This window comes from Pteronotus mesoamericanus, unplaced genomic scaffold (genome assembly GCF_021234165.1).
Source record: "Pteronotus mesoamericanus isolate MK-2021 breed Mesoamerican mustached bat unplaced genomic scaffold, CSHL_Meso_final contig_130, whole genome shotgun sequence".
NCBI classification, from domain to species: Eukaryota; Metazoa; Chordata; class Mammalia; order Chiroptera; family Mormoopidae; genus Pteronotus; species Pteronotus mesoamericanus.
In genome coordinates this window covers 20526370-20670548 of record NW_026555060.1, presented here as the reverse complement: position 1 = coordinate 20670548, position 144179 = coordinate 20526370, and the positions used below count along the sequence as shown (strand labels likewise).

Here is a 144179-nt window from a genome sequence, read left to right as displayed (position 1 = left end):
TGTGTCTTTCTCCTTGTACAGAGCCAAATGATGAGTTATGGATTGGCCTAAATGACATTAAGATTCAAATGTACTTTGAATGGAGTGATGGAACCCCAGTAACATTTACCAAATGGCTCCGTGGAGAACCAAGCCACGAAAACAACAGGCAGGAAGACTGTGTCGTGATGAAAGGCAAGGTAAGGCAACACTAGTGTCTAGCAAAAGCCACAGGGAATTTTTCCTACTTGTTGCATATGGTTGTTTAGATTGTTTCTAGTCTAGGCTAATTGGCATAGATCAAGTTTGAACCAAAATTCAGATTCAATTTCTTGAATCTCTCTCAGTTGTTTAGCAAAGTAATATTTTCAAGAGGCCCAGAAAAGAAACCAACAGAAAATTCTGGATGAAGTTTGAAATTAACCAATAACTATTACTCATATATTGTTCCTATGCTGGGTTCTAAGTGGTGCCATATATACATATGGCCCAACTAATCAATTCTGAGCATTGGTTCTACTTTCGGCTGGTTGCTCTGAGTAGACCTCATTAGATCTCTGCTGGGTCCCAGGGCCTGAATCTGTGCTTGGAGAGCTATATTTGTGTGTGATTTTTTTTGTTATTGTTTTTGTTTTGTTTTGGTTCCTTGGAGGTGCCATGTATGAAAAGATCCCTTTAAACAGTGGGTCAGACAGCTAAGATACAGAAACATACGGTCTCCAATCTCACTTTACATCTTCGTAGCCAGAGTAAAACAGAATTTGCTGTTTACTTGTAAAACATCAATTTACCTTTCTTTTGCATAGATGTAATTTTTCTCTTAATAAACTCAAATCTTTGTTTTCCTTTTATGAGGCACAATTACAAGAAAATAGTGTCAAAGTCCAACAACTGATAATCATTAAGTTTTTCCTTTTTGCTTTCCACAGGATGGGTACTGGGCAGATCAGACCTGCGAACGGCCTCTTGGCTACATCTGTAAAATGAAATCACAAGCCCAAGGGCCAGAAATAGTGGAAGTCGAAACAGGCTGTGGGAAGGTGAGTACAGACATACACAGTGATTTCAGATCAGCAACATTTTATAATACATTTAGCTTTACCTTTGCCTGAGAAAGTACTTTATTACTGTCCTAGATAGCCAAATTTTTCACTGTTTTGTATCCTTGTTTGCCCTAACGCCCCTTCAGGTGTCCTTGACAGTTATTATGGGTTATCTTTGGTCAGTAGCTCCTTTCAGAGTGTCATGGGACTTGGAGGAAAGAAAACAGAGAATAAAATGACACACTGAATGGAGCCTGGAGAGGGTGACGAAGACAGGTGATGGAACAAGGTGTCATCAAGGTATTGGTAGTCCATGACCCTATGGATTGTCAAGAACATTTCCAGTAGATAACCTTAAGTTACAAATAACAAACAATCCTCAGTCACTTTTCCATTTATAATATTTCTGATGTGCCTACTTCTGGTGGGGATCCCTCCCCGTAGATCACTGCAATGAGAGGAGGGAGATCTAAACTGTAGCTGGTCGTAGCTGGCAGTGACCCCTTTAAACTGAATGAAGCCATGCATTCTTATTCTGTGTCCACCTCACCTGTCTGACAGTTAGTAATACCTCTACAGGTCTTATATTTATTTGAGGTTAAGGTATATGATCTCTGTAAAATAATTTCTAAAAGTGAAAAGACACTGCAAAATCCTGGGTGTATGGTTATCATTTTCCTGCTTAATTGCTGAGTCTCCCATCTTCCACTTTTTTCGTTTCTCACTTCTCTTGGACAAAAATAAAGTAGAAACTCATTTTCTTTCCAAAACTGTCATGTAGTGATCAAATCATAACAAATACCAACAGACTGAGAATTCATGAAACATAATTTAGTACTGCAGAAATAACTCATGAAGAAACGTGGAGCAGAAACAGAAAAATCACAGGCTGCTAGAGATATAAAGGATCTTAGTGATGATCAAAATTCCACTTTTAATTTTTTGCATTCTGGAAATCTCAGTTCAGAGAAGTGATAAATTTCTTAGAGTCACTCAGAGGCAAGGTTAGATTCCTGTCACCTGTCACCAGGTCACTTTACTTTCACTGCTGGTTTTATTCCCACTACACTTAGATACTCTTTGCCTAATCATATGCATATATAGGAGACTGTATCATATATTATTGTAATTTTATATAAATAAGAAACACTCCTTAAATTTTACAACTTCTGTGCAATCAAAGTTATATATATAGTTTACTAATTGTTATATCTCCAATCTGATATAATTCAATTTAATCATTAGGATGGTAATAAAAAATAATGGGAAAATATTTTAATAAAAAGCAACTGTTGAGGGCAGTTATTATGTTTTCATTGATTTTAAAGGATAAATGTTATAGTTTTAATTAGGTAGAAGAGGCAACTGAAGCTCAGAGTTATTAAATAATTTGGCCAGTTTAAAAACACCAGCTCTACACAATGGCTTTCTCAAAGAGCTGGGAAGACTAGGAAAAAAAACTCTCACCAGCAAAGAAATATAAGACAGGTTTTGTTTTTTTTTTTGGTCTGGGCCTGGGCACTGGGTGGTATAGAGGTCTTTTTGGGAATTCTAAACGACAGGCCTGATCTGGGATTCAGTTTTCATTCATTGCTTACCTGGGTGGGAAATACTGAGCTAAGAAATTCACATAAAGTGGTCCTGAGTTGCTGATGTTTCAGGATGTCTGACAGATGCAAATGTGCATTCCCTCCATACAGAAGTCTCTTTTTCCAGGCTGACTAGGAGTCCCACAGATGAGTTTGAAATTCAAAAATATCTAGTATGCCACTAGGAGCTTTAGATGGAGGAGTTAATAGATATGATATAAACTGAATGTGTTTTAAAATTATAAAAGTAAAAGGTGCAATTGACTCCATGGAACAGCCACCAAGTTTTGTTATGTAGTGTTTTCTTATGATTTGATTCTAAATATTTTTGATTTCTTTGACCCAGGAACTATTTAGAAGAGTGTGTGTGTGTGTATACATGCATATGTGTGTATATGTTGATAGTGAGGGGGTTTTGGTAGTAATGTTGGGGGTTTTATTTGTTTTCTAGTTTCTAAATAATTGGGAGGTACTATTGATTTTAATTTTCCCTCCCTCGTGAGCATATAAAGTTTTTGTTGTTATTTGTTGAGATTTTCTTTATGGTGTAGTTTGTAGCTGGTTTCTGTAAATATTCCATATATGTTTGGACAGAATGTTCTTCAATAATTGGGTTCAGAGGTGTACATATGTAGACTAGATAAAATTTAACAATGATAGTATCCAGATATTTTATATTCCTGATATTTTGTCTGCTTGACAATATATTCTTCTTGTAGTTCTGTTAATTTTTGCTATATATACCTTGATCTGTGTTGTATCTTCCTGATGAATAAGTCCTTTAATTATGTAATTACTTTAGTCATAAAATTAATTTTAAATAATAGTTACAGAAGATATCTTTTTGCTTGGTATTTCCCCAGAAACTCTTTTCCAACTAATTACTTTTAACCATTGTATTTTAGGAATAGTTCTTATAAATATATATCTGTGTTTTTATTTTTAATCTAATGTGAGGAACTCTGGCTTTTAACTGGCCAACATATGAGTTTAGATTTGTTTTACAGGCTCATGTATTTGGATTAGTTTCTACCATCTTATTTTGTACTTTATTTTGTTGACCGTTTCATTTTATTTTCTTTCTTTTTCTCCTTTCCTGCACCCTATTGGTCCTATTGAATATCTTTAACTCATTTTTCTCTTTTTTACACCGGGGGATTATACATTCTACTTCTATTTTTTAAATGGTTAACCTTATTTCTTTTTATTTTTAAAAAATCTATTGTTGTTCAGTTACAGTTGTCCCACCTGTTTCCGCGTTGCTCGCTCCTACTGCTGTCCCTCCCCCCTGCCACGGTCAGTCCCCCCCTCCCTGATTGTCTGCGCCCGTGAGTCCTTCATTCTGTTCCTTTCCTTCTCCCTTCTGCTTCTTTCTCCCATTATCCCCCTCTCACCTCTCCTTTGGTCACTGTCAGTTGTTCTTTATTTCCAAATCTCTGGTTCTGTTTGGCTCTTCTTTTTGTTTTGTTGATTAGGTTCCACTTAGAGGTGCGATTGTGTGGCATTTGTCTCCCCCCGCCCCGCCCCGAACCCCGCCTGGCTTACTTCACTCAGTATAATGCTCTCCAGTTTCATCCACATGCATTCCTGACTTGAAATTAAAGTTATTCAGCATCTCTCTCTGCTTCCTGAACAAGCTGAAGATTATTATTCCACTTAAACATTTAAAAAAGTTTAATTTTGAAAAAATGTTAGACTCAAAAAATTGAAAGAAAAACCACATTCCATTATTTAACTTCCCATAGCCAATTAGTTATTTTTGCTATTTTTACAGGCAATTAGGCCTGGATTTACTAAGACATTTATTTATTCCTTTGCTGTGTAGACTGTTAGCCTACCCATTCCTCCTGGTTTAACATTCCTTCTTGCCAAAGTAAATCTTTCACAAGCTCTCTCACTGGTGATCTGGGCTCTTTCTCTGTGTTTGAAAATGTCTTGAATTTATCCTTGCCCTGCATAATAATTTAGATAGGTCATTTTAGAACTCTAGATTGACAGTTATTTTCTTACAGTACTTTATATATTATTTTACTTTCTTCTGGCCTTGATTTTTGCCATTAGAATTCCTGTTATAGAGCAATCCTTCCTGTTCAAAAAGTGGGTCAACTATATTTTCTGATTTTAAGATCTCATTGTCTTTGTCATTCTGCCGGCTTAGTAAATGTGTCAAGATTTGAATTGATTTTATTGGTTTCATACTCAATACGCTTCTTCGTTTTGAGGACTCGTACCTATTTTTCAATTCTTAAAAATTATCAACCATTAATTTTATTTGATGCTTCTGAAATATATTTTAGATTGATGTTCTCATTCTATTTTTTAACCTCAATATGTTTTCTAACCTCTTTTCATATTTTAATTTCTCTGCTATATTTATCCAATTTGCTAATCATTTTAAAACCCTATTTTCTATATTTAATCTGGCCATTGGTTTTTTTTTTGAGAAGTATTTCATTCTAATGTTCATGTGGAGAATGACCATGGTGTATTATAATTCTCTAGTTACATTGTACAATATAAGGAAGAAGTTCAAATATGTCCACCTAAAATGCATTTTGATTTGTTAATTTTTTTTCTTTATAATCAGTTTGAAAGCCATCTGAAAAGAAAGGCTATTTTTGTTTTTGTTCAGTTTCAATTTCTGAAATTTAGTTTGTTTTCATTTTTTTTAATATTCACCCAAGGATATTTTTTAATGATTTTAGAGAGAAAGGGTGGGGGAGAGAGAGAGGCATTAATATAAGAGAAAAACATCAATCTGTTGCTTCCCACATGTGCCCTGACTGGGGATCAAACCCGCAACCTAGGCATGTGCCCTGACTGCAAACTTTTTGGTCATGGGATGATGTTCCAACCACCTGAGCCACATGGTCTAGGGCTGTTTTCAATTTTGAAGGTTGGTTTTTAACTTTATATTTTTCTTTTCTTGAAATTCTATATTTTTGTGTGTTTCAAATCCTCTTATTCTTTGTTCATAGCATTTTGATCCTTCTGTATTGATTCTATTTCTTATTTTTCACTGAAATCATCTCAAACATACTTATTTTTATATTTTTCCAGATATTTTCCTATGTTAAATTATTAACTTTCACTTAAAGTGAGACATTTCTCACATGATTTGTAGTTTTTGATTATGAATTAGTCCCTACCCCATCTCCACCCCAAATCTCAAATGCCATAGCCTCATGTGACCTGGGTTGTGGAAGTATTTCTGTGTGAGTTTCACATTTACTTCTCTGAGTGCCTAGGAGATTCTCTTTTTGTAGACCAAGTTTCCCCCACCCCTACCAGTGATTCTCATACAGTTTGAACAGTGTAAAGTTGGGACCTGTACCCATTTGTGGCACAGGCTTTGTATTTATTTTCAAACAGATTTTGTTTCCCTGCACCCAGAATCCCAGGCAGATGACAAATATCTCTGTTATTTCCCCATTCTGTGGGCAGAGTTTTGCTCTCCTTTCATGGAGGTGCTACCTTTAATGGGGATAATTTTTATGCAAGAATTTCAATTCCATCTCCTGCCTCAGCTAGGCTGATGGTCAATATCTTAGCCTGGGTGGACATTTAAGACCCAGCCCCTAGACTCTGGTGCCTTAATCTAGGTTTGATACACTCTGGACAGCTCTCAGTCTCAGCTGGTGCATTTTCTATTCCAACTTTTACTTAAAAAGAAAAAAAATTATTTATTTTTAGAGAGAGGGGAGGGAAGGGAGAATGACAGGGAGAGAACTGTCAATGTGCGAGAGAAAAATTGATTGGTTGCCTTTCGCACGCCTCAGCGGGGGACCTGGCCCACAGCCCAGGCATGTGCCCTGACTGGAATCAAACTGGTGACCTTTAGGTTTGCAGGGCGACACCCAAACCACTGAGCCACAGCAGTCAGGACCCAGCTTTTCATCTTCTATTACCATCTGGTGCCCGGAGAGTTCTTCTTTTACCTTTCAAACTCTAGTATGGGTTTTTTGTTTATTGTCACGTTTTTATTCAGCATTTCTGTGTGCTTAAAATGTGGGAGAGGAATACCAAATCATGTTGCCAGAAGTTGGGTATCGCCTCTCCTATGATGAGATGATCAGCTCTATACTCAGCACATACCACTGGCCTCAGCAGGCAACTAGCTTTGTTATTCTGCCTACTGTTCCCTGTGGTTACCTATTCTGAAACTGAAATCTCAGCCATTCTGTTCAGTTGTTTTGATAAACATTTCTCAAATCATTTTGTTGGAGGATGCTTCAGGAAGAGAGAGAATGACTGCCCCCCGCAACCATTTTGTACCATAGTTTGTCATATGAGGAATAAAACACTACTGTTTCCTTTCTTCATCTAAATGATTTTCATTGCATTTTAAATTATTCAGATTTATGTTCTTTTAGTTTTCTTGTTTGTCAGTTTATGTTTCATGACAGAGGGATTATTAAAATAATATCTAATACATTTGTGTGATAATCTGCTTGATAACATTAATAGGGCTGGAAAAGACATGGCTTCTACTGCTATATGATTGGACACACACTTTCAACATTTACAGAAGCAAACCAAACCTGTGTGAATGAGAAGGCTTACCTGACTACTGTTGAAGACAAGTATGCAATAATCTTAATTATATTTTAAGATGTCAAATAATGAAACACTTTCAGAAAAGTCCAGGTATCAATGTGCTCTACATTTCTGAGTAAATTACATGGCATCATGAGGTATATTTATAAAAGCAGAAAATTAAAAATCACATTCTTGTTTGAATTTGACATTGTAAACATTATACAGTATTTTGTTACTTTTAGTACTATAAAGCAATAGTCAGAATTGTTTATTAATACTCTAGTTTGGATGTAATTTTTCTGATATGACAATTTTTTGAAGCAGGAAAAATAAGTAAAAATTTTCAGCTCAAAAATCCCACTTTTTATCTTTATCACTTTTTTCCCCATCAAAAAAGAGGGCAGAGAGGTTTACTGAATATTTTATTCATTCTTCCCAAGTCTTCCTTTTGTTTCTCTTTTCCTTTTTGCCAGGTTTACTAGACTTATAAGTCAAGAAATTCATGTGGATATAGAGAATTTTATGTAACTTTTGACTTCTGGAATCCCATTCACTTTTAAGATTTTAGTGTTTTGTTTTGTTTTGTTTTTAAATTTTCCCCTACTCTTTGCAAAGCACTAGAATAAGCCCAAGAGAAACTTAAAAGAAAATTTAAAATGTCTGTGTCATTTTCAGTAAAAGGGTAAAATATTACTGAGTCACAGTACAAGTTATATTTATTGACCTTTCAAAGCAGACTCAATAAAATGTAGAGTATGCTATTGCTATTAGAAATCCTTTGATAAAAATGAAAGGTGTGCTATAATTTGTATAATCTTTACAAGAGAACTTGTATTTCAACCCACATCTTTCTTTCATGTACAATTAAGTGTCTAATATATTGTGGTGCCCTGATATTATGCTAACACCTGAAAATCAGAACATAGATACTTTTTATCTTATGACGAAGAGATGAGCTGCGCATCTTTAAGTGAGGTGGGGACACGTGCTGACCTGCACTGTGATCGACCCTTTGGTCTAGTGGAGCAGAGATTTCCGTATATTTTATATTTTAGGGTTATTTTTCTTTGTCTTTTCTATGATATTTATATTCAGGAGCTCACTAACTGTGTGGTTAAATTTGTGTTTTAGATTTTTAAGAAAAATTGAGTGTAGAACTTTTACTTTTTTGGTTTCCTCGGTTTAGGGAATGGAATTATTCAGCCTAGGGTCAAACAAATGTTCTGTTATGGAACTCTCTCCGCATTTCGCTCTCTGCTCTCTCTGCAGTCATCCACAGCTCCCTTTGTTCCTGGAAACTTTGGCCACCACTTTCCTTTTGCTCCAAAGAGAGATTTTTGCCTACATTTCTGTCTCATTGTCTGGCATTTGTCAGTTAAGACAAACTTTGATTCCTTTATTAAGCAAATTGCGTTATTACCATATTACGCCAGATACATACGTGAGATCCAAAGGGAAAGAAAATGTTGGAATTTGTGATTCTGCTCTCAGCTCTTTCTAGAGATTAAATCTCAACTTTTCTATATTTCTTAATAATTTTCTGTTTCTGAGCATAGATATGAGAAAGCAATTGAAGGGGAAAGCCACACAGATTTTTCCATTTGTATCATTCTTGATAATATTATGACCTCTTAATATATTTAACCAAAAATTGTAGAGAGCATTTGAAATATTTGAAAATGGACGGATTTTTAAACAATGTATTTTAAAATGCTGTAGTTTTTTCCTTTTCATTTGGAAAATTCTCTTCATTTTGAGAAGGGCAGAGAGGCTGGTAAGAAAGAGAGAGAAATGGTTTGAGTATATTTAAATGATTTTATTCACTCAGCTGTGTGGTGTTTTACCTTCATAAGATCACATTTCCTTAGTGAACATCTGCATAATATAAATAGCATAAATATAATGAAATATGTTTGAGTTGCCAACTAAATCATAACTCAAATGTAGAAATGAGATATGTTTCATGTTGATAATTAGAAATATTTACACAAATATTTCTAAAATTTAATTTATTTTTTCAAAAATTATTTTATTATTATTGCTTTTTAGATATGAGCAAGCCTTTCTAACTAGTTTTGTTGGATTGAGGCCTGAAAAATATTTTTGGATAGGACTATCAGACGTACAAAACAAAGGGACCTTTCAGTGGACCATTGAGGAGCAGGTTCAGTTCACTCACTGGAACGCGGAAATGCCAGGTATGTGCAGAGCTTTGGTCTGAGCGTTGTATTCAGTGTGCACATCCATTGGGCAAAGCCTGTCATTTCCTTATGTGCATGTTCAAATGACTGTATAAATTATTGTGCTTTCAGTATTTTATATTCTGTTCTATTTTTGTTTTTATTTTAAAAAAATTTTTCAATTAGTTTTCAGTGGTTTAAGGAAACAAAGAAAACTGCCAGGTTATTGATTACTGCTCTACTTGAAAAATATTTATGAAATCCTGAATGGTCACAAATGTTCCAAATGATTAACTTATTTCTGAAAGCTTAAAACTCTGCTAAAGGACTATACACCATTTCAGTGCATCTATGAATAGAGATACTAGTGTGCTTGAGTTGGTAGTGCTTACGTGGAAGTCATTTCTGTATCTTGTATAATCCACCCTGCTTAGTCCTTTGTATGTGTTAGATTTTATTTTATCCTTATAAGAAACTTTCAAGATAATACTCAAGTTTAAAGTATCTTCATTTTAAAGATGTGGAAACTGGGTCTCAGAAAATTTATGTGACCAGGAACCTTCCGACCATGAATTTGGACTAATGTGTGTAATTTCCAAATTTGTGCTGTTTACACCACCACCTGCCTCCCTGTAAATGTTGATTTGCTTCCTGAGTAAGCAATTCCTGAAATAGGCTCTGAAAGAGTCTTTGCCTTTTTTATACACTGATGTCCTAGCATATGACCTAGCATATGACCTTCTTCAGTGTGGCAGTCCCCAGAATAAAGAACTGAAGAAGAAATAATAGCTAAAGTTTATGAATGTACTACTTAGCCTAATAAGTCCTAATCTTCAGGAGCTCTTTTAATTTGCATTCTTAGCTCCCAATAAGAGAAACAGATCAGTAAGATGAGTAGTGTGATTCTTGTTTAATTATTGAATGTTCTGAAAAATAGTAAGATTTCAGTTGATTTTTTTAAGTAATTAGGCAATATATTAAGAGCTGAGTGCACACTTAAAAAAATATCGGTAGGGGTGGTAACAATTACTCTAGGACAAAGTCCTTATCTTTGCTGTGGTGTTCATTCAGCTGTAGCATTCCAGGAAATTAATCCTGGACTGTCCTTAGGGAATAAAAATGGATGAAACTGGAGCGATAGGGAATCGGCGATCTTAATGAAAATATTTTTGAAAAGATGTTCCTCTCCAGAACTTTGAGTTTCTCTAAACATGTAATGTTCTTTATGTTTGTATTGTATTTTTTCCATTACCATTTATCTCCCTTATACCCTCTTCCACCTCTATCCGCCACCCTTGCCCTGCCCCTGCAACCACCACACTGCTGTCCATGTCCAGGGGTCCTTTTTCTTTTTTGCTCCATCCTTCCACCCCCTAACTGTCCCCCACCCAGAGCTGTCAGCCTGCTCCCTGTGAATCTGTCTCCATTTTGCCTGTGGTTCATTTTGTTCATTAGATTCCACATATGAGTGAAATCATTGTATATATCATTCTCTGACTGGCTTATTTCACTTAGCATAATGCTCTCCAGGTCCATCCATGTTGTTGCAAAAGGTAAGAGAATAGTAATAAAAGATGACCTCATCTCAGTAGAAGGAATTTTACTGTTTTCAAAGCTCTATCTGCAGTAATTACTATTTGGAATAATCATAAGTGTGACACAGAATTATAAGCTATTAAGCTATGATATAGTTTTCATTTTATTTTATGTGCTTTTGTTGATGAAAAAATTCATTACAACTTTGTAAGTTAGGTAGTGATATTTGTATTTTAAGATAAGGCAGCAAGTTCAGGGTGATTAAATAACTAAACTAAAATTTCTAGCTCAGATGTCGCTCATTTTGAAGTCTGTAATGAACACCTTCTGTTATGGGAAACCTACATGAATCTAGGGAAAAAAAGGATCTTAAAGAATTTTTTTTTAAAAAAAGAAAGAAATGTTAAATTACTATTTTTGCCATTATAACATATTTTATTATGCTAAAATTGTTATATCATTAAATGTCTGTAAGGGGGGTATCCTGCCAGATGTTAGAAATGTGAAATGTTATTGAAGCCCTGACTTTTGAGATCATAATTCAGTTGGGGACACAATCCACACAAATAAAAGGAAAATGACAACCAAAAAAGCAGAAGAAAATGACCAGATGACTCAGGATCTCTCCTTTTCAATTTCCTCTTCACATGTTGGGTTGACCACACGATTTGACACTCAGGTTTGAACTGTCTCCTGTGAGCATGGCTGGCCTTCAGCAGCACCTGTTAAGTGAACTCTGCTTTATGTATTTAATGCAGGGAGAAAACCAGGGTGCGTTGCCATGAAAACTGGGATTGCAGGGGGCTTGTGGGATGTTTTGAAATGTGAAGAAAAGGCAAAATTTGTGTGCAAACAGTGGGCAGAAGGAGTAACTCACCCACCAGAGCCTACGACAACACCCGAACCCAAATGTCCAGAGGAGTGGGGCACTACCAGTAAAACAAGCTTGTGTTTCAAGGTAAGTCACAATTGCAAAGCTAATAAAGAATCTGGAGTATGTTTCAGCCTAAAGAATCGGTTAAGAAGTGAAAACAAATCAAAACCAAAAACCATCATGCCTAGGCTTCACCTGTAGAAATCTGATTTTATTGATCTGGAAGGGGGATCTGGCACCATTTATTTTTAAAGAGCTCTCCTTGGATGAATGCTAATGACCAACTGCATTTACACAACCAAAAAATGACCTTCAGTGCAAACACAGGTCACAGCAGCATTTCTTCTCATGCTTTGCTTCATCACCCCCTTCTCTGCCGTTCTCTCCTCCCCACACTTTCTTGCCCTAGTCTGAGCTTTCATTTATTTTCATCTCAATGAAAAATTTTCACTCCCCCTCATTCTTTCCCATTGCTTCTTATTTTTGCCCGATTCTCAGAGACTAAGCTTTTAGTTAACTGAATTGATAAATGAACCTGCAATAATGCCACATAGGTATCCTGAAGATAATGCTCCATTGTTCTGATGTAGCCCCTCATTTTTATGTCTCAGGGAGATGGAGGCATTGCTGGGTAGGAAGAAGCACATGGGTGTTCAGTGTCTTTTAAATGACAATTTGATATTTTACTATTATTTTATACAATCCCAGGCAAGATCATACATTTTCTCCTTATGCAATCAAGTTCACCCAAACACCCTGATGAATTTATTTGATCTTTTTCTCCCTTTGTCTTGTAAGTCCTATTTTTTCTAGAGAAGGTTAGGTTTAGCCAAATGCAGAAATGTACTTGCCTACTGCTTAATGATGTTACTCTCTGAAGTTCCTCTCTCAGGACCTCTGCTACTTTATCCTGTGAATGGCATATGGCCATGGCATGCCTTCTAAGAAAGGCAGGGTTGATAAAGAACTTGAATTATCAACATGTGTCAGAATGACATTGCTTAATCTCCTCTAACTTGAGGGGTATGGTTAGTTGGGTAGGAAACTCCGATTAATAGCAAAAAAAAAACCTGATGAACTGCCTAATCCAGATTAGCCAGCCTGGGCTACAAACATAATTTATACAGAAGGGAATGTATTGGGCTAAAAGAGGAGAGATTTTGTACATTAATCAATTGAGGACAAACACAAAAAAGATCAGGTATTGTTGCTGCCGGGAAACTTTTGAGTTACTACACAAAGTCCAGGTATATTTTATACACAGCCATTCACTTGAGAGTGGTAGGCTCTGGAGATTTGTTGCAGGATTTAGAGAGAAACAGCCGAATTCTCCAGAGCTTGAAAGTGAGCCTAGGTTCCAGGAGATGTTATCCAGGTGCATGTTCAACAAATCCACAGAATGTGCTTCACTAAAACATCTGTGGTTTTAGAGGTACCTGGGGTGGGGTTTGTTTCGAAATCTATCGAACATCTTTGTACAGATTAAGAAATGGGAATTATTAATAAAATTCAGCTAATAGTAAATTGATTTAATAAAATAAAATCTTATGTAGCAGTCTAGCAAGTTGAGGTAGTCACAGGAATCTTAGAGTTACTTAAGCAGAAACTTCCTCAAGATACCATTGTCTGGATAGCTCAAGTTAGGGTCAAGGTGAAGGTTGCCTTGGATGACAGCTGGGCAGCCACAGTCTGTTGGAAGCAAATTCCTTTTTCCACAGGACTTGGATGATGGGGCAATGAATGAAAAACAATGAATGAAAATTATAAAAGTTTCTGGAGACAATGAACTCCTAAGTTCTTTGCATACTGATGAGTGTTTCCCAGACTTTCAGTAGATTCCATTTCACTGCAATGCTCTGGATAATATGATATATTCCTTAAATTATGAATCCATTAAATCTAGTTTAGCTTGTGACCCATATTTTTAGATGCTCTGACAGTTGCGTGTTAGAGTATGTCTCCAACGGTTGTGAAAATATACATCTATAAGGAAAAAAGACAAAGCAGTTTTGAAGGATGTTACCAACCGTGTTGAAAAACTGCCAGGTTATTCATTGTTTTACCCCAACAGCATGGCAATCTGTGGCATAATCTTAGGGAATTTATTTCCCTTAAAGTTTTTTTATTCATGTTTACTTTATCTGTATCAAAAGTTTCAATTTTTTCCATCTCAGTGCTACATTTCACACATAACCAAATTAATCCTGTCTTCTACAGTGAGCTGTGTGCTCAACCCACATGCCTAAAGCTTCTAAGATTTTAATCGAATTTCTCCTGTGCTATCAACAGAATTTTATTTTTAAGATGTTCCCAATAAAAGTATTTCCCAGATTTTGTTACCCAAATATTCACTCATAAATTGATTTTTAACCAAGAGACTTAACATTATTTTGGGCCATTGCAATGTCTTGCTTTTTATTAAAGTCAATCTCATCAAAAGTAAGTAATTATTTCTCAAGTTGGTAAGCTATGCAGTGTAAAATAACTTCTGAAACTATATCATCTTTAGTTATTTACAAAAGGAATACATGAGAAGAAAACATGGTTTGAAGCTCGAGATTTCTGCAGAGCTCTGGGTGGAGACCTAGCGAGTATCAATAATAAAGAGGAGCAGCAAACGATATGGCGGTTAATAACGTAAGTATCTTTTCTTTACAATACTCCTTTTTTCGGTCTATTTGGTGCTAATGATGTTGAGAAAATTTTTATGTTTTCAAAATTGTTAGCTCATGGTGTTGCTTTGAGTTCCTATATTGTATCTGAAATCCATGGGACCTTTTAAATCTAGTTTTACTTCTAAGTGCCTTAATTTTATAAATGCTGCAACAAATTTTATAAGTGATGTGCCATAATGCACATCTGATGAATTGCTTCTATTTAATCATTGAATCTCCTTACCTGTGTACTAACTAGTTTTTGATTTGGAGGTAACTTTCAAGTTTGATTAGTCTTCATAGTTCACCAAACTTGTTCACGCATAAGCTTTCTTTATGTCTTATATGTTGCAGGGCTAGTGCAACCTACCACGAACTGTTTTGGTTGGGGCTGACATATGGAAGTCCTTCAGAGGGCTTTACTTGGAGTGATGGTTCTCCTGTGAGTGATTGGATTTACTGTATCATTTTATTCCATTATCATGTAGTCTTTATGTTAATGTTATTCTTTGGATTAATCCACATTTTTGTTTAGACTGGTTATTGTGACAGCTAGAGACTTTCTTTTATGAAAAATAAATGCTATTTCAGGGTTATTATTCTGCCCCTCCCCCAGCATAGTTCTCCTAGTCACCCAAGGTGTAGCCATGTTGACCAGATTTAAAAAATTAGAAAAATCGTTCTACTAGTTTATATAAAATAACATCTGCATTCTATCATGCAAAACTGGCATACATGCAAGTAGTTAAACTTCTTCAAAGCTGAGTGTTCTATAGCCTCTTATAGATCAGGAGATCTGGAAACAACTCTTGGTATTTCAGTAATAACCATCAATCTTTGCCAGACTTTGCCAGTCTCAGGAATGGAGAAGTGAGAAGCTTGGGCACTTGCTGACATTTGGTCATTAGTCATCATAGGAAGTGATTTTCTGTGATTTCAGTTCTACCTCCTCTTACAACCCACCAGCAACTTTTCAAAGACCTTGGATAAGATAGTATATTTGATGGCCCCATTGATTTTTGAATATTATATCCCTGGAAAATAGGTCATAATGCTTAGTCCAAAACTCTATGACTATGAATCCACAATGAAAACGCCTATGGGACCTAAACCCAGCCCCCCATTTACTTCCACTGTTCATTTTTGTAAAATTTGGTAGCTTTTTTTGTAACATGTCATAGGTATGCTTATTTTGTGAAAAGAACTAATGCATTTTTTATGCTGCCCATCTAATAAAGAGAGTTTCCAACATCCCACTAAAATATTTTCTCTTAAGAATGTGTTATAAATGTAGGAACTCTCAATATTGGTCATTGGAGCTCTTTGACAAGTTTTGCTCCTATATACAATATAAATCCCACTTCTGTGGCCCTAGAGCCATTCTATTTGATGAGACTAAAAGAAATTTTATAATAATCAATAGCATACATACTCTGCTCAAATTCAAAAGTTTCCATTTATTAAAAGCTCTTTCCCATCCATGTTTATCAATCTAGTTTTCAAAGCATAGCTATGGTGGAAAACAAAAAGGAAATGGATTTAAAACTGTAAATATGTCTTTTCTTTCCTGTTTGGGTAAAAGATTTTCACTGACCTGATATAAGTGGTTGCTATATAATGTTTCTAACATAGGTTTCCTATGAAAACTGGGCTTATGGAGAACCTAATAATTATGGAAGTACTGAATACTGTGGAGAGTTGAAAGGTGACCCAAGCATGTCTTGGAATGATATTAACTGTGAACATCTTAAGAATTGGATTTGCCAGATCCAGAAAGGTATGATAGCCTGTTCTTCCCTTTATTTCAATTTGAAGAAGTAACTCATGACATCCCAGTATCTTTCCTTCATTAGTGGAACCAAACAAACAAAATTAAAAATAAAGGAACTGGAAGGAGCCATCATGTCACAGGATGAGAATGAAGTTGCTGAACATAGATAAATGTTCCGAAGGAACAGAAGATCAAAAGGCCACCAGGGAATCCTAGCCTGGAGTCACGTCCTCCAAAATAGTTCCCATGAACTGTGATTTCTGGCTCTGTTTCTACAGTGGTAGGAGTGAGTGCTCTATTTTGTGAGCAGAGCAATGACTATGCCATTTCTTTTTTGGAATTGTCACCTTTTGACCTACAGTAGTCATCCAATAGGTGAAAATTTTCCTAAGTCCTAATATTCCAAGCATTGATTTCTCAAGGAAATGTTCAACACGAAGAACAAAAACCATGTTACTAATGGTCAAAAAGTAGCAGTGCATGCTATCAGTCATGATATTCACTCAGAATGTTCCACATATCCGATTCAGACATGGAGATCAGAGGACTCAGATTCTTGGTTTTTTTTTTGTTTTTGTTTTTTTTTGTCTTTACCTGAGGACACGCTTATTGACTTTAGAGGAAGGGAAGGACAGAAATATTGATGTGAGATTGAAACATCTATTGGTGGCCTCCCATACATGCCATGACTGAGGACCAAACCTACAACCTAGGCATGTGCCCTGACCGGGAATCGAATCCACAGCCTTTTGGTTCACAGGATGATACCCAACCAACTGTGCCACACTGGCCAGGGCCAGATTCTTATATTAAAACAAACAAACAAACAAACAAAAAACTAGCAAAAGCAAGCAAATAGACCCACTTTTGAACCAAAAATATATATCAACTTGTCTATATAAACAGATAAATGAAACCACATTGCCCTCTGCTGTCGGGAAACCTTGTCACTGTCTCAGTTCTACTGCCAGAGACACTGTGTTGCTGTCTGCTTATTTTCCTCACCCTTTCTGCTTAGATCAGTGGATAAAATTAAGGGTAGCATTTTAAACCCAGGTCTGGGACTTGAACCTAGGCATCTTGATTACAAAACTCATTTTCTTTTCTGTCCTTTGCATGACAGTGCTTGTTGTGCCTGATAATTCTTTTTTAAATTTCTGGTGGCTATTATCGCACCTACTTGGTTTACTTCTTAACTCCTACTTCTGTTTTTCTTCATTCTCCTCCTCCATAGCCTGATAGGAGAATTGGAGTGAAAGGGAGGGAGGGAAAAAAGAGAACAATCAAGTTTTACCCATGAAAATCGTGAAACTAGAAGAAAATGCAATAGATGAAGTACAACATACTTTATATTACATTTTTTTTTTCCAGGACAAACACCAAAACCTGAGCCAACACCAGCTCCTGAAGACAGTAGGTGTTTTTTGTTTTTTGTTTTTTTAAATTTTCTGATCTCTATTATCAATAGCCCTTTTCCCCTCTTTCCTCTTTCAATGAAAAAAAAAAATACTTGCCCTTAGGAAGGTGGAGCAGAAGCTCTTAATAACTTTGAGAATCCCACAGAAGTTTGGATCTTTCTTTCCAGACAGATGCTCATGAACGCAGACATCAGGCAATTAATTGTTAGCACAATTTCTCAGGGTTAATGAATCAAATCCAAGAGCATATGTTTCTTCTTCAGCTCGTCTATTAGTGTCCTATGGCTGTTTTAACAAATTCCTACAAACTTGGTGACTTAAAGTAATAGCCATTTGTTATCTTACAGTTCTGGAGGTCAAAAATATGAACTCAGTTTCCCTGAGCTGGAATCAAGGCATCAGCAGGACCATGCTCCCTCCAGAAGTTCAAAGGGAGAATCAATTTCCTTGCCTCTACTAGCTTCTAGAGCTGCATTCCTGGCATTTGTTGTTTCATGGCCCTCCCTCCAGCTTCAGAACAAGGAATGTGGCATCTTGGTTCATTTGTCACATTGCTTTCTTCTCCTGTAGTCACATCTCCCCTGCTTCCCTCTATCGGGATACTTGAGATTATATTTAGGGCCCACTCACTTACTCTAGGATAGTCTGTCCCTCTAAAGATCCTTAATTTAATTACATCTGCCAAGTGCCCTCTTCTGTATAAGATAACCTTCATAGAACCCAGAGATGGGGGCTAGATATCTTTGGGGGCTCTTACTCAGCCTACGACAACACAGGATCATAGAATCCTATGTTTTGGCAGAAGCCTTAGGAGCCCTCCTGGTTTGTGAATTCTTTGGTTCTCTCATGATACACTGAAACACCTTAGTCCATCTGTTACAAGTTCCTTGTTCTATAAAGATTAAAGCTGCTTTCTTCTCACAGCCTCCTCTCCTTAAACCTAGAACATCATGAATGGATGTAAATTCTTCCAGCTATGTGATCCTATTGATAAAAGTAGCTTTGGGAGTTCTTTTTACCCAACAGAGATACATGGAACATAGTTGGAAAGAGAACGTGGGAGCTTTTACAGAGTTTGCAGAAAGTGGCAATTTGGCCTTAGATAATTCAGTCTGTATCTGGCATAAGCATCCTGCTTATTCTGGTCTCTTAAAGTTGCAGATACCTCTGATGTATCTACTCTGTCCTTTTCATTTTTGTTGACCATATATACCAGATTGTTGAATTCACTAAAGTAAAATTTGTCACCACTTTTCGTGAATTTTTCAGATCCACCAGTCACTGAAGATGGGTGGGTTATTTACAAAGACTACCAGTATTATTTTAGCAAAGAGAAGAAAACCATGGATGATGCACGAGAATTTTGCAAGAAGAATTTTGGTGATCTTGTTTCTATTCAAAGTGAAAGTGAAAAGAAGTTTCTATGGAAATATGTAAGACAATGATTAACTTAAGAATGGACCAGTGACATGAGATAAGAAAAGATAGTGTCTACAATTGGCACCCTGCGGTGCAATTTCAAATTATGTGCTGAATTTGCACCTTCTAAGGTCAGGGGTAAAAATGTAAATCCCAGAGGGGTGAGGGGTGGGTGTTGACCGTAACAGAAGGGAATGACCCAATTACTTGAATATTCAGTGCAGAACCACAGAACCCAGAGCCACTTGGTGGTCTGGGCTTTGTGAGGACTCATACTTCACAGCTTTGTGTTCACTAATTTGATGGTCAAAGATTGTAACTCCTAACTAGTTGTTCATATCAAGCCTTTGTATATGGTGCAAGTTGATATTAATTTAAAAATTTATGTTAGTTGGATCAAATTGTTCGTTAATAGATAGGACAACTTGATTATTCATATATAAATCTTTCTTGGTTGTACCAAAATTGTCAGCTAACAGTTAAGGTGTAATTTGTTATTTTCCAAGAGTGCTTGGCTCAATCTTTCTCTTTAAAAATCTTCATGGCATTCTTGTTTTTTGCCAGAGAAGAGGTAGGAGAGAGAGCAGAAAAGAAGTTGAACAGTAGTAAAGAAATAAAAATTCATTTGTTTACAAGGGTCATAGAGAGTTTGAAATTCTCAGAATATTTCCTAATATTGCACAAATATATATGTAGATGAGGAAGTCTTTCTTTAGACACATAATCCCAAATGGCAACTTTGTTTTGAAGATGATCTTCAACAACCTAATTACCCTAGGCATTTGTTATTATAAAGAGTGACTTTATGTATTTACTTTATAAATGCAAGTTGTTACATAATGTGCATATTTTTCTTTTTATTTCTGTGAAAAACATAATGTTGAATATACCACAAAATTTCTACATAAATCCCTTCTTAGAAAAAGTCTCAAATAGGCTGCTTCATTGATATATAAGCTTTATTTAAGAATTTGCTTATTGTGTAAATTAGATTGAACTATATGTAAACTTCCATGTTTTAGGTAAACAAGAATGATGCGCAGCCAGCATATTTTATTGGTCTATTAATCAGCTTGGATAAAAAGTTTGTGTAAGTAAATCAAAATAAAATAACTTCGCTTAAGATAGTGACCTTATAAACACCTAATTTATTTTGAGGATTTTATTTTGCTGAATGCTTTTTTAAAAAACCCTCCAGGGTCCTCAAACTAAAAGGCATCTTTAAGAAAGCCACAAAGAATTAAAAATAATTCTGTTAAATAATTTCAGCATTCCAATTCTCATGTAAGTCAAGATTAGATTTAATCTTGCAAAACTTCACTTATCTTTGCTTTTGAATGCCATCACCTGTTTGGAAATCATCTACTAAGATGTATTACATACATATGAATACTAAATTAAATACATATGAAACTTTATTTTTAAAGTTATGGTTCCCCCTTGGACTCCTTGGTACATAGAACCAAAGGGTATTTTAATGTTGCCCCTCTCATTGCTTTAACATCACAACTTTGAAAAACTGTTCTAACTGCATGAGGTGCTTTCCCTTCAGAGCGATGACTGCTGTTTTCCGTGGGGTACAGAGGCCAGGAAAAGCTGCGGGAGAGAGGAAATTAGTAAATTTGGGGGTTTCTTGCCTTCTTCATTAATATGCATGCTCTCCTGAGTTTGAAGAGCAGATATGTCTTCCTGGATCATGCACAGATGTTTTAGCCACATACAAATAGTTCCCTGTGACTATTATTTCCATTTTTGTGGAATGAGACCTAACCTTACGCTTGTTATTTTTAAAGATTAGAAATGTATGGTACTCCTTTGGACAAACACCCGTTTTAATCATCTATGAAATAAGAAATCTCTTCAATGATCTCTTGGTCATTTTCCAGCTAAATGTCTCTGAATTTCTATAATTTATTAAAATATATATTGCTCCACACAAGAAAAACCAGATTAACATGAAGTTTACAGAACAGGCCTCACGAGAAACTCCATATTCTCGGCCTCTCCGTGGGTGTTTATGTTTTGGGGGAATGATTCCTAAGAAGTTCTATGGAAGGACTTTTGTGTGGCCCACTTCCCGAGGAACTGGCATCTCCATTTCTTCTCCCACGTCAAGACTAAAGGCGGCTTCTCCCAGGGAGGGCAAAGAAGACACAATAGCAAAGGCAACCGGTTGCTGCAGAAGAGCCCAATGCACCAGAAGCACCCACCACCTTTGGGGTTTTTCTGCTATTCTCTCTAGAACCATCTATCTAGAACTCTCTGTCTACAACTGCTTCCTAGTACCCTCTTTTCTGTTAGCTTAGGGTCCTTCATCTTGATTGACTTGCCTGCTCTCCCCACTAGGCTGTAGCTAGTTATTCTAATAATTGGATTTTTGCTAAATGCCTGAATTTTCTTTTTCAGCTGGATGGATGGAAGCAAGGTGAATTATGTGTCTTGGGCCACAGGTGAACCCAATTTTGCAAATGACGACGAAAACTGTGTAGTCATGTATTCAAATTCAGGTAGTCAATATACAAATCTTCTTGGATTTGGCTTGTATGGTGTGTCATTTGCTGTCTCAGTACAGGGAAAGTCGTAACTTGTGCACGTAAATCAGACAAGAAAAAGAAGAGAGAATAAAGGACAGTTATGATTTTAGCAGCATAATCATTGAAATTTTAAGAACAGATGCTAACATTAACTCAAATGATACAGTCAATTTTCTCACTTCTTCTCATTTCATGAAATATTTTTTATGTTCTGATTTGAGGAAAATATCCAGAGTGTTATCTCCTTTATCTCTCTCCTCTGCCTTTAGATGAAAAATGGGAATAATTAGAAATTAAACAAGATAATACATTTAAAACACTGAGTAAAGGCTTGGTACATATAAAATTAATTATAAGATTATTATCATTTGCTATAACTGGCTATTTAGAAAACATTTGCAATACTAAGTATGTACATGGCTCATAGGAAGCTCTTTATAAAGTTAGTTGAACTATCATTGGTTTAAGTGAATGAGTGAAAGTATGTTGCTCTGATTTTTTTGAGTGACTTGTGTAAATTATAAATTGACTGTACTCTAAACCATTTTTGAGAACCCTTATAATATATGAATGCATTTTTAAAAAAGTATTTTTAAACATAAACATGAAAATCTAATTTAAGACTTCGTTTGTTTGCCAGGGTTTTGGAATGACATTAATTGCGGTTATCCAAATCCCTTCATCTGCCAGCGACACAACAGCAGCATCAATGCCACAGTTATTCCTGCCACGCAAGTGCCCCCAGGAGGTTGTAAGGAAGGGTGGAGTTTCTACAACAACAAGGTAAGAAGAAAACAAGTTGCAGTCTTGACATGAATCCTTATAAGGAGAGTGACAATGCAAATCTTTCAGCTTAAAGTTAACCTTTGCTTACTTCATCACTTTAGAAAATTTTAGGCAAGAATAGGTCAAGATTCCCATGTCAAATTCCCTGTGGAAATTAAGAATACATGTGAAGATATTACCCAAATAGTTGTACCCTTTGTCCCAGAAGAAAAAAGAGCTTTGCAAAGAAAGTTTGTAATAAAACTAACTTAATTTTTTAAATCTCTATTTGGTTTTAAGGAAATTTATATTTAGCTATAATCTTCATAAATAATTTTGATGTCTTTCAGTAGTCTTTTCACTGTGGGTTTTTTTCTTTCATCCAAGTGTCTCAAAATCTTTGGATTTGTTCAAGAAGAAAGAAAAATATGGCAAGAGGCACGAAAAGCTTGCATAGGATTTGGAGGAAATCTGGTTTCTGTACGCAATGAAAGAGAACAAGGTATATGGCCCCCTGTACAACCAATTATGCATTGGAACATGTAATATTCCTCATAAAATAATGGAATATTGTGATAGTAAATGATATGTTTAGAAAGGGAAAAAAATCAAGCAGCATATTGGGAACTATTTTATTCAGTTGTAGGCACCATCTTATGTATAAAGTCCCTTTTCATTGTCAGCTCCACTCTGTGAAGCAGGTATCATTGCCCCCCTCGTGGATGGGAAAGTGCTGCTCAGAGAGCCCGGGGTCAAGGCGCTTGCTGAGTAAACAGCAGGGCTGGGAATCAGGCCGGGCCTTTGAGCCTACATCCCATTCTGTTTCCACCAAACCGTTTTTCTCTCCAAAGAGACAAAGGAATAGGGTTGTTCTAGCAAGAAAATGAGAAATTGCTGATTTCCCATTTACAGCTCTTTTAGTCATGTTACCACATAACTTCTAATGCAGTAAAACTGATTTTTAAATTTAAACTTTGAACAAATTGAGGAAAGCATTTTGATAAAATTAACATGAGCCAAAGCCCTGAAGAACAGCCCTGCAGGAAAAACTTCACCATCGCCACAGAGCAGATTGTAAGATTCATTATGTTGCGATCGGATGAAAGGTGCCTGACCACCTTTGCATGGACTTCTCCGGGCCACCTCATCTGAAATAGATATTAGGTTAAATTTGTGACTTGTCACTTTAAGGAGGAGGTTGACCAGCTCTAGACCATGCAGATGAAAGTGACAAAACTCATGAAGGGTTTGGAAACTGCAACAAGTGTCAAGTGAGGAATGTTTGAACGGACCCTTACATTTCCCAGCCTGGAAAAGAGAGGACGTGGATTTTTAAGGATCATTCTTGTTTGTTCCAAAGGAAGACCTAGAACAAATGAGTGGCAGTTACAGGAGAATAGATTTAGGCTTAAACTTAGGAGGTCATTTTAGCAATTAGAATTGATTGGATGGGCTGCTGCTTCATGAGTTTTCTAAAGGGCTGTGCAAACAAACTGGAAAGTACTCAAATGGATGCTGTAGAGTCCCATATACTGACTGTAGTACCTAATGTGGAAGATGCTCAGCAAGCGTTTGTTGTGCATACGAACTGATGCAAAAGATGTTGGTACAAGATGTGGTCTGGATAATTTCTAAGTTCCCCCTTGGTTCCAAGAATCTTCGATGTCATTTACTGCAAAGAAACGGTATCAGAAAAATATAAGAAAAAAGAGACAGCAGACCAGTGTATGACACTCTCCCAGATGTTTATTTTACTCCGTCAGTGCTGCTGTGCACTCTTTTGGAACCCACGTACAATAAGTCAGTCAAGCTCTCACCTAGGACCTTCAACAAGTTCAGGGACTTGCCAGGTGCTGAAAGAAGAGGGTCAAACCATAGCATACAGTGAAAAGATTTTAAGAATATAATATTCACATTTCTCCAACTAGCCTACCACATTTTGGGCTTTGCTACCCAGCAGAGAAACACAATAATTGATCCCTCTCTTAACCACAAAGGGCTGATTCCTGGCATAAAAAAATTTGAACCTGGGTAATAGAGATGTGCAGAAGGAAACAATTTTCACATAAAATAACATTATTCCTGGCAAAACAGGCACACGTTGTTGAATTCTTATTGTGGCTTTTGGCAGAAAAAATGTCAGTGCTGACATATTGGCAGGTACAGCTTTCCCTCATTGAATTTCGAGTTGGGGAGAGGGTAAAAGTTACGCTTTTCTTTAGGAAATAAAACTAAAAATAAATATCTACTCATGCTCTTGTCTCTTTCTGAAAAATATTAGAAGACCAAAAAAATTTTTTTTTATCTTTAATTAATTGAGAAAGAAGCAAACCTCTTATTGGTGGCTGAAGCGTTTACTACTCTGCAAAAGAGTAAACATGGAGAAGTGGTCTTTCTGTGAAATTGCTTGTTTTTGAATAAACAGATAATTGTGCCCCTGCAGGCTTCTTAGTATTTTGCATTTTCTCTTAGCAACGTAAGTGCTTCGTCATCTGGTTTTCTATTTGCACTCAGGAGCTGTGTTTAAACATAAATGTTTAGAAATTGTCCTGTAGAATTGGTGCTTGTCTACCTGGGTGCCCACAGGTGCGAGCAAGCGCTGTGGCCGGCATGGGAGAGAGCTGCTGTGGGGGCCCCGGGGACCGGCAGACAGAGGGGGATGGGCATGTGTCCATTAAAGCCTGTTACTCCTTCTGGATATTTTCTACCATCTCATCTGCCGTGGAAATGAGAAGGAAACAAGAGGCCATATTTGTTCTATATTCTCTGAATTTTTCTAGACTGTCTCTCCTATTGATGTGGGCACTTAGCTTCAGGGTGTCCCCTGGGTCAGTGGACAGTTGCTGACCCCTGGGAGTCGGCTGCCCAGGAGGAGCCCCAGAAAGGCAGCTCTCTTGGTTTGACAAACCAAGGTTGTGATAAGTTGACAGCCTAAAGCATCTTGTTGGATAAATAGTGTTTATTTTAAAAACTTTTCTGGATGAAGAGCCAGCTGTCTCTGCCCCTTAGTAATTCTAATCAGATTATTTTAGTTACAGAATCAGGATGCCTTCTAACTCATAGGATGACTGTGCATGAATGAGAAAAATGTACCTCTTCTGTGGATTTTAGGCAGCCACAGTTTTGATCGGAGCACGGGGCGCCCTTTAGTCTCCCTTGTCTCCGTGCCCTAGTGCCCTTGGGCAGGGCACACCGTTTGTAGTGGCTTAGATAAAACTCAGACTTTTATTGTACGAAACTTTTCAAAGTCCAAAGCTGAAGCAATAACACAATGCAAAGTTAGAATGTGTGTGTTTTCATAGTGAGTGCTTTTAAATAATAAAGTCACTAATCACATGCTTGATATTTTACATTAATGTATTTTGAATATTTTCAGTATTTCCCTCCAAAGTTAAAATTTATCTTGTGATACTTTCTTTCAGCATTTCTTACCTATCATATGAAGGACTCCACTTTTCATGCTTGGATTGGACTGAATGATGTCAATTCGGAGCACACGTTCCTTTGGACAGATGGGCGAGGAGTTCACTATACCAACTGGGGGAAAGGTTTCCCTGGCGGAAGAAGGAGCAGTCTTTCTTATGAAGACGTAAATCTCAATTTCAAGTCACCTCTCTATACCCTATCAGTTTGCTTATAGTCAATCTTATTAGCAATTAATCTCCTGTGAAAAATCAGTCAGAGTACTTCTTGGTCTGTTTCATTCTTGCGGATTTTAACTATTTCAGACTGAGCCAGCTCTGAAGGGAAGGCTACAAATTTAGTTAAGAACTCTTCAGCTCGGAGGTGGGTGGTGGCTGCAGTGAAGGATGGGAAAGCCAGCTCCATCGTGGGCCTATGCTGTAGCCAGGAGGCACACTGGAACACACTGCTGCCTCTAAACTCTTGAAGCTGTTGTAGTGTTTGGGGTGTAGGTCTGGAAGCTACGACTACTTCTAAGCATGTCATCCTCCTCCTCATCATCATTATTGAGCTAACATTTGTGGAATGTTTACTAAGTGCTTTAGTACATTAACCTAAGAGACAGATGATTGTCTCTTTATGTTACTACTTTTAATCTCATATCATTGAATAGTCAACAGATCAGTATTAAACACCGTGCTAAGCATTGTGGAAAACATGAGACTTTGTTTTTACCTTAAACAAGCTCACAGTTAAGCTAGACCACAGTATTATGTAAGAAAAAAGACAGTAAAGAAATAAAAGTGCATAATTAAAATCAGCTATGAAATATAGTAGTCAGGAAGAAAAGAAACTTACTACAGGATGAAGTGCCCTAATGAGTCATCACACATTTGTGGCACCCTCTCTGGGTAGAGGAAAGGAATATGAGAAAGAATCACTAGGGGTCTTATTCTAAAGAAGTTTAAAATATGATGGTCAGGGGAACTTGGCAAGAGGATGGGGAAGGCCTTGCTAGGTGGGCAAAGTGAAAAAGTCTCCCAGAAAAAGGCATAAGGTAGGTTTGGTCAGGAATAAATGGCTTTGGATATAGCAGGGGTCTTATGCAGAAAAGAAATAGGAGTAAGCTTTGAAAGATAGAAAGCAGAATTTAAGGAAATTTAGATGCTCTGTGAAAGAGTTTAAACTTTGTCAGAGAAGAAATGAAAAAAGATTTGAGCAGGATCTGATCAAAATGACATTTTTTTGTAAGTTCAATCTTTATTATAGTTTTTTGCCTTACCTTTTAGTCCCCATATACCTCCCTCCCCCCAGCAATCACCACACTGTTGTCCATGCCCATGAGTCCTTTTTCCTTTTTGTTCAATCCCTCCACCCTGTAACCTACTGCCACCCACCACTAGCTGTCATCCTGCTTTCCATCTATGAATCTGACATCTTTATGATAATTAGTTTGGTAACTATATACAGAGCGCACACATTCGGGTGGTGGGTAAGTGATTTTCTGTGGAGGATTTCTTTGACTCCTTTTTACATCAATGAGAGCTGAAAACTTACTGAAAGTTAAAGTAGAACAGAGTGAGATTTTGCTTAGAAAGATTTCAGGAACAAGAGGTGAGTTTCATGTAAAGCACAAAAGAAATTATTGCACAAGTGTCTTGTTTTCCAAACAAAAAGAAAAACAGAAACAGAAACAAACAAAATCTGTAATCTCACCCTTCATGAAAAAACACTTAATTTTTTGTTTCGTGTATTCCTAGACGGTTTCTTAGTGTGTGTAAAAATATAAAGTTCATATTTCAAAAAATGAAATCAAAATTCATATACAGTGTTGTTACAATTTCAGGACTTGAAAAATGGAAAGATTAAATACAGTTTGATAAAGAGAACGCATAGAACTTTTCATATACATTTTTGTGGTAGAAACATGCTTATTGTGTACAGGTTTTGGTGACTAGAGCAGAGACTCTGAGCTGGGACAGTGGAAGATAAGAATAACTAGGAAGGGACATAAGGATGAGTCTCAAAGAGTGAAAAATCTTTGAAATGTAGGTTTGAGGGTTCCTAATAGCTGAGGCTCATGGGATAATGAGGTTGGAGGCACAGAGGTAGAAAAGACAACTATGTTAGCTGTGGATCAGGAAATTGATGAAATTTCTGATGGCAAAGTGTCCCAGGTCTAGCTCCAGAATGTATCTGACTCTATTGGATTTTCAGTTAAATAGCAAGAGTTCCTTGTGAGGGATCCACATGGAAAGATGGTGCAGTGTGTGGAAAGTGAGGATGAATTGAACATACTGTATGTAAATGAATGAGGACAATCTTAAAATTTGGAGGTTAGGGATAAGCGATGTTTTTGGCTTATTAATGAATTGATTGAAATAATTTTTATCCCCCGCCCCCCACCAAATATACAGGCTGACTGTGTTGTTATTATTGGAGGGAAGTCAAAAGAGGCCGGGAAATGGATGGACGACACCTGTGAGAGTAAGCGAGGTTATGTATGCCAAGCACCTCCTGGTAAGTGCTGCCAAACCTCACCTGCCTGTGAGAGCAGGTGCTTTCAACTATTGTTTAAACAAATGAGCTCTTCATTTTTTTTTTTTGTGAAACTGAAACTTCTCTAAAAAATATAGCCTTATTAAAAAAAGGATTCTCACACCGACAGATTTGATTCTCACTCTAGTCCATGTATGCATATGGCAGACAAAACTGGTGATATTTTCTCTGATTTATTCATGAGTGTGCCCTCTTATCCATTACAGAAAGTTTTGTGCAGATTAAACCTGAAGTTGAAACTCTTATTTTAAAAAGATGTCAGATAAGAATACCTCGGTTAAACTTGCATAGGTTGAGAACCATTTGCACAAAACATCATATATACTTCATTATTTCTTCCGTGTCTTTAAAAATATAGCTACGTATTTTGTGTTCCTTTTTTCAGCTGAGGAAGCCTGATTATGGTTAAATGAAAATAAAACAGAGTATGTGGGTATTTACCGAGAGTCAAGATTATGGTTGTACATATTTCAGTTTCTGCTGAAGCTAGAATAAATATGTCTAGCTACACAAGATGAATGTCAGGACTCAAAAAAATCAACTGAAGATGAGGCCTGAGGGTGGCTTAGGTTTGCTGTCATCCAGAGTACAGCTCTTGGAGGGTCACTTTGAGTTAGAAGGTACTTCTTCAAGAACAAAAAGGTTTTCCTACCATCTGGGGAAACAGGGAACTAATGTCAGCTCATGACTAATGCCAACAATGACTGAAAATCACTGAAGATACTTGCAGATGAATGAAAAGTACTGCAGGCATTCCAGCATTCTATTAATCTGAAAGCTGGTGCAGTCTATGCCACTTCTCTATATGAGCAATTTTCAACCTTTTTCATCCCATGGCACAACACATAAACTAATTATCAAAATTCTGTGGCACACCAAACAATATATGTATTATATTTTTTGCTGACCTGACCAAAAAAAATAGGTATAATTGGATTCATTCACACTGATGGCTATTGTTGTGTTTGACATATCTAAGGGAAAAGAGGTCAGAGCCCCTGACTAAATAGTCAGGCATTGCATGTCTTAGAAATTCTCGTGGCGCACAGGTTGAAAATCGCCGCCCTGGGCTCTGCCCCACAGGACCGTCTTAGGCCCAGCGAGGCCATCTGTTCCTCTGCTCTTTGAGCAACGTGGGGAGGCTCCTTCTAGGAGTGAATGATGATTCACAAGCCTTTTTAAAATCCTTTTTTATGATTATAAATGTAAGTGATAGAGCATTTGCCACCAATGAAAATATTTTGAAGATTTTTAATGACTTTAGGCTTAAGGAAAGGTGTAAAAATGTTAGAGTGAAAAAGGAAGGCCATAAAATTTTAGACTGTCAATTATGCAAAAAGAAAAATCACTGTGAAACCCCATAAAAATAAGAACAAAAAAGGCAATGAAATGCACCAAAATAAGAATAGTGATTTAATGTGGATAGTAGGATTAAGGGTGATTTTTAATGCCTTCATTCATCATATGTTTCTGCATTTTTCAAAATCTATATATATAACATATACAGATATACAAATAAAATATATGTAAAATATTTTACATAAAATACATGATTAAATTTCAAAATATTTTAAAATAATATCCTCTTTGTTGAAAATTTGGAAAATACAAAAAATATTAAAAAGAGGAAATATTACCCACAACCTAACCTCTCAATATTGTAGTTTTTCCTTATAAGTTTTTCTATGAATGTTTCATAAATAAGCAAATTGGTCAGATGAGCTAAGTTGCCTTGTTGGTTTTTTAGCTCTAGCTCAAGCATCATTTGCCACTTTTAGTGGTCCAAAAAACTTCCAGAGATGTTTTAGACAAACCCAAGCCGGGAAGTGTAACATTTTAAGGACTCTGACTTGTGTCTCTTGGTTCAATAATATTGTGTCAACACCAGGTGGCAGCAACAGCAGAAGAAAGGGGAGGCTGCTCTCACTTTCTGAATTTGAGCTGCTGCCTTCCCAGCGTAATCAAAAGAAAGTTTGGCATTTGTGTAGCGACAGAACAGGCAGATGGCGGACTGGGCTGGCAGAGTGGAACAGGCAGGGAAGTGGCCAACACAAAATGGGTAGGCAAGGATATCTAGAACTCTAGACCAGGGGTGGCTAGCTTTTTACTGGAAAGAAACAAATTGTAAACATTTTAGGCTTTGCAGAACATACAATCTCAGCTGCAGCTACTTAACTCTGGAGATTGAAGAAAATCAGAAAGCCAACATGACTGTGGCTTACAAGGGCTCCAGCCCCGGAGTCGTTTTGGATGAGACATGGGCTGCCTGGTGAAAGGCACAGGAAATCATGAATAAGAGGACAGCTTGACGCTGAGATACAGGTTAAATGATCTAGGGGCTCGTGTATGGCTTTATTCCAGAACTTAAACTCGTCTCTTGAAGGTGTATTACACACAGGAGGGCTCAAATAAATTCAACTAGATATAAATTCATGGAGAGAGTGGAACAGATCGGGGAGAGGGCACGGAAGACTGTTCTTGATCTTGAAATTTGACCAAGGTAGGAAAATAAAGATTAGGAATGATAGGATGGTAGATATTCTTTAATTTATGGGATTAAACTGTGTCTTCTTTTTTTTTCATCCAGATACTAGATCTCATTGAATTTGCAAGCTTATTTTTTAAAAAGTTTGGAAATTTGATCATATAATTACATTGATGTTCTAAATACAGTTTAAAAATTATTTAATTCAATCACGCATGCTGATTAAGAATAGAGCTTTGTTTTCAGATGTTAAATGGCTCATAGACATATTTTTAACACCTGATGGTTTGGATTTGTGCTATTCTAATTTTTTTTATGATGTATGAAATATAGTAGTCATGTACTGATGGTACTCAAGTAATGTTTATTGATAATGTTAATGAAAATAATCTTTGTATTCCAGATCCTTCCTTGCCTAATTCTCCAGCAACAGTTCCAACAGATGGCTTTATTAAATATGGTCAAAGTAGCTACTCACTCATAAAACTTAAGTTACAATGGCATGAAGCAGAGAAACATTGCAAGTTTCAAACTTCTTCTATGGCTAGCATCCTAGATCCCTATAGTAATGCATTTACATGGATGCAAATACAAACATTTAATGAACCTGTGTGGATTGGCCTAAATAGTAACTTGGTAAGATGTGGACACATGTCTGACTTGACACGGTTGATAAATTGTGATTGAATGTGATTCTCTTTCTTTTCATACTGTTGAACACTTGTTACGTGTAGGAAACTGTGCTGGGGTATATGAATGATACTATCATGAACAAGACCTAGTCTTTTAAGTATCCAATGCCTTCGAGGATTTAGTAAGCTAGTGATGTATGACAGGAATCAAATAAAGACTTATCTAACTTATATTAACTCTCATATTGCTTTTTTAAAATTTATTTTTACATATAGCTGACATACAATATTAGTTTCAGGTGTACGACATAGTGATTCCACATTTATATATCTTGCAGAGTGATCACAGTAAGTCTAGTAACCATCTGTTACTGTCCAAAGTTGTTATGATATTGACTCTATTCCCTATGTTGTACATTTTATGCCTGTGACTTATTTTATATCTGGAAGTTGTTACTTCTTAATTTCCTTTCCCTGCATCCTCTCCCCTGTGACAACTATCAGTTTTGTATCTATCTATGAGCTTGTTTCTGTTATTTTGTTTGTTTGTATTGTTTGTTAGATACACATGTAAGTGAGTAAAATCATATATCATATAGTATTTATCTTTCTCTGACTGACACATTTCACTCAGCGTAATACCCCCTAAGTCCATCCATGTTGTTGTAAGACTTCATTCTTTATTTTATAGCTGAGTAATGTTCTATTTATATATGTACCACATCTTCTTTATTCATTCATCTATTGATGGACAGCTCTCATATTGCTTTTGAACATTAAAATTAAATTCTGTACCTAAACAGTTTTATTTATTAACTTATTTCTTTCTAGTGTCATAATTACAACTATGTCATGGGAATTAAGAAAGCAGGTCAGGGGTATAGTTCCTGGGTGATGAGGATACTTTTTATTTTTTGTGGCAAGCCATTTCAGAGTTGTTTTTAGTCCTGAAGTTGTGGGAGCTTCCATCCATGAGTAAGAAATTTCGTTGCTGTCTATTCCCTATATTCCGTGTTGGCAGAGGATGGGGTGGAGTGAGAGAACTGAGTGGTAATGGAGTTGCCAAAACATTCTTAAAATGAGTTTCTCTGGTGCCCCGTGATCCATTTATCCTCCGTGCATACATTGATTCATCTAGTTAGTTAACTAGCAAACTTCTTAGTAGAAGAACTGGAGTTGTCAACAAGTATCTTAATTGAGATCATACAAGAAGTATCAAAGGGAAGGGATATAAAATGTTACCAGAGGAGAGAAGGGGATCAATTGTGCCACAGGAAAGAATCAGGAGAGCTTCACAGAGAAAGTCAAACTTTATAGGCATCACTTGGGATGGTGAAACATAAGGAAGAAGTACCAAAAAGAGAGAAATGGATAGAAGGGGATTAAACTGCAGAGTAGGTTGGTGTCAGATTTTGTAGAGCTTCTAATGCCATGAGGCAGAAATTGAAATGTATACTTCATGCAATGAGTACTTCTTAAGTAGGGAAGTGAATACTTAAAAGTAAGTAGTTCTATAATGATTTCCGTGATTAAACTCAGACAAGACATTTTTATGTCTGTGTTGACTCGATTTTTAGTAATTAATTTGCTTGGTAATTCATTTTCTTCTCAAAGATGTGGTCCCAATCATCTTATGAGTTTAAAATAGGCATTTATTTATTTTAAGAAAGATTAAATGGCTTTCTACTACACAGGCATTTATAACTAATAGAGTACTATTATTTTGCTTACATCTATGGAGTTAATGATTATATAAGCATTATTTGCTTAAGCATGCTAGTAGAATACTACAAAATTCTAACTTGACATAACTCATGTTTTGATCTTATCATTATATCTATGGTAATTGGCTTGGTAAATTAAATAATGCAGTTAAAATGGGACAATTGTTTGGGGAGCTTAAAAATTCAATTAACTTTATCCTGTGGTCTTAGGCATTACCTATACAATTTCTTTTAGACTATTAAAAGGACATATTGATAAATAATATTTTTTAAAAAAGATTTTACTTATTTATTTTTAGAAAGAGGGGAAGGGAAGGAGAGAAACATCAGTTGGTTGACTTTCACATGAAACCTGGCCTGTAATCCAGGAATGTTCCCTAACCAGGAATTGAACCAGTGACTTTTTTGTTTGCAGGCTGGCACTCAATCCACTAAACCACACCAGCCAGGGCTTAATAAGTAATATTTCTGATGTTATCAATTAATTCTTTTGTGGCCATGAATTTGTTTGACTATATTTAATAAGAAATCAAATGTGTAGATTGAATAAAACAATAAGCTTTTAAAAAAATGCATCATGATCAGTTATGGTTGAAAGATCTGGTAACTGGAAGGTGAGACCTATACCCCTCTGTTCTTTACCCATAGGACCTTACCTAAGTCATTTGTCACTGTCCTGTTTCAACAGCCAAACAACAAGATTAGAACAAATGTGTTTCTCTCCAGGGTCCATGAGTTCAATGAAAATTATTTAAATTTTATTATTATCTCAATGGCAATACAATAAATATTTTCTTTGGAAGATAAAACTTTTGTTTGGCACTGAAATAAGAAGAGTTTCACAGAATATGACAAGGGTTTTAGGTCAGTTTTTCAAATTGTCTGCCAAGGATGTATTCACTGTAGTCTTCTTTCTAAGAAAGGCTGCATTTACTGAATTTGAGTTAGTAGAAATGATCCATGATGTTTTTTTAAAATTCCTCAGTGTTGAAGGTTCTTTGTCAAATCATGGTCTTAAATACACTTTTAAGTCTTCACTTGGTTCTTTTGGCATTTTCTAAATGAAGCATGACTCCATGTTAATGTTCGTTTTCGTTCTTGCAGACCGATGGTGACTATGTTTGGACTGATAAATGGAGGGTGAGATACACTAATTGGGCTGCCGATGAGCCCAAACTGAAATCAGCGTGTGTTTATCTGGATCTTGATGGCACCTGGAAGACAGCACATTGCAATGAAAGTTTTAATTTTCTCTGCAAAAGATCAGATGGTAATTGAATATACAAAAACAATCTAGGCATTTGTAATTTTCTCGATAAGTTAGTACATACTATTGTTTATATTATTAAACCATAACATGTCTTGGAGAGCTTAAGAATAAAATAAAACATATTCTTTCACCTAACAAAAGATTGATTTGGTAATAAATAAATACACATAAATCAAAATAATGGAGATAGAAATTTTTCTTCATTGCAAGAGTTGACTTGCTCTTTTTCTGAATTTCTGAATTTTTATAATTGAAATTTTTCTTTGAATCTATGTAGGATTCCTTAGGAAATTATCGTTACTTTCAATGTCAGTAGCATAACTATATCAAAATAATTTGATCAGAATGCATGTAGATTCATCAGTTGGTGATATTATGGTGATAGCATCCTAGCATGCTGTCTTAGAATTGAACAGTCATAGCTAATAAGGGTTGTAGGGATTAAAACCCACGCCCTCACTTGCCAAAAAAGAATGTCCTGAAGGGGGCCTATCTTTGCAAATTGTTTTTGGGTTACTTTGTTTTTGGTACTTAACAGCTTTCTGGGTATCTATGGAGCTACATTCTTAATTATGAGTGCAATTGATTGCCACCATTCTTCAGTACATTCTGTTGAAATATATTTAAAATTAAAAAATTAAGTAAATAAAAACCCAATAATAAAAATAACAGGCTCAAATGATTAGAATTTTAAAAATAATAATTATAGGCATTATTCTACATACTATAGAAACTTCAGATTTTACTTTATTTTAAATGTCTTTTTATTAACAGAAATCCCTGCCACTGAACCTCCCCAGCTGCCTGGCAGATGCCCAGAGTCAGATCACACAGCGTGGATTCCTTTTCATGGCCACTGCTACTATATTGAGTCTTCATATACAAGACACTGGGGCCAAGCATCTCTGGAATGTCTTCGCATGGGTGAGTGTCACATTTACTGTAAGAAAATCCCACTATCATCTATTCTGGATTAACATAATACTAATAACACGATACATTAAAAACAGAAAGAATGTAAAAATACCTGTTAATTTTTCTGAATAATTTATATTATAACAGAATGGTCAACATCATGTCCCCAAAATGTATTTTCTAATATTGTAGCCTCAAAAATCTTAACAAGTGTGGAAGAAAATAATCATTTACTGAACAAGTCTTTCTTACTTTAAGCCTTAATATACTAAATTGTTAGGATTCTCATTTTCAGGTATTCAGAGTATTGTATTTGCATATGGTCACCAATAAGCTCAGGTTTTCAAGTGTTCAAGAACCATTTTGTTTTACCATAAATGGACAAGCATTTATATTTGATTATTTTATTTGTGAAGAAAAACAAAAGAAAACTCAAACATGACATAAATGGATAATTTTCCCCTGAAATAAAAATGCCGAAAAAGTTAATTTCTTAGGGTACATTTAAAAATTCACTTAAAGCTTATTGAATATTTTACTTTTTTTTTTTTTACTAAATTTTGATTATGCCCTAAATCAGGGTTCTTCATCCAACGGTGGTGTGCAAGAGTTGTATCCTCATATCCTATAGGTTCATTAAAAAGTTAACCTTGAGTTTTGACTCTTTAATGTTTATATTTTTTCAGCTTTATTAAGGTAAAATTGATATAAAATTATAGTACATTTAAAGTGTATAACATAATCATTTGTTACACATATATTCTGAGAGGGCTCTCCCCATCAAATTAATTAATATGTCCATCACCTCACATATATACCTTTTTTTTGTTTTTGGTGAGAACACTTCAGTTCTACTCTCTTAGCAAATTTCAGTTATACAATACAATGTTATCAGTTGTAGTCACCATGTTATATATTAGATCCTCAGACCTTATTCATATTATAATTGAAAGTTTGCACCCTTTTACAATAGGCTCTTCCTATTTCCTCTGTACCTCTTAGCCCCTGCCAAGCACCATTCCCCTTTCTTTTCTTTCTTTCTGTTTCTGCAAGTCTATTTTTTTTTAAAGTTCCACATATAAAGCTGATACCACATAGTATTTGTCTGTCTCTGGCTTATTTCACTTAGCATAATTCTTTCCTGGTTAATCAATGTTGTGGAAATGGCAGGTTTCTATCTGTTTAAAGGCTGAGTAATATTTCATTGTATATATATCCCATTAATAGTTCAGTATCATGTTGTTTTATCCCCATATATGTGTGATTTTTTGTTTTCTTCTTGTAATTGATTTCCAATTTTATACCATTGTGGGTAGAAAAAACGTTTGATATGATTTCAATCTTAAATTTACAGGGACTTTTTTTGTGGTCCAACATATAAGTCTTGGGAACGTTTCATGTGTGCTTGAGAAGACTGTGTATTCTTTTTTTTATATCTGTGGCTTCTTTATTTTTAATTTATTTTTTATTATTTATTCTATTACAGTCGTCCCAGATTTTTCCCTTTTGCCCCCCTCCACTCAGCCCACCCCTTTTGCCCACAGTCAGTCCTCACACTGTTGTCCATGTCAATGAGTCATTCATACATGTTCTTTGACTAGTCCCTTCCCCTTCCTTCCGCCATTTTTCCACTCTCTCCTCCCTTCCTACAGTTATTAGTCTTTTCCACATTTTCATGTCCGAGGTTTTATTTTTCTCATTCATTTATTTTGTCCATTAGATTCCAGTTATAAGTGAGGTCATATGGTACTTGTCTTTTGCCCACTGGCTTATTTCATTTAGCATTATAGTCTCCAGTTCCATCCATGCTGTTGCAAAAGGTAGGACTTCCTTCTTTCTTTCTGCTGTGTAGTATTCCATTATGTAAATTTACCACAGTTTTTTAATTCACTCACCTACTGATGAGCACTTGGGCTGTTTCCAGCACTTGGCTATTGTAAATAGCACTGCTATGAACATAGGGGTGCATGGGTTCTTTAGAATTGGTGTTTCATGATTCTTAGGGTATATTCCCAGCAGCGGAATTCCTGGGTCATAAGGAAGTTCTATTCAGGAGAAAGTGGTGGTGGGAAGATGGAGAAAAATGTATTTGAACAAAAAATAAAAATAAAAAAAACATTAAAAAAATTTTTCTGAGGAAATTCCATACTCTTTTCCACAGTAGCTGCACCAGTCTGCATTCCCACCAATCATGTACTAGGGTTCTCTTTTCTCCACATCCTCGCCAGCACTTGTTGTTTGTTGATTTATTAATGATGACCATTCTGACAGGTGTGAAGTGGTATCTAATTGTGGCTTTATTTTGCATCTCTCTGATGGCTAGTGATGTTGAGCATCTTTTCATGTCTGTGGGCCATCTGTATGTCCTTCTTGGAGTAGCGTCTATTCAAATCCTTTTCCCATTTTTTAAATTGGATTGTCTTCCTGGTGTTGAGTCGTGTGAGTTCTTTATGTATTTTGGAGATCAAACACTTCTCTGATGTATCATTGGCAAATATGTTCTCTCATACAGCTGGTTCCCTTTTCATTTAGATAATGGTTTCTTTAGCCATGCAGAAGATTTTTAATTTGATGTAGTCCCATTTGCTTATTTTTCCTTTATTTCCCTTGCCCTAGGAGATATATTGGCAAAAATATTACCACATGGGATGTCTGAAATTTTACTGCCTTTGTTTTCTACTAGGACTTCTATGGTATCATGACTTATATTTGTTCTTTATCCATTTTGAGTTTATTCTGGTGTGTGGTGTAAGTTGGTGGCCTTGTTTTATTTTTTTGTATGTACCAGTCCAGTTCTCCTAACACCATTATTGAAGAGACTGTTTTTACTTCATTGTATGCTCATGCCCCCTTTGTTGAATATTAATTGACCATAAAGATGTGGATTTATTTGTGGGTTCTCTATTCTGTTCCATTGATCTATGTGCCTGTTCTTATGCTGGTAGCAGACTGTCTTGATTACAGTGGCCTTGTAGTATAGTTTAATGTCAGGTATTGTGATCCCTCCTACTTTGTGCTTCTTTCTCAGGGATTGTTGAGGCTTATTTGGGGTCTTTTTTGGGTTCCATATACATTTTTGAAATACTTGTTCTATATCTGTGAAATATGCCATTGGTATTTTGATAGGAATTGGATTGAATCTATAGATTGCTTCGGGTAGTATGGAGATTTAAATCGTGTTAATTCTTCCAGTCCATGAACACAGTATATGCTTCCACTTATTTGTATCTTCCTAATTTCTTTCTTTAGTGTTCTTTAGTTTTCTGAGTACAGGCCTTTTATATCCTTGGTTAAATTTATTCCTAGGTACTTTATTTTTCTTATTGCTATGGTAAATGGGGCTTTTTCTTAGTTTATCTTTCTGATAATTGTTGGTGTACAAGAATGCCATCAATTTCTGGGTATTGACTTTGTAACCCACTACTTTGCTGAATTCACTTACTAGGTCAAGTGGTTTTTTGGTGGAGACTATAGGGTTTTCAATGTACACTCTCACGACATCTGCAAATAATGACAGTTTTACTTCCTCCTTCCAATTTGGATGCCCTTTATTTCTTTTTCTTGTCTAATAGCTGTGGCTAGAACTTCTAGAACTATTTTGAATAAAAGTGGTGAAAGCGAGCACACTTGTCTTCTTCCTGATCTTAAGGGAAATGCTTTGAGTTTTTGGCCATTGAGTATGATGTTGGCAATAGGTTTCTCGTATATGGCCTTTATTATGTTGAGGTATTCTCCCTCTATTCCCACTTTACTGGGTGTTTTTATCATAAATGAGTGCTGGACTTTGTCAAATGCCTTTTCAACATCTGTTGATATGATTAGGTGATTTTTTTTGTCTTTTATTTTGTGTAATGTGGTATGTTACATATATTAATTTGTGAATGTCATACAAATTTGCTACTCCTGGGATAAATTCCACTTGACTGTGTTGTATATGTTTAATATATTGCCAGATAGGGATTGCCAGTATTTGTGATATTGTTGTCATACAAATACATCTTTATACATTGTATGTTCGTCAGCACAGATTTATAATTATTGCTTTATGCAGCATATTTAGATCAGATAAGATTTTTAAAAGAATTATCAACAAAAACAACAGTTTAAAACTCTGCCTTAGCCTTCACTTTATGCTTGTGCAGTGCCTCAAGGTCAGCCAGAGGTGAGAGCTTAGGCATTTCTCATATTTTTCATGAGAATGCACATATCCTGGGCAGGTACCTACCCAATGCATGTTCTGTGGCCTTCTAGATTCCCAGGAAATGGCCAATGTTTTTAAAATGTCCCTATATACATCTTAGTCCTTAGTTTTTTCTTTTACATTTTTTTTTTGGTTGCTTATTTCCCTTCACTCTTATCACTGCCTCAGTCAACTGCGATGTTACACAATTCCACTGATAGTTCCTAAAAAGCACCCCCAAGTAAAGACTGTTTGCACTAGAGGAGTTCTGTGTCAGGTCAAATAAAGGCAAGTTTTGCAAATGAGGTTTTCCAGAGAACTGTCAAAGATATCAAGTAATGGAAATTCTTTGATAAGTGACTTTGGGAAAACTTCAACACCATTCTGACTTTTCCAGTGTCTTCTAGGCTGCTGGTTTTCACTTTGAATTGGGGGCTCTTGATTTTTAAGAAAACTACAGAGCTATCGATAAGACAATGAGATTAAGATGAGTTATAACGCCATTAAGCTCACTGTTCTTACCAAGTCTTTATTTTGAATAAATGCTTCCTGGATAGTTAAAAGCCATTGGCTAATTTTCAGGTTCAAAAAAGTTGATTTTGACAAATCTGTTGGTGTTCTTATTGCTTTTGTGGGGTAGAGGATTCTCAGGTGTCCTTAGTTTGCCATTCCTTATGATGGCACCTAATTCTGCCTAGGATTTTTTAAATTAAATTTTTTTTGCCTTCATGTTTGAGTACTTTTAAAAATTTTGCAATGAATATGTAGAAATTGTTGTAGGTGACTGTATTTTTCTGTAAACAATGTGAGTATTCTCATTTATCAAAATATGTCATAAATATTTTGAAATGGCTATTGCCTATGAAATGTTTCTACTAATGGACTGTGTAATCATGCAATGAAAACAAATATCAAGGGTACAATCCAGGATCCAGTAACATGGGATGCAGGTGTATGGTTAAGTGGAGGCCCTCAAAATTCAGAATGCCTAGATCATGCCATGACTTTGCCCTCTACTATCATTAAAAATCTTAGCAATGATTGACCTTCTGTATTTTATATTTTACTTAACTATAAAATGATGTACCAATAGTACCCACTTAATAAGGCTGTAGTAAAAATTTAGTGAGATCATGCTTATATAGCCCAAAGCAAAATGTCTGGCATAAAGTGCCAAAAGTGTATTTGTTGTTACTATTATAAAGCCATAGCTATTTACTATAAAATCTAAGGCTGACAATCAGTGTTAATCTAATGTGTGTTGTCAATGCCATAGTCGTTTAACCAGTTTTTCAGTATTTCTCTTCTTACTTTGTACAGTCCTATACGTAACAGCTGGATTAATACTCCTGCAGTGCATTGCATCGTTCTGCTGCCTGAAAAAACTAAGTGTTGTCACCACAGTGCCCCAAGTACCAATTTCCTGCCATCTACAGTGAGGCCAAACCCAAGTCTTGTTTCATCCATTGACCATATTAGTCCAGCCAAACTGCACTATCTATTAACACTATTAATTTCTCCCCGTAGGTATTTGTATGTATGTATGTATGTATATATGTATGTGTGTATCATCTATCTATATCGTATCACCATAAACCGATATAAAGAGTTCCATGTTTCCGTGAGTCATCTCTATTCCTGAAGCTCTTTGCTTTCTTCTTTTCTTGTCTTTTCTCTTATTCTTCCTCTTCCTGAAATTATTTTCTATCCTTTCTGCTTGAAATCCTATGCCTTTTGATATCTTAAATTCTATTTTCTCCATGTTTCTTTTTAGTTGCTTCACCTAAAACAAATCCTCTCCCTGTTTGATGCATCAATAGCATATTGTACTTATTTTATTTTCTAATACATTCTATCACTCTCAACTCATTGCTACCTACATTACTATAACCTCTCAAGACATTCTGTGTGCTACTTCTTTTTGCATGTTCTGCAGCAGCTTGTTTAGTAGTTGTGCACAAATGATGCTTTAAAAATGTATTTGCAGAATAGAGACTGAAATTCTAAAAAGATGAATGTCTACTCCTTAAAATTGTTCCCCTCAAGTGGATATAATAGAATGATTTATATTGCTCTTAATATAAATACTGTCAATATAAAAATACTTTCAGCTACTTAAATGTACTCCCACAATATTTGCTGTTTTATATTTTGCAGGTTCCTCTTTGGTTTCCATTGAAAGTGCTGCTGAATCGAGTTTTCTATCATATAGAGTTGAGCCACTTCAAGGCAAAACCAATTTTTGGATAGGACTGTACAGAAATGTTGAAGGTAATTTTTGCAGGATGACTATTTAATCACAAGTATTTCAAACCATTGTATGTTAAAGAAGGTTTCAGTTCCAGAGGTCTTGCCTTAAATAGTGGTTAATTTGTAAAGTTTTAAAATTCAAAATATTTTCATTTGAGATAAGAACTGAAATTTTAAATGACCCATATACTTTCCTATCCTGAAAGTTGCTAGTTAAAGTAATATTTTCTGCAGCTAAGTTAGTTTAAGAAGCTTTAAAAATATTTTCTGTCTCTGCCAGAAAAAAAAAACCAACTTAGGGAGAGAAAAGTATACAAGTTTGTATTAATTAGGAATAAATTTTCAACTAAAGCTGTATAAGAAACATATTCTCACTTTCCTTACTTGTAATAATTAGTAATTATAATTTCATCTATTAAAAGTCTGGCTGTAAACGAATATTTTTTATTTATTTTTATTTTATTTTATTTTTTACATTTTTATTTTTATTTTTTAAAATTTATAAATCATGCTTATTCTATTACAGTTGTCTCAATTTTTACCCCTTTATTCCCCTCCACCCATCCAACCCCCACCCCCCGCTCCCACAGTCAGTTCCCACTCTGTTGTCCATGTCCATGGATCATTCATACATGTTCCTTGTCTAGTCCCTTCCCCTTCTTTCCACCATTGTCCTCTTTCCCCATCCCCTTTGGTCATTTTCAGCCTGCTCCATGTGGCTGTAAACAAATATTGATTGTAGTATAAAATAGTATGCTTTGAAGTTTTACATGGATAAGTTGATCTTATTTTAAGATGGGTTTTTTTAACTTATATTTTTATTGGCTATATTTGATAATCAGGAAAGTGGATGTGGATAAACAACAACCCAGTCTCCTTTGTCAACTGGAACACAGGAGACCCCTCTAGTGAACGAAATGATTGTGTATCTTTGATTGCATCTTCTGGATTTTGGAGTAATATTCACTGTTCTTCCTACAAAGGATATATTTGTAAAAGACCAAAAAGTAAGTAGAAATTTGCCCTGTGGTACACATGTTTGCAGGCCACCATTGCTTTCTAATATTAAGATGTCAGGTGTGGGATTATAATGTGATTACAGGTCCCTTGCAAGCTCTCCCCTGCATAAGTGAAAAATACAGCCTACCACGGCGATCAATTGCTGTCTGTGGCTCTGAGTGAGCATAAAACACTCCCTGGCTGCTTAGCTGACATAACTATTTTGATTTATCAACCCACTTATAATGAGATATCCATTCATATGGGTTTGTAAAATTGCAAGTAGTTTGGAGAGCCAGGCTACAAAGACTTATAGCATGAAAAGAAAAGGCGGAACAGTCACCTTGACAAACTGGGAGGGGCAGGGCTCTGGAAGGGAATCAGAGTTTATTACAATAAATCATGTAAGATTTAAGGAATAAACCTTGTAAGACAAATGAAGCCTCCTTCTGAGACCTGAGTGGCAGACCATGGAATAACAGGATAATAGTGTTATTTGCCCATGATATGATACTATTTGGACTTTAATAATATTTTTATGCCATTCCTCTTCACACAGCCTTCCCAACATATGAAATTATTAATTTGATAATATATAAAAATAAATGAATTAGATAAACACTTTATCCCCTGTAGATTTTTATTATTTTAGAATTTTATAGTTATTCGGCCTTTTAAACACATACTCTTTGGTGCAATGTTGGGATCTTATTTCACTTTCATTCAAATGTTCATAATACCTAATGTTTCCATGGGCCAGTTTCAGAACTGCTAGCCTAGAATACATTGTTTATGGGTAGACTGGGTAGATTTTTGAGGGTCAGTATCAGTGGTTCAAATGCAAATCTGAGGACTATATAGGGGTGGGCAAAAGTAGGTTTAAAGTTGTGAGTGCACAAAACATAGTTTATTCCTATATTATTATTTATTAATTATTGTATTATTTATTTGTATTACAACTGTAAACCTGCTTTGACCCACCCCTGGATTTTTAGATCTTCCAATATGTTCAAACTCACCATACAGTTGTAGGATGCTGTTATAGAATAGATAAATCTGATCTATCTATATCACATCATAGCATGTCATATGACCATAATCCAAACATGGAGGATTTGATATATCTATGAACCAAATAATACTATCTATATGCAATTATTATGGGTTTTTACAAGTATTTAATAAATTTCTTATTTTACAAACAGTTATTGATGCTGAACCTACCCATACATTAATGACAACAAAAGGTAAGACCATTATGAAATTTCAAGTTTCTTATTAGTAATCTATCAATATAGTTTCGTTAAAAAAAAATCATAATAATCCCTTCCTACGTCGCCCGTGCTCTCAGTCGACTTGGCTTGACCTACACTAACCTTTGTCATTATGTCATCAGCCTCCCTTGATTGTAGCTCTAGAAAAGCAGGGTTTGGGGGCAGTTTGGTGGTTTTACCATCGATGTTTTTAAAGGCATTTATTGCTCTGTTACAAAGAGTTGTCTTATAAGAATCCATAGGAGAAATTTCTCCCAGTAATCTCTGTGGGTTGTTTTTTCTTTTTAAACAATGGTTTTAATTTTAATTTTTTACATATCTTGAATTAGTTAACATCCTATTTCACTCATTTGGTTGGCTACTAAAAAACAGTGAGATTTTTGGCTTACTGCAATCTCCCTGTTAACCTCATGGGTGCTGTTTGTTAACTAATTACATTCATGAGCCCAAATTGCTACTGCTCTTATTTTCTCTTTCCCCTAATATTTTCCCTTGCTTTTTTTATTGTCATCATCATCATCATCATCATCGTTATTACTACTCTATTTTTCTTCATATAATGTATTTGTAAGCGGCCGTAAATTATTTTGAAGCAGGTATAAATATTTTAAAACATAGTTTATCTATGTAGCTCCACGCTATATAGATAAACGAAATATTCTTGCAACTGAATAATAATCTTAACATCTAAAATAATCCTCTATTCTGTTTTCATGTCCTGCATTTGTTTGACAAATGTCATTGTAAAGAATATTCATGCATTTTAGTTTTTCAAAAAAGGTTATGTTTTTCTCCATAGCCTTCTACCCTCTGCCTCACTCCTCCTTGTTCCTAATGGTTTTGTTTATTTCTAGCTTATCCAAGAAAGATGGACCCATCTAAAAAGTCTTCCAGTGTGGCAGGGGTAGTCGTCATTGTGGTCCTCCTGACTGTAATGGGTGCTGGCCTTGCTGCGTATTGGTTTTATAAGAAGAGACGTGTGCATTTACCTCAAGAGAATACTTTTGAAAACACCCTCTATTTTAACAGTAGATCAAATGCAGGAATTAGTGATACAAAAGATCTCATGAACAATATTGAACAGAATGAACATGTGGTCATGTAGTATCACAATGTGATTTAGATATATTTGAATTTCATAAAATTATAACTAAAATGTTAAGGTCTTTAATTCAATCTGATTGTTTTGTTTAAAATTAGGACTGTGTTGCACTGGTCTGTGCCTTTTCTTTGCCTAATTGAAGAAATAATTGCTCATTTTCTAGCCTGGCAAGATACTTTCACAAAAGAGAGAAGATACTGATTACCACTTTTAAAAACCTTAGGTGAATACATAGGATGATAATGTCAACACTTATGCATCACTGGTGTATAGTTATTGTCAACTTCATGCAGATTAAAAGAGTCCCAGAAACAACCAACTAAGCTTCCTGAAAGAGTTTAAGGAGCTCCCAAAGAAATGTTACCTATTGAGTAATAGTTCAGTAATTAGAGGACCATTTAAAAACAATTAAGTCCAAATAACGTCAGATAGCATAAAAATTTAGTCACTTTGTCTTTTTACCAATTTTGATTTTCACTCCAATTATTTAGAATTGTATTTGTACATATGCAGAAAGAATAAGGAAGCTGAGAATCTGTTTTTTTTCCAAGCAGGATTTTGAGGCTGAATATTGCAAAGGTGTTCTTTGTCCTGTTATATGCATATCAGAAATGCAAAGATGTGAAATAAAAATGTAAATTTGCATAACTGGATGTACTTAGATAATGTGAAATAAACATCAAAGACAAGGTCTATTTTTAACAGATTTGTATTTTGGTGATTTTGTTAAGTGTAAATTTTTTTAAAATGAGAATTATTTATCCATTTACTTTACATTTAACCTTACTCTTAAACAATCTTATTAGTAGAAGAATTCTTTAAACTCTTCATCTCTTTAAAACAAATAGCTTGCTAAAACACTAAGTATAAAATGAATTTTACCTTAATGACTTCCAGAGTTCTCCCAGGTCTTCCTTTCTAACATTGACCTAGCTCAGGATTCAATAACCAAAGGCACTGTTATTGGGAACTAGGTCTCTAAATATCATGTTCTCACTTTAACAAATTCTTTTCGCTTAAGAATTTTGCCTTAAAGTTTTATGAACATTGTGAAATACATTGGAGGTATCACATCTCACACATGTTCCATACAGTCTGCTCATCCTTGCCTCCTTTCCCAAGGCATTGTTCATTCTTTATATCTATCTATCTACGTACCTACCTATGTATCATCTATTGATCAATTTATTTAAAAAAATTGGCTCATGCTATTGTGGAGACTTGGTAAGTCCAAAATACACAGGATGGGTCAGCAGGCTGAAGACTCAGAGAAGAGCCACAGTTTGAGTCCAAAGGCAGCCTGGCTGCAGAATTCTTCTGACTTTTAGGCCTTGAACTGATTAGATGAGGCTCACCCACACTCTGGAGGGTGATCAGCTTTTCTCAAAGTCTGCTGATTTAAATGTTAATCTCACCCTCCCCCCAAAAAAACCTTCACAAAAACATCCAGAATAATGCTTGACCTATAAAATTGTGTCACGCCCCTTTATATAACAATGGTTTGTGATTTTTTTAATAAAGGGAATGGAAGGATAATGCAGTCTTTAGTGTGATTGATCACAATTTTAAAATATCTTTGATAGTTTAGAAAAGGTTCTTTTACCTATAAAACTTTGTATTGATAATGTAGTATAAATTTTAGGGTTATAGTTAAAGATGGAAAACCTCTATTGAGTTTCATTCATATTCTGGTGCTAATATTTCAAGGCACTCATTTTGAGAGTTTTTTTTTTTTGTATGTGCAATGAGTCATCTTAAACACCATTACATTTGGTGGTACTCAGTAATCAGTTTATTGACATTGTTTTTATAATGGAAGAGTAACAATTCTTTGGTGAGGTTGGTATATTGTGTCAAAACAGCTAAAATTTTCTATCTTTTTTTCTAGTATGTTCCTATGATTCACTTTTCTTCATTCGCTTCATTAACTAAGTTACAATATAACCTTAGAGTCTCTTCACTACCTCAGATCAATTGACGCTGACATTGGAAAGGCTCCCTGAATTGGCTGGAGCTCCTGGCTGTATTATGGGGGCTTTAAAATACTAAGTTATTTGTGGCAGGTCGGAACAATTCGGTTTTGGCAAAGATTATCGATCTCACTCAACTAGCGCTGCGGGTTGAGTGAAAACCTGTCCTATCACAGCTTTCTCCTTATGGGTCTCATTACAGCTCTTGTACACAGAGTTCTCTAGGAGATTTAAAGACCATACCAAAGCGACCAGGCTCTTTTCTGTTGACTTAACTTTTTTTTTTTGTTTGTTTAAGGGCAAGAAAGTTCAAGACTCTCTGGGCTTGCTCCTGATTTGGGGTTTTGGCATAGATTCTCAAACTATGATGGGGAATAAGAGCCACATGGAGAGCTTATTCAAAATACAGAGTCTTTTGGGCTAATGCTTCTGATTCTGATTAAGTAGAGCTGGGTCAGAGTCCTGGAATCTGCATTTCAAGGAGCAGCCCAGGAGAGTCGACGTGATGAGCACGCACTTTGGAATCATTTTGCATTGAGAAAGCATTTCCCCAAAGCTGCTAGAAATCTTACATAATCCATGGGGTAAACACAATGTAGCCAAATAGCATGGGAATTAACAAAAGCTGTGGCTTTTCCATTCTGTCTGCTAATTAACCAGGAACTGTAGATGCTAAAATTCACTTCTGTACTTCTTTTCCTGAATGCCCCTATATTCTATAAACTGAATGCTTGTGACTCACTAAAATATATATATGTTGAGACCTAATCCCTAAGGTGATGGTGTGAGCAGGTGGGAACTTTGGGGGGTGCTCACGCCATGACAATGGAACTTCATGAATGGGATGAGAGTCCTTATTAAAAAAACATGCCAGAGAGCTCCCTCAGCCCTCCTAGCACGTGAAGGCACAGGGAGAAAACAGCTGTTGATGAACCAGGAAACAGGTCCTCACCAGGAATTGAATCTGCTGACTCCTTAATTTGGACTTCCCAGACCAAGAACTGTGACAAATAAAGTTCCATTGTTTATAAGGTCTATGGTATTTTGTTATAGCAGCGTGAATAGACTAAGACATTCTCCCAATGCTGTACTGTTCTACATCCCCTTTATAATCACCATTGATAAGTATGTATGAGTTGAGGATTTGCTTCTGTTACAGAATCTTAGAATATAAATTTATTCCGGGAGGGAAAAGGTCAGAGATGACATAATCCTGGGAAGAACTCTAGATCTTTGTGAAAAGAACCATCTCTCTGTGCTGTGAGCAATAACAGAAAATTATTTGTCCCCATGGACACTCGAATCTCATAAAAATGTCCGTCTCTCTGGGTCAGAGTTGCCTCATCTTATAAAAGGCAGCAAATGGAAAACTTCTAGTGCTCATGACCATCAGCTGCTTTGAGAAAAATTGTAACAAATACTTCAAAAAGAATTCTGTCTCTCACTTTCTTTAGACTTTCTGGAAATCAGAGTCAAACTTGGCTATATAGGTAATAGAGCAACTGATTAAGTACCTATCATATGCCAGGCACAGTGGCACATATTCAAATGAATTCCAGGTGGTCCTGAAGTGTGTACTGCTGACTGCCACGTGCCACCCTAAGTTTATTCCAAAGCTCACAGGCCCTGGCTCTTGAGCTGGTCGGGGCAGGGAGAGGGGACTTGAAGCTTCCAGTGGAGGAGAAGGGAAGGAACGAGATCGACAGTCTAGGATAACCTACTTCTCTGAGTATGACAGATTGTTCATCTGGCAAGGTTTGACTCCTTCAAGGAGAAACCAGACAAAGAGGCGGGCTAATCCTTTACAGTCTCTACATGGTTTATGTTACTGATTTGGGCCTCATAATAAAAAGGCCTGATTTTTCTCTAGATGTGTCTAGGCTTCTCTTGGGGCCTTTGCTGCTGTGTGTCAGGAGCTGTAACTAGATATGAGTAACATATGAATTGCTTTTGTCAGAACAATCCATTCCCTCTACCTCTGCTGTGAGCCAGCTCCCCATATGGACTGCAGCCCGGCTGACACACCTGTGTTGATCTCAAGCACCTGGGGCGTATGTGACACAAAGCAGGTACCGGGGCTCCATCTTTAACTACCCACAGGGCCACGCCTCACCCAGTGTGGGCCCCAAAGCCAAACTGGTAGAGCATGATGGGAGCAGACCCAGTGTGGGACCTTCACCTGAGCAGCTGACACAATCTCAAGTCCCATCCAAGCCACAGAGAGTCTGGCGCAGTTTCTGGGGGCCTCAGCCAACAGGAATTTCTGAAGCCACAGGTTCCCTCTGAGCATCCTCAGGATGTATCTAGTAATTGTGCTTGTTTTGTTTGCTCCTCGTTCTGGTTCAAAAGCCAGATTTCTTCCTTGAAAGTCAGCAAAATTTCAATACTACGAAATTTCCATGAAGGCAGAGAAGAGCAGAAGGAACAAGTTTGGGGAAGCCAGGCAGTATCAGGTAACCTTTCCTGAGGTTGATCTTCGGGGAATCCAAGCCGCTGTGTTATTTTGGACTATCTTCAACCGAGTGTGTTCCCCAGTGCCAAGCCTCAGGATATCAAAGAACCACTTACAAAATACTCCCTTCTTCATAAGACACAGAATGATTTAGCCAAGAGGGCATCTCCGCCAACACATAGGCTGAGACAAAAAAAAAAAAAAGAAAGAAAAAGAAAACCTAAAGACAATGACATGTGCTCTTGGTGGAAAGAGCCACAGCCACTCCTCCTCTAACGATTCCAGTTATCAACGAACCAAAGGGAATTTGATAGTTGCCATTGACCCTAAGGAGGTCACAGAAAAGAGGAACAAAGTGAAGAATGTGGTGTTTCAATGACTGTAATAGATACAACATCTGGGTAGCTATCAACATCTATAATTCATGCATTTTTCAGCACTGATTTTGTTCTCTTTGACTAATGCAATTTCAGTTTCCACTGTCTGATATTTAAGTTACAGGTTGTAGAATTCTGTGGAGAACCGAAACAGAAAATCGACAATAGTGTAACCTACAAAAAGCTGTTGCTGGGACCTAGCCAAGAGCCCGTGGTTACATGCACACACTCTGTTCTTTTGAAAATACCAATCATAACATCACAACACCCCAAACATTTGATGCACCTGCAAAAGGTATCACCCTGGAGATATTAGTGGGCCACTTCATAGTTAGCACAGAAAGCAGAACTACAATTTTGTGGATGATCAATGCCACCAACCCTAAGGATTCATGTCTAAGACATCAGAGATCACCACTAGGGCACGAAGAGTCGAGTCAACAGCAACGGTACCACCCGTACTGATCATGGAGGTGAAGGCCATACGCACTGTCACATGGATACCATCAAACCATACAACTTTCAACATGGAGGCTGACATATTTTGCAGATTACTGATGACAAAAAAAATCTAGGATTGAAGCTACTCTCAGTATGGTCTTGGCAGAGCTGGTAACGATGTTGAAGATGCCATCAACCCTCCATGGCCCCAGCATGTGGTTAGGGGTTCACCTAGGATGTGCTGTACTTACCCTTCTCAAAGTACTCACCCTGTTGCATTTCATTGGATTGTTTACCAGGCTTTCCTCCTCTGACAGACTGCAACTGTGGGTGGTAATCATGTCCTGTTCATCGCTGTAGCACTAACAGATACTGACATACGTAGGCACTAAATACATATCTGAGTATGATACCAGGAAAATATATGAATCATGCTTACCCCTCATCAAGCACTTCCTATGTGCGGTGTGAAAGTCCTTAATTGTATTACTGCTTAATTTATTTTACGTGAATGCTCACAGCTCCAGGAAGGTAAGTTCTATGGTTATCCTCATTTCATAGTTGAGGAGACTGAGAGAAAGATTAGAAAATTGATCACTGGAAGCTTGGGGAGTGGTCCCAGAGAACGAGTGGGGAGAAGGTACAAAGGCCAAAAGACACAGTGAACGAGACGGAGGCTGACTGCTCAAGGTGGGGGGTCCCGTTCCTTGGCCTCCAGTCTTTGCAAATCCCTTGTTGAGATTGTCTTTTTATTTTCCTTTCAGTTTTCCAAAGTTTAATTAAAAGGGAAATCCCTGGATTGAGTTCTTTTTCTCATTGGATTTTGTCCACTAAAAACGAAGCACGACTCTTTCTCCTTAATCAGAGCGAGCAGTTCCTGCTCCAGCACAGGGCACACCTGTAACTGCTTTGTGCTGGGGGTGTTTGGGGTGGGCCAGGGTCTCACACTTAGGCCAAGTGTGTGGGAAGCAGGGCCTTGACCCCGCAGATCTGTGTATTGCACACAAGCTATAACTTCCACATGGCAGGTTTTAAACATGTGTTCGCTGAATTAAGCTGAGAGTCATTGAATTAAAGGTTTTTGGGAAATTATTTCTGGAAAGTTCAGAAAACTCTTTAATAAATGGTAAGGAAAGCTTTCTAACATTAACTATTCTGGGATTATTAAAAAATAAAGCAAAACAAAACCTTCTGTAATTCCTGCCCTACTCTAAACCAGAAGTTAAAATTTTAGTGCACCTCTTTGTCAGGGGTTTTGCATAGAGAAGGCAGAACCGTATGACATCAAGGGCTCCTCCTGTTTTTTATGAGAGCCGATTTTCTTCAGACGTTATGCCAGGAGTCCCTGAGGATGACAAGAGAGAAGACAGAGGAAGAAGGAAATACACTCTCACAAGCATTGGGTCCAGCGAGGACCAGAGCCCTGGGGTGAAAGACTCCAGAGCAGTGCCTAAAATCGAGATACAGGAGTGTCCAGTCTTGGCAAAGATTTGGAACCCCACATACAGCAGACAGTGAACAAAAGGGGACCACAGGAATTAGGTTGACCTTTTCCATGTCTGAAGGTTACAAGAAACACCATTGTTGTCTCAAGGTATACAAGTGTTTGCATGTGGTGCAAATCAACAGAAAGCTGGACAAAAAGCATCTCAGAGAGACCCAAGCACAGGCAGCCAGGACTCCTACAGGACTTGGACGATACCTCCAGGACCCAGTTCCTTCTGTCTTTTTGCTCCTTCACCTCGAGTAGGGAAATACCTTGTTCTCTTCCTCCTTACCTCACTGGGGCCACGTGTGGTGTCACTTCCACATTCCAGGTGGAGGTCCTCTTTGGTGTCCCCAGCAAACTTCTACTCATGTTGATCTTAGAACTGCACTATGTGTACCTCACTTCTAATGAGTCTGGAAAAGTGAGGATGTTTATTGTGCACTTTGCTGCCTCAAATAAATGGAATAAAGAGGAACTAATATTGGGTAGAATCCAGCAAAGTCTGCTGTAGAACGAACTGAGGAAAGACAAGAAAAATGAAGGGAGGAAATAAAGAGTAGAAATTAATAATATGGAAAGCAAGCTATAATGAGGATCATTGAAACCAAACTGCAAGGTGAATTTTTGAAATGACTGATAAAATAGCCCCATCTGGAGGAAGACTGACAATGTAAGAGCAAAAATAATAAGCTTCAAAATAATGCATGTAACATGATCCAAATGATGTTAAAAGAATAAAGCAAGAGAAACTGAGATAATAGAAATTACTATCTGTTTTCTCTGGTGGAGAGACCACATTTAAAAAAATACTCAAGTATTTTCTGCAATTTTTTAAACTTAGTGATCATATATGGCCTTTCTAAGAAGAAAAATATTGTTTGAAAGTTGCATAAAAATATTTTCTAAAAATCATTTTACTATCAAGTTCCAAATCAGACAACCTAAAAAGTCTAAATTCAAAACAATTGACATTTTCTAATGGTTGGGAATCCGGTGATGTGGGCAGAGTCCCAGAATCAGAAGACGTGTAAGGCCATTCCCTCACCTGCCTTTTCGGTGGAACATTCTGATTTTCCTCGAAGACAGCGCTTTAGAGAAGGAGCTGCACTTGTTTCAAACGTCTGGTAAGTAGCCTGTTGATAGTATCCCAGAAGAGGAGAGCCTAAGGTTCTATTTGTTTTAAAGTTCTCTATTTTTCTTAAATTTTCTTTTCTTTGAGAATTTTTGGGCTAAGAGGCTTTGGAGAGAAAGCAAAAATCAAAATGCAGCAGACCCCTTCCTCCATGGCGGTCTCTGGGCTGATCCCTTTGCGCGCCGCCCCCACTGCTGCACCGTGAAAAGGGGCTTGGATTTGCAAGTAAAAACGCAGGTGGTGTCCCGCCAGACAGTTGCTTAGGAGTGTAAGCATCAGCCTTGATGTTTCACAGGCTCAGATTTCTGGTGGCACCTACAACCTGGGTACTTCTGAAATGTACAGTGAGAAGTTCATTACGTTCAACTGATACTACATGAGAAAATATATGTGAAGTTGCTTAACACAGTACCTAGACAAAAAAGACACTCAAAAAATGTTCATAAGCATTTTGTAATCATTATTTAGAGAGGTCAGTGTCTTGGAAAAAGAGGACAGAAGTCAGTAGAAAGGGGCACATGGGGAGAAGAGAGGCCCAGAGGTGGCTCAGAGATGCAGGACCTCGTATTACTGCCGGAGATGGTCCCATAGCCATAGGCTGGATGCACAGCACACGCAGCTCTGCAACCAGCTCAAAGCCTGCTTTCCCCAGGACATTTGCTGAAAAATTAATAACTAAATAATATAATTTAATACATTGTAATTAAAATCAATACATAAATCTGTAATGATTATACGTGTAGAAGTGAAGGACGTCGCTGTACAAATCGTGTGGGGCATGTGACCCTGAGCTACACACACAAGATGGCTCCTCGCGTGTTTACATCTCTTCTTAAGCTGCTGCCATTGTGTATTTCCTGTTTCCTGGTGAGCCCCTATGAATTGTTCCTAGGTCAAGGCAAGGTGGATATATAAGTACATTACTATATTGACAGGAGGAAGGCGTTTGAAACTCAGGTCCCACCAGAGGCAGAGTCAAACCTGAATAAAGGACAGACTGGCCTGTGTCTCCCTGCTTTCCTCCTACCTGCTGGCCACTCTATCTTCCTGAGATAGCACAAGCATCCCCACGGCAGGAGATACTGCATCCCCTGAGACGGCTCCCACCTGGGGATGAACTGCTTTGAGAGTATCAATCAGGAGTAAATTAGCTCCTTCTGTACACTCTTGACAAGTTAGCATGTGAAACTCATTACCCCCAGAAGTTGGTTTCTATTGCAAATGTAACTATGTTTCAAAAAAGGCTGAATTCAGCCACGCTGGGGAAGCAGGCAGGTTGGGCCTTTGGAGCTAGAGCTACAATTCAAGTCAAGCAAAGAAGATGATGTTGCCATATTCAGCTAAGTATTTTGTTTTCTTCTTACTCCTATTTCTTGTCTTTGCTGCCTTAGAGCCTGCATCCAGGCTTCTACCTGCCCCGCCACATTGCTCTCTCACCCTCACACAGGAATAGGAAACTGCTTGGTGACTGAGTTGTAGGCTTGACTGTGAGGGTGGAACAAGATCGGGGGCAAAGCACCGGCTTGAGGTGGTAAGAGTAAATTCACTTCGGGAGACTTGGGACTTGCAGCTGGGATGGTGGAGGTACCGGGAGCCTGTGAGACTAGTGAATGGTGTTCAAGAATTCCTGGGGGAGGTAACTCCCCGGGTCCCTGTTACAAGGGACTCTGTAGTCGCAGGAAGTCTGAGACCAGGAAACATGGGACTTCCTGGCTGGACATCAGCACAGGGAGATCAGGAAAAAGGTTTCCAAGTCTCAGTGGGTGCACTGTTCTGTGAGTACTGGTCAGGGCAAATCAGGATCTAGTTCCAAGGCAACGGGGCAGGGACAGCCAATTTCATGACCTGTTAATTAAAGCTGGGCCAGAAAGCAAGGGCTTAATTCCAGAGAGCGGGTCCTGAGCTTGTTCCTTGCTTGCTTCTGTCTCCGCTGATCTCTAGCTGCAGGTCTTGACCGATCCATTGCTCCTTTGCTGGACTGACCATTCTGGACTCTCACTCCAGCTAATCTCACCACAGAGCTTAGGAGAAGCGGGCCAAGTCCCTGCCCTTGACAGTTAGGATAAATCCAAGTGCTCCGAGTTATGGAATTAAAGAGAAGACAACCATTTCTTGGCAGCATTTATACTACCCATATTTCTATTAGGGTTACCAGCATTCTTATAAGATTATTTCACCCCGCCGTTCCCAATTTTCATATCCAATTAGTGGTGGACGGGACTATGATCCCAACTTCTTTCTCTTTTTATTTCCTCTGTCTTCTCACCAGTAAGCCGCATTCCTTCCCATCCACCACTCATGGAATTGAACTCAGTTTCTATCCATCTTGCTTCATTCTGCAGAGCCACTTTGTGTTTCTCTGTACTATGTGCCATTTATATGTACTCTGTCACTTTGAAAGTTTGCATTCTAACTCCTCTTGCCTCCTATAAAAGTTACCACTTTGTTCTTTCAGTCATTTATTCACTAATAATTTAGTAAGAGCCATTTCACAGAGCCTGAAGGGACCCATGTGATCACTTCTACCACAGACCCTGGGATCATAATATACACAGATAATTAAGGTTCCCCACTCATGCCCTGTCAGATGGTTCAGTTGGTTGGAGCATCATTCCTTACACCAAAAAGTTATGGGTTTGATTCCTTGGCAGGGCATATACCTGGTTTGCAGGTTCAATCTCTAGTTGGGGTGCATATGGGAGGCAGCCAATTGATGTTTCTCTCTCACATCAATGTTTCTCTTTCTCTCTCTCCCTTCCTTTCTTTAAAAAAACCCCACAAAACTCTCAGTAAAAGCATATCCTTGGGTGAGAATTAAAACAAAAGTTCCCCACTCCACTTACCCCATCCACTTCCCCATCCACTTACTTCCCAGGTAAGAACTTCATTCCTCCAACTATTTTTCTTCTCATTTGAAAATATCTCTTTATGGATTCATTCGGAAGATGGTGGCTGAGTAGGTGGAAGCTGAGGCCCCTTGCTTGAGCCCCAGCATGGATTTTCGGCTGATCTTCTGACAAGTGACCTGAGCAATCAACGGAATCTCAGCTGATAGGAATTCTTGAAGCCAAGGACTACAGAGGATGGTTTGCACTGTCCAGTAAGAGATTTTATTAGTCTAGGGGAAAATGCCCTGTGTGAGGCGCCCGCAGCAGAGGAGAGATTAGACAGAAAGTGCAGTTTAGTGGCTCCCTCCCTTCCCAAAGCAGGGCCCTCCTCGCAACCCTAATCAGGAAAGACGTGGAAGGATATACAAGGCCTGGGAGACTAAGGCCACACATACACAGTGAGCAGCATGTCCACAGCTGCGGCAGGACAGTTTCAGAGAGAAACTCTCTCTCCTGAAACTGTCAGAGGCACTGGCAGGCTGTGGACAGGCCTGACCGAGAGGTGGAGTGTGCGGAGAACCGGCCCAGGACTTGGTGCTGCAGTGTGGGGGCCACAGAGGGACTCTCTTAAAAGAGGACCTGAGGTGAGACTTGGCAGGGACATTGTGCTTGCGCACATGAGCAGTGGCTCTGCCCACAAAGAAACCAGAGTGGAAGCGCAGGTCTATCCCGCTGAGTCCAGCCGCACAGGAAGAACAGAAAGTGGAATGCTGAAGGGACTGTGGGACCCGACCCAGCGCAGCTGGTGCGCACGGGGCGATAGACAGTGAAGGGCCTGAGTCTCCTGTGAGAGCAGCAGCCCGGGGACTGGGCAGCCAGGAGCTGAACGCCTGGGATTCATTGCTCAGGCAGGTCCCTTCACAGACAGGCATGCCTGACTCCCACCTATGGGTTGCAGGCTCTGCAGATGAGCGAGGCCAGGCTCAGGAGCCCCCTGCTTGGTACATATCTGCCATGGAAAGAAGGAGAAACTATGAAAGGGCCCTTTTTGAACTTCTATCAGACATTACAAGCTATACTGGTTCCTTGGATCCTGATCCACTGAAACCAACAGAACAGAGAGATTAGAGACAGGTGCAACAAGGGGTGTTCAGGGCCCTGCCCAGCCCCAGTGCTTATACAGAGCTGCCATCAGTACCAAGCAGGAAAGAACTAATCCTTTTACATAGATTGGCCTCTCACAGGAAACGGACAGCTAATTTACCAGAAACTATACATTACTGGAAATAATCTGGGACAGACCAAGATCTATGGTGGGTGGGGAAACAGTCCCACCATCTTCCCTGAAGACTAAACAGCGCCTCCTGGGGGTGACCCAGGGATTCCACTCTCCTGATCACACCTGAGGCCCCCTCTGAAGGCAGGTGGAGACAGTGCTACCAGACATTAGATGAACCACTCCTGGGCCTTGTGCTGATGGAAAGCTGGCAGGGCAGAGCAGTGTGGGCCAGCCAAGTCTGAAGGAGACAGCCACAGATTGTGGATCACTTGTAGTCTCGAACAGGCTGCCTAAGGCTAGACTAGGACACCACCTGACATTACCAGGGGCGGATCCAGAAAGAAAAGACAGGGACAAACATTAGGCTCTGCTGAGATGAATTCCACCATGGTATTCTTCATTGTTTGTGTTATTTTTACTCCTGCATAGCTTTTAAATATTTTTTTTCAAGTTTGGTTCTATTATTTCACTATTTTAGTTTATTTCAAAACTCATATTTTACTCCATGCTTTTATTCCACCTTGCCTTCTTCCTTCCTCTTCTTATTTTTGTTTTAAATTTTATGTTTTTCCTTTCTATGCCTTGTTTCTATTGCATACTCTTACCATTTCTTCTCCCTCCAGCCTCTCAAAACCATTTTTATTGCCATTAGTCATCTCACATTCTTTTTCCTTTGTTTATAATAGCCTTATTCTCTCTCCACCTTTACTGATCTTTGCTCATTGGCTGTTGATATGGTGGTTGTCGCATTTCTTCAATTTTATTCCTAGATGTTTGATATTTTGTATTTAAAATTTAAAATTTTACTGTTCCCTTCTACTCCATTTTGCATTCCTCCTGACCTTTTTTCATTTTAAATTTCATTTTTCTCTCTCTTAGCCTGGTTTTCATTCCTGACTCTTATTATTTCTTCTCCTTCTGTCCTCTCAAAATCACTTTTCCTTCCTTTAGACATCTCACAATTGTTTTTTCTTTGTTTTTTTCTTCTTGATCCCTTTCCACCTGTATTAATCTTTGCTCGTTTGTCATTGATATTGCTATCAATAATAACCTTAAATGTAAATAGATTAAATGCTCCAATGAAAAGGCATAAGGTAGCTGAGTGGATAAGAAAACACAAATCACATATCTGCTATCTGCAAGAGACGCAAATCAGAACAAAATATATACACAGGCTGAAAGTGAAGGGATGGAAAGAAATATTCCAAGCAAATGGACATGAAAAAGAGTGCTGGGATAGCAATACTTACATCAGATGAAATCGACTTCAAAACAAAGGCAATAACAAACGAAGAAGGTCACTATGTAATACTTAAGGGAATAGTCCAACAAGAGGATATAACCTTTGTAAACATATATGCACCCAATGTAGGAGTGACTAAATACATAAAGAAAATCTTGGAGGACTTCAAGAAAGATATTAACAGCAACACAGTCATCATGGGGATTTTGACACCCCACTGTCAACAATGGATAGATCTTCCAAACAAAGAATCAACAAGGATAATGTGGCACAGAACCTTTCACCACAAAGAAGCAAAATAAACATTCTTTTCAAATGCTCATGGAACATTTCCAAAGATAGACCACACGGTAGAACATAAAACAAGCCTCAAAAAATTCAAGAAAAATTGAAATGGTATCAAGCATCTTCTCGGATCACAATGACTTAAAACTAGAAATCAGCTTCAAGGAAAAAGACTAAAAAACATTTGAATAACATGTTATAAACTTGGTCGATAATGAGATCAAAGAAGAAATTAAAAAGTATGAGAAAAAATGAAAATGAACACATGAAAACCCAAAACCTATGGGACATGGAAAAAGCAGTTATGAGAGAAAAGTTTATAGCAATACAGACCTACCTAGAAAAGATAGAAAAATCTCTAATAAACAACCTATTCCTACATCTACAAGAACTAGAGGAACAACAACAAACAAGTCCTAGAGTGAGTAAAAGGAAGGAAATAATCAAGATCAGAGCATGATTAAATGACATAAATATTAAAAAATAATTCAAAGAATCAATGAGCCCAGAAGCTGGTTCTTTGAAAAGATAAACAAAATTGACAAAACTTTAACCAGGCTCATCAAGAAAAACAGAGAGGAACCAAATAAATAAAATCAGAAATGAAAGAGGGTAAGTTACACTTGATACCACAAAAATACAAAGCATTTCAAGAAATTACTATAAACAGCTATATGCCAAGAAATTGGACAAACAGGATAAAAGGGACAAACATCTAGAAACACAATCTTCCAAAACTGAATCAAGGAAAGCAGAAAGACTGAATAGACCTATAACAACTAATGAAATTGAAGCAGTAATAAAAAAAAAAAAACTCCTGGCACACAAAAGCCCTGGAGTGGATGGCTTCACAGGTGAATTTTACCAAAATTTCAAGAAGAACTAATTCATATCCTTCACTAACTATTCCTAAAGTTTCAAGAAGAGGGAAGAACCCCAAACTTTTTTTAGAAGGCCAGGATCATCCTAATTCCCAAACCAGGTAAAGACCACAACAAAGGAAGAAAACTACAGGTCAATATTTCTGATGAATATAGATGCTAAAATCCTCAAAAAAATATTGGCAATCCAGATACAGCAATTCATTAAATAGATCATACACCATGACAAGTGAGGTTCATCCCAGGAATGCAAGGATGGTACAATATTCACAAATCAATAAACATAATATGTCACATAAACAAAATGAAGGACAAAAATCACATAATCATATCAATAGATGCTGAAGAGGCATTTGATAAAATTCAGCACCCATTTATGATAAAGACACTCAGCAGAGTGGGAATAGAAGGAGCATGCCTAACATAATAAAGACCATATATAAAAAACCTACAGCCAACATCATAGTCAACAGGCAAAAACTAAAAGCTTTCCTCTTAAGATCAGAAACAAGACAAGAGCGTCTGCTTTCACCACTTCTATTTGACATAGTACTGGAAGTTCTAGCCACACAATCAGACAAATAAGAGAAATCAAAAGTATCCAAATGGGAAAGGAGGAAGTAAATCTGTCATTGTTTCCAGATCACATGATAGCGTACATAGAAAACCCCAGAGGCTCCACCAAAAAGCTACTTGACCTAATAAGTGAATTTGGTGAAATAGTGGGTTACAAACTCAATATTTAGAAATCAAGGGCATTTTTTTACACCAACAATGAAATATCAGAAAGAGAAACTAGGAAAAAAAACCCCATATACTGTAGCAACAGGAAAAATAAAGTACCTAAGAATAAACTTAACCAAGGAGGTAAAAGACCTGTACTCAGAAAACTATAGAATACTAAAAAAAGAAATTGGGAAGATACAAATAAATAGAAGCATGTACCATGTTCATGGATTGGAAGAATCAACATCATTAAAATGTCCATACTATGCAAAACAATCTATAGATCAAATGCAATTCCTATTAAAATGCAAGTGGCATATTTCACATATCTAGAACAAATATTTCAAAAATGTATATGGAAGAAAAAAGACCCAAATTAGCCTCAGCAATCTTGAGAAAGAACAAAATAGGAGTGATCACAATACCTGATATTAAACTATATTTCAAGGCCAATGTAATCAAAACAGTCTGGTACTGGCATAAGAACTGGCACATCGACCAATGGAACAGAATAAGGAGCCTGGAAATAAGTCCATGTCTCTATGATTAATTAATATTTGACAAAGGGAGCAAGAGCTTACAATGGAGTGAAAATAACCTCTTCAATAAATGGCGTTTGGAGAACTGGATTGGTACAGGCCAAAAAAACAAACAAAACAAAACAAAAAAAGCTACACCACCAGCTTACACCATACACCAGAATAAACTCAAAACAAATAAAAAACTCAAGTACAGGTCTGGCAGAAGTAATGTCTGCTTGAGTGTGGTTGGTAGAGTAATAGTCTGGGTGTAATAATTTATCATTTTAATTTGAACATTCATCTAAAATGTCATATGGTGTGCTTGAGTGTGATATTGTTATGTTACAGAAATACATGCTTATGATTTTGTAATAAAAGATTTTGTAATAAAAAAGGGGCATTATTTGTTCAGGACCCTGTATAAATCATGACACCATAAAAGTTCTAGATGAAAACATAGGCAGTAAAATTTCAGATATTCCCATATGCCAATATTTTTGCTGATGTATCTCCTAGAGCAAGGGAAATAAAGGAAAAGATAAACAAGTGGGACTACGTCATGTTAAAATCCTTTGGCATGGGAAGGAAACCATCATCAAAATAACAAGGGAACTGACTGTATAGGAAAACATATTAGTCAATGATATATCGAACCAGGGTTTGATCTCTAAAATATGAAAGAATTCATCTGACTCAACACCAGGAAGACAAACAACCCAGTTAAAAAAATGGGCAAAGGACCTGAATAGACACTTCACCATGAGGATGTACAGAGGGTCCATAGACATGAAAAAATGCTCAACATCACTAGCCATCAGAGAGATGCATATTAAAACCACAATGAGATATCACTTCACACCTGTCAGAATGGCCATGATTAGTAAATCAACAAACTACAAGTGCTGAAGAGGATGTGGAGAAAGGGGAATCCTAGTGCACTGTTGGTGGGAATACAGTCTGGTGCAGCCACTATGGAAAACACTATGGAATTTCCTCAAACAACTGAATGTGGAACTGCCTTATGACCCCGTTATTCCACTGCTGGGAATATACCCTAAGAATCCTGAATCACCAATTCAAAAGAACTTATGCACCAATATGTACATAGCAGCACTCTTTACAATAGCCAAGTGCCAGAAACAGCCTAAGTGCCCATCAGTAAACGAGTGGATTAAAAATCTGTGGCACTTTTACACAATGGAATATTATACAGCAGAAAGAAAGCAGGAGCTCCTACCTTTCGTGACAGCATGGTTGGAACTAGAAAATATTATTCAAAGTGAAACAAGCCAGGCGGTAAAAGAAAAATACCAAATGATCTCACATATAAGAGGCATCTAATGAATGAAATAAACTAACAAGCAAAGTATAACGAGAGTCATGGAAACATGGAACCAGCTGAGAGCAACCAGAGGGGAGGGAAGAGAGGGATAATGGTGGAAAGAAGATGAGGAGACTATTCAAAGAACGTATGAATGACCCGCTGACATGAATGACAGTGTGGGATTAACTGTGGGAGCGGGGGGTGGGCTGAGCAGAGGGCAAAGGGGGGAAATTGAGACAGCTGTAAAAGAATAACAATAAAAAATTTTAATAAAAGAAAATATCTATTTATGAATTTATGACCACATTAAACCTCTACGCCTTGTAAAGTAAATAAGGTTCTAAAGAGTCTATCTTTTCAACAGATCCTTGATTAGAGTGTGGATAAAACAGTTATCACAAAACCAAATGGAGAGAAAAAAATTTTAATATAACAGTAAAACCTTTCTATTCTGTAAGGTGAAATCTTTTGACTTCAATCAGCCCTTTAAAAGGCCAATTATAAAAAAATTGATTGACTGTCGATGATTCTAAAAAAATTGATAATTATTTATAGGAAAACTTTGGGTTCATGAACCACTTTTATTTGATTTTCCTGAAAACTTACCAGACAGAAAGTTCTCACTTTTATCCACCTTCATTTTTACCTTCAGAGTAGCTTTCTCCATAGCAACTGAAAACTTTGCTGGGCTGAAATAATCCGTTCCAGCTTCCAGCGCACAGTCAAGGAATTTTAAAAACAGAGGACTTTGCAACCACAAAATACTCTCTGAGATTTCAAAGGCCACAAAGCTCCAGATAAATAATCATTTGTCTTTCTTCTGAAGGTAAGCACTGGGTTTTAAAATGTTTGTATCATCTTCTGCCATTTTTAAAATGCTAACCCAAGAATCTTAAATTCCTTTAAAAAAAAAAACAACAAAAAACAACCCATACAAGCAATCCCAGTGTCTTTGTTCCTACCCCACAGTCACTATTAGCTCATCTCTGGGCCAAGATCTGACATGCTGTTAACATTGTGCATTTTTTCTCTGACATCTCCTTCACCTTCTTCTTTGCCTTCTCCTTCTTTTTGACAGGAAGCAGGATTTATTGTTGTGTGTAAAGTGGGGGCTGAGACTCTAAAATTTTGCATTTCTTAAGCAATCGTTTGAAAAGATTAATGTTTTTCCAGAAAGCGGATTAGCTCTAGAGTTGTCCCCTCACCCCTTTAATCACCCTGAGTATGTGGATTTATCATGGCTCGTGAGGTTTTCAAATTCTCTCTCTCTTTTTTAAAATTCTCACATGAGGATATGTTTTTATTGATTTTAGAAAGTGAGGAAAGGAGGGGTGGGGCGGGGGAGAGAGAGAGAGAGAAGAGGGCAGAGAGAGAAGGGCAGAGAGAAACAGATGTGATGAGAGGGAAACACCTGTCAGTTGCCGCCGGCATGTGCCTCAACCAGGGATCTAACTGGCAAGTAGGTATGTGCTTTGACAAGTAATCGAACCTGTGACCTTTTGGTTTACAGGGTCATGCTCTATCTGAGCCACCTGGCCAGGGCTCTTTTTTTAAAGATATCATTTGTACTTTTAATACACTAAAATCTAAAAACTAACCAGTGTTTTCTGAATGTTACTATTTTTCTTCTGGTATCCTTCTTTGTCAAAAACCTTCTAACTCAACATGACATTGGTAATTATTGAAATTTATTTTCCCTTTTGTTTTATTTATTTCAGCAATAGGGACCACAAACCACTGAGAGTTTTACTTAACAAGGAGACAAAATGAGGATGTTTCTTTTCCCTGGTCCGATGACTTATACCGCCAGAATAATGGACAGAAAAATGTATTCTTAATTTTTGACTCTAGGTTTAGTTCAGAGAGAGGCAATATATCAAAATTCTTGGCTTTCCTACAGTTTGAAGGTCTACAACCACGATAGTTTCTGGCCATTTGGGGTTATAAATGACCTACAGCCCCCTGTTGTTCACAAACAGCTTGTCATTGCAAATCAGCTTAGCCACCCCATTAATGAATCCTTTCAAATATGTTGCAGGCGCAATAATTAAAGACTTTATTTTCCCCCTTCACCACAGAAATTCCTTTGGTTACCATTTCACACCGTGAACACTAACCCGCCTACTCCATCCAAGACAGACTCAAGGTAAAGGAAGAGTGGAAATGTGCTTCTGGACAAGGCTCTTAGTCTTCTGCCTGCCATTGTTCCTTCTCTTCAGCCTTGTTCCCTCTACTGTGACAGAGAAACCTTCCACCCAGGACAGCAGCGGCACTTGGAGTCCTGGCCAATTGATGGAAGTACTCCGAGTTCTCTCTGCTGGCGACCACCCACCCCTGAACCACTCAAGAAGCCTCATCAAAATACTGTTAGAGAAAACTGGCTGCCCACGGAGGACAAATGGAATGCAAGGAGACTGCAATCTGGTTAGTGCCACAGAATGGGATCAGGTACTGGGGCAAGTTAAAAGAGAGCAATGGATTCTCTAGCCATTTACTTTGGGAAAGCACAATCAAGGTAAACCTTCCAGTACCCAAGTGTGTAGTGTACCATGGCACAATGACTACCATGTTTGGGAGACAAAAGATCATTCTGCCTTCTGCATATTACATTTAAAGACAGGGGGAATTTTCTTTTTTATTAAAATGGCAATGTTTTGTAAGCCTTTCTACAACCCTTCTGCAGGTTGGGAGGTATTGACTTGTGCATATGAATTTTGTTTTCTCTTTTTTCTTATTTACCTATCCCTTTTGTGAGTTTGCAGTGAACTCGCACATCATAGGTTAGCTAGATGCTCTTTCTGAGGCATAAAATTAGTGATTGGATGTTTGTCTAATGTTGAATTTTTAAGTACTTTTTCCCAGGTATCAATGGCATTTTCTAATATTTTGCATGGTGGCTAATGAATTGGATAATCATCTTCTTAAAAATAAGGAACCTGCGCTGGGAATGGAAGTGCCATGGGTAAAGCTAAAATGAGACCCAGGGCCCCTGAGTCCCCATCCCCAGCCTTTCCCTAGTCTACCAAGTGGCACAGTCCCTGGCTGCACATCCGCGTCACCTGGGCAGATTTCACTAAATAGCCATGTGGGGGCTGCTTCTTCCAGAGACTGTGATTAAACTTGCCTAGGATAGGATTTTTTAAAATTTCTTCAGTCCACTTTAATGTAAAATCAGCATTAATGTGAAATGAAAATGTCCCTGTTCGGGTGGGTAGGTGGGTGGCATGGCTGGGGGATGGACAGGACAGGACAAGAGGTAAGAACCCATGTCTTTAAATGACCCCAGACAAAACCATGCTTCGCCATTGCTTTCCTGACCCATGAGATTTTTCAGAATGAACCCACAAATAAATAAATAAATGAAGATGCCAAAAAAAAAAAAAAAAATCAGTAAGAGAAGCAAATAAGTGCCCCCTAAAATAAATTTGGGCAGACGTTCTCAATCCTGGTTGGTTCTAGGGGAAACGTTTCTGAACAAGTGTTTTGCTTTTTTTCATGACGAAAGGGTCTTGCTCATAGAATTTTTCTCTGTTTTGCACAAACAATAAATAATTCAATAACTGGTACTATTCCCAAGGGTTCCCAGAGAAAACATGTGTTCTAATAGGCAGCTCATCTGTGATGACATTAATTTTTATATATAGCAACATAATACTTCCCACTGGAAATAACTAGGAGTCATATCTTATTAGTATCCTCTGAGAATTTGCTTCAGGGAAATGTTCTCTAATGACATGACGTGCCTTTTTAAGGCTGGTTGAATATTAGGTTAGCTTGGGGGAATGTAAACATGCAAAATTGTTCTCCAGTTTTGGGGGGAGGAGGAGTTGTTTTTGCACTTTCTGGTTTCTGTGACATTATTGAGAATTTGGCCAAGTCAGCTTCCGTTTGATTTAGTTCCATTCTTAGGAAGTGAAACACTGTCTCTAATAGTTTTTCCCTCTTGCTGCTGCTATTTCTTTTTTTCTTTGGAAGAGCTTGAGATTTTGAAAGAGAGAGAGAGAGAGAGTGAGAGAGAGAGGCAAATCTCAGATTAGCCTGCTCAGAAGACCGCAGGTCACCCGAATCCCCATAAGCAAGGAGCCACGCCATCTCCCCGTGCCATCCATAAAAAGTCAGAAAGAAACAGTGTCCTGTTGATTTCACAAATACCCATGTCCTGGTGCAAATCACAGGCTTCAGTTGTCATTTTTAAGTACTTTTTCCCAGGTATCAATGGCATTTTCTAATATTTTGCATGGTGGCTAATGAATTGGATAATCATCTTCTTAAAAATAAGGAACCTGATCTTGTTGCCTTTTTTAGGGACTTCGTCCACTGAGAGGCAGCATTTGTATTAGAAATTTTGTGGTGAAAAGAGGAAAAGGCGTGAGTTCATATCCCCAAACATCTGAAAAAAGAGGAAAGTGAGGATGCAAAAAAAAAAAAAAATTCTCAATTTTATTTTGGGTCCAGGTAAAAACTGAAGTCTTTTAAAAATTAATCTGAAACATTTGAGAGCACTGTGCTTTTCAAAATAAATTTATTCAGGCTGCAGCTTTAGAAAATGGGTAGTCTTGCCCGAGCGGGGCCTTTTCTTTTCTTAATGAGAAGGGTTAGGATGGAGTTTTGATGAATTTAATGAGGGATTAAGTGACTCCAAAGGATAAATTTCACTTCAGTAATAATGAGAACCACGACCGTATGTGGGTTACAGGTGTGGTGAAGGGAAAAGAACCTGGTGGGGTCTGGAGTCGGTCAGCAGTGTTCTGGCAACTTCTAGCTGTTAGGACTTGCACAACTTCAACTTCCTCCTCCGCGTGACCTAGGCAGAGATTCCTTCCTCAGGCTGCTCTCTGTGAGGAACACATGGCTGCGTTTCAATGAGCTCGGACACTGCTTGCCCCCTTACACTTCCTGTACCTCATGGAAGTGTCCAGTCGTCCTTTCCCAGGGACACCGAAGCAGTGTTTGCAAAGGACCCGCAGTGCTGCTGAGACAGGAGACATTCCTCGGCCCCCCCTCCTGCTGGCGCCCGGTCCTCCTCAACTGTCCCGGGGGCTTGGGGTCTCTAACCGAAGTCTCCAGGCAGTTCTCAGACCAGTTCAGGGAAGAGAACGGCAGCTTTAAGGCTCTGCATTTAATTCACACCCCTCCCTCCTTTTGTTGTAACTGTCAGGCAAAAAGTGTAAAAAGCATCAAGCTTTATCTTGTTTATCTAACAAGTCTATCTTAACTCTTCTCAGCTAAGACTTTTCTTTCTGGCAGTCAGAAATGCCATGAAATCTAGAGCAGACCCACAAAAAGCTAGTGCCTGCCATCAGCTGACATCCATCCTGATCTTTGTGTAGGAGGAACTTGAACTACAATTTCCCTCTTGTATTTTACAGTCAATTGTTAGTACCCTCCCAACCCCCACCACAAAATACCTTATAAAAAGCCAAGAATTTAAAAGAGGTCAGTGGGTTTACTCATAATCCCAAATCAAATTCTAAACATCTTTTGGTCTAAAATCCTTCAAGTTTATCCTGCAGATTTGACAACTGCTTTATTCATGCAGAAGGATTTCACATAGCTTTTGATCTTGAGGCTCTTATCTGGCAGACAAACAACGAGTGAAGCTGAAATTAGAGTGAGGCAGAAAATTACTGCCTAATATCTGAGTGGTCCATTTAGCTTAGTAAGGAGGGCTTCTCACATTTTAACCAGTCTCTTCCCAAAGTTTATAAAAATTTTAGAACTAATTCCCAGAATCTGTGCTTTCCCTTTAAACCTTATGCCTCCACCTGACAAGAGTAAAAGAGAAATCAACAAATTATTCCTGAATGAGCCCATTCTTCTTAACAAAGAACTATTACACTAGAGTGAGAGCTTTGGACAGATCTTGAAGCATATGCAGTGCCAGTGTTTGCAAAATTTTACTAAACATCTTCTCCCAGACTTAAATGAGCCTCTGCAAAAACTTTAGCTAAAACTGTGGTGATGAGCTGAAAATTCTCACCCCCTCACAACTCGCTCCCCATAGTGCTTTTTGTCACATCCATGCTCAGACGAGAATTCATATTTCCATACATCAGCTCTTCTGATGTGCCCTACAGACTTTCCTCAAGCTGCTACCTTCTGAATTAAGGGAATTTGTCTAAGATTCAAATATCATAAAAGAGCATAAAGCTTTCATCCCACAGTCATTTGATTCACAGTCAAGCTTCCTTTCAGCAGGCCTCAAAAAATTAAAGCAAGGGATAAGTAACACCTGTTTATTCAAGATGACCAAAATCTCTAATCAGACAAAATGAGCTGCCTCCACAACTCTTTAAAACTGTTCAAAGTCAGAAACCAACTTACTTTCCAAGTTGTATGCTTTTACAAAGCATTTCTGGAGAGACCATCTTCAGGGTTACAGATCTTACGCAATTCTCTGCTGCCCTGTGCCACATCCAGCCCTAGGAAGAGACAAAGTAAGGGTGTTAAGGAGGAGCTACGAATGGACAGGGGTCTCAAGCACCTCAGGTGGGATGAAGGGTGGACACATACACTGTTTTGTGCTGTCAACCAAGCTCTGTCCACATGTGCATGGTCTGGTGGCCTCATGGAAGTCCTATTCCTCTTGTTCTTGACACCCTTCTTCCTGCCTACCTGGCTCCATCAAACAAGCTGAGCAGCACTTGAAAGTCTATGAACATGACCTCATTCAACCCTCTGGTCATGGCATTTTTTTTTCTATGCAAAGTGATTTTCTCCTTTATATCACTGAAAGTAAATTACAACCATATTTACAGCAGCATCTGTACTGGTTTCAGCGGAGAACACAGTCCTGCCTGGTTTCTTATTCCTTAAAAGGTAAATATTTTTTATTGCATTTTTTGCCATAACCATTTATCTCCCTTATACCTCCCTCCCTCCTGCAACCACCATACTATGTCCATGTCCATTAAAAATGCATCTGCCATTTGATCCAGCAATCCCGCTTCTGGGAATATATGTGAAGGAACCCAAAACACTAATTTGAAAGAACATAAGCACCCTTATGTTCATTACAGCATTATTTACAATTGCCAAGACATAGAAGCAGCCCAAGTGTCGATCAATAAGTAAGTGAATAAAACAACTATGGGACATTCACGCAATGGAATACTACTTGGTCATAGAAAAGAGGAAAACCTCCCTTTGTGACAGCATGGATGGATCTGGAAAATATTATCGCTAAGTGGAATAAGCCAGTCAGAGAAAGACAAATACCATATGACTTCACTCATGTGGAATCTAATGAACCAACAAGAAAATAGAGACAGACTCATAGATAGTGAGCAGGATTACAGTTATGGGGTTGGAGTGGAGTTCGGGGGTGGAGGGATGGAGCTAAAATGTAGCATATTCTTATTGATAGATATGAGGCCTTACCAGTTCCCTAGCCTGTTCATTGATCAAATTTCTTCCCACCAAACAGAAGGGAGAGAAAATTACTGGATGAGGGGCTCAGAACAAGTACATAGGTGGGCCCAACATCTTATCTTCTCCACGGCAGAAAACACAATAAAATCTATCTTTGGCAGAACAGGGATTATGACTGGGAAAATGCCATTAGCTGTTTGGCTTTAGGCATATTATTTCCCTTCTCTTAAGCTTAGTTTTTACAAATACTGTGTGTATACCTCCCTCAGAAGGAAAATATAATTTATACTTGTTTTTGTGCAGAATCCTCAAGTACTGCATATAAATGTACCTATTAATTCATTATACAGTAAATAATTGGGTAATTGTATTCTAAATACATTATGCAGAAATATTTGGTGGATTTTTACAGAAGTTGTGGACTTTTTTCTTCATTTAAAATAATGTAATAAGGTTCCCACCATCCAAAAAAATCATTATCTGACACTTTTTCCAGGACCAATTAGATTTATAGACTGAGGAATGCCTAAATGTATAAGAGCTTAACACTGTCTTGTACACATGGCTTCCAATAAATGGTACCTAATACTACCAATACTTTGGTTTCAGAGGGTTATATGGTAAAAATAATGGCTTTATTTTACCTGTTTCAACTGACTCACCTTCTAGGGTCTTGGTGTGATAGCTGCCAACAGCAATCAGCCAATGGACTTTTCTAGGGGGCTACTTAGGGAACAGAAAGATTACTGTGGTTTCAGTGATGGAGCTCAATATTCATTTTTAGCATTGGTCTTATTGGGAAGCCTGCCCCTCTGTTTGCTGAGTTCTTGTCCCTTGCAGTTGAGTTGGGGAGAGACTGGAGTCTGTGTGGCTTGTGAAGATGTGATTAGAGCTTTGCTTTAGAGATGGGTGACGTGTATCTTTGTGACTCAGACACTTTGTGTCAAATGTTACCCAGGGAGATGCACAGCAGATATGGAATTAGAACCACTGAAACTGCCGCCTCAGAGAGTAGATTAAAAGATGTAGTAATATAATACTGTAATTATAGGGAGGAAGTGGGTAAAATGGATGATGGTAGTCAATGGTACAAACTTCCAGTTACAAGATCAATCCTGGGGATGGAATGTACAGCATGGTGACTGTAGTAAATATTACCATACTGTATGTTTGAAAATTGCTAAGGGAGACCTTAAAGGTCTCATCACACACAAAAAATTTAACTATGTATGGTGATGGATGTTAACTAGACTTACTGTGGTAATCACACACACACACACACACACACACACACACATATCATCATTATCTTGTACATCTGAAGCTAATGTGATGTTACATATTATACCTCATCAAAAAAAGATACAAGTGGTCCTACAGTAGGACAAATCCCTCTGGGGCTCAGGACTTGTATCTCTCGATGCCTTCAGTGTGAGGCTTGTGCTCTGTAAGGGGCTGCTTCGGGGGTCCTGGGAGAATTCCCAGAGCTCCCCAACTGTCCGTCAAGAAAGGCAGCTCCTGTCTTGCTGGGAGAATTTCCCCTCAGTAATCGCTGTGTCTGTCTTTTCCTCAATGTTCTACCACATTACCTCAAACACCTTCTTTTTCCAGATTAGATAAGCCAAGTGACTGTCTATAGGCTGTGAAATAAATAAAGGATCATGGAAACACTTTTAGCAATTCTCTTTGGTTAAAGAGAGGCTAAAAGAGAGGCAGATGGCATTCATGCTCTCCATTTTCATACCTCATAAATGCCATGCATCGTGCTAGCTGTCAAGACGGCACTGTGCACAAAGCAGACAAAATTCAGCCTAAATAGACTAGTTGTCATCAAGGGGAGAGAGAAAGAAACCCATAAACAATGTAGTTTTAGATTTCTAGAGCTGTGAAAAAAATAAAACATGGTGAATGCCAGATCTGCCACTAGCTGCATGCAACTCTCGGGCACTTGAAATGTGGCTCATCTGAGCTGAGATACACTGGGCAGTTAGAATACACACCAGATTTCAAAGATTTATGACGACCAAAAGAATGTTAAATAGCTCATTGATGATTTAAAACTTTTTGAGTATTAATACATGTTGAAATGATTGTATCTTGCACATAAATGTTTTAATAAAATATATTATTAAAATTAATTTCACCAGTTCCTTTTTACTTTTTAAAACATGACTACTAGAAAATTTAAAATGATTTGCATGGGTTACTTTTGTGGCTTGCATTCTATTTGTATTGAACAATGCTGTGCTGGAGAACGTGGGATGCTGGTGGGGGCTTTCAACTTTGGACAGCATGTCCTGGAGACATCCATAAGGGATGAGCTTTAAACTAAGCTCAGAGAAGTGAGGAGAACAAGAAGACCTGAAAAATGATGCGAAAGAGCTTGGTGGAGTTGGTAGAAAAATCACAGGGGCAGAAGTTTGGTGAGAAAGGTGGAGAGGAGCTAAAATAATGTAGGGAAAGTAGGTTAGGCAGCTGCCAGACTGAAGAGAAACTTATAAAGAACTTGGATTTCATTCTAAATGCGATGGGCTGTTGCTTTCAAAGTCGAAGGGTCAGCTGGTTGTATTCAAGGTAGCAAATGGACAAGTTGTGGTGCCGTAGTTGGAGACAGAGGGACCACTCTTAGGGAATAAGAACTTTCTGGGAGGGCTTCATTGTAACATAAAAGTCCAACTGTGACTTTCTTATTTGAATCTGGCTGTTGGGCCTATCCACTTTCCCCTCCTATTGATACAGTTATAAGCAATGGAAATGGTGGTCATTAGTGTTCTAGGATGATTTGTTAAGTTTTGTTTCTGTTTCTGTCTTTGTTTTTTGCTTTTCATTTTTGCTCAGTGCTTTGAACCAGATGCCCTGTTGCTAATAGCTGGAGGAGGTTTCGAAGATCAGCTCAGAGAGGAAGTGGTCCAGAGAGTTTCTCTTCTCCTCCTCTATTACATTATTCACCAGGAGGAGATTTGTTCTTCAAAGCTCAACATGAGTAATAAGGAGTATAAATTTTACCTACACAGCCTCCTCAGCCTCAGGCAGGATGAAGACTCCTATTTCCTTTCACAGAACGAGACAGAAGATATCTTGGCCTTCACCAGGCAGCACTTCAACACTTCTAGAAGCCAGGTATGAAGGGCAAAATTGCTAACTGGCTCCGCTGCTAAGTGAGACATAGCCTTGGAGCCTTTTTTTTTTTTAATCAGTTATTTATTCCTAAGATATTTAAGGACTTCTAAGAGAGGTAAGTATTTGTAGCTTTTAGATATGGATATTAAGTGACATAATCAAAAAATGAATTGAAATGGGAAATGTAGCGAGTAATTATTGTAAGATGAGTTTGAGTCAGAAGTTGGGTGGGTGGGTAGGGGGGTGAGCAGGCCAGATGGCAGGGTAGCTGTCTTCTCCTGAGTGCCACCCCCACAACACACACTGAGCATGAAAGTAAGTGTGACTTATGGCGTTTGATCAATCTCCAAGGACTGACCAATAGTGGTTAGGGCACTGTGTCTATTTACCTTGCCTTCTGGCCAGGGAAGGGGAAAGCAGAACCAGTTTGAGTGAGATGAATATATTAGTTATTTCACCAAAGAAGCAGCTTGCAAAAAGCATGATGTATGAGACAGTATCTCTCTTGCGGCTTTTGATTCCTGTTGCATATGCTCTGGGGTCCCTTCAAGAGCTTTTCTTCACTCACAATTCCTACTGTTAGGGAGCAGGCCCTGCTCTCTTGTTTGCCTTCGTTACTATCCCGACAGATGCTGGCCTTCCCATTACCTTCGTGCTTTCCCCTTTGCGTCGGGACGTTTAAGCAGTTTAAGTTCTCTGATCATAAGAAAGTTTTTTAAAAGCATGTTTTCTGAAAGAACTAGTTGAGGAGCCACTGCCACGTTTTGAAGAGTGTGAGAAAACATGTTTTTTTCTCTTGAAATATTCATTGACATGAGTCTTAGTTGACTTGAGCTTCTATAAACTGGATGACTATAAACAACAGAAGTTTATTTCTCAAAGTTTTGGATGTTGGGAAGCTCAAGATCAAGGAGCTGGGCAGATTCAGTGTCTGGTGAGGACCTTTTCCTGGTTCACAGATACCATCTTCTCATTGTATCCTCACGTAATGGAAGGGGCAGGAAGCTCTCTGGGTCCATTTTATAAGAGAACTAATCCCATTTATGAGGGTTCCACCCTCATGATCTCATCACCTCCCAAAGGCCCCGCCTCCTAATATCATCACCTTGGAGTTTAGGATTTCAACATATGAATTTGGGGGAGGGGTACATAAACATTCAGGCTATAGCAACATGTGTAAGTGAATTTGATTCTTTTGCCCTTAATTCTGTCTTACACGAGCTCACAGGTAACAGTATAGTCATGTTGCCGCTTAATGGCCAGCAAATATGTCACCAATTTGCCTTAAATGTTTAATTTCTCTTGTTATTGGCAGGAAAAATGGAAAAACATTTTACTAAGGACTTTACATCACTTTAGTTAACAAGTTCATGAATCTCAAAATTTGGACATATATTTTTGTTTTTATTTCCAATTGAGAAAATGGGATTTCTTTATATAATTCAGTATTTTCGCTTAACTAAGGAGGTGTTCCCACATATAATACCTTCACTACAATATCTATACAATAGAGGATCAGTGCAGATTATCCACTAGGATTTTAGTCATCCTATCTGTTACTGTCTTTTGATGCAGATTAAATCAAAATGGGAACCCAGAGCTTAAAAAGCAGGTCATATGTGTATACTTAATACAGATTTCTGGTGGTCCAACATACTGCACATAACTGGGCTTCCAAGTGTTCAGAGGATTAAACATTCCTAGGACAGAATAAAATAATTCAATATTACTTGTGAACCTACTTTATTCATCTATTTAGTGAAGGAGAATTGAGCTTTTATTGAGACAAAACCCTTTGCTATGACTTAGATCAATTATGTCCTGGAGGAAACCACTGTTCCAGTTCCCAAGAAGGGTCTTTTAGCCCTTTCACCTGGGCTGAGATTCCTTTCGGAAGTCAGTCAATCCAGACTCTTACAGGAGGCCTGCTGGCACCTCATTGCAGGGTGCTGCTCTCTCCAACTAGAGGCTGTAAGGTCACAGAAGGTGCTGGCAGACCAGGCCCACTATGATTAGCATTTCTAGGTCTTGGTCTGCACAGGACTCAACCTCCATAGGTCAAACCACTAATAGCTGCTCCAGGTGGGTTTTAACCAGCTCACCAAGAGAAACAACTTTATACCATAGTAGTCTAATCCAGCCATCCTCCCCAGCAGCCCAGAGGGTAAACATCTCTCCATTTCTTCATTTTTTTGTCCAACTACTCTATTTTATCTTCCTGACTCAATCTTTTAATGCTCACTGCTCTCTCTGTTCTTTCCATGGTTTGCCATTTCCATGGTAGATGAAGAGGAATCTGTACTGTTCTCCACTGGCCCTGCCTCTTATATGGAGGACCAGCATCATGGCCATGCCCTAAGGACTTTAGGGATGGAAACAGTGGTTGGAATTCTTTCTCCTCAATGTCACTTTGAGACTACGACTCCTTACAGTCTTCATGAAAAACACACACCTCTGTGAGGTTCATAATATCTGTTATTTCAGCTTGTTGTTTTCATCCATGCAACTTCTGGCTACTTCTTCAAATTTATCGAAAGCTTGGTTACTCACTCAGCCTTTCATTCTGTTCTCCACCACAGCTATGAATATGCTCTTGCCAAGCTCAGCAATTACAAACTTAAAAAAAAAAATCCAATTGGCACTTTTCACCCCGTCCTATGTCACAAGAATGCAACATAGACACGACAATCTCTTGATTCCTATTTTGATGAACCTTTCTCCTTCTCCTTATAGCTGAGCTCTCTCTCATTCTTTGTTTCCTTACATTTTGTTTCTCATCAATCTATGTTCTGCTTTGTGCTCTCACACTTTTGTCCTGCTCTTCCTCCATGAAACTGTGTTTTATTCATTGATTTCTGTCATCCTATATTTCATGGTTTTTTTTTCTATTTCCATCAATCCATAGCCTTGTTTTCTTCTCACTGGTCTAGCTGTTCTGTATCAAGTTTCTCTGGAGGATACTTGTTTAAGAGATGTGCCATCTCTTCAATCTTGTGTCCTCCATGGCCCCACCATCTGTTTTGCCTCTGCTCACTCTTCATGCTCTTGCTGAGCAACATGTTCTCACAGCATCATGCACAACCAAATACTGATTGCTTTCAACTTTGCTGCTGACCCAGATATTTCTTTTGAGCTGTAGACTCATTTATGCACCAATCTAGCAGAAATATCCAATTGGATATCTCCCTGGCACCTGAAGCTCTGTATTAAAATCTAAGACTTCTTTTTATTCCTGAACCTGTCCTTTCTTTGGTGTTGCTTAGGGAGCTCTTGAAACAGTCTCTACTCCGGCTTGTATAACATTGCACATTCCTAGTTTTCTTTCTCCCTTCCTCTCTCTGGCCCCCATTTCCACCTATGCAGGCTCTAGTTTCTCTGGGCAGTTCTTATGCATTAATGCTCCTTAAGGCCTTGTCTCAGCTCCCTGTCATTCCATTTGCATTCTCCAGGCTAGGACATCTATACACACTGTTAACTCACAGGAGTGTATCTCCATTCTAGAACTCTCTTCTGGATTCCAGACCCACGTACCCTACAGAGCATATATATTTTTTAAGGATATTGTAAAGGCACCTCACACTTAACATATCCAAAATCAAGGTCCTGAATAACCTGGTGAGACAGGGACCTCTTGTATTGCTCCATGTGTTAGTGAATGGCATCTCTAGCCAATCCGTTGCTCAACTAAAAATTTAGAAAACTAAATTTCTTTCCCTTTCAAATCTAATCCATCTCCAAGTCCTACTGCTGTTACCCCCTGAAGATGTCCTTAACCTGTTTACTTTTCTCCATTACTATCACTACCATCTTCTGCCTGGCCTGTTGCAATAGCTTTCTAACTGTACAACTAGTAATCACTGAGTATCTTTCCAATCTTTTTATTCTCTACCATGTGGCCAAAATTGATTTATTAAAACAGAAATCCAGTCATATACCTCCTATTTCCATCCCTTGTTCAAAATCATCCTTTGGCTTCCTGTTTTTTAGGATATGGGGCAAACTCTATTACCTGCCAACAGATCTGCAGCTTTTACCATGCTCCCCTCACTCTACCTGCTCCAGCTGTTACCCTCCTTCCAGCCCTTCATATTTGCCATACTCTTTCCTTCCTCAGAAGCTTCGTCCACACTGTTCCTTTTGCCTGGAATATTCCTTCCTGTACTTCCTTCAGATCTAACTGTGTGTCACAGTCTCAAGGAAGCCTTCCTTGACCTGCCTGAATGAATAGAGTTGCTGTCTGTTTTTACCTTCATTGTACCATGTGCCTCGCTTCAAAGCTGTTGCTACAGTTGTCAACTTATATTTGGTTACATTATTATTTTATTAGTGATACTAAACTTTAAGCTCTGGGGAAGAGAATACTTCTGGTTTCAGTTGTCATTGCATATCCAATACCTAGAAAAATAGCAGATTTATATTGGGTATTTAGGAAAAATTTGGAGGTGGTGGATAGCATTACCATTATATAGTTGTCAAACCCAGAAACATAAGTCCTTTTTGACTGCAGTCCTTTACATTTTTCTCCAAACCCTTTAGTCTACCTTCTTAATATTCTTCAAAAGCTTCTACTTATTTTCATCTCTAGCACTACCATTTTAGGTCAAGAAATATCTTGGATTAATCAATAACTAAACTAGGCTTCCTGCCCTTATATTCTACCTTGTCCATCTATTCATTACTTTGCCATCATAGTGATGTTTCTATAAAATATGTTATTGTATATTTCTCTTGTTTATTTAATTTAGTGGTTCCCCTGGAGTCTCCAGGGAATTTTTTTCATAGCACTAAATATAAGGCCATTCTCAATCTGGATCTTGCCAGCCCACTCTCAGATTTGTACTAGACACTGGTAACAACACTAATAGTAGCTCAGATTAGCTAACTCTGCCCTGTGTGCCAAGTGCGATATTAAGTGTTTTACATGCCCTATCCCATCTAATCTTTACAACCTTGGTGTTGGGTGGCATTGTGCCTTTTAACAGATAATGAATAGGAAAGTTAACAAAGATAATCATTTCGCATGCAGTCACCCCATTAGAAATAGCAAAGATAGTATTAAAGCTTTTCCTTATCTGTCTATCCCAAGCCCTATGCTATGGAAGCTGCTTTGATGATATAAAAATCCCATCACCATCCTGTGTTTCAACCTATTTCTATACACAAAAGGAAGAGTATTGACCAATATAGACTGTGGAGTCAGATTGGAGTGCATGTTGGGACTCTGCCCTTTATTGGCCAGGTGATCTGTGAAAAGAGTACCCACTGCACAGAGTTATAGGAGAATGAGAATACAGCATATGTGTAATGGACCTAGCACAGTGTCTGGCACATAGTAGGCATTCAATAAATATTTAAATAAATGAACAGGGATACTATTGGGATATAAGAAAAAATCCAAACCTTTCAGATGCTCATAATTTAAATGAGGAAAATTGTATGTATGAAAAAGGTCTTATGTCATATATCCTATGGTAGTTCAAAGAACACAGACATCATGCTACCTTTGATCTGTGATCAGCATACATTGTGCTTAAGACTAAAGGCACGTGTGAAAGAGGGGATGTGCTCTGTGATGATACAAGGCAGCAGAGCCAGTGTGAAGTCAAGGTTGAGAATGCAGATTTGAAAGTCATTACTGCAGGCTATCCCTGAAGTTGGAGAGAAATAATCCACCAAATGAAAGGATGTAAACAGTTAAAACAAGAGAACTCCTTGGAGAAAACACATCTTTAAGGGATGTGGCAGATAAAAGACAAGTGTTTTCCAAATAGAGGTATCTCAGACTAGGGAACAATGGTAGCCATATTACCATAAACAATTTAATCCTCTTTGATGAAGAACTATTCCTTGTCTTTGGGGAAATCCTGGAGATGTTTTAATCAAAATAAACTCAGAAGCTAAAATTTTGTTCTTACTCTGTATCTGATCTTAGTGTATGGGAACCAAAATGCTGCAGAAAAAGTCTGGAATACTAAGCAGTGATGGTGCTGATGAAAATACACTTCCTCGGTTGGCGGCAACAATCATTGCTTTGTCTCTTCAAGGTGTTTGTCTGGGGCAAAGAAACTTACCGTCCCCAGACTACTTTACAGAATATATTTTCAGTTCCTTGAATAGTACAAATACTCTTCACCTGTCAGGTAAGGATGTTTTTCATGAATTTAACTTCTAAGTCACATCTATAAAATAAATTGTGCCAAAAAGAAAGACTGATGCTTTTTGATGACTAAATTTGTTCAGGTGTGTGTTATAAACCATTTCATCTTAACATGTAGTAAGACAGCTCAGATGGCCTTTTTAAGCAAACATATTATGATGACAATTACGCAGTGCTGAAGTAAAAATATGGACTTGGTCCATTTCTGCAGTGATGCTGAAATTATGGGTGTAGAGCCAAAAGGAGAGTTCTTAATGATCTGACATAGGTACTAACTGGACACTTTCCTATTTAGTACATAGTACTGAGCCAAAGGGTTACAAAACATGGTATAGACTGATGAAATAGCAGGCCCAATGGTCCAAGAGCCTTGGTAGCAGTTTGCTCGTAACCATAAAAGTCATTTAATTTTAAATAAAAGTAATATGAAATACCTATTTTGGCTACATTCATGACTGCCAGCTTTTGGGGGGCCCCAAGATGAAATGGTGATGGGAGGTACCACATCCTGTGCAGTCCCCCTGGATTGCCACAAATGGAGGAAAAATAAAATAAGTCGTTCCAGACACTTCTTGGTCTGCCAGGAAAAGGGGGTGGCTATTCCCTCTAGTGGAGAATGCCCATAGCCCTTCCCTTAAAGTGGCTTTTATTGAGAATGATACGGGCAGAGGTATACAACTTGGATGCAAAGCTTATCAATCTATGTCAAAAGGCTATGTTTACAGAAAACAGATAGAGATCATAGATAACAATTGAAGGAACACAGAGATTTGCCTCAGGTCAGGGTATGGTAGACAGGATGGTGCCCATTCAGCTCTGAAACCTGGGAAACTGATCACATTCTATGCTCGACCCCAAACATCAGTACTCATTAACTCGAGGGCATTCCTAGCAAAGTAAGTTTAATGGGATTTAATGCATTCCTTTTCCAGGCCTAATTATCCCTGGAAACTGCCCAATCCAGTTTAGGGCTGTACCTGCCTTTAATATTGTTTCACTGAATTAATATTCAGTGGTGGGTGTGTTTTTCTACAAGTCATTTGTATAACTTGTTAAGATGGAAGTTGAAGTACAACTAAACCATATTACCTAGCTGCTATAACTAGGAAAGAAACTAGGGAAAGACAAGATATGCTGAGAGTAATTTTGATATGGAAACCAGCAGTTGAGGAATTTTAGCAAATAGTTTCCATTTCAGAAGAAGGCATGCAATGATTCCACTTTGCAAGTAATGTAAAAATCTATGCCTTTGGAAGGCTTGACCACTCTAAGAAATTGGAAGAGGCATCAGACCATAAGACAGAATACAGTAAGAGGAAATCTGTGCTGTAAGGTCCAGGCCAGTTGTTTAGATATTAATCATCATGAATCTTGGTTAAAAAATCCAGTAAGTGCTCATAAGAGATGTTCAGTATCACCCATTTGGGCAAAAATCAGCTATTTTTTTTCTAATTCCTTCACCTTTTTCACCCAATACTCCTAACCCCTCTCCCATCTGGCAACCATCAATGTTCTCAAGATCTACAAGTCTGTTTCTATTCGGATTGTTTATTTAGTTTGTTTTTTAGATTCAATTGTTGACAGATATGTATTTATTGCCATTTTATTCATATTTTTTATCTTTTTTCCTTCTTCTTGAATAAGACCCTTTAATGTTTCATGTAATACTGGTTTGGTGGTGATGAACTCCTTTAGCTTTTTCTTGTCTGGCAAGCTCTTTATGTGTCCTTCACTTCTAAATGATAGCTTTGCTGGATGGAGTAATCTTGGTTGTAGGTCCTTGCTTTTCATCACTTTGAATACTTCTTGCCACTCCCTTCTGGCCTGCAAAGTTTCCATTGAGAAATCAGCTGACTGTTATGAGAGTTCCCACATAGGTAACTAACTACTTGTTTATTGCTGCTTTTAAGATTCTCTCTTTGCCTTTAACTTTTTGCATTTTAATTATGATGTGTTGTGGTGTGGGCCTCTTTGGGTTTATCTTGTTTGAGACTCTCTGCACTTTCTGGACTTATATGTCTATTTCCTTCACCAGGTTAGGGAAGTTTTCTGTCGTTATTTTTCAAATAGGTTTCCTTTCTTTTTTTTCAATTCAATTTATTGGAGTGACATGGTTTCAGGTTTACCATTCTATGTACATCATCTATATATCGTACTGTGTGTTCACCAGCCCCCCAAATCACATTTTTGCATTTGAGAATTCAATTTCATTTCAGAGTCTCATTCCATTTCAGTGTCCCAGGACCAGCATGGAGTGGTGGTCCGTTGGGGGTGGGGGTGATGTAAGATTGAGAAACAGACGACACAACACAAAGACACAACACACGACAGTATAAAGAAAAGCAGGGGCCAGATCAGGGCCCTCTGATGGAGAGACAATGACCCTGAACACGGTCTCCGTGTTTATTTTATGGGGGTTGGTTAGATGAAGCTCAAGGACGTTTTGCACCTGCAGGCGAAAATTGCTCATTTCCCTGGCTACCTAAATGATAAAACTTTCTTCTGCCAGCTTGCTCTGCCTTGCAGATGCAAGCAGTCAAGCATGGCCTTGCCGAGCACTTAACCTGGGCTTTGATGCCAGCGGTCACGATCCCCCACATCACTGCAATGAGATGCTCAGTCAGGAGCCATGAAGCATTTTCTCTAACAGCTGCCTCTGAGCTACAGCTCTATTGCAACTGATTCTATTTTGGGGATGGGAAGAAAAGAAGTACACTAGTTTTAAGTGCTTAAATTTTTTATTTTAGAGATTCTTAAACATAAACAAAAGTAGAAACAATAATATAATTAACCCCCATGTGCATAGTATCTAGCCTCAACAACTGCCACCAATTGGATAATCTTCTATTTGCCTTTGTTCTTTTCCATTACTTGATAATTTTGAATCAAATAATCAACCTTAAATATTTCTATATGACTCTCTCTCAAAAAGACTTTTTAAAAAGCACCTTATTACCAATATCACATTAATGATCCCTTAATATCATAAAGATTTCCATTAATGTTGACATTGTTATGTTTAATTAAAAATTTTTTTTGTTGAATTATGATATAAATAAGGTACAATAAATTCAATTGTGGGTATGTTTCTTCAGTTTCTTTATAGGTATCATGCCTTCCCTTTCCTAACACTACTTCCACCTTCTCTATTTTGTTGCAATTTTATTTTGTTACAAAAAAGGGATTGTTTATCCAGTCTGAATTTTGCTGATTGCACTTCTAGTCATTTCATATGTATTTCTGTGCACTGTGTTTCTTGTATATTGGTTGTTATATGTAGAGTCTTGATTGATTTTAGGCTGTATATTTATTTAGAGGTACTGTCTTATAGTCAGTACTATCCATCAGAAGGCATATAACATCAGTTGTCTCCCTTTTTTAAAAAAGTTATAAGGTATTGATGATCATTGCCTAGATTGATTAGTTATTTAGAGTTTATGAAATGGTGACTAATTCTCTGATTTCTTCATTGATTAGTATAATAATTCTATAATGGGAAAAGTCTCATTCATCATAATTTCATTTTATTGAAGTTCTTAAAGTAAGGATAAATTAATTCTTTAGTTTACTACTGTTTAAAATAATAACACAGTTTCCTTATATCCTTTAAAGGAGAACAATGAAATTTTCTATATCATTATGATTTTATATCTCTTAATCCTTGTAATTATTACCCAAATTGGTGCTCAGAGGGTTTCCCTTTTTGCCCAGTGGAATCTTATTCAATTTGGCTCCCAAATCCTTTCAATAAAACCCTTAAAACATTTTATATCTACTTTGTGTTCCAGTATAAGATATTCTAGTTTATCTTGTACATTTCCTGCCAAAACCTAGAATCAGTTGTTTCTTCAAATATTTATCTTCATATAAACAGTCAAACTTTTCTCTTTTTGCTTTTAGATTTTGAGTTATAGTTAAGAAAGTTTCCCACATTCTCAGATAATAAAGGAAGTCACCCACGTTTTCTTTTAGTACCTGTGTGTTTTATTTATAATCCATTTTGGATTAATTCCAGTGCATGTTTTAAGAAATAGATCCAGGTTATATTTATTATGTGACTATCCAGTTTTCCTTATACATCTTATTTTACATGCAGTGAAATTATTTCCTCCACTGATTTGAGATTCCATTTTTATACAATGTAATAATAAATGCTATCAGGTTAATTTCTTTTTCCTATTTTGTTCTATTGCTCCACTTTGTTCACATGGCAATACCACCCTAATTTACTTATATTGGTCTTGTATTTATTTTAATGTCTGGTAGAACTAGCTATATTCATTATTCTTTCAGGGTGTGCCTGGCTTGTGTGTTTTTCCCCCCAAAAATCATAAAACTCTCAAGCTATGAAAGTAAAAAACCTGCGATAGAAAAAAATTATTAAATAACTTAGGGAGAAATAACATTTATAAGATGCTGCATCTTTTAATCCAAGAACATATGTCATTCCATTTGTTAATGTCTATATGTGTGCTTTTGTGGAGTGTTTTATTATTTTCCTCACATAAGTTTTAGAGATTTCCTGCTACATTTATACCTAGGCATTTAACTTTCTCTTTGGCTACCTTAAATGGGCTCATTTCTTTCATTATATCTTCTAAATGGTTTTTGTTTGTATATATAAAAGTTATCAGTTTTGTGGATTAATTTTATAACAGGCTCCATGATAAAATCTTTTATTTAATTTTTGCAATTTTGTAAGGTTTTCAGATATATAATCATATCATCTCCAAATAAATATAATTTTCCTTTTCATTTTCATTTTTTAAATTCTATTTATTGATTTTAGAGAGAGAGGGAGGCAAGAGAGAGAGAGCAAGATAGATTTTTGTTCCACCTATCTATCTATCTATCCATTCATTGCTTCTTGTATGTGCTTTGATCAGAGATGAAACCCAAAACACGTATTGGGACAATGCTCTAACCAACTGAGCTATCTGGCCAGGGCACATTTTTATATTCAATTTTTGTGTCTCTATTTGATTTCTAATCTAATTACATTCATTAATAATTCCAGTATAATGGAAAGTAGTACTGGACATGGTCTGAATCATTATCATATTTCTGACTTTAAAAGAAAAGCCTGTAGTGTTTTCTGAGTTTAGAGAACAAATGAGAAAAAAAATTATCATTCATATCATTTATATATTTACATTTCCATTGCTCTTCATTTCTTCCTATGAATTCAATTTGCCATTTTGGATCATTTCTTTTTACCCAGAAGTGTGTATTAATTCATTTAGTGTATACTGTAAGGTAGTCCTGCTATCAGTGAATTCTCTCAGGAATTGTTTACCTGGGAATGATTTTATTTCCCCTTTAGTTTTGAAGTATTGTTTTGCTGGATATAAAATTCTTGATTGACAGTTTTTTCCTTCCAGCAATTGGAATATGAGTCCACTTCATTCTGTACTCTATTGTTTGGGTAAGAAGTCAACTATCAATTTATTGATACTCCCTTGTATGTGATGGGTCATTTTTGTTTGTTTGTTGCCACTTTCAAGATTCATCTTTGTCTTCGACTTTCAAAATCTTGACTATAGTATGTCTGGATCTTTTTGCATATATCCTACTCAATATCTGATGAAGCTTTTCAACATGTAAATGAAGGTTTTACATCAGATTTGGAAAGTTTTGTCATTTTTTTCCTCAAATATTTTTCTACTCTTTCTTTTTCCTATCTTGTGAATATATATTCATATATATGTGGTGTGGGCCTCTTTGGGTTCATTTTATATATATATATATAAATAATGTTTGCTACTATATATAATAATGTATATTATATAAATAACATATAAAAATAATGTTTATATACATATATAAACACACATATATACATATAAAATATACATATTTTATATATACAAATAATGTATATAAAATGTTTGCTGTTGTCCCATAGGTCTCTAAGACTTGTTCTTTTTTTTAAAAATCTTATTTTCACTCTGTTCTTCAGACTGATTTATTTCCATTAATTTTTTTATATACCATGATTCTTTTTTCTACCATCTCAAATATACTGTAAGCTACTTCAGTGAATTTTTAATTTCAGTTATTGTATTCTCCAACTCCAAAATTTCCATTCAGACTTTTTGTAATTTTTATCTCCTTATTAAAATGTGCTATTTGTTGATTCATTATCATAATTTCATTTAATTTTTAAAATACCACAGTAACATTAGAAAACAATGTCTAATTTGTCTCTATAATCTCAACATTTTTCATGTTCTTTCCCTTTTCTGTATAAACACTTCAGAGAAACAGAATTTGACTGACTTAACTACATTAAAGTTATTGTTAATCTACTAAAGATGTGTAGTGTCACAGGGGAGTAAATTTTCTAAGGACTAGGCCAGTTTCATCTTTTGTTTATTTTTTATAGAGAACCCCACCTAGAAAAAGAATTAGGTAGATGGCCCAGTGGAAGGAACTCCATTAGTTGAATTGCTTATTTTATCTTCTCTAGGATATAAATATGGTGGGAACATCTTCATAAAACTGGTTCATCCCCCAAGCTTAGCCAAGATCTTGAGGGAATCAACAACAATGGGAAGTATAAATGTTACTTATTGTTCAGAATAAAATCTTTTTTCATCATAACCAAATTGACTTAATACCTATGCTGTGGCAATGTGACATTGTGATATTCTGAAATTGACCTGTTTTTATTTCATGTGACACCAGTCTTTGTATGAAATTTCTAGAACTAGACCAACTGCTTAACACTCTCTGGACCACGAGTACCTGTATCAGAAAAGATAAAGTCCATCAACTTCAAAGGAAACAAAACAATATGACAATTCGTAATTGGAGTTACCCTAACATATCTGTATCCAGGGACCAAGAGTCAGATTATGGTCCAGTTTCCTGGGATCAGGTATTGTCATTATTCCTCTTCTACCACTATTTGCTATGTTGAAGTCTAGCTGTGAAAGTTCTCTAAGAGTTGTAGAAAACTTAAAGAATGATGTGTGTTTTCCTTAAATGTAAAAATATTTTATGTTCACAGTGGTCATTTTTTTCCTTCTATAATTGGATCTCTATAAATATAAACATGAGACTAAGATATTTAGAAGAATGCTATATATTACTCTTTCCTCCCTTGGGTCTATACTGAATGCATGAATAATTACTTCACTGTACATATATTAAGCCTTTACTATGTGCCAGTCACTATTTTGGGCATTAGGGTTATGGTGTTGATCGGAAATACCCACAGCTCCTATGGAGCTCACAGAGTAGTGGGAGGATATAGACATTGCCTAAACACTCACAATGATGAATGAATACTTTAGCTTAGATTAGATTATGAAAAGGGATTACTTTGGGCTGTGAGCAACAGAGAAATATCTGTATAGTAGGTAGCACTGAAATGGTTTTTGAGAAAAGGTGACATAAGGTTGTAAAGATATCCATATTTATTAAAGATGTATTCCAAAATATGTTCAATAGTATACTTTGGTGCTTCTTGAAAATGGGTGCTATGGTCAAATCAGTTTGGGAGACACTGAGGATACACATTGCACTGTCTTGATAGGCCCTTTAGCAGATAAACTTCTTTATTCTTATTGAATCTAACATTTCTCAAATTTTGACCATAGAATCCTTCCCTGCCCCAATCATTTAAAATTGTAAGAAATTGATATTCTATGATGATAGCTTACATATATTGAATACTTACTATGTATCAGCTCTGTGCTATTTCACCTGCATTGCCTCATTAATCATTACAACTGTATGAGTTTAGTTTATATTTTTCCTCTTACAGGTGATGAAATGGAGACATAGAGCTAATAAATAATTGCTTAAGTTCACAAAAACTGAGAGTATATTGCCTGCTAGCATATTCAGTGCCCTTAACAACCATGCTTTTGTTTCAGAAATGTTGATTTAAATTAATAAGAACTACTTCTGTTATTTGTATCTTAGACGAGCAATATTAGTACTGAGCACAATCTATATCTTAAATGAACAAAATTCCTCACATGTTCCCAACACTGCTAGGTGCTGTTCCCATCAGTTACGGATATACAATTGGACAGTGTTACATATTTTTATTGTTATATACTTTTAAAATGAATTTCTGTTACTGCTTTGCTTTTCTGTTAAAAGGTATCTATTTAAATTGATTCTTTCAGTGCTTGTTATGTTCAACTGAAGGTGACAAAAGTTGCCTATATTAATCCTTGTTTGTGAAGTCTCTTTAAAAGCTTCTTCAGGGCCAAGGTTATTTTTTTAAATTTAGGGATTGCTTACTTAAGCCATGCATCTTCTATAAACAGTAATAATTATTTTCTGTGCTGACTATGCAAAATAAACAAAACAACCTCTTCTTCAACTCTTCTCTGCACCAACGTATCATTTTCCTTGTGACTGTTGGTGAGACCCAAAGATAACAGACTAGATCTGAAGATTCTTCCTATATTATTTAGACCAGTGGTTCTCAAAGTGTTGTCCCTGCACCAGCAACGTCAGTATCACGCAGCAACTCGTTAGAAATGCCAGTTCTCAGGCCCCACCCCAGGATCTGCTGAATTATAAACTCTGAGAGTAGAGCCCAGTACTCTGTCTTTTACTAAGCTGTCTAAGAGATTCTCAAAACTAAAGTTCAGGAATCACTGCTTCAGAATATGTTTGTAAAGTTACTCTAGAAGTCTAATGATATCAACACAGTATACATGTGTATTGAAGTTTTATGTGAGGGAATAAAGAAACTGTAAAGGTTATTGTTTGGGTAGTATAAATATTCTTTTTTATTAAAAACAGATTGTGTTTAAAATGTTATAGAATATAATGCATTGTATTAGTGATTTCAGAAAAAACATAAAACAATAACCTAAATATCACAGATAGAACAAATGAAGATCAAGGGCACAGAAGCTCATAATAGAATAATCTTACTCAACAAGAAGGTATTCTAAAACTAGAACTATTCAATTTCTTGACGATGAACTGGGGAAAAATACATGGCGTTATGTTTATGTTTATCTCTCCACTTGTTCACTTACCAGTCAGACATTTTCCAAGAAGAATGTTTATTAGGGAGGGTTCACCATCAAAAGTTTGTTGCTACTTTCTCTTATTGTTGTCAATATTTTTAATGATGAAATAATTTTATACCATTAGTAACACATGGCACAAAAGAGAATAGTCTTTGGTGATTTTTACTTTGATAAGGGAAAAAAAATCACAAGTTTAGTTTTCTGTTGCTGCTTTTTGTAGTAGATACCTTTGGACTTCTTGCCCAGTTTCTTGCTGAGAAATGCCTTGCTCACCCACAGGAGTGAGGCCAGTAGCCATGCTTAAGTGGCATGACCCCACCTCCTATCTTGTGGACAAAATTGACCCAGATGGATGTCTGACCCAAGAGCTCCCATCTGTGGCTTTGCTGAAGCCACTATACCTCTATTAGGACTCGCAGAATCAACTCAATCTTGCATTTGTGGACTGAAAGTTCACTACAGGGTTGGGTTTACATGTCCATGTGTTTTCTAAAAGAAAGAAGGACAGACTCTGAAAGGTAATAGATATATGCAGAGGAGAACAGAAAAGAGAAGATGGTAGGCCTCGAAAAGACAAGCCTTTTAAATCACTGGTTTAAAAAACATAGCTTATTGATTGTAACTAAAGATCACAAAGACATTATACTGAGGTCTTACTTCAATAGAAGACATACATCTGTGTCAGTGGGACTATGTACCATTCTCATCCACACATTAGAACTTTTTAATGTAATTTTTGATAGACAAAATCAGCCCTTAGCACTTCTAAGATGGACAAATGCTTCTTGGCAATTTTTAGAGACCTGCTACATTTACTGTTGATTTATAATCCTTCTCTTACAAATATGTCTACATAATATAAAAAATTGCAAAGACTTAGGTAAATATCAATAGGCAAAAGCAATTATTTCAATTGCTTTTGTAGAGAAGAGTTGTCAATTGGCAAGTGCTGAGTCAACTAGCTGGTATGTAAATGCTAAATGATAAGGCCTCATGTGTCCATGTTAATATTTGAATGGCAATTGGTGGTGAGCTTGTGTGTTGAGGTAAGTAACAATGTGCATTTTCCCATACAGACTTGCTTCTCTGCTCGGCAACTGGTGGAGATATTTCTACAGAACAGCCTTTCACCTATTTCTAAGGAGGACTTTAAGCACATGAGTCCAGGGATCATCCAACAATTGCTCAGCTGCTCTTGCCAGCTGCCCAAGGACCAACAAGCAAACCTGCTGCCCACCACTCTGGAGAGTAAGTTCTGATTTTTCCCTCAAAAAGTGGATGCACCTAATGTATGTAAAAATAACAGGGTACTTGCTATAAACCGGACACTGTTCTAAGCAACTTACACTTAACAACTCATTTCATTGAGGAAACTAAGGCACATAAGAGGTTAAGTGACTTGCCCAAAAGGATATACCTCTGGTAAGTGATGGAATTGGGATGCAAACCTAGGCAAGCTGGGCCCAGAGTCACTATTTTTAGCCACTGTACTATGCTAGCTTTCAATTACTATTTATATTTTGTATACAATCTGTGAGTATATACATTGATTTTGTCTCCCTTATGGGACTCAGTTGCAGACCAACTTAAAAGTGCACAGTTGAGAAGTGGCATGGTATAAGAAAAAGAACATATGCAATGTTGGAATCAGAAGTTGAATACTGGCTTCCATCCCCAGCCAACTGTGATCTTCAGTAATCTCTTTATTTCCCTGATCCCATTTCTTATTCTGCATAGTGGAAAAGCAGCGATGTCCTTACAGGGCTTCCCATTCTTTCACGCATCATGATGCAGGTTAAAAAAAAAAAAAAAGAAAGCATGTTGGGGTAAACCAAAGAGACTACTCTAGAATGGTGGTGACCAGCACAGGCAGGTACCAGCCGGCCTGCCAGACCTGCCTGGCACCCCTGGCAGTGCACTCACCTGTATCCCATTGGATCAGTGCGGTAGGTGAGCTCTGCTGTAAGGTATACGAAGGTGCCCGTAAGGTTCAAATGGGATAATGTGTACAAAACGGTTTCATAATTTAAAGCACTGTTAAGTCTTTAAAAGAAAAAAAGATTCCATAAGAACATTCCTGATGGATAGAAAAATTTGACAGTTAACACATGCAATCTTTAAAATATTACCATTGATCTAAGGGACACACACACACACACACACACACACACTAGTTTTTCAGAGGTACCTTTCCTTTTCTTTGAGATAGTCTGCAGTGTCCATAATAGTCGAATTGTTTGGTTACTCTCTTTAACTCACAGTGGATTCTGCAGCATCAAGAGACTCAATTTGAAGATTTTTAGGTGAACAAAAACATGCCAGGCTGAAATATCTATAATTCCACATTTACTGAAAAGAAGAAGGCTCTATTAAAAGTGAGCAGCTAAATAATTCAGCACCTGGTGGTCAGTGATGACTCACAGATGGATGAGGCAGACAGACCATGGCATCTAGGAGCTTCCACGAACATGCTTGCATTCCTACCACGTGGCACAGTGTCTGGTACATACAGGCCACTGGGGAATGGGTTTATGGACTGAAGATCCGTGAAAAAGTGTTTATCTTTCTAATGACCTTCCAGACCCTTCTGTGGAATAGTCTCCGCAAGAAAAATTCAAACAATTCACACTCACTAAAGGACCCAGAAATACATTACTGTCTTCAGCTTAAAATGTTGCATTATGTACTAGAAGAAAAGGCTTGCATTGGCCTTGTAATGGAAATATAAGATGAAGGGAGGAGGACACAGGGAGATGCTATAAGGAAACATTGTTCAGTGTGGTGAAACCCAATCTCTAAGCATAACCCTCGATTCAGTTTCCAGGAAAAAGCATTATGACATGTATAAATCAAGTTTCGGACCCAAGCAAAGTAGCTGCTCAAGAGTGGCTGAGACTTTAATTATTATGTTAAGTGCTATTATGAGAAAGATTTACATAGAACCTGTCTGCAAATCACCTGATTCCAATCAAGATTCCATAAATTAGTTAGTAGAGTTTGATAGCTACAAAACTCAGAGATTTTATAGTTTTCAGTCTGTCCTTGCCATACAGGAGCAGGGGAAACCTGACTCACAGAGGACCTAAAACTGTCTATAAACTCCAAATTAGGAAATGTTCATTCTCCTCTAACCCCACCCTTGTAGCTGCTCGAAGGGGAGAAGAGAAGAATCGCAGAACTTGAAACTGCCTTTTGCCTTGGAAATGTCAGACTCTAATTTGTTCTTGTACACTCTTGACATTTTATGATCTTTTGTAGCTTCCCTAAAAATGTGGCAACTTTAAACTTTATTAGGCACCCAGGTGCTCATGTTAAATTTCAAATGTCTTTATGTATTACATGAGAAGAATGACATTCCCACAGAGAATCTATTTTTGGAAGAATGGGAAACGAAACTTGGTTAAACAGCTCTATGGATTAAAAAAAAAATAACATAGGCATTTTTACTAAATTAGAACAGGATAAAACTTCCAGGCAGGTGTATGACCATAGCAGACCATTTCATTATTTTTTAAACTTTAATTGTGGTTAAAAAAAAACATGGATTTTATAAAAATAATTATTCTCTTTTTAGTATATTTTATTAATTATGTTATTATGGTTGTCCCAATATTTTTCCCTTCGCTGCCCTCTACCCAGTATCCCTGTTCCCTCCAGCAATTCCCCCGCCCTTAGTTCATGTCCGTGGGTCCTGCATGTAAGTTATTTGGCTTCTTCATTTCCTATACTATTCTTTTTTTTTAAATTTTTTATTTTTAAATCGTGATTATTACAGTTGTCTCAGTTTTCCCCCCTCCTATACTATTCTTAACATCCCCCTGTATACTTTGTACCTACCAATTATGCTTCTTAACCCCTGTACCTTTTCCTCTACTCTCCTCCTTCCCTTACCCTACTGATAACCCTCCATTAGATCTCCATAACTATGCTTCTATTCCTGTTCTAGTTGTTTGCTTAGTTTGTTTTCATTTTTGTTTTTTAGATTCAGTTGTTGATAGTTGTGAGTTTCTTGTCACTTTACTGTTCATAGTTTTGATCTTCTTCTTTTTCTTAAACAAGTCCCTTTAACATTTCATGTAATAAAAACTTGTGATGATGAACTCCTTTAGCTTTACCTTCTCTGGGAAGCACTTTATTTGTCCTTCAATTCTAAATGATAGCTTTACTGACTAGAATAATCTAGGTTGTAGGTCCTTGCTTTTCATTGTAATTGCTTTTGTATTAATCGTATTTTTCACACTGAACTAAAACCTGGAGGAGAGCTGGCTGAGATATATTTGAAACCCCTAGACTCAGCATAAAATTATTAGTGGCAATATGTATTTAATGCTTAAAGTACTCTAGAAACACTCAGTTCTTCACACTTCTATTTCTTTTAGCAGGTAAATGGTTTGTTTGCTACTTACATCTTTTGTCCTTATCTGCATGGTGAACTCCTTCTTTCTTTAAAATTCAGAGTGTGTCCTCTTTAATAGTACGTCTTATCTGAACTTGTTCGCTTAATGAAATTAATCATGCCCCTCTTCATCTTACTTTATATCTCACACATATATTCATTGCGACATTGACTTTGAATACTTCTTGCTAGTCCCTTCTTGCCTGCAAAGTTTCTTTTGAGAAATCAGCTGATAGTCTTATGGGAACTCCTTTGTAAGTAACTCTCTGCTTTTCTCTTGTTTTGGTCCTCTTTGGCTCCAACTTTCTTGGGACTCTCTGTGCTTCCTAAACTTGTATGCGTATTTCCTTTGCCAAATTGGGAAGTTTTCTTTCATCACTTTTTCAAATAAGTTTTCAATTTCTTGCTCTCCTTTTCTTCTTCTGGCATCCCTATGATTCAGATGTTGGCACTTTTGGAGATGTCCCAGAGTCTTATAATCTCCTAATTTTTTAAAATTCTTGTTTCTTCATTCTGTACTGGTTGACTGTTTATTTCTTCCTTATGTTGCAAATCATTGATTGGAACCCTAGCTTCCTTTCCTTCACTGTTGGTTCCCTGTGGATTTTTCTTTATTTCACTTAATGTAGCCTTCGTTTCTTCCCTTAAATATTTGCCATACTCGGTGAGTTCTCTGAGCATCTTTATCATCAGTGTTTTGAACTCTGCATCTGATAGGTTAGCTATCTCCATTTCACTCAGTTCTTTTTCTGGAGTTTTGATCTGTCCTTTCATTTGGGCCATATTTCTTTGTCTTCTCAATTTGGAAGCCTCCCTGTATTTGTTTCTGTGTGTTAGGTAGAGCTGCTTTGACTCCCTGTCTTGATGCACTTATTACATTGTAAGGGGTGGAATGTTAGGTATTTTCCGGGGCAGGGCAACCTGCTTCTCTGCTTTGTGGTGCTGTATGTGGAAGAGGGGTCAGAGAGGGAACAATGCCACTTGCTCGGCCCTTGCCTTGTTTCTAGGCATTTCACCCACTTCCTATATGTGACTCGTGCCCATCTAGGTGTTGTTCTGTTGGTAGTTCCCAAAGTGGGTGCATTTGCCTATGTACTAGGACCGTGGGAGCCCTTTAAATGGTCTCTCCTAAGAGACCATCAGTTTCTTCCACTGCCCCAGCCCCCACTGATTTTTAGAGCCAGAAGTTATGAGGCCTTATTTTCTAAGGGCTAGAACACTGGGCTGCTCGGTCTGGCTTGGAGCTGGGAATTATCGCTCCCCAGGTGTCCCTCCTGGTTTTTACCCATGACACATGAATGTGGGACTGCCTGTTCCACCAGCTGCCACATTGCGTCCTCTTTGTCCCGGCTCCCCATCTCTGCACCTCTTACCCATCTGGATGAATATTTCTTCTTTAATTCCTTAGTTCCATACAGTTCAATTTTCTGGAAGTTCTGGTTGTTTTTCATTTTGAGGTTAGTTGTGTTTTTTCTTACAGTTTTGTGAGGAAGTGAAGTGTCTCTACCTATGCCTCCATATTGGCTAAAATTCTAATCTTAATTATTCTTAAGTGTAGCATCTATAGTTCAGTGGTATTAAGTATTTTTACATTGTTGTGCAACAGATTTTTAGAACTTTTTCATCTCACAAAACTGAAACTCTATATCCACTGAATAACAAATAGTGGGTTCCTGGCAGGGAAAGAATAGTGATGAGAGTGGGAAAAGAAGAGTTTTGAAAGTTTTCTCTGAATGCACCACAAACTCTATTTTAACATTAGAGTCCTATATAATCTAGTACATATAATTCAGTAAAGGTCATCTTAACCCTGGCTTAGTAGCTCAGTTGGTTGGTATATCATATCAATACACCAAGGCTGCATGTACAAGAATCAGCCAGTGAATGCATAAATGAGTAGAACAACTAATTGATATTTATCTCTCTCTCTCATCAATAAATTTATAAAAATTAAAAAAAGGCTATCTTAAAATCAGAAGCCTATTACCATGTTGCTGTCTAGAATCATTAATGTGATCTAACGTAGAGAGTGAACATTCCAGAAAAGTACAAAAAATAATGAGAATAGACTATGTCCCATTTTAACTAACTTTAAGATTATAGTTTCTTAAAATCTACAATGGACTTTAAATAGTATGATAACTAGATTGTTTGATTTAATGTATTATTTATCTGTATGTAGTCACTCAGGGAAATGATAGTTTAATTTTGCAATTACTTTCCTTTATTGTTTATAAACCAGTTTTCCATGACTTGTTAGTAATTTCTAAATAAGTAGAAACAAGAGTATTTGCTCTGAATATCTGTAAACAGAAGGAAAATTGTGGCTTGAATAACTCTCCAAATCATTTGTATTTGACTCTGAAAGCCATGTTTTTCCTCTCTGTTAATCTTTCTTCCTATAATCTTTCCCACCTGTATTTTTTATCCCCTCATACATATTTGTTTTTGTTTGAATAATTTAAAGAACTGTAATTTCTGAATTTTTTAAATCTAGAAGCTAGGAACATAGAATAAATTTAAACATTATAAAATATTATTGCAGTAACTCAAAAGGTAGGCTGCCCAAATTTATTGTCAACTGTTACACATTCATTGATCAGTTTTTACCAACATATCACTTATTTCAGTCATTGAGAATAATAACGACTTTATTTATTTATTTATTGTCGTTCAATTACAGTTGCCCCACATTTTCCCCCGTTGCTTTCCCATGCCCCACCCACTTCCTTCCCCGACTCCCACAGTCAATCCCCACCCTATTATCCATGCCCATGGATCCTTTATTCATGTTCCTTAACTTGCCCCTTCCCCTCCTTTCTCCCCCCATTATCCGCTTCCCCCATCCCCTCCCCTCTGGTCACTGTCAATTTGTTCTTTATTTCCATGTCTCTGGTTCTATTTTGCTTGTTTGTTTTGTTGATTACGTTCCACTTACAGATGAAATCATATGGTATTTATCTTTCACTGCCTGGCTTATTTCACTAAGCATAATGCTCTCCAGTTCCATCCATGCTGTTGCAAAGGGTAGGAGCTCCTTCTTTCTGCTGTGTAGTATTCCATTGTGTAAATGTACCACAGTTTTTTGATCCATTCATTTACTGATGGGCATGAAGGCTGTTTCCAGCAGTTGGCTATTGTGAATAATGCTGCTATGAACATTGGGGTGCATTGGTTCTTTTGAACTGGTGTTTCAGGGTTCTTAAGGTATAATCCCAGCACTGGAATCGCTGGATCAAAAGGTAGCTCCATTTTCAGTTTTTTGAGAAAATTCCATAGTGTTTTCCACAATGGCTGCACCAGTCTGCATTCCCACCATTAATGTACCAAGGTTTCCTTTTCTCCTCAACCTCATGAACACTTGTTTATTGATTTTTTAATGATGGCCATTCTCACTGGTGTGAGGTGATGTTTCATTGTGGTTTTAATTTGCATCTCTCTGATGTCTAGTGATGTTGAGCATTTTTTCATGTGTCTATGGGATCTGTATGTCCTCCTTGGAGAAGTGTCTGTCCATGTCCTTTGCCCATTTTTTTAATTGGACTCTTTGTCTTCCTGGAGTGGAGTCCTGTGAGTTCTTTATATATTTCGGAGATTAAATTATTGTCCAAGGTATCATTGGCAAATATGTCTTCCCATATGGTTGGTTCTCTTCTCATTTTGTTGATGTTTTCTTTAGCCATGCAGAAGCTTTTTAATTTGATGTATTCGCATTTGTTGATTCTTTTCTATACACCCCTTGCTCTAGAGGAGGTATTGGTGAAATTATTGCTGCATGGGATATCTGAAATTTTCTAGCCTATCTTTTTCCTCTAGGACTTTCATGTTTCGTGTCTTATATTTAAGTCTTTTATCCATCTTGAGTTTATTTTTGTGTATGGTGTAAGTTGGTAGTCTAGTTTCATTTTGTTTGCATGTACCAGTCTAGGTCTCTCAACACCATTTATTGAAGAGGCTCTTTTTACTTTATTTTATGCTCCTGTCCCCTTGGTTAAATATTCATTGACCATAGAGATCTGGATTTATTTCCAGGCTCCCTATTCTGTTCCATTGGTCTATGTGTCTGTTCTTATGCCAGTACCAGACAGTTTTGATTACAGTGGCCTTGTAGTATAGTTTGATATCAGGTATTGTGATCCCTCCTACTTTGTCAACTTTCTCAAAATTGCTGAGACCCTATTCAGGGTCGTTTATGGTTCCATATAAATTTTTGAAATATTTGTTCTATATCTGTGAAATATGTCATTGTTATTTTCATAGGGATTGCATTGAATCTATAGATTGCTTTGGGTAGTATGGACATTTTAATTCTTCCAATCCATGAACATGGTATATGCTTCCACTTATTTGTGTCTTCCTTAATTTCTTTCCTCAGTGGACAATAAAAAACACTTTTAACATTACAAATAATTTTAAGAACTTTTAGAAGAAAATACTCATTTTGTACACAAACATAGGTCTACATGGGCCTAAACTGGATGCTTCCATTATAGCATTACTGCTTCGCCTTCAAAAGGTTTAAATGTGATTAGATGGAAATCATTACCAGTATCTGTCCACAGAAGTGGTAATTGAAAGTCGGAGAAATTAATTTCTTGCAGGTGGGAGGTAAGCTAAGTCATTGCTTGCCACAACAATTTTTTAATGAGAAGTCATTGGGATAATTTTAAAGATTTTTTTTGGTAAACATCTTTCCGTTCTTCTCTTAAAAATTAAAACATTTTCCCCAATAGAACACATAAAACAACTTCACATCTCTACCAGCTGTACTGTAAGATGGATTCTTCCATCAGTTTCACTAACTGAGGACCTCACAGAGGATGAGGGGTACTTACTATTTTCGCCATCTCCTTCCAACTTAGAATATGGCTACAGCACAGTGGCTGTGGCGCTGCTCACGCTGGGCTCCATGCTTGGGACCACACTGCTCCTGTTCCACAGCTGTGAGGAGAGCTACAGGCTCATTTTACAGCTGTTTGTGGGCCTGGCTGTTGGGACACTCTCTGGGGATGCTCTGCTCCACCTTATCCCTCAGGTAAGTGGCTTTTTTCCCCCCATTTAGATGGAGTGTTTCCAGTTTCTCTTTATGTTTAGCCATTGGAGGTATTTATGCAAAGTTTCACAGCAACTTAGGTGGCTAGATACAGTGGCCAATGTTTTCCTTGGAAATGAATATTATTTCCCCAGAGCACTTGTAGGAGAAAAGAGATGACCAGTTGTTATATTCACCACATGTTATTCTTATTTTTGAAATTAAAAAAAAAAAAAGGTGATCTGATATAGATCCCTATTAAGAAAAATTCAGTCAGCATTTATTACCTGGAAATAAAAACGAATAGGTTATAAGATGTGGCCCTGGTTTTTCTCCAGTGCTCCCGAAACTCACCCATTCCATTCTCTGCCCTTCTCTGCTGTCTTCTGTGGCCTGGAGAGTTGCAGGTCCGCAGCCCCCCTGCAGCCCTGATGGCTGGGGTCAGCCAGCGCGAGGCACAACAGGGGGCAGGGCAGGAGGAGAGAGTGGCAGGGTCATTTCTTCCGGTCCCCTCCTGGCTCTGGTACTTGCTCTAGAACAACGATTGTCAACTGGTCTTCCACAAGAATTTTTAGAACACGCAACGCCTGACTACTTAATCAGGAGCACTGACCTCTTTTCCCTTAGGCTGTCAAATTACACATTTCAACAGCCGCTAAAATAGTTGTCTGGTGTGAATGAATAAAAATTTGCCTATTTTTTTGACAGATTAGCAAAAAAATATAATTTCTGGTGTGCTGTAGAATTTTAATAATGAGTTTACGTGTGCCTTGAGATGAAAAAGGCGGACAATCGCTGCTCTCGAAGCAGTTCATTACCTGCAGACCTACAGTTCCTATGGAGGCCTCCTCTCCAGCTCCCCTGCCCACTGAGCTTCAGTAACATTATTTCTAACCTTGGCCTTTTCAGCCCTGAGTCCTAACGGTTTCCTGACGTGGTTAGTTTCTGGGTGTCTCATTATCCTGTGTTCACACCTTTGACTTTGCCTGTACCTCTGTAATAGTGCCATCATTAACCCCTCTTCGATTGAACGATCTTGCCTAACTAAGAATATCTACGTTCCCCTTAAGAAAAATGTAAGTACCAGGAAGTTGGCTTTTATTGAAGTATTTTGAGGCTCTTTGTTTGTCAGAAATGAAAGGACTAGGATCTAAGATGCAAAAGGATTCAGGCAGAAGGATCTTCAGCTGAGGGTGTCTGTTTCCTCTAAAATCTCTTGAGATGGACAAACGATCCATCCTCTCACAAGGTCTGAGATGTTAAAATTTTCCACACACCTCTGGGAATTTCCTACAGGGTCACTCTTGTTGCTTAGAGGCTCAGTGATTATTAGATGTTCTGAAAATTGCGAAGTGAGCATCGGAGAAATGAAACAAACCATTATTAGTTTTAATTTCCCCTGTAATCTAATTTTCTGGAAATATTTCAAGGCTTATTGGCTTGAGGCGGTGGCTGAGGCCTTTTCTAGGTCACTGCAGTGACTGCAGAGCTGCTCACTCCCAGGATCCCGGGAAAGAGCGAAAGAACTTAAGGCTCCCTGGGTCTCCCCAGATCGGGGGTGGTATAGCTCCGGGCAGCAGGTGTGGATTTGGGATGGGTGGGACTGTCAAATGACTTTGCAGAGATAAGTCACGGAGGGGAACTTAAAAGCTTGGCTAGGTTTCATGAAATTTGGAAGGCAGTTGTTTTACTTGAGGAGAGAAGTGAGGACGAAAATTATTGGGAAGAGGAAGATGTGATACAAGGGAGGTGGAAAGCTAGAAAAATTGGTGGTTCTGATACATGACAAGTGTTCCAAGTGTTGCAGAGAAATAAGAAAAAAATGCCACTGTCATTTCCTTTTTTAACTAGCTAAATTTATTCAACTTAAAGGTCTATATTTTGTTATGAGATTGTGGGTTTTTCCCTGTTTTGTGATGTTCAATGTTCTCTGTATTGTGAAATAATGGTAATTACTAATATTAGATGGGTTTCCTTTAATGTCTTTACCAAAAGAAAAAGTTGACTAACATATGTTGGTTTTTAGTTATGTCCATAAAATCAGTGTTTATACTCACTCATGTACTTGTGTGTAAACATATGTACACATATCATTTCTTTTTACTCTTGTTAATGGTCAGTAACATCCTAAATGTGGAAACCACAGAGCTATTCCTTAAACTGCCTTCTCTGGAGAAGGAATATGATACGTGATTTATTAGCTCACAAGAAATCATGAAGTCAACCAACAGAATGAATCAACCAAAGGGATGAGTCAACTAGAGAAGAATTCCTAATGCTCGTATCTTCTTCTGTCCCAGGTTGCTGAATATATTGCTAAGCATACAGTATTCACTCAGTGGAAAATGTCTTTATAGCAGATTTCTTACTTCTCTGAAAAAGAAGTATTTATTAAAAGTATTTTTTAATTGCAGTGGGGCATGGGGAGAATAAAGCCCAGAAGAAATATATCTTTCTATTTGTTCTGGATATAGAATACATTGGCTTGCTATAAGGCACTATTATGCAAACAGATACTTTTGAACTCCGCAAAAAATTCAGCTAAAGGCCTGAGAATGTATGAAAATTTAAGCCACTTGCTCAAATAGGCTTAGGCTTTATTCTGTTCATAAGCAGACACCATCTTCTTTCCTCTTGTACACATTTTATTTGACTGTAATTAAATCCTACGGTGGAAGTATTTATACATCGAAAAACAAACTGGGCTTTGAATGATTTCAGGAGCTGTCATAGAGCTGAGTATATTCAATACTGGACCTACTAATTAATATTTAAGTCATCCAAAGTTATTTCTTTATGTCTCTTTCTCTCATCTTTTATTTTTTAGGTCCTTGGTTTACATAAGCAGGAAGCCTCAGAGTCTGGACATGTCCATGATAACAAAAGTCACGTTTGGAAACTGTTGGGACTAATTGGAGGCATCCATGGGTTTTTCTTGATAGAAAAATGTTTTATCCTTTTTGTGTCATCAAGTGTTGAGGTATATTTTAAATTTTATTTATCCTTTGTATTAGGGCTTCATAATATTCATCTTTTATTGCAAAAGTACATGTTCAAAAGTAATCGACATCTTCATGAAGTTCTCTATGTAAGGGATGAGGCCCTGATTTCCAGAACACACAGGTCATTCTGACTGGCAGCTTCCCTGTAAGTCTGGTTATTAATCTTTTAAACATCTGTTGCTGGCTTGGTGATGTACTTATTACAATCTGCTGTTTGACCTTCATGGCTAGTTTAGAAACAGCAGACTATTTCATGTCTGATATTGAAGAGGCCCAGAGGCCTAGCTATCAGTCTGTGTTTTGAATGTATTTCCTCACCAAAAACAAACAAGCAAACAAAATTTTGAAAATTCACAAAATTATCCATTATGTCCCAACTTGAGGGCATTTAAAAATATAAAAACAAAAAGTTCAGATGTGATATTTGTGATGTGTGTGTGTGTGTGTGTGTGTGTGTGTGTGTGTATTAACTTGAATCATTGCTTTATTTGGGCCTGTATTTGATCAGTTCCTATGTAGATGATGAAATGTAAAAATAAAACAGTTGAACTGTTTGGTGGGATGGTTAAAAAGGCAAATACTATGAAAGACTCAATAAAGCAATTATTCTTTGCACAGTCCTGAGGCTCCATAGTCTTCTTTGGTTTTTTACTTATTTTTGACTGTGCTCAGGTCAAACTAGTGGTCTTTTAAAATGTCAGGACTTCTTTATTATCATTCCTAATTTTCTTCAAAAGTTCTATTTTATGCATCAAAAATAGATGATTTTGTGGATGGGTGGAGAGCCACTAGAAGGCTAGATGTGTGATAATAATAGATACAGCGAAATGTCACTGGTAGGACCAGGAAATGGATATCTGAGTGTTCACATTACAGTTCGTTCAACTTTTCTGTATATTTGAAAATTTTCATAATAAATAGATTTGAAAGAAAATCCTATAAAATAATTTCAGTTTTAATGAAGCAGGATTGTTTTTTGGCCTAGGGGCCAAATTAGGATGCTATAGTAATTCAAAATTGAAAATTCGAGCTTTAATCACATCACCTACTATAGAAGTTTAGGGCATTAATCTCCAGAAAAGGGATTCTTATCTTAAGGAGGATGAAAAAACAATAATAGATCACCATTTATACACAATAGATAAGCATCCCTGGACTGAAAAAACTAAATTAAAAAGCCAACATGTCAACCTATGTGTAATCATGAGAAATTTAACCAGGATGGAAATGAGTAAAATAAATTTTGAATATCCAAAATGTAGAGTTTATTTAGATTGTCCTTGTATTTTTCAGGGAACTTAAATGCGTTTAAGAACATAATTTCAAGATTCATGATATTGAATAAAGTAAAAGGAATGTAGATATTTTAGAAGCTACAAGTGCTTTTAATTGATTGATACATTTCTGGAGGTTTTAATTTAGTAGTTTTAGGGTATAATACAGTTTCAGTTATAATCGTTTTGGTATCTCCATCAGAAAAAAAATCAAATTTAATTTTGTAGTAAATTAAAAAATACATTATAAAAACCACCACTGTTTGAGTCTTTTAAAATTCTTGAAGTTGCATTCTTAAAGCATTCTGAATATGCATGATGTTTCAGAGCAGTCCTTTGCTTCTCCAGGTGAGGTATTTCAGCAAGTATTTATCACAGTGAGATCCTCCCATCACTTTTTTTTTTTTTCTTTTTTTGCCACTCATCACTTTGGCCAATGAGCAAAATGTTAAATAGAACCATGGAATTGACAAAGGCTGCACTTCTGTTCTTCCCGCTTCAACACTAATTTTAAACCATCCTTATCCAGCAGGGCGTGTTGCTGGTTAATGGGCATGTGGGGCATTCCCACCACCCTGCACTCAATTCTGAGTTAAGTGACCAGTCAGGCAGAGGCCCATCTGCTTCAACTATCCAGTTGGTAGGTTACGATCTGAACTTTTCTGTTGTTTGATTACTTTCTTTCCTGTATTCCTTGATTAGATAAGAATCAGCAGGATAAATATAGAATCCACTCCTGACTCGCCTATATTCTTGACCATGATAAACAGTTTAGAAGACTTTGCCAAGCACCTAAAAGCTATTTTAAAATGTAAAAAGCATTTTCCATAGATTCAAATTATTGCAATCACTACCACTTTGAAACATATTTGGATTAAATTGACATACTGTACAGCTATTTAATCATTTTTTTTTACAAGTTTTCATGAACCAGTTGACCTTTGTTTAGTTTTCCATTGTGAGTAATTCTTAGCCATGGGTAGGTGGATACAAATAAGTTAAACAGGGACTTAGTGCATCTAGGAGTGAGGTGTTCATTTAACAATGCAGGAGAGAACTTGTTCTGCCCAATGAGATGACTCATTTTAAGTGCTTTTTGTTATATTGAATTTCCCATGACAAAATTGTCTGTATGGATTCTCAAAACACAATCTCCAGTCAGGTTCAAAACAATATTCCCATTCTAATTCTTAAAGTAACAAGTAAAGGGACAAGAAAAGTATGTAATAGATAGAAAACTTGCCTCCTATAAACATGACCTTAGGAAGGGGTTTACAGTTCAAGGATAGATTCCTAACAGTAGAAACAGGTAAGCTATTTCTGAGACATTAACACAGCAAGATAGAAGTCAGGCAATAAATTGCAGATCTACAGCTAATTCAAAAACATTTTGTTCAAAAGCAATTTTAAAATCTTTATTTTGTTTATTGCTTAGATACTTCACATGTGATTGGAAAGGAGATAACTTCAGGCTGAGATTAGCTTTAAAATCACTCTAATGCTGACTCTATTCTTTCTGTTTGATTGAAGGGTACAGAGCCCTAAGATGTGTGTAAGAAAATCTCTGATGCTAACTTTATGAGTTTGGGTTGCATTTGAATATGCTGGCTTACTAATAATATATTCACTATTCCTTTTGTTATTTAAGCTGCAAGATCAATTTAAGCAAATAGAAATGTGAACTTTAGGGATTGTTTGTTTCAATTATAGCTTGTTTAGGCAGCAGGGGGGTAGAACTCATAATTCTTTCCAATTGATAAGGAATTTTGGATGTTTGCCTCTAAATTCCTTTACAGAGTGTGATATTATACAGCTTTTGGGGGGAAAAGACCCCTGAATTACTCTCCTGTTGTTTAATGGAACTATAGAGACTTTTGATTATAATTATGCTTTTGATGTAGTATAAGAAAATCACATTGGGGTGGGGGGGGTCTCTAGATCCACCAATTTCAGGCAAGGGGGCTTCTCTAACCCTGTATTCTTCAGGTATTCTCAGCATCATTTTCCAAAACAATGTCTATCATTACATGGTTTGAATATCTGCTATTATTTAACATACAAACTCTAAGTTTACTTCCTGTTTTACATTGACAAAAAAGATGTTTATGTCTCAAATTAAATTTGTCTCATAGTCTCCACACCTTTGGATGATAGAATTATATACATGTGGTTTTAAAATAACATGTTTAAAAGGCAGATGAAAAGTATTCTTTTCACATAACAGAATAAGAACCTGAGGCATAGAGAGGGGAAGTGACTTTCCAGAAATTGAACTATGAGTCAGTCTCTGAAATAAAATCATGCCATCTTAACTTATAATATAGACGTCAATTTCAAAATCTTACTTCCCTCTCATATGAAAGGATGAGAAAACTTTAAAAATTGATTGTATTTTCTTTTCTAAGCCTGTTGATCTTCTTTCACTATTGGCAAGACTCTTTTACTGACTGGTAAAGCAACAAAATCAGAATACGAGGCCATGACGAATGAAATGATGTGTAATGTTGGCATGGGATATTTCTCCATCCACAGTACATGATCCACTAAGAGATCCGAAGATGGATTCTAGGTCCACAATCAGGAGAAGAGCCAAATTAGGTCAAGAATCAAGAATCTATTTTTTTCTACAACTTTTGGCTTTCTTAAAGGCATACATAATTTAGGAGTCTGAATTACAGATGGTCTCGGTAGCTCCTAGTGCTCCATGGAAGTCTGAGCTATGTGAGTGCTGTCTTCATTTAAATGCAGATGATGCCAAAAGCTTGCTTACAGACCCTCAGCCCTACCTTCTATGTTTGTCTTTAAAATTTAGAAGTTCTGACATACTGTAGAGTATTAAAATGTCTTTTAAAAATCAATATAACTCTTCAGATGTTTCATTTTTCAGCAAAAATGATGACCATTGCTTATCTTTTATCATTTTTTTTCAATTGAAAATAGAAAGGCCCAGAAGACTCTCAGCCAGCCCAAATTCCTATAGGCGGTATGACAGCCTCCAATAGAAAATGTGAGTACTAATTTAAAACAGCTAAACATAAAGTGTAGAAAGTTCCATAGAAAAAGGTTATGTCTGCTTTAAAATAAATGTCATAAATTTCATAATGGGTATGCATTTCATTATTAAAATCTTTCCAATAGAATTTTTAATAGACTTATTCTCATCAGTCTTTCAAACATACCACCCATTAATATCAACTTAACGCCATTCTTTAAAAATGCTGTTTTCCCTAATTGTTTAAAACTGATCTTCTAAAAATTTTGATTAGTGTAAAGACATATGTGCTTATCAGAACTCCTTTAAAACCATGCTTATATGATGTTTGAGCCTGTCACTTCCTGTGAAGTTTGAAGACATCATTGCTTTTTTTATCTTCTATCCCTGTCTACTAAACATTGATTGCAAATGTCTATCTCATTTGTCATATTGTCATTTAAGATGATGGAATTCAAATCTGTGGTACCTCATTATTCACATCTTATTCTACAACTCATTTATTTATATAATCTTCTTTTTTCTTTTTTAAAGAATTTCATTTTTTAAAGATTTTATTTATTTATTTTTAGAGAGGGGAAGGGAAGGAGAAAGAGAAGGAAACATCAATGTGCAGTTGCCTCTTGTGTGCCCTCTACTGGGGGACCTTGTCTGAAACCCACGCCTCTGTCCTAGACTGGGAATCAAACTGGCAACTTTTTTGTTCACAGGCCAGCACTCAGTCCACTGAGCCACACCAACCAGGGCTATGTATATAGTTTTCAACCAACCTTTTCTTTCTATGACTTTCTCTATTTCTGAATTTAACTTACCAGTTTTGGATAAGCATTCATTCATTCATTCATTCATTTATTTTGCTTCTACTTGGGAAAGTTCTTAGAGGGTTTTTTTCCCCCCCAGCTGTTTTGGTTTTCATGAGTTGCCCCTGAATCTTTTCCCCATTTTTCTCATTTATATTACCTTTTCGTGACACATGCTTCTCAGTGTTTTAATGTTAAGCAGCTATAATTAATTATTCCCATTCAACAAAAATATATTATTGCCCAATAATTAAAATAGCTCTCATTTACTGAACAGTTGTTATATACCAACCACAATGCTGAAAACTAGATATGAATTATCTCATTTAATCTTCCTACAGTTTAATAAAGTAAGAACAATTATTACCCAAGTTATACAAGTAAAGAAACCAGTTGTTAGATAGGATAAGTCACTACCTGAGATTACATAGTTGTTAAGCCCCAGCATTGAGGAACTAAGTAAAGGCTAATACAGCAATGATTTCTTTGTCATCATTCATTAATGTGTGCATCTAAGTGTGTTTCTCATATTCTTATCATTCAAGAAATGTTTGAAGACGTGCCTTGTTTCAGGCATTGATACATTAGAGAATAAAAATAAAAATGGTCTTCATCAATGTGGTATAAGAACCATGTTGTATAATAACAAACATGTTTGTACCGATCACCACTCTTAAATGTGTTGGATATATTAACTCCTGTAATTTATTTGATTCAAGGTATGTAATTACACAGTCTGTGCAGCCAATTCTGCATCACGACATTGACAGTGCAATTTTTTCCTTCTAAATCTTTAGTTCTGGGAGACATTTTAGTATGCCTGGCACTTAGTAGGCCTATAATATATACTTCTTTGTTTTTATTTTTGGAAGAAAGCAAGAGGCAAGAAGGAGCTGCTCAAATTAAGAGCAAGGAGCAGATGCTAGATCAGGGAGTAATGATGGTCTTACTCAAATATTTTGTAGGCCTCATATCTTTCCACTTCATATATCAAGGTTGGCATGCAGAAGGAATATTGAACAAACCCAAATTCAATTACTCAGCTGCCCTTTTGCCAGGCACATATTGAATTAGCTTCAGATATTTGATTACTTGTTTCATATTACCTCATTGGTGGAGTTCAGCTTGTGTTTCAAAAGACAGGATGCGAAAATCCTATCCACAGTATGATTTAAATAAACAAAAAGCAAAATGACATAAGGTCCAGCCCATGTTCCGCCATGGAAAATCTCTGGGAATTCAGAAATGTGGGACTCAGAATGATTGCCAGATACACAAGGAAAGGTAAATGCTAATGGTAATTCTGTAAGGAGTACATTAAATTACCAGTCAACACTTGTTTTACCTTCTGCTGAATAATTTTAAATTATTTTACACAAGATGCACAATGTGTTCCTTGTGGCTTACATGCAAAAATGTGTATTTGCCTTGTGGCTTTTTATATGTCCATGATATGACATTTAGAAACCCATAATCAAAGAAAATAAAATAACAAAATGAAAATAGGCCACACTTGTTTCTTAGCAGAATACAAATGGGTTAAAATTTTTCCACTTGAATATATGATATTAATATCAATACTACATGTGAACATGTGGAAATTATAACTTATTTGCATTCTGCAACATTGTCCAATATATCACTTTAAGTTATTTCATTTTATTATACTTTCACAAAGAAGAGCTTTATTTCTGAAAAGGGGCAGGAACAGCTGAGTGACCTGGTAGCATTATTAGATTCTGAAAGCTTCCAGGCAAAGCCAACAAGGACTCCCTGAATTCAATAATTTGATATGTAGTCTGTGTTTTTATGACTGTTGCCTGGAATCTTTTCATTTTTAATGAAAAATAAAATGAATTAGTAAACCACAAGAAGGATATAAGTCAGTCTCACAGCAACAGTTCTAAATTTTAGAAGCAAAATGATGAGAAATCTTTGAAACTCAGTCAAAACAGCTATCTCCTGGATGGTAGTCTGGGCAGTATCTTCTGTTCATTTGACTAAAGTTGTTTATTTCATGGTATAGGTTATGAAATGAGTCAAATTATACCCTCCATGTAAAACAGCAAACCATACCATAACAGAGCCACCCTGCGGTCTTAGCCACGTAACAGAAGCCAGGAGGCAACCTCTTCTTATTTTTACTGAGTGTACAATTTCAGTTCTAACAGTATCAACAGCTACTACTTAGACCTGTCACACAGTATAGAACCCGCTGAGTAATTAATGAAGTTTAAGACTATGGAAATTGATTTTAATGGCTTTTCTTATCAAATGGTATACTTAGGTTGTTTACTGTCAGAATAAGTATTATTTCTGAAATACCTTTCGTATTGTCATTCAGCTCCATAATTGGCTATACTAACATACAATCATAAGTTTTTGAAAACAGAAATTCTACATGTTAAAAACTTGACCCAGTTATGATCTAAATTATTTCATTAATTAAATCCATTATTGTCTCTTCACGAATCTGATCATGTATATTTTGTAATAGAACTTAGGAAAACAGCATCTCCTTTTTTGTTCAACATGTAGCTGGTCTAGTACTGAAGCTATTTGCAGAAAGATAAGAGCATTAAATAATTGTTCCAAAGCTAGCTTTGGGATCAGCAGAGTTGGAAGTGGTTCTGTCGAGGTCACAACTGGCAAGTGAATGAGGCACTATATCAGGGTGATCAGCAACAACCAGGCACACAGTAGCAGAGAGTGCGCTCCTGCAGGTTGGCAGTAGGGACAGCCTGACTCAGAGAGAACTGTTTTTTAAAACAGACTCCATTTTAATGCAGGGAGGATCTCAAATTGTCTTATAATGCTTTACAAAGCTCATTGCTGGTATTTTTGGAGGTTGTAACAATATTATTTTTATTTTCCCTTTTTTTTTTTTTTGGCACAGCTGGTCAAGGTGATAAAATAATGAATGTCATGCACAATTTATCTCATTATCAGTGAGATCCATTTAAAAAATAAAAAAAAAAACAGTGACAATACATCCCAGCATGTTGGTTACCATATTTGCCTCTCCAGTCCCTCTGACTTATTTTGAAAACCGAAACAAAATGGAGTTGCTGGATGCAACTTAAGACTGTAAAAGGTGGATGAGAAAGTTGGTCACGTTTAAAGGGTTCCATGAAATATTCAGTGCTCTGTTAATGCTTCTCACACGTTTATTTGATTTTTAGGCAAATCCATTAGCTCGTTAGCAGTAATGGCACTGGTCGGGGACAGCCTGCATAACTTCGCAGACGGCCTCGCGATAGGGGCGGCCTTCTCGTCTTCCTCTGAGTCTGGAGTAACCACGACAATTGCCATTTTGTGTCATGAAATCCCACATGAAATGGGTAAGTCTCACAGTTGCATCACTGTTTTCTGCTTCTTGAGAAAATAATAATTTCTAGTTATTGTTTCTTAGGCTTCCTTTTCTAAAATATGATAAGAAGATGGATTCTTTCATAGTTTATTTTAAAAAGCAGAAAAGAACTAGAAAACATGTCTTTACCTTGGGATAAAATATGGTTAGACTCGTATTTCCCAGGGCCAGAAGTGACTCTTTGTATTCTGGAGAATTCTTTATGGGAGAAAGTCATTGCAGAAACTTCCTTTTAAAGTACTTTGGGAAGAACTTTAAAATCTGCATAGTAAATGTGGGAAAAACATTAAGATGGGAATTTTACCCATTATGTTAGCAAACAGGTCAATGAGATAAAATAACATTTAAATTAAAGCCATACCATGGTTTCATCAACCAGATTTATGCAAGATATCTAAAGCCAACTGTAAAATTGATATGACAGGCATATGGTAGCAGATGCACATAAGACTCTTTATCTGGATAATCTTAATAGCCCTGTAATTCAAATCCTGCTTCCCAGAAATCAAGATGAGATAGAGTATACATTAATGAAACAGACCCAGAAACAGTAGAGGCTGGCCCCAGACACGCATGTCTCCTCGAGAGAGGGCTCTTGCTGTCACTCTTTCTCCTCTGTTTCAGACCTACATTGCCCTCATAGGCCAACCCGGTCCTTTGTATTTAGGGTCTATTATCAGAAGTGCTATTGCCAACTCATCCTTAACCCATCCCTCTTGAAGAAGTTTATCCAAAGTCCCTCCTGAGTCTATTGAAATGTGCCTGGCCTGAGTGCCCTATCCTATGGTCCTGCTTTAAGCTACTGTAGTAAAACCACAGGGTGTGACAGTCTGTGGCAGGCCAGCAAAGATGGGTTAAGACCTGTTCACAGACCAGTTATACAATGGAATTAGGAAACCCAATCCCAGGCTGTCTTTATTGAATTTCAGCCTCATCTCAATCCCCAAAACTAAGAAATGGAGTCTCTCAGATTAATAGGCCATTCTCTTCTTGGAGGGAAGAAGAGAATGTGATGTTTTCAAATCATTAAGGTTTGAAAACATTTCCTAAAGGAAAATTTTGTTTTCCTAGTCAACTTTGGCAATGATCTTAAAATCTCACATTAAGTAGTTTTCTCTTTTCCCTAAGCAGTTCCTATATAAGTAAATAATGAAAGCCCACATAACGTTTACTACCTTGTGATTTTGCTTGGAAAGTTTCCAGGCAAAAAGATTTAGAAATCCTGGGACAGGAAATGCTTTATTTTGCATTTATCTAAGCTGAAAATGCCACAGGACCACAGGACGTCAGAAACTAAAGAGTATGTCACAGTTCTCTGTGTACACTCTCTTCGGGAGCAGTAAAAGGAATAGAACTCTTGAAATGTAACTTCTTAATTACACAGTGACTTAGCTACGAATCCTAGAGAAATATAAGAAAGTGGTTTCTCATCTGATCATTCAGCTTAACTTATAAAATTGATCCCTGTTACTGATATTTGAAACAACCTAATAGCACACTACTCTACCAAAGCCATCATCGGTTAATTCATAATTATATTTTCTTTTTTCCTTAAATTTCAGGAGACTTTGCTGTGCTGCTAAACTCCGGACTTCCTATTAAAATTGCCATCCTGATGAATTTTGTAAGTGCTCTAACTGCCTTCCTAGGACTGTACATTGGCCTCTCAGTATCAACTGATCCTTGTGTTCAGAATTGGATCTTGACAGTCACTGCTGGCATGTTCTTATATTTATCCATGGTAGAAATGGTAAGCTTTGTGTCTTTTCCATTTTGTTCTCTTAAGCACTGAAAGTGTAATACAGAGAAAAAGCAATAAAATGGAAGGTTAGATATGGAAAAGAAAAGAACTGTATAGGTAACAGTATAACAGATTAGAGAAATATTCTGTGTAATCCAAGAAAGGAAGCTGTAGGCAGAAGAAACATAACTGGAGACACAGAAAATATTGACATTCTTTTAGTGAACTGAAGTGGAATGAATGAAACCTTTATAATAGTCAAAAGTGATCATCAGTTGATTCTGCTCTGGCTTTGTATATGACGCCTATACTTCTAGATGAAAAATTAAAAGTTTGGTTAAACAGCCAGCTATTTTGTGTATACATTGGAAACTTGTTCAACCGAATTTGTCAGTGTATTAAATAGCTTTTTGGCCTAATCAACTGTATTTTTAAAGATAATGATTTTATCTTTAAGTTGTAGTTGCCAGATGATTATCATGTGGTGAAATAAGAAAGACTGTTATAGTGTGCGGTCTTTAAAATGCAACCTATATTTCCTAAAGAGGTCCTTATTGACACCAACAGTAATTATCCGTTATCATGTCTCATCCTGTATAATCTTGTGAAAAAATTAAACCTGAGAAATTTAACATTTTTTTGCCTTCTAAATTCTGGTCTTCATCAGATGAACCAGTCTTTTTTAAGGTTATTCTCTATTAAACTTGTTTACAACTTAAATATCTTAAGGTGAAAGTCATAATGATAATTCCTTCTCATGAGTTGGAATAAGGTAAATAAAAATGATATAAATTATCAAAAGAAATATTTAATACTGAGAATCAATAGAAAACCAATTTGAGTGAAAGTAAAATAAATAAGCTTGAAGATAACATATGGAATAGGACTATTAGGATGGACTAATGATGTGGCAGAATACAGGTACTTTCCTGGAAATAAATAAGAAGAAATGTTTTATAAGGGGAAAAACATCTAGAAGCCAGGAACCTGTGCTGATAGAATTAGAATAATACTGCATTCTTGCATTGTAATTCAATAAGGGAACTCTTCAAGAGGACACCACCGTCTTAAATTCTATTGGATGTTGTGGCTCAGTGGATTGAATGCCAGCCTGAGGACCAAGGGGTCACCGGTTTGATTCACAGTCAGGGCACATGCCTCAGCTGCGGGCCAGGTCCTCAGCTGGGGGTTTGCAAGAGGCAACCACACATTGATGTTTCTCTTCCTTTCTTTCTTCCTCCATTCCCCTTTCTCTAAAAAATAAATAAAATATTTTTAAAAATCCCATTGGAAATGCTTCTGATTTTCTGGTTGCTTTTCTTTAAAAATTTTTAAAATTTATTGATTTGAGAGAGAGACAGAAAGACAGACAGACAGACAGACAGACATCGATTTCTGGTTCCACCTATTTATGCATTCATTGGTTGATTCTTATATGTGCCCTGACCAGGGATGGAACCCTCACAACTTTGGCATATAGGGATGATGCTCTAACCAACTGAGCTATCTAGCCAGGGCCCAGTCATTTTTCTCAATTTTCATTAGAATCAACTAGATTAGTAAACACCAAAATGTGCTTCCATGTTCCCACATGTTTTTACATGTTATTTATGATCCTCAGGAAATTTCCTGATCTTGATAGGAAGATAGCTAAAATTAGGGCATATTTTACCCTCTCCCTTTCCTAAGCCCATATCCCTAATCTATGGTCAATATACAGAATCCTTTAATCCTTCCAGTTCGAGAAATTTGGATTTCTAGCCTTTGTCACTTCAAAAGCACACTGTACACCCATCATTGCAGGTTGAGAGGTACCTTTTGTTTAGAGTGTCTCTATATGAGTCCTCACATTCACTCTTGAACCTCCTGATTTTCAGCTTGCTAATTTCTTTCCTCTTTATCAGTCAGTTGGGGGCAGTTGCTGTATTCTTTGGTGTTTACTCTCTCTCTCTCTCTCTCTCTCTCTCTCTCTCTATATCATCTATCTATCTACACAGTCTGAATCTCTCTTCAAATATGATGGATGTGTATGTGTGTAGTCAATTCTTTTTCTTTGTTAGGGAGGCTACTCTCCCAAGATTGACCTAAGATCGTCAGGAGCCATTTGTCATGTAGAACCCTGAGCTAAATATATCATTTACTCCTCAATGTTTTTCCTCTTGATTTTGTAAGGGTAAAACATGCTTCTCAGAGAGCAGTGTGCCTGATATCCTATGAGATTCCAACTAGAATAAATCTTGACCTTATTGAAAATCGCTATTGGCCCAGGAAAAAGCAGCATTCTGGCAAAGAGACAGAAAATAAAATACTCTGAGCTTCCTGGGGCTACTTCCTATAATCCAGGTCGCCTGCTCTCTCACGGCCTTTTGCGTAACTTCTAAACAAATTCAACTCTTTCACACAGCAGCAAATTTAACTGTTGCTGTACTCTGTCGCTGTGCCAAAGAAAATAGTCTTTTGTATTTAAAGGAAAGAAAACAAGGTTTCATGACTCTGTAAATAGCAAAGAAAATAAATGACAACAATGAAAGGGTAACGGGGAATACTTTCATACATGGGTTATTTACTAAACCCTGGAAATTTACCAGCAGGGTTAATCTGGAAAGATTAGCTAGATTTTTGCTTTTCCTGTTTATTTTAAAGAAATTGGGTGTGTTATTTCAAAGTCCTAAAAGAAAAAGAACTAGGGGCAAAGATGGAGCCATTAGCAAAAGGCATCCAAATAGGAAAGGAGGAAGTAAAGCTATCATTGTTTGCAGATGACATGATAGTGTACATAGAGAACCCTGTAGACTCTACCAAAAAACTCCTCAACCTAATAAGTGAATTTGGCAAAACAGCAGGATACAAAGTCAACATTCAGAAATCAAAGGCATTTTTATACACAAGCAATGCAATAGAAGAAGAAGAAATCAGAAAAAAATACCATTCGATATAGCAAGAAGAAAAATCAAGTACCTAGGCATAAATTTAACCAAAGACGTAAAAGACCTGTACACAGAAAACTATACAACATTGAAAAAAGAAATTAAGGAAGACACAAATAAATGGAAGCATATACCATGCTCATGGATTGGAAGAATTGATATCATCAAAATGTCCATACTACCCAAAGCAATGTATAGATTCAATGCAATCCCTATTAAGATACCAATGACATATTTCACAGAAATAGAACAGCAATGAAATCAATAAGGAAAAAAAGTCTTCTGGAAATCTGCCAAAGTGACATTGCCTTATTCAAGCACACTAACTCCCAGTTGCGCTGGATGGTTTCTAAAGAAAGTTAAGAATGAACGTAGCTCTGGGTGGCCAGTGGAAACTCATTCTCTTATAAAGATCAGTGTCCTAGACTGGGTTTTCCCTAAGTAGAGGCTAAGACAAAGCCTTGAGTGAAGGCAATTCATCTGGGAGGTGTTCTCAGGGAGCAGGACTGAGGGGCAGATCAAGTAAAAGAGAGGATAAAAAGTCAATAAAACAATGTGTTTTTATTAAGTTGACCACCATTCCGGTGGATCCATAACATAGAACTTTCTGAAGGGGCTCCTGTCCCCATTGTTCAGGGCCAGCCCTGCAGGCATTATTCCCCCCACTCTCAGGTTATACATGCTTGAGTGCCAAGGGAGTTCCTGTGGCTGTTCCATGCCATTATGTCAGAGAAGCCCAGGGAGGGAGAAAGAGGAATGCGGTGTGGGCCTGAAGCAAGGCTCTATGCAAAACAAATTACCACCTTGGAACTGGTCTCTGCAAATGTGACTAGGGTAAGAGGAGGGGCTGAGAGAATATAAAATAGAATGAGAGTGAGGTCCATTAACAGTTGACCCCTTCCACCACTCAAATATGTGCATGTTCTCCTTTACTTATAAGTCCCATCTATCATGGTGGTAGCCAGGCATAACTCCACAAAGGCTTAATACAAAATAGTGGAACAAGCTCCAAACCCTGCTGGTCTTGAGGCCATATTTGATGTTCATTAGCTCTCTCCTGTAGCACCCAATCTTGATTCCCCTCATCATCAGGCAACACCTTGGCTGCCCTGGATTTCTTTCCTCATAGGGCAACTCAGACTTCACTGAGAGATCTGCTTTGACTTTGTCAGGCCATGTTTCCTGTAGTAGCCTGTTCAGCATTGTCAATAGGCATGGAAGCACCAAGAGATGCTTCCAAGAATCCCCAGGTTTCTGGATATGTTCTTTGCTTTACTTCATCAGGTAGCAATAACCTTAACTCCCATTATAACTAGTGACAATTACTTCAATATTGTAACTTTTCTCAACTGGTTGATTCATTGGTATCAGGAGCTCAAATGACCAGGTGGTAGTATCAGCTTCAAGTTCAGTGGAAATATTCTCCAGTGTATTCTCTTCAAGAAAAAGGTGGTCTGACAGTGCTACTCTTTTGCATGAACAGGAAGCACAATTTCCACAAGTAGAAAAACTGGCAGTGATTGGCAACCATCTCTTCATGATTTTCTCTATTATTTATGCCCTCATTTCTTATTTCCTTCCTTCTATTCACTTTGTATTTAATTTTCTGTTTATTTTTTGCTTTATGTGGTAGAATGATATAGCATCAACTTTAATCTTTCTTCTTTTCTATTCTAAGCACTGAAAGTTATAAATTTCCCTTTAGCACTGCTTTAGCTGAGTCCCATATATTTTCATATGTTGTGTTTTCAATACTATTTTGAAATGTTTTTATTAAACATATGTTTTTTTAGCCGTATGTTGCTTCATTTCTCAATATTTGGAACTTTTCTGAATATCATTTTGCTATTGACTTTAATTCCTTCATAGTCAGAAAATATACTTTATATTTAGTTTTGAAATTCTTGAGACTTGTTTTATGGCCCAGCATGATCTGTCCTGGTGAGTGGCCCTTTGTGCATTTGAAAAGTACATTAGTGCAGTGGTTATTGTCTGCGAGGTTTTGTGAAAGTCAGGCTGGTCAATTTTATTACTCATATTTTCAAATTCTGTACTGATTTTTTTTTCTCCACTTGTTCTCATAGTTGAGGAAGTTATGTTAAAATATAAACCTATATTCATGGTTTGTGTATTTCATTCTTAGTTCTTTCCATTTTGCTTCATGCACTTGAATTTCTGTTATTAAATGCATGTATACTTAGCATTGTTATGTCTTCTTGATGGGTCAATACTTTTATCATGCTAAAAGATTCCTCTTTATCTCTGGTACAGCTCCTTGTCTTGAAGCCTCCTTTGTCTGGTGTTAATATAGTCACACCTGCTTTCCTGCTTACTGTTTGCATGGAATATCTTTTTCACCCTTTTATCTTCCACTTATCTATGGAAAATAAGTGGCGGTGCCTTGATAGACTATTTGAACGGTCATTTAACAGAAGTATGCCTGATACAACTGATAATCCCTGTGATGGATAGGTTAGTATCCATTTATCTTGCTTATCTACTTTCTCTTAATTCTATTTATAACCAGATCTATTGATTTGCCAACTTTTTCATAGTCTCATGTTTCCTACAAAGATGTAGTGAGATTTGTTCTCTCAGTATATAATGGGTATATAATGACCCACCGCTAACCCAAAGGTATACAAGCCCTAAGCTTGGGAACCTGTGACTATCTTATCTTACATGTCAACGGTGACCTTGCAGATGTGATTCAGATTTAAGACCTTGAGATGGGGAGATTATCCTGGAGAACCTGTGGTCCCAATCTACTCACGTGAATCCTTAAAACTGTAAAACCTTTTCCATCTGAGGTCAGAGAAAGAGATGTGCTAACAGAAGTGGGGTCAGAGAGATATGGCATTGCTGACTTTAAAAATGGAAGAAGGGGTCCAGGAGGCAAGGAAGACAGGCAGCCTCTAGAAGCTGGAAAATGCAAGGAAGCAGGTTCTCTTGAGGGCTCCAGAATGGGGAGTGGCCCTGCCGACACGTTAATTTTAGCGTGGTGAGCTGAAAGATAAATGTGTATTGTTTTAAGCAGCCTGGTTTGCGGTGACTTGTTAACCAGTATAGAAGATGAATATATCCCTGTGCTACCTGCTAACCTTGGTTTAGTGGTACTTGGGAATGGAGGGCAGCCTTATAGGAGCATCTCTTTCTGAGAATCAAAGTTCCTTGTAAGAAAATTCTGAGACTGAAAGCCAAGAGGATTTTTCAGCTCCACCTTCTCTAACCTTTACAAAATTTCTCAGGTAGGAGGAAAAGATAAGCTCTGAAAGTATTGTTTTCTTCAAGGGTTTGATAAGAGACTTTAACAAATGTGATTTATTGCTTAAAGAAATTAATTTATTAAAAATATAAATAGGTTATGCCAAGAAAAGGTTTATTTTGGATCTGAAAGAAGTTTCAAACCTTTAGGCAATGTTTCTGAAGTCTTAAATCCCGTGAAACTGTTTCCATAGCAACAGGCCCATAGAAACTTCAAGGAACTATCACTATGAATGTAACCGAAGATGTCTCTAGAATTGAGGGAACAGGACAACTGCCCAGGATCCAAAATGTTAATAACACCTGAGCTGACAGTAGAGGAGCTGTAACTCAGAGAGGTAGGTAGTGGAGAAGGAAGCGCCTCACTAATTCATGCCAGAACAACATAAAACAACCCAGAGTTCAGGTGCCTGCTCTGGTACATCATGGCAAATTACTTGAGAATATTATTTCCTGCCTCTACCACCACATAGTTCTCCCAATGTCTTCCCCCTTCCCTCTGAACATTTTTTCTGGGGATGTTCTTTTAAAACTTCTGTTCCTCATCAAGACTGGTACTAATGTTCCTTCAATCATGATTTCACTTACATAATAAAGGGGGCAGAAAAAGCAAGATTGAAGAACAGTCACTTAGAGAAATTTGCTTATCTACCCTCTTCTAGGAAGTGTCTCCTACAAGTAAAATCTCAGCCAGAGTTTTCCTGGAGCATTTTTGAATTTCCAGATAATTTTTCTTGTATGAAAGGGTAAAGAGTATTTTGAATTTGAACTTAAGATCCTTTGCTTTTTAAAATATACCCAAACACACGTCAAAATAAGATTTGAATATTAAGCCCAGTCAATAAATAGGGTTATTAATAGTTTAGATGAAAAACATCCATTGGCTTCTCTATAATTATTTTAGTTCAGTGCATGTAACAGCTTCAAGATAATGAATTTGGTGAAAAGAACATAAATTGACGAAACAGCTACCTTTCTAGTTAGGCTTCACCTTGTAGTCACCTGACTATAAAATTAAACTAAAGTAGAACTTACACTTTTGGGATACTTGTCCTATTCCTTCCTCCACATTACTTTTTTATCTTTCAATTTATTCTTTGATTGAGTCTTTATTTCTCAGAGAAATCTAGATAAATCCAATGCAATTCAGCCAATTGCAGTACCAATTGCAATATGATCACCAAGCTGGCTCTGGTAAACGAGCCCTTTCTCCATGCAAAAAACTAGTAAGCCATCATTTCTTTGGAGTTTGGCAATACCTAGATGGAGTGCCCTTTAAACAATATCGATCCATAGAAAGGGGATATTTCTTTGAAAAATACATGTTAAATGACCTTGATATATGTATTTGCTTTCAACATATATCATATTTAAAAATCAATGAATGCAGCTGACACCATTTCAAATACTCTTTTGTGTGAAAAAAAGACAACCGTTTAAAAACAATTTTAGGCAGCAAAATTAATATAATTTAATATTCACAATTATTTCTTCACAGGAGCGAGAAGGGCAAATTGTTCCTACCAGCAATTTTGAAATATTTTTATTCCCTTTCTTTAAAAAATTGACCAATAGAAATATTTGTATTTTTCTGCTACTTATGTCTTTTCCTTGTAGCTAGTCTCTTAAATCATGCTCGTGTATGAACACATGTGCGCGCGCACACACACGCACACACATATACCTTCTAAAATAATCCATTTCTTAGGAAAATGTTAAAGCTGCTGATAGCTCTCTTTGCTAAGCTAAACAACTAAAAATTTTTCTAACTGAATCACTTTCCCTAAGAAAAAATAATGAGGTGCAATGTTAGTTACAAGTGAAAAGCAGGTAACATTTTTGTCTCTCCTAATTGTGAATGACAATAATGTGGTCTTTGTCTTATAGCTCAGTTTTTAAAAAAGAAAATTTCATTTATTTTCTGCTGCAAACTCTTTCATGAATTTCTTTGGAAAGATACCATTGAGAATTTAGGAGCTTATTATATCCTGTATTTGAATATTTAACAAAACATCTAATAATGAATTTTAATAAATAACTATTTATTACATATATTTTATTGATTATGCTATTACAGTTGTCCCATTCTTTTCTCTCCTCTTTAGTCCCTTCTGTCCTGCACTTCCCCTCCCACCAGCAATCCCCCCACCTTAGTTCACGTCCATGGGTCATGCATATAAGTTCTTTGGCTTCTCCATTTCCTATACTATTCTTAACCTCCCCCTGCCTATTATGTACATACTATTTATGCTTCTTATTCCTTGTAACTTTTTCTCCATTCTCCCCTTTCCCCATCCCCTCTGATCTCCATTTCTGTGTTCTGTCCCTGTTCTAGTTGTTTGCTTATTTTGTTTTCATTTTTTTTAGGTTCAGTTGTTGATAGTTGTGATTTTGTTATCATTTTACTGTTCATAGTTTTTGATCTTTTTCTTAGGTAAGTCCCTTTAACATTTTATATAATAAGGGCTTGGTGATGATGAACTCCTTTAACTTCACCTTATCTAGAAAGCACTTTATCTGCCCTTCCATTCTAGATGATAGCTTTGCTGGATAGAGTAATCTTGGATGTAGGTACTTGCCTTTCATGACTTTAAATACTTCTTGCCAGCCCCTTCTTGCCTGCATGGTTTCTTTTGAGAAATCAGTTGATAGTCTTATGGGAACTCCTTTGCAGATAACTGTCTCCTTTTCTCTTGCTGCTTTTAAGATTCTCTCCTTATCTTTAATCTTGGGTAATGTAATTATGATGTGCCTTGGTGTGTGCTTCTTTGGATCCATCTTCTTTGGGACTCTCTGAGCTTCCTGGATCTCCTGGAAGTCTATTTCCTTTGGCAGACTGGGGAAGTTCTCCATTATTTTTTCAAATAAGTTTTCAATTTCCTGCTCTTCCTCTTCTCCTTCTGGCATCCTTATGATTCAGATGTTGGAACTTTTAAAGTTGTCCCAGAGGTTCCTAAGCCTCTCCTCATTTTGTTGAATTCTTGTTTCTTCTTTCTGCTCTGGTTGAATGTTTATCTCTCCCTTCTGCTCCAAATCCTTGATCTGAGTCCCAGTTTCCTTCCCTTTCCTGTTGGTTCCCTGTATATTTTTCTTTATTTCACTTTACATAGCCTTCACTTTTTCCTCTATTTTGCAACCATACTCAACCAATTCTCTGAGCATCCAGATTACCAGTGTTTTGAACTGTACATCTGATAGGCTGGCTATCTGTTCATTGCTTAGTTCTATTGTGGAGCTTTGATCTGCTCTTTCATTTGAGTCATTTTTTTTTTTTGTCTCAGCACTCCTGTTACATTGGAAGGGGTGGAGCCTTAAGTATTCGCCAAGGTGGGGCAATCCAGGTTGCTGTGTTGTGATGCTGTGTGTGAGGGAGGGGTCCAAGAGGGAACAATGCCGCTTGCTCAGCTCCCCTCCAGCTTTCAGTCACTTCCACTGCTACTCATAAGCAAATTGGGCCCTTCTAGTGCTGTTTCCTGGGTGGGTGGGTTTGTATATGTTCTGGGACCCTGCTGGTTTCTCCAACAAACTCTCCTGTGTGGTTAGGAGTTTCTCCTGCTGCCATATCCTCCGCAGGTTTTTACAGCCAGAGGTTTTGAGGCTTTCTTTTCCTGCACTAGAACCCTGGGTTGCACAGTCTTTCTCACTCCCCAGCTATTCCTCCCAGTTTATCAGTACACAAATGTGGGACCACCTGGTCTGCCAGCCACCACCTAGCCCACCTGGTCCTCAAGCTGCCACCTTGCTGCACAGCCTCTCTGCCCCTGCTGTCTGTCTCTGCCCCTCCTACAGGTCTGGATGAATGTTTCCTAAACTCCTTGCTTGTCAGACTTCCATACAGTTCAATTTTCTGGCAGTTCTGGTTATTTTTTTATTTTAAATTTGTTGTTATCCTTCTTTTGGTTGTGGGAGGAGGCAAAGTGTACCTACCTATGCCTCCATCTTGGCTGGAAGTCTAATTAGTAAATAACTTTAAAATAAGCCTCTAGTTGGCAATTCCAGATACATTGAAAGCTGTAGTCTTTACTTTCTTGCTTGATAAGAAAAATTAAGAATGCTGTATTAAGTTGTTCTGTGAACTCAGCTGCTAATTTAAAAAGGCCTAAATCCACAATAGGCCCTCCCTATGTTAACAGGAATAAATCTCTCAGTCATTATCTCAATCTGTGTTGAGAGTCTTACTATTAATAAAATATGACACTAAAAGAAATCACCCTAACATCCATCTTTATATTGCTGTCAAAATGAATAACCAAGGTCTCTCTTTAGATTCTCTCTCCCCACCCCTCTCTCTCTTGCATGTAGATGTTGAGTACTTCAAACACCATTGATTGAAAAGACTATTTTTTTTCCATTTAATTACTTTTGTACCTTTGTCAAAGATTTGTTGATTATACTTCTGTGGATCTGTTTCTGGTCTCTCTGTTCTGTTACAATGATGTGTTTATCCATTCTTTCACCAATAATACATTGTCAATTACTGTAGCTTTACAGTAAGTCTTAAAGTTGAGAATTGTCAATTTTCCAATGCTTTTCTTCTCCTTCAACATTAAGTTGGCTATTCTGGGTCTTTTGCAACTCTTTGTAAACTTAAGAATCAGTTTTTAAATTTTCATAGAAAAACTTGTAGGATTTTGATTTGCATTGCTTGAATCTAAGGAAAAACTGATGTCTTGAAAATATTGAGTCATATCCATGAACATGGAAATTCTCTCTATTTATTTAGTTTTTCCTTGATAGCATTTATTTGAGTTTTGTAGTTTTCCTCGTATAGATCTTAAACCTATTTTGTTAGATTTATATCTAAGTATTTTATTTTTGTTGCTAATGTAAATGGTAATGCATTTAATTTAAATTTCACTTGTTCAGTCCTGCTACATAGAAAAATGATTAACTTTTGTATATTAATCTTGTATCTTGCAACCTTAATATAAGCACTTATTAGTTCCAGGAGCTATTTTTGTTGATGCTTTTGGATTTTCTACAAAGATGATCATGTCAACTGCAAATAAAGACATTTTTTTTCTTCTTTCCCAGTCTGTATACCTTTCATTTCCTTTTCTCCTCTTTTGATTCCTCTTCTGTATTGTTTCCCTCCTGTCCCATTCCCTCCCTTGGCCTTTCCTTTCTCTCTCCTCCCCTCCCTTCCCCTTCTTTCTCTTCTTCTCCATGAATCTGAGGAAATTTCACTCTATCCTTAGTTTTCTGTGAAGTTTTATCATGATGTGTATTGGATTTTGTCAATGATTTTTATGTGTTTATTGATAAGATTATGTGATTTTTCTTTTTTAGCTTGGTATTGTAGAGTAGATTATAATTGATGTTTGAATGTTGAATCAGCATTGCTTACCTGCTGTAAGTCCCACTTGGTTGTGCTGTATAATTTTTTTATACATTGTTTTATTCAATGTGCTACTATTTTGTTGAATTTTTTGCATCTCTGTTCATGAGAGATATTGGTCTGTACTTTTCTTTTCTTGTAATTGTCTAGTTTTGGTATTCAGACAAAGCTGGCCTCACAGAATTAATTAGAAAGTATTTCCTTTGCTTCTGTTTTCTAAAAGATTATAGGAAATTGGCATAACTTCTTCCTTAAATGTTTGGTAGAATGTACTGGCGAATACATCTGTGCCTGCCATTCTCTGTTTTGAAAGTTTATTAAATTTATTTTATAGATATAGGCTTATTCAGATTGCCTACTTATTCTTCTGTGAGTTTTAGTAGAATGTATCTTTTAAAGAATCAGTGCATTTTATCTAGGTTATCAAATTTGTGGCCATAGAATTGTTTATAATTTTTATCATGTTTTATTTTCCATGGAATTTGTAGTGATGTCCCTGATTTTATTTCTGATGTAATTTGTGTCTTCTGTCTTTTTTCCTTAGTTAGCCTGGATAGAGGTTTATTGAGCTTATTGATCTTTTCACAGAATCAAGTTTTGGTTTTATTGATTTACTGTTTTCAATTTTGTTTATTTCTCCTTTAATTTTTATTTTTTTCTTCTCACTTTGGATTTAATTTTCAATTCTCCAGTTTCCGGAGGTAGAAGCTTAGATTATTGATTTTAGATCTTTCTTCCCCCCACCCCACTATTTTCCTACTTTCCTGCTTCCCCAAAACTTTGTTTATTGCATCTTCATTTTCATTTAGTTCAAAGTATTTTAAAATTTGTCTTAAGATTTCTTTTTTGATCCTTGTATTATTTAGAACTGTGCTATTTAATCTCTATGTATTTGGGATTTTCTAGCTGTCTTTCTGTCATTAATTTTTAGTTTAATTCTATTGTTATCTGAGAGAAGACATTGTAAAATTTCTGTTCTTTTTAAAATTATTTTTATTTTTGTTCGAGTACAGTTGTCTCTATTTTCCCACCACCATTTTATTCCACTCTATCCACCTTCACCTCCCACCCTCAATTTCTTAAAGTATGTTTTACGGCCATAGTGTGGTCTATCTAGGTGACTGTTTTAGATGAGCTTGAGAAGAATGTTAATTATGCTGTTATTGGCTGAAGTAGTTTATATACGTCAATTATATCCAGTTGATTGATGATGCTCTGTAGTTCAACTGTGATTGTACTGATTTTTGTCTTCTGGGTCTATCCATTTTTAATAGAGAGCTGTTAAAGTCTCCAACAATAATAATAGATCCATCTGATTCTCCTTGCAGTTCTATTAGTTTTGCCTCATATATTTTGACACTCTGTTGTTAGGAACATACACATTAAAGATTATTGGAGTATTGAGTCTTTTATCCTTATTTAATATCCATCTTTATGTCTGAAAAATTTCTTTGCTCTGAAGTCTGCTGTGTTGGAAATTAATATAGCTACTCTCAATTACTTTGGATTGGTGTTAGCGTGCTAAGTTTCCCTCCATCTCTTTACTTTTGATCTACATATCTTTATATTTATAATAGGTTTCTTGTAGACAGCATATAGTTGGGTATTATTTTTTATCCACTCTGAAAAATGTCTGTCTTTTAATTAGTGTATTTAGACCATTGACATATAGAGTGACTACTGACACAGTTGTATAAATATCTACCGTTTTTGTTACTGTTTTCTAATTTTGCCCTTATCCTTTGTTGCTAATTTTACCTTCTACACTTTTTCTTCCTGTGGTTTTAATTGAACATTTTATATTTTTCCATTTTGAGTCCTTTCTTAGTGCATTAACTGTATTTCCCTTTTTCATTTATTGTTTTCAATATACATACAATTAATCTTATGTCACTTTCACATAACATTATACTGTTTCATGGGTTATGCAAGTACCTTGTAATAAGAAGATATTCCTGATTCATCCTTTCCATTCCTTGTGTCATTGCTGCCATTAATTTCACATATGTAAGCGTGCACATATGCAGTTATATATAAACAAATTCATTGTTGCTGTTATTTTGAAGAAATTTGTTAGATCGATTAAGAGGAAGAAAATAAAAGTGTTTATTTTACCTTTACTTATTAATTTTCTGATGCTCTTCTTTCTTTATGTAGATCCCAGTTTCTGACCTATATTATTTTCTCTCTAAAAAATTTAATATTTTTTGCAAGGATGATCTACTGGCAACAAATTCCCTCATTTTTTTTTTTTTTTTTGTCTGAAAAAGTCTTTATTTCCTCTTCAGTTCTGAAGGATAATTTTGAAGGTACAGGATTCTAGGTTGGTGGTTCTTCTCTCCTAATATTTTAAATATTTCACTTCAGCCTTTCTGCTTGCATAGTTTCTAAGAAGAATTTAGATGTACTTATTGTCTTCACTCCCATATAGATAAGATTTTTTTCCTTCTGGCTTATTTCAAGATTTTTAAAAACTCTTTTGTTTTCTGAAGTTTGAAAATGATGTGCCCACATATAGTGTTTTCGTATTTATCCTGATTGATGTTCTCTGAGTTTCTGGATCTGCAGTTTGGTGTCTGACATTAATTTGGGAGAAATTCTGCTCTAATAAATGGTATTCTCTGTATCTGCCCTCTTTCTCTCCACTGTTTTGGGTCAGCAGTATGCTCTGTGACCTCATTTCTCTTATATATCTAAGAAGATTTGATTTTTCAGTTTGTCCAGCTTTTTACTTGTTGTTAGGATGCAATGGCAGACTTCTAATCTTCTTATATGCCACACCTGAAACTAAAAGTCTTTAACATTCAACTTTTAAGTGTACAGTTTGCATGTACAAACAGATAATTACAGATTTGCAAGCCAAATGGTGACTTTCACTAACAAGTTTCCATTTTTTTCTTAGCTGTGTGTCTTTTGCAAGGTCATAATTAAGGTACTTACAAATATGACAGTGTTAGAGCAGCCCATGGAATGGGTGTCCCTAATGAAGCATAATAAGGATGTCCTACAAAGTAAGTTTGAGGTTTTTTTCCCTTATCATATTTTCTTAGGGACAAGCATGGTTCTTCTTATCAAATGCAAATGTATACCTGACCCCTTGTGCACAGCGGACCTGAGGAAGATGGACCTCTGAAAGGAACATGGTATAAATCAGTTGTCAAGTGAGCTTCATGAATGGAAAAGAAAATCATTTCTCTTGAAAGCTGAAGATGGCAAAAGCTACACTTTCCTGAGAGAAAAATTCAAATTACAATTTTACCTTTATCAGAGGCATTGCCAAATGTCTTTAATAAATGAATGTTGAATTTCTATATTTGAATTGTAAATTTTTATTCATGACAAGCCTTCGAAATTTTGTATATTTTAGAAGCATTGGATGCTGAGCTTTCTTTTTCAGTATGTACTTTTATGAACCATACTGAAGGTAGATGTAGAAATATTCAGTAAGAGGTCTTCAATGACACCAGTAAACCAGTTTTAGACTACAGGTGGAAATTAATAAAGGAGGTTTTGCATGGCAGTAGAGTCTGAAGCTTAGAATTACAAGAAAGGCAGACAAAAGCTTAGTCCCAGATGTTTTATAGTCCTTTCTTCTCTGTGATGAGTCCTCCCTAATATATAATTATTAAATAGTAAATGATGTTAGTATTCATCCACTTTCTTTCCTGATGTGTTCTAACAATCTCTGGGAACATTCATTTTAAAGTTTCAGTTATGGGGACTGATTTACGTTTAAAATTTTTACTTAATATCACTTTCCAAAATGTTCAGAAATCCCAATTAGCAGTTGACCATTATAATTACATCTTAATTAGTTAATAGAACTTGCAGGGAGGATTATCTATAGAGAAGTCACAGTCAATATATGGACTTTATGCATCTTAGGAAATTTCTGTATTGTGCCTGATTGAAAATGGAAGAAAAGAACTTAATGGCATGTTAAAGGGTTGCATTTTGGATAAATGCAGAAAAAAAAAGATTTTTTTTTCCCAGAATATTATAACTCATTGACTGTCATGTCTTGGTGTCTACTGATTTGAACTGGGGAACTTGCTAAGCATGGAGGTAAAAAAAAGAAGTTACTTTCTACTTCAAGGTTTCTGAGTTTCTGGCAGAAACCTCAAGAACATTTCTCCTAGTTCTATCTTTGGGTAAAACTGTTTTGTTAACATTTCTTCTCTCTTTTTTCCCCTGACCTTTTACATCAGTGTCAACATGCTCTATCCATCATTTCACCCCTTCTCATTTTAGGGTATAAATCAAGATCTGTAAAATTGTTTAATATAGGAATTTAATTGCCCTAGAAAAGGAACTTTTCTCTCTTGAAAGGCAGGGGAAGGTGGTGGCCCTTAAACTCCTACAGGGAATTTTAAAAGGAAGAAAAAACAAAATATGAGTATATACACTTAATTTATCTGGGCTTTTATTTTCCTTCAAAATTTGCTGACTGAAATGTAAAATATATATATGGGTAGATTCAAAACAAGTGAAATGCTACAATCAGATGTGGTTTGAGCTTTGACATTTTATATTTGTATCTTTTGGAAAGACTTTCTGTAGGACTCTTTGGTATTTTGGTATGAACCCAAGAGATATTATGGTTCGTATGTTCATCCATAATCACCTGCAAGAAAGCCAACTATTGTCTTAAAAGCAAGCTAAGCTGTGTTTTCTTACCAAACCCATTAATGTGTGGGGATGGAGAGTTCAGATAGGCCACCCAGGTTAAGATTAAAGTGTCAATATCAGGATAAGAATCTCCTTAACCGTTTTTTAAATGTTAATTTTCACTGTTTGTCTGTGTCTATAGGCTTACAATGTTAGTCTGTTGTTAGCTTTTGTCGAATGCATATTTTCTGCCTTGAAAAGAGAATCAGTAATGTGATCTTTTATCACAAAAGAAGCATGATATCTGTATATTGTATTACACATTTTCATCACATGCAGTGACTATTTTATGCTTAATTGGACATTGTTAGTGTTTCCATTTTTTTTTAGTTATGTAGAAATGTATTGGTCAAAATAGAGAGAGATCAATTGAGACAGAAAGTTGGGCTTTGTAAGTCTTTGTGTGTTCTCTATGGTAATGAGGTCACCTTGCTTCCTTCCTAGTTCTGACAGCACATCTATGTGACTTTGTAGAAGTCATTGTCCTCTCTGAGCCCGTTTCCTAATATTATAATGAGTTAGTAATTTTATTTCTTTCAGGATTATGAGGCGAAAATAGGGAGGGGGAGAGATAAGAAAGAGCATGATAAAAATGGATGTACATGAAAGTAAGCATTGCATGAGGCCTTCAGCCAGAGAATGCTGAAGGACCTTGAGAGAAATATGAGTTGCTAGAAGCCACACCTGAATTTATGTCAAGTTATCATAGACTCAGTTATAGTTGGTTAAAAAAAAAAGCAGGGAACGTGCTGTAAAACCCCACAAAAGACATGGTATTTCATTATGAATTATGCATAGTTCCTGGAGCTCTGAAATACGCATGATGTTTTCTTGAGGGTGATGCCATCTACATACTCAGAATAAAGGCTTATTGGTTTTGTCACTGGGAGTGGGACCATTGTCAGAGTCTAGGAGCTTGATATACATCTATTCAATTCTATCATGTCACTACAAGCAAACAGCAGGTCTGTAAGCTTAGGCTAGTGAGATAAATATTAAATTAAACAATTTTTTAAAATATTGTGGCATTTTTGGATTCATTCAGGATAGAAACTGAGATTTGTAGGAATTATCTAGACACTAATTCTAGCTCTGTGTTTTTTTTGTATCTAAGATTTTTATCTATTAAATCTACCCTAATCGAGACCTACTTATTCCCAACCAAATATCCTGAGTGGAAGTTTAAGGCAAAGAGGGGCATTAGAAAGTGAGCTTAATAAATGTAGGTTCATTAAGACATTGTTGGTTTGAAAATTCATCTCCAGTTATAGCTATTGAATCAGAACCCTTCCCACCACCATACTTATATCTTTTCTGAAGTCTTTTTCTCCATGACAGTTCACTCAAAATAATTATGATGATTCAGTAAACGATCCATGTTTTATGATTATTTGCCAAGAAAATCTTTCCAGAAACTACTTGTTTCTGTCAAAGATGAACAGCAGCCAGGTGGCGCTAGAGACAGTGGAGGTAAGACAAGCTGTTCAGCCACTTCTTGTTAAATGAATATTAATGATTTGTGTGAAAAACACGAAGGAACTATAAAATGTCTTAGTGTAGTATTTGGAAATAATGTTAAAGTTCGAGCCTTTACTTGACCTGAGATGGCATTATTTTTATGTCTCAGAGATACAATCTGAGATACAAATTTCCAGGACAGAAGGAAATCTATACTGTCTGTCCTGGGAGTCAACTATTGAAAACTGCTTACAAACTATTAAGAATCAGAGGTAATGGTAAATTCCAATGGTTTATTTTGTTAATCCCTCAAAAATACTACCAATGGCAAGGTCTTTGAGAATAAATATTAGATTCCATAGATTTTCAAAATGTCATTTTAAATTTATAATAGATAATGAATCATACAGAATTTCTCTAAAGTAGCATGGTTGATTAACCTCATGTTTAAATATGGCAGAAAAACACCAAAGGGACACATAATTGAAGGCTATCCATCCAAGAAAGTAGTTCTGGATCCTATTTTGTCTTTTAGTTCACTGCTCCATGCTAGGGTATGAGATAGCAGACTGCAATAATCCTAACCCTCCTTCCATCAATTCAGCTAATTAAAATGGAGAAATATCCATTTCAGGTATGTCCAAACAGAACATTCAGGATGGTCCTGTACAGGTATTAAAAAAATACGTCAACCTATTTGAAAAAATTAATTAATTAAAAAAATACATCAACCTGTTTTGTGGTGCCATAAATCTAAAATCCTTGTGTATTTTATATGCTTAACTTTTTCTTTGCTAGATAAAACAATCTAGTAGTTCTCAACCAGATGTGATTTTTACTTCCCAAGGGACATTCGACAACATCCAGATACATTTTTGGTTGTCACAGTTAGGGGCAGAGGGACAACTGACATCTAGCAGGTAGAAACCAGAGAGGCTGCTAAAACATTACACAACACACAGGAGGGTCTCCATAACAAAGAATTATTGAACTCAAAATGTCACTAAGGCCAAGGTTAAGCCTCTTGACCTGAGCCTATATTCCATTAGAAATGAGTATGATGTGAGAGAGATACTTTCATTCTGATGTCCTCAGGGTATGAGATTCAAAAGAATCTGAGACAAAAATATGTTGAGGCATTTCACAAAGGTGCTTGAGTGAACATTTCCCTTTAAATGACACTAGGGCATTTCACAGATATAAAACAGTGGTCGCTTTTCTCTCTGAGAATAAAATATAGCTTTAGCAGATGATAACTTGATGGTTCTAAAGGTCAGGAAGACCTTGAGTCATCTCTTTGAAAAGAAACAAATATATGTTTTGTAATAGCCAGTGAAAATAATGGATTCACAGACACAACAGAACAGTCAAAAATACCTTCCATGTATTATCTATTTGACCTTTAAGCATTTTCTGAAAACAAAAGGTATGAAGAGTTGGGTTTGCCTTCAGTTGTTAAATATGTCATTTTAGGACTTCTGACAAGAGTAGCCACAATCAAATGGCTTGTTTTAGGTTACTTTTTAAAATTTTGGTAGGAGTAGGTATTAAGCATTTTGTAATTGTTTTCGGGAATTTTAAAGGTTATTGAGTTCTGGAATACAGAGTCTCTCATGTTTTCCCACCAAACTTTTCCCAGCAGTGAATATATCTGGATCTTATTCTGGTTTTTTATTCTTTTTTTAGCTTCCTGAAATGACTCATGTTCAAACACGGCGACCCTGGTTGGTGTTTCTCCTGCAGAATTTTGGATTGACCCTAGGTTGGCTTTCTCTGTTACTCTTGGCTATATATGAACAAAACATTAAAATATAAGTTAAGAGTCTCAAAATCCTTCAAAAATGAATTTAAAAGGCTTCATTTATGTTTCTTTTGTTTTACTCTATAGTGACTTGTAAAAGAAGCATTTTTTTTTTACCTAAGTGAAGTGTGTGTCTTTTAGTTCATTAATATATTAACGTTATGATGCAATTTTGTGTTTGTAGTATATACATGTAAGGTTGTAAGGTTGTTCCTAAATGAAATTTTGTTATTAGCCTGTAACACTGTCATGGAAATCATACCTTTTTTTAGTTATTAGTAAATTCTAAGTTAATTTTGGTAAACTTTTAAAAAATATCATTTCCTTAATAAAGGATGTTTGTCTATAATATTTGAAGTGGACAGATGCCTGTTGGGATAAAATTTGCTGCAGATTTGCTTCCTTGATGTCAATAATATATTTTTTTTCTGTGAGATTATAAGCCATAAGCAAACTAAATTCCAAATAAATGTAATAAAATTCAGTCTTAATGTGGTGGTTTGTATTACCTTCTGTTACTGGATGTCAGCTTCTAAATCAACTCTCACAAACCCGATATAGTACAGTTCACTTTGAAGTATTTACCACTGGCTTGCAAATGCTCATAAATAAGCAGACCTGGGAAGCCTAAAGGATAATATGTCAGCGTTTTTCTATATAATCCCCAAATGAAATCTGTTCTAGGCAAGGAGAACTGGAAACAAAAGGTAAAGTAAAAATTGTTAAAATAACAAAGCTCAAGTCAGGCAGTAGATTAATGCGTCAGCTCACACAGATTTAACCAAGTATGTTTATGGGAATAATATTACTGACAAGTAAATTATATTTTATACCCTTTCTGAGGAAACAGACCCCTAAACATTATTTCAGTAGGCAAGTTCATGAAATGTACAAGCAATATAACTGATAACCTAGCAAAATTATTAAAATAGAGAATAGCCCTGGCTTTAGTCACTTTTCTTGAAAGATAGATGCCTAATATTTTTCTTATTATTTCATGATATATCTTGACAAGAGAAAAAGCCCCCTTTCCTGCCTGTGTGACTCACAGCACTCAATCAAATACATTTCTGCTACCTCTTACTCTACTTAGCTCAGTGCTATGTCCCACCCAAACGCGGTCGTTTTCAACAGGCTTTATTTGAGTTGAAAATGAGGTGGGCTGCTTCTTCAGTTGCTTTTAGAGCTCCATTTTAGGGGGTATCATGATAAGGGCAATAGCTCCCGAACATTGGCATACATTAGGATTAGCTGGTGGATTTATTAAAGTACAGACTTTTGGCTCCCTCCTGAGTGATTCTGATTCTGTACATCTAGAGGGGAAGGGGGCTGAGACCTTGATTTTGAAGAACCTCCAGGTGATACTAGTGCTGCTGCTGTGGGTCAGAGCGGCCCTCTGGGTTCCGCAGGTGTGGTGGAAGTAGGCACACCTGGCTCCACAAAGGAGCCTGCATACAACTTGGCTGCTGGGGGCTGTGTGATTTGGATTAACCCTCATACTAGATTTGAGTTTGCAGCTTGAAGTTTCCTCCTCTTGGTCCCCTTGCCTCTGAGCGCCGGATATATCGCAGGAGTTACTGGATGAGGAGTAGTACACACATATTTGCCTTGAAAGGTAAGCAGACCTGACACGTGGAGCTTTGCCTTCTTTTGTTAGAGAATAACTTGCAGTTAAACAAAAACCCCTTTGTGTCTGTCAGCACGACGCGGAGGTTGCATAAAGTAGCACCTGGCACCCTCTGTGTTTGGGTTTCTATGAACAAGTTCTGATTTTAATATTAAGCTTTAATTTAAAGCCAATTTAATTAGAAAAGCTCTAATGATGACTTTGTTCCAAGTTCCAGTTCAGAGGAGTTTGGGGCTAGCTAAATTAAAATTTGTGACGTGAGCTACTCAACTTTATAAGCTTCAAGTTGGGTGAGTTTAGTTTGCCTCCTCAGGTGAGGTTGTGGGCAGGGGGCAGAGGGCTGGAAGGCAGCTAGCTGTTGGGAGGGTTTCGAGGACATTCTTAGTGAGTATTCTGCAAAGTGTGCCCTGATCATAAGCAGAGCCCTGGTCATCGGAGGTCCTTTGCAGAGGTCATCCTAAAAATAGTGTGACATAGTAGCTCCCAAGGGCACCTTTCTCTGCTGACCGCTCCTCCCTCATGTCACCTTAAAACTGACCCTTTGCTAATTAATCCACATGAGGTGGATACGTTTGTTTCTCCAGGCCACCAACCCCATAGCTAGAGCTGGATCTCTAGCCACAACCATCTTAGTATTGCTAGAAATACTCTTTTCCTCAAAATTGAGTGGAAATAATAAAAATATTATGATATTATTTGCCTTCTAAATATGGACAGAGTCTAAATTTGGGATGGCTGAACATCATCATTAAATCATCTGAATTCTGTGTTACTCACTGAGTTTTGGGGTAAATGGTATTTTCCTTGAAACCAGATTTCTCAATAACGAGAGAGTATTTCTGTCTACGAGGACTAAATTTAGGATTCTAGTGTATTTCTACTTGTTGATTGATTTTTATTTAGTCACTGAACTAGAAATGGTCCTGGAGAAAAATTGAAGAGCAGATCAAACAGAAATCTTATTTGAATATCCATCACCACTGACAGGCCCATCTTTTGGGAAGGGGGAATTGCCCCCTGTTCCCGTGAGGCTGAATGCAGGGCCTGGGAAGATGGGTCTGCTGCTGTGCGCTGACCAGGGCCACAGTGTTATGTAAATGTGCCCATAACTTATGGCCCATACTACCCTTCTGCCCTGCTCCCCGAACCCAGACTTTGGAGGTGAGAGTGTGCCTCTCCCTGTAAGACACACCTCTCAGCGTTCTGCACATTTACAAGCTCCTTCTTCAAAGCTGGAGTGAAAAGTTGGATCCTGAGGCTGCTAATCCCTCGGGTAGACTTGAGGCTCTTGGAAGATCATTAAGAATTTGGTTCAAATCCCAGGGATGCCACCTTACAGCCTTCTAATTTATGTGAACAATAATTTCTTCTCTGTGAAATGAGGTTAAAAAAGGACTCTACCTCATAGGATTGTGGTGAGGTCCATATGAGACAAGTGCTTGTGTAGCACTTAGCACGATGCCTGGAAAATTCTGATGGCTCAATAAATATTAAATCATCATCATCATCATCAGAAACACTCTCCCCTCTTTTTTTAAAATCTCAGTTTCATAGTTTCCCTCTCAGGGCTCTACCTTGGGTCAAGGAAATGTCTTTTTTTTTGGTGGAAAATGGCTATCAAGCCTCTTTCTGTAACTGTAACCCTCTTCTGAAGCCTCCAAGCCAGCCCCTACCAGTTCTTCAAAGCTGTCCTTAAAGTTTTTTCATCATGTCCAGAGCCAGAGAAATGGGTCGGGGGTGGCTTTGGTTGACCCCACTCTGCCCATCTCCCCGGGAAGGCTACATCCATGTGCCATAACACTCACACTCACTGTGAGCCCCTCCCTCTTACACTTTGTTTCTCATAATAAGCAAAGACCTAGTATGTTCCACTCCAATCCCACTTCTGAGGACGGGGAGGTTGACTAATGGAACCTGATGGAGAGAAGCCTTTCTGAGGTCATGTTATGGTTACCACTTGATTTCAACTCAAGCAAAAAGTAGTTTGACTCTTCTTGTTGCCAGTGCACCCACCTCAGGAATGAAACCGGCTCTGAAAAGAGTCCAGCCCCATCAGGCTAAACAGACGCCCTCCAGCTGGCGGCACACATGGCCTGCCCTGGGCAGTCCGGGCCGCAAGGGCGCCGGGGAGGCCGGAGCTCCGTCTCACCTGGGGCTGTGCTTGCCTGCACTCGCGAGCCCCCATCCCCGGTGTGGGGGATGGGCCTCACATTATCATGCTTTTACTTTCATAGGCGCCTCTCGAAGCCCAATTGAAATTGTAGGAAGTTTGAGAAACTAAAGACATTTTTCAAAATAAAAAATGATCTTACCCCACATGCCATTGCTCCTTTGAAAGGCTTCTGAAATGGACTTGCTCATCCTCTCACTGTACCCACCTCCTCTGCCCCCTCCTTCCACAATGTTCCTGCCTCAAAGACAGACAGAGCCTCTGTCACATGGACTCCTTCCCTGCCTGCGCCCCCGCCCCCACACTCACACTCTTAATTCAGCTTTGCAAAGCCTCTTGTTTCATGGAAGCTTTCTTTCATTGTGTAATAACTCCCTCCAGAAAGGCTCCCCCTGCCCTCCAGAGAGGGGTGCTTTGTCTACTTGAACCCACCTGGACTGCCATCAGTTCCCATCTGTACCCTTGGCTTCCCTCATGCTTGTGGAAAGTATATAAGATTCCTTGTTTATGGATTAGGTGTTTCTCATGACCTCAGCATTCCCCTTAACCATCAAGCTATGCAGAAGGCCCATAGATTTACCCCACAACATTATATAATGCTGTACTGGACAGGCATCAGAGGTTTGATTCAACTCTTTATTCTTATAGTGGTGATATGATAGCAAATATTTTTATGGCACCATGTGCCAGATACATTCGAAGTGCCCTATGATAGTCATTTAATTCTGTTAAGAACCCTGAGAATGTAGGTCTTCATCCCCTTTTACAGATGAAGACACCAAGTCCCAGGGAGGTTAGTTAACTCACCAAAGCTGGCTCCAGAATCTGCAGTCCCAATGCCCATACCACACAGCCTCTACAGAGAGCAAGTGAGGTTCGGGGAGTCTAAATGGTGGCCCACGCTCTTACCTATGTAAAGGAGTTGACGTTGGACTTGATTCAGATCCCTGACTTCCAGTCCATCAATCATATCAATCTTTGCAATCCCCCTGGTCCTGCCCAGTCAAAGCTTCTCACCTAAAAGGTCTGTTATTTAAGGTTCGTTTTGCTATTCCAGTTTATATTAATTTCTCCCTGTGAGTATCTAGAATCTATTCAGCAAGTTTTTAAAATTGAGATGTAATTGACATATAACATTATATTAATTTTAGGTGTACAACATCATGATCTGATATTTGTATATATTGTGAAATGAATACCACAATAAGTCTAATTAAAATCTATCACCTCGCAGTTACAATCTTTTCTTGTAATAAGAACTTTGGACTCACGTGACTCCACACCAGGAAGACAATCAATCCAATTAAAAAATATGCAAAGGACCTGAACAGACACTTCTCCAAGTAGGACATACAGAGGGTCTATAGAAACAAAGAAAAACAAACAAACAAAAATGCTCAACATCACTAGCTATTAGAGAGATGCAAGTTAAAACCACAGTGAAATACCATTTACACCAGTCAGAAGGGCCATCATTAATTAATTGACAAACAACAAGTGCTGGCAAAGATGTGGAGAAAAGGGAGCCACAGTGCACTGCTGGTGGAAGTGCAGACTGGTACAGCCACTGTGGAAATCAGTATGGAATTTCCTCAAAAAGCTAAAAATGGAATTGTCTTTTGATCCAGCAATTCCACTACTGGAATTATAACTTAAGAGTCCTGAAACACCAATTCAAAAGAGCCTATGCACCCCAGTGTTCATAGAAGTGCACTTTACAATAGCCAAATGCTGGAAGCAGCCTAAGGGCCCATCAGTAGATGAGTGGATCAAAAAACTGGCACATTTACACAATAGAATAGTACGTAGCAGAAAGAAAGAGGGAACTGCTACCCTTTGCTACATCATGGATGGAACTGGAGAATATTATGCTAAGTGAAATAAGCCAGATGGTGAAAGACAAATATCATATGATCTCACCTATAAGTGGAACCTAATCAACAAAACAAATAAGTGAGAAAAATAGAACCTAATGGAAATAAGGAACAAATTGACAGTAACTAGAGGGGAGCAGAGTAGGGGATAATGGGGAAAAGAAAGGGAAGGATCATCAAGGAACAAGTATAAAGGACCCATGGACAAAGACAACGGGGTAGGGGGAGGATTGAATGTAGGAGTTGAGGGTGGGTAGGGCAGGGGAGAGTAATGGGGGAAAATAGGTACAACTGTAATTGAAGAACAATAAAAAAAAGAAAAAAAAGAACTTTGAAGATATACTCTCAGCAACTTTCAAATATACAATAGAGTATTATTAACTATAGTCACCATGCTATACATTATATCTCATGACTGACTTTATAACTATTGAAGTTTGTGCCTTCACCCATTTCTTTCTACCTCCATCCCATTCCTGCCTCTGGCAACAACCACTCTGTTCCGTGCATCCATGAGTTCCACTCTGCTGTTGTTTTGGGACCACATATAAGTGAGATCACAGTGTTTGTCTTTTTCTGACTTATTTAACACAATGGCCTCCAGATACATCTGTGTTGTGTAAATGGCAAGATTATCTTCTTTTTACGGTTGAATAATATTTCATTATAAATATATTACTATATACAATATATGTTTTATATATAGGGGTTTAAGGGCACTGACCCCAATGCAGTGGAGAATTCACATATAACTTCGATTCTCCCAAAACTTAACTATAGTTGTCCCTCAGTATCCATAGTGTTTGGTTCTAGGAATCGCTACGGATACCAAAATCTGTGGATGCTCAAGTATGTTACATAAAATGGTGTAGAAAAATGCATTTATGATTCCAGGTCTTATCTTTATGTCTTTAATCCAAGTTTAGTTGACTTTTTGTGTATGTATGGTATAAGACAGTGGTCTAGTTTCATTCTTTTGCATGTAGCTGTCCAATTTTCCCAACACTATTTATTGAAAAGACTGTTCTTTCCCCATTATATATTCTTGGCTCCTTTGTCATAAATTATTTGACCATATATGCATAGGTTTATTTCTGGGCCCTCTGTTTGTTTCAATGATATATGTGCCTACTTTTAGGCCAATATCATTCTGTTTTTGTTACAATATCTTTGTAACATAGGATGAATTCAGAGAGCAGGATGCCTCCAGCCTTGTTCTTCTTTCTCATGATTACTTTGGCTATATTTGGGGTCTACTGTGGTTCCATACAAATTTTTATGATTGTTTATTCTATTTCTGTGAAAAATGCCATTGGAATTTTGATAGAAATTGCATGGGAGAAAGTGAGTTCAGGATCTTCCTAAAATCACTGTCTTGAACTAGAACATGTTTATTCATGTCAAGTTTTTGACCAATACAGTGAGCAACTGCAAAATGTTAGATGTACAAAGTCACATAATGTTATTATTATGGAGAAGGAAACTGTCTCATGAACAGTTTTAAATGCATTGCTCTTTTAAAAATGTAAAGGGAAATACCTGGCTATCGGGCCAATGTGGAAAAGATGGGTGCTCTGGTGGCTTATAATTCACCCAAGCTCAGCTGCTATGGTAAAAATAAATAAATAAAAATAAACAGGTGGGAGTAGATGTCAGAAACTGCCTAGCCCTGGCTGGTGTGGCTCAGTAGATTGAGCACCAAACTTCAGAACAAAAAGGTTACTGGTTCTATTCCCAGTCAGGGCCTGTGCCTGGGTTGCAGGTGGGGTCCACAGCTGGGGCATGCAAGAGGCAACCAATCGATGTTTCTCTCACATTGATGTTTCTCTACCTCTCTTTCTCCTTTCTTTCCCCTCTCTCTAAAAATAAATAAAATATTTTTTTAAAAAAGAAAAAGAATTGCCTACATTTAAAAAAAATTTTTGAATTAAGAGAGATAGTATTCTATGCTTATATTACCTGTGCTAAACCCAGGTAATGAGTTCAATACTGGGACTCCTATTTGGAGAATTTATGGAAGGAAGTTTTAACTTTTTTTTAAGAAGTGAGGGCAAAGTCATATCCAGAAATTATGCTTTAATAATAATAATTAATAATAATAGCAAGAGCTATTATTTGTTGAACATTATGAAAAATACTTGCTTATTGCTTTACCTTTAATATTTTTCTTGTCATTTAAGTCCCATGTTAAACCATTTTAGATATGAGCAACTTGGCTTAGAAAGTGTAAGTCACTTAGTGGAGACCACAGAGCCAGGACATGGCAGGGCCGCTGCGGTTGCAGCGTCCGGGGACTTTCCCAGCATACACACTGCCGCACACCAGAGTTACAGGAACTGGGCAGACATCACCAGAAGAGGACATTCTGAAGTACTATGCTAGAATTCCCTTTGTAATATACTGATTTGTAACAGTGAAACATGTTGCTTTGGGATGAGGCCGACCCCTAGTCAGGGACGGCAGTTAATAAAGCAAAGTGGGGCCAGGTGACCTGTAAGGCACCTCCTCTACCAGCCTGGGCGCTGACATCTCTGCAAAGGTATTTTGCTCAGAGGAATGGAGGATGACAATGTACTTGTGTTGCAAAGACTCAAACTTTGTACTACATACAACTTAGGAAAGAGAAGCACTTTCCCATCTATTTTTGGAGCTGTTTTGGCTTTGCCAACTATGTCTGGGTGTTCTTTTCTCAAACAGCCAGGTCACTATCATAGCACTCAGCAACAGTTTTGAAGTTAACTCTTTCCCTGTCTATCTTTTAGAACTAGACTTTTTGTTCCTTCAAGATAAAATGTTATTCATTTTTGTATTCTTAGAACCTAGCATACTGCCTAGAGGGTGCTAAATAAAAAATTACTAAAATGAACTGTAAGAAAAAAAATTAGATCATGTCACTCCCTTATTCAAAATATTGTTTTTCTTCCTATTGCCTCCAGGAATACGTCCAAGTTACTTATCATGAAATACTCTTCATGATTTGTCCTCTTTCTATGTCTCCCATTACACCTTCATCCCCTCCTTAATTGTGTTTTATGTTCCAACCACTGCTGGTATATTTTCCTTGTACTCTTGCTGTTTCTTACTTCCATGTGTCTGTGAGGTGGTTCCCTCACTATGGTGCGTCTCAGGGGTTACTTCCTCGGAAGCTCTTCATTTATTCTCCAAGGTCTCACCAAACTCGGTAGGATTAGAACACTATCTATGGTCCTCCCATTGAACCTCTACCACGGCACCTATGGCCCTGTGGTTTATCACCATTTGGACAACCCTCTTTCACACCAGACACTAATCTCCTTGAGGACAACTGCATTTTGTTCATTTTGATATTTGCAGAACCATAATCTTACTTGGTTTGTAGATAGCATTTGATAAACCAGAGAGTCAAACAGTCAAAGTGCTTTAACAGTCGACATTGATAACTATTCCACCTATATGACTTTAAATTCTTTCAAAGACTACTTTAAAATAGAAAACCTCAACGATAGCTTTGTCTTTACAAATAAGAAGCAGATTTAATTCACCTAAATGACAATGAAAAGTAGAAACTATCCCCGTTTGCTTCACACAAAGTGGTGACTTCATAGGTTCATTCTTTTTTGATTTACTGAGATGTGTCTACAAATATGGCATTACATTGTTTTACAGAACTTTTGGTTAGCATCACAAATAAGATATTTGAAGTATGTATTTACTCATCACTGTACAAGCATTAGTCTGGTGTTTTTGTGAATTATTAAAAATATTTCAGTCATTTTTCTAATAGTGCCACAAGGTAGTTAAAAACTATTAGCCTTGTGCTAGAGACTGAATGTTTTTTGTGCACTAACTCCTGATGTGATGGTATTTGGAGGTGGAGCATTTGGAAAATGATTAATCCATGAGGGTTGAGCCCTCACGAATGGAATTAATGTCCTTTTAAATGAACCCCAGAAAGCTCCCTCCCTTTCTGCCTAGTCAGGCTGATGATAAGCGTAAGCAACCTAACATATTCCTGGCATGTAATAATAAGCATTCTATAAATGTTAACTATCATTATATTGCTATTCCTATTAATATTCTTATCAGCCCAGTTACAAGAAAATATGCGAAGCAAAAATTGATTCAAAAGCAATAATAATAATGATTAATTATTAACAATGTTTGCCAAGTATTTTCTGTATTTCAGGCACTGTTTTATAAATAATATCTGCATTATTTAATTCTCAAAACAACCTTTACTATTTAAATTTCATTGTGAGAATCAATGAGTAAATTACTTTTAACTAGTTAAAGTAGTTTCTGCCATATATTAAGTGCTATATATGTTTATTAAAATAAAAAAGATAAATATTATTATTTCCCCCATTTACCAGGTAGGGAAACTGACTCACAGAAATTAAGTGACTGGGCTAAAGTCACACGTCCAGAAAGAGGTGACACTGGAACCCAAATCCTGCCAGGCCAGTTGCTACATCCCTCACACTGAAGCACCAAGACAAACTGTGCTAGTACTTCCCACAGAGTAGAAGATTGTACCCGTGATGGAAGTGAGGAGAGCAATTCATTTGTGGAGTTAGCATGCACATTCCCTCCTTCCCTCATTTCCTTACACAATAATTTCTTCCAATTCCTAACATGCAGTTCTCTCTCTCTTCATCTGCTTGGGTGGTCCTTTGTCTCTCAGAGAACAGCTCAAGCCGCAGATCCCTTTTCTCTTTCTGATCACATAGGGACCTTGGAAAGTCACCATTCTCTCTGGAGAGACTTCCAGTTTAAGAGAGTTCCATTTCCATCTACACTGTAGGGGACAGGTCAAACCAGATCAGAAATCTACCTTCTTTCTTCCCCTCTCTGTGAGTTTTCCTAGAATGTTTCTAATTCCCCCTTTGGACAAATCTGCATATCCTTTGCCCAGAGTCCCAGGGTTCCTGACAATGTGCATTTGTGTTACATAATTACATAGGAGAAACGCGGGGACACATGTTGCGTTTTAGCTGCTTGCATTCAAACCGCCAGGGGAGTGACAGAATGTATGCACATCATCAGTACAATCATTTGCCTTTCTTCTGGATAACCTGCATTTCGTGTTTGCAAAGAAAGCCTCGTTTGTTTTCTGTTTGTATTCTGAGTCTCTTATTTTGATCTACACGATAAGAAAATCACCATTCTTTGAATCCACAGCTTGAGGGGCCTGCTTTGCTTTTCAAGTACGATAGGTTCTTAAACACAAGCAAGATGAAAAACATATTGCGTATCCCTTGGGGACTATTTAAAATGTAAAATATAAATATTTCTGCTTTGAATGTACTTAACTTAGCAAGCCCATATCTGGTTTCTGTCTGTTCAGTCATCGCACTGACATTGTGTTTGCTATTCCTTCATTTCGCTGAGTCGAAATGAGCTGGAGAGGCGAAAATCAGCACTTCAGCCTTTTCCGCTGAGCAGAGCGCACGAAGGTTGCCAAGTCTGCCTTGATCACATAATGCCTTTCAGATAAGGTTAACTCCGCAGTAGGCCCTGCCTCGTGTTAGTGTTTTATGGTGACAGATATGCTGGCTCAGGGTCTCCTGCTGCAATGAATCTGCTGGAAGGAAAAGCTCACAGGACCGTCAACCAGCTGGGGAGGCCACACTTCACCTGGCGCTGAGCCTGGGACTTGAGGCCTTTGCCTTATCAGGGCCAATTCATAACCATCCCACTCCTTTTCACCCCTACCCCTAAACTGGGTGTCCAGGTGAATGTCTAAATTTAGAGGAAGAGCTAAGAAAACGTCAACATCTTCCTTCTGGCACCTCCCTTCTTCGACAAGCCTAACTGCTGTACTTCAAGTAAGACTGTGAATAACATTTCTGGCTCCAGGTCTGCTGTAAACGTCCTGGACTAGTGCTCAGCAGGTCGTTTCATACTTTTGGTCTTGTTTTCTCTCCTGTAAATGAGTGTTCAGATGAGAATAGTGTGTGGCGATCAATCTACTTGTCACAGAGACTTCCAGTTGCTTATTTGCAGGGGAATATTGGGGTTTGGTATGGAGAAGTCACCATTAGAACATCTGTTATTGCCCTTCCTCTCTTCTCAGCTCTTGCGTCATTTTGGATAAGCCAGAGAAGAGATTCTGCCTGGAGTCTTACCCCATACCCAGTGTCTTAGTGCTTTCCAGACACTATAACAAAGCGCTATAGTCTGAACAACAGAAATTTATTCCTTGAAGTTTTGGGGCTTGGAATTCTGAGATTGAGGGCGCCAGCACAACTGGGTTCTGGAAAGGGCCCTCTTCCTGGTTGCAGACAATACAGACTTCCATCTGTGTCCCCATGTGGCAGAAGGGGTTGGGAGGTCTCCAGGGTCCCTTTTACAAGGGCACTAATCCTTTCTCTACCCTCATGGTGCAATTACCTCCCTAAAGGCCCTGTCTCCTAACACCAGCTCATTGAGGACTATGCTTTCAACATATGAATCTGGGGGAGACACAAACATTCAGTCCATAACATCCAGCAATGTGATCTATGACGGTTGGTCAGCCTCAGGCATCTGCTCTCTTATTCCCACTCTAGGATCTCCAACAACCTTTCAGACCCAAGGTTCTGTGGCTTATCCTCTCTTCCCCTATACTTTCTTCATTTCTCTTTTTATCTTTTCATTAAAAAACTAAGCAGTTATGGGTACTAGAGACTGTGATGCCTCGTGATTTGCAAAAGTTGGGAGAGGTTGCTGGAGTCTAAGGCAGTGGACACAGATAAGGCAGGGAACTTCGCAGCCACTTGCACTTGGGAATATCAGAAGCCACTATCCCTGGCCTGGGGCCGTTACTTATTCCAGGCTCCTGTCTCACTGGGGCTCTCTGGCCCTCAGTGTCCTTGTCTATAGCATAAGAAGGCTGAGTTTGCTGGTCACCAAAAAGCCTTCTAACTCTAACCTTCTTTTATGTTGCTGCTCCATTTACCGCTTAAAATGCGCGTGAGCTGAAGCTAACAGCAGCATCTGGAGAAGCAGAGCTCTGAGGATTGAAGCTCAAAAGTCCTGCACAGATGTCTCTGGTGCTTCATGGCTCATAAACTAAAGCAAAACAGCAGGAATAAGATATATATCTTCAATGAGAAAGATTGCCCTTGGCATCTACCACCCCCCGCCATTAAATTGTACCTGAAATTCAGGAAAATGGCAGAAATTTTCTTTTAATTTGGAAATTTTATTTTATAAAAATCACCTACGATCACCTCACCCTGACATGATAGACACTGAATTTTTTTCTTTGGTTCGAGATTATCTTAGCTGCATGATTATTACATAGTTGAGAGACATTTGTTCTATGCTTAATCTTATCATGAACATCTTTCCAAATTTCTAATCTCCATAATCATCATTTTAATATTTGCAAAATTTCCCATCCACTCTTATGATGGCATTAGATTTTCTCAAAGATTTTGCTGTTATAAATACTGCTACAATGAACATCTTCACGTTACTAGGTCTGACCATTGAAATTTCTAACTTCTTAGGAATTATGATCATTACTCCTGGGAGGAGCACCCTGCTGGCCTGACAAATCCCCAGGGTACATTTTCCAGATAGCTTTCGTACCAGAGAGAGCAGACTCAGGAGTCAGCTAGCCACTTCCTACCTGTATAAGTTTGGATGGCATCTATAGCATGTTTTGCCATCTATAAAATAGAACAACCGTTAGGATTAAATGAAATAACACATGTGAATACACATAACAAAAGAATTTGATAAATAGGGATACTTTCAATATTAGTTCTGCCCTGCCTCCCAGGCAGCTATTATATATGGTGTTTTCTATCTAGTTGAAAACTGGAAAGATATGAATGCAATTCTACATCTACATTTTGTTTTGTCAAAGTTTTCTTGACTAAACTAAACTTCCATTTTGACCAGACACTGCACCTTTTACTGTGTAGAATGTAAAAAGCATGATCCTGGTTCTCAAGGAATTTGCCATCTTCTAGGGGAAATAGAGCAAATGTGCAAATAGCTATCATTGTGATGCAAGGTTTGTTGAGTGGCATATGAGGAGGGTGGCCTGCAGTCAGGCTTCAGGGAAGGAAAAGGGAATTTCCAGCCAGAGACTCAGTTCCAGCTCAGCCCCTTTAACTGTACCCTCCCTCCCCCACCCCCCACCCCCCAGCATGAGCACTATTCTTTTGGCTCTTGTTCTATGATTACATCCCCTGGTCTCTCCAGTTTGTTTAATGTGCTTTTGTTCCTGCTCTCCATTTTAAAGTTCTTGGATCAGAGGTACAGTTTTAAACCATTTCTCTCATGTCTGCCCTTGTGCTCCTTCAGGACAGGATATCTCAGCCCCCTGGCTTCACACGTCAAATAAACAAAGGTTCCAGGAAACCCGAGAGGCTAGCCACTCCCTGATTTCTTAGCCATGCCCCATTCCATATCCCTGCCAGGAAGTATGCTCAGAAAGTACATTTTGGTAAAGATTGGTTCTATTCCTTTAAAGATGAAAAGGTATTTCAAAATGTAGAAGGGATTTGTAAGTGATGGGAATCGGCCAAGCAAATGTGCAAAGGCAGGAAATTGTCACAGATTGGGGAATGCTAAATAATTGCACTGGAATATAGATATATGAAGAGGTGAGTCATAGAAGATAATTCTGGAATAGATGAGGTAAAATTGTGAAGGCTGCAGAGATGTCAGTTAATAGTTTTAAACTTCATTTGAGAGATGGTATGAAGCTATAAGTCTTTCTAATCTGAACATATGCAAGGTTTTCTGGCAAGGTTTTTGCTGTGTGGGAAGGGT

At 37.3% G+C, this 144179-nt stretch overlaps 2 protein-coding genes across 3 annotated transcripts in view; both read left to right on the top strand.

Moving 5' to 3' along the window:
- MRC1 (mannose receptor C-type 1) overlaps positions 1 to 45797 on the top strand; it is an 80052-nt gene extending 34255 nt beyond the window's left edge. The window contains exons 8-30 of the mRNA XM_054593090.1: positions 22 to 179; positions 909 to 1019; positions 7079 to 7194; positions 9200 to 9348; positions 11625 to 11824; positions 14250 to 14377; positions 14749 to 14836; positions 16027 to 16171; positions 17537 to 17578; positions 18853 to 19016; positions 20025 to 20092; positions 21409 to 21509; positions 22177 to 22319; positions 22689 to 22803; positions 25724 to 25890; positions 28121 to 28223; positions 31151 to 31383; positions 34208 to 34373; positions 35148 to 35297; positions 41626 to 41739; positions 42561 to 42725; positions 43923 to 43964; positions 44846 to 45797. Coding sequence (XP_054449065.1) covers positions 22 to 179; positions 909 to 1019; positions 7079 to 7194; positions 9200 to 9348; positions 11625 to 11824; positions 14250 to 14377; positions 14749 to 14836; positions 16027 to 16171; positions 17537 to 17578; positions 18853 to 19016; positions 20025 to 20092; positions 21409 to 21509; positions 22177 to 22319; positions 22689 to 22803; positions 25724 to 25890; positions 28121 to 28223; positions 31151 to 31383; positions 34208 to 34373; positions 35148 to 35297; positions 41626 to 41739; positions 42561 to 42725; positions 43923 to 43964; positions 44846 to 45096 — 3119 coding nt within the window. The 3' untranslated portion in view covers positions 45097 to 45797. The remainder of the gene's footprint in view (positions 1 to 21; positions 180 to 908; positions 1020 to 7078; positions 7195 to 9199; positions 9349 to 11624; positions 11825 to 14249; positions 14378 to 14748; positions 14837 to 16026; positions 16172 to 17536; positions 17579 to 18852; positions 19017 to 20024; positions 20093 to 21408; positions 21510 to 22176; positions 22320 to 22688; positions 22804 to 25723; positions 25891 to 28120; positions 28224 to 31150; positions 31384 to 34207; positions 34374 to 35147; positions 35298 to 41625; positions 41740 to 42560; positions 42726 to 43922; positions 43965 to 44845) is intronic.
- An 18407-nt stretch (positions 45798 to 64204) lies between these two features.
- Positions 64205 to 129771, top strand: SLC39A12 (solute carrier family 39 member 12). 2 transcript variants are annotated; one of them, XM_054590495.1, is made up of 12 exons: positions 64205 to 64465; positions 72251 to 72532; positions 78465 to 78672; positions 85397 to 85569; positions 88771 to 88942; positions 96953 to 97125; positions 99950 to 100102; positions 101931 to 102038; positions 104339 to 104405; positions 108373 to 108531; positions 110123 to 110310; positions 129643 to 129771. In XM_054590495.1, the coding sequence occupies exons 1-12, from the start codon at positions 64205 to 64207 to the stop codon at positions 129769 to 129771; spliced, it is 2073 nt and encodes a 690-aa protein (XP_054446470.1). The 2 variants fall into 2 exon arrangements, with proteins under 2 accessions (XP_054446470.1, XP_054446460.1); XM_054590485.1 differs by having other exon boundaries at positions 101928 to 102038.
- The last annotated feature ends 14408 nt before the right edge of the window (positions 129772 to 144179 follow it).

Bases quoted from the DNA above. Each gene is read 5' to 3' on its own strand.
- SLC39A12 (XM_054590485.1), top strand. From the start codon at position 64,205: ATGTGCTTCTGGACAAGGCTCTTAGTCTTCTGCCTGCCATTGTTCCTT. The intron at 97,126-99,949 runs GTAAGTGGCTTT...TTTATTTTTTAG, and splicing joins TGCTCCACCTTATCCCTCAG to GTCCTTGGTTTACATAAGCA. The intron at 110,311-129,642 runs GTAAGCTTTGTG...TTCTTTTTTTAG, and splicing joins ATTTATCCATGGTAGAAATG to CTTCCTGAAATGACTCATGT.